Here is a 144,179-nt window from a genome sequence, read left to right as displayed (position 1 = left end):
TCTACTGCAGTGTGTTTTCTCCAATTTTCACTTCTCTCTGCTAGTTTGTCTGATAGCTGTAAGTTTTACACAGTAGGCTGTAGCCGCTTTCCATCGACCATCTCAGCTTTAGGTGTGCTTTATGACCCATATACTGTAGTACAAAACGAAGACAAACACACCCTCTCTCTGGCTTGAGACACACCACAGTACATGAATAAATTCATGCTAGGTCCTGTATGTACTTCCACAGATGTATGCACATTCAAATCCATGCAAGACTACAAGCACGGAGATACACTAATATCTCAGATACACACACAGACACACACCTATGCACACTGGTAATATGGCAGCGCTGCCTTGAACAAATCATTGTAATAACTTTCTCTTAGGGAAACAGAGCTGCATGACAGAATTATAGTGCTAAGTATTATGTTGATTCAGAATGAGCTTTACAGTGGAGATTTTAAAATATTTCATATTGCAGATGACATTTTAACTATGTTTTAAATTCATGTTGATGAGGTTGTTTAGAGCAAGACGGCGCATCACTCCCAAGTCGCTCATCATCCATCTGACTCACAGTCTGGGGCTTAAATGTTGCTACAGATGTATAAAGGCACTGTTGTTGTGATGTGTAAAGTGAAAAACTAATGTGAAGAAATGTTTGCAGTCAGCAGCCTCACCAACCCCACTCTCCTTCTTCTGACTATTGAATAGTTAACTGATATCTGTTTTAAATAAGGTTTGGAAGCTAGTGTCATATATGAGTGAGCTATTGTAGTTAAGACTGCAACATTCTGAGAGACTCAGGGAGACAAAACATAAACACAGTGTGGAGAAAACCACAAGCAGCTGGGTGCATCAAAGATACTATTTTTTAAAAGTTAGTTAACTTCTAGTCTGTCGGTTTGTATTTTTTTAAAAAGCAGTGAAATACAGTGGACATATTCGATTGGGCTTTTCCAAGTATGTTCTGTATATACTGTTAGGTCCATTAGCATTTAAACAAGTAATACGTTTTTGTAATTTTGCCTGTTTACAACACCACAGTTGATTTAAGTCAGATAAAAATTGCAGAGTTTGCTAACAAACTCTTTCACAGCCAGGTGAAGTCTGTTCCCTTGTTTTTTAAGTTAAGCAGATTAAAAATCTGTAGTTGATTCCAAATGTAAACTTGGGATGAATCCATTATAGAGAGAGAGAGAGAAAAGTTCAGGAGTAGCCAAGTAAACAATCTAGAAAATTCTTGTTTAAGAGAAATCCTTCACAACATCCAGCCAAGTCAAGAGATGTCTTGACGAGGTAGGCATTTCTTTGTCAAGGTCTACAATCAAGCGATGCCTTCATGAAGTACTTCATGGCATTTTGGCACAAAATGTCTGAAAGATCCTGCACAGTTCCAAGGAAAAAATGTTTGGACAGATAAAACCAAGATTAACTTTCAAAACTATGTCGGGAAGAGAAAAGTCTGGAGAATGAATTTTTTTTTTGATGATGTGACTGCTGATGGAAGCAGCAGGATGAATTGTGCAGTGTACTATACTCTCTGCTCATATTCAGTCAAATGCTGCTAAAGCGATCAGAGGATGCTTCACAGTGCAAATGGATAATGACCCAGTGCAAACTGCAAGAACAACCCAAGAGTTTTAATAATAAAAAAAATCAAAAACATTTTAAGTGACCAAGTCAGTTACCTGATCTCAATAGAGCATGTTTTTCGGTAACTGGAGGCAGACAGACCCACAAACAAGCAGCAACTGAAGGTGACTGTGGTAAAGGCCTGGCAGAGCATCTCAAGGGAGGAAACGCAGCATTTGGTGAGGTCCATGGGTTCTAGCCTTCAGGTTGTCATTGACTCCGAAGGATTTCCATGAACGTATTAAAAGCAATCCTTGTATTCAAATGTATCTTAGTTTGTCTAATAATTTTGAGCCTGTTTATAAAAAAGAGGACTGCTTATAAAAGCCGCTGTAATTCATCGATTTAAGGCTGAAAGTCTGCACTTTAGTCACATTTTAATTGTTTGATTTAAAATCTGCTATGGTCGTGTACAGGGGGAAAAAATTACAAACATTGTCTCATTGTCTAAATATTTCTGCACCCAAATGTACATCCCTAGTGTGAAATAAAAGCCATAGCACAGCTGCCTATACCAGCAAGCGGTTCTCTCTTACTTTCAGTCTGATGGTTCAGCTAAGATTTGTTTCTTTCTTGTTTTTTACTCTAGTTTTCCTTAGTTTTTTTTTTTAGTGTTTCTTTAAGCCCCTCTGGCCCCGGTTTAAATGTAAACATCAGCAGAAGCAAAACTTATTCAATTCACATCAGTGAAGCAAAGTGATTGTTGATTTAAGCTCCCCAAATAGAAAGCTCATTTCAAGAAAGATTTCCCATGCAGAGCAGAATTTGCATATTCCTAAAAAAACATTCTCTGCTTTTTTCACTCTCCGGGGCTCACACAAACACTGCCTTCATTTGAATGGTAACTCGAATTGTCTCACTAGCTAGCTAGCTGCTTTGGCACTTGAGATGCAAATGTATTGGGTAGGCGCACGCGTGTGTGTGTGTGTGTATGTCTGTGCGTGTGTGTGTGTGTGAGATGTATTTGTGCAAGCTGCAGATTGGCTGGCTCATCTCAACAGAGGTTCCATTACCTCTCAGTGGCTTTCATCTGCTCATAGGCGAAAAAAACTAGCATCTGAGGTGAATGAGACACAATCCAACATGCATAAACACGCACGCAGACAAATGCACACACAGACACACACATAGGCAAATGTACAACTTGGCTCTATACAAAAGTATAGAGCCAAGTGTGTATGTGTGTGTGTGTGTGTGTGTGTGTGTGTTCATGTGTGAGGCAGGAATACAAATAGCTTTTATCACAAAATAGAATAGCACTCGCAGCTTGTTGTGCTGGTGAGTGCAGCCTAAAAGCAGATATTTTCCTACTCCTGATCATGTTCATCAAACTTTGCTGCTCAATTAAATAGCATTTCTGTCTTAGACCACAGTCACCTTTGTATATTTAATCTGTATTAAGGGCATTTTGCCACCATTACAACCTTACGGGTTCACTCTGACAGATTCATTGTCTTTGTAAAAAAACAAGGCTACATTCAGTGTTCATGGACAAATAGCGTTAAATAGAAATAATGACCATCCTCTTATAAAGGAAAACAAATAAAAATTAGTTGATAATCTATCTTTAAAAGTCAAGTAAAAGAATAAAAAGTGGTGGAGAGATCTGAGTACCTGATCTTGGTTCTTCTGCAGAATGACTTCAAAATACCCAAGAAAAAGAACAAAGCACAGTAATTAACTAATGAGAGAAACTACGTTTGAGTTTAGCAGCACATGAAGCAGCCGACTTAATTGTCTTCATCAAAGTAGCAGCACACTGAAACTTTATGCATCATCAGATAATGAAGTAATGTCCTAAAAGTAACTGGGATATTTATTCCCTCAGTTAAGAATGATATTTCTTGTAGGAAATGAAGGAGTTTGTGTGCATGTGGCAGACAGATGACGTGTAGTAGGAAGGCAGATGCAGACTGTCACAGAGCAGGAAATTCAGACAGGACTGATTGTGTTTAGTCATGACTGACATACACAGGCAGGAACAAACACTTATGGAGGTCTGGAAGTTTTGCATATTGTTCTTAAACCAATTCTGTACAAGTTGGTTTTGCAAAAGGAAATGTGTGCCGGATATCTGAGAGGACCATCTGTAGATCTCTTATTAGTGCTAGTAGTTCCTGACTGCAGTGTATATGTCTGTATGTGCAAAACTCGTGCCTCAAAGGAGGCACAAAACTGGAACTTTGTGGAAACTTGATTGAAAGTAACAAAAAGTTGGCAAAGTTGTTGAAACAGAAAAGATGAAAACAGAAATGTTTACACCGCAAGTTTGAAATTATTTTTGGTTTTATGGTTTTTAAATGTTATCAAACTAGGACGTGTACTGAAATGATCTTCAAAAACAGAGGTAGATATTATATGAAGGGACCAAAAGACACGAGGTAAGCGAGTGAAGCTCGGTGATGGTGTGATGGAAAGAATGAGGGTGAAAATGAATAAAGTGGTGTGTGTGTTTGTGTGTGTGCAGAGGGCTCTCCTGTCAGTCCTTATATCCATCAAAGGCTGCATCCCATTCACAACAACATGACAGAAACGTAAAGCAATCTGCCAGAGCAAAAGCATTTAATTTTGAAATGGCTGCCCAATGAATCCCCATTCAGATGAACAGGGAATAACGCACACGCATATGCGCACAAATGATTTTGCATGCATATACTCAAATGTGCACGTATGCATGCACAGATGCCATTATGCCCCCCCATTTATTACCTCAACCCCCACAGCCTCGGGGGGAAAGAGGAAATGTCTTTTTTAAGGATTGAATACAGCGGGATGAGCTTCGCCACTTTAACCTTACATATGCAAAATCCGGAGCTGTGTATTCATGCAGAGAGACACAAAACAGGCACTACAATCAAAAATGTCATTTCCCTGCCACTGTGATGGCTGAGACTCTTATGCTGAGGACAGAATGCTCTCATACCTAGTGACGCAGAGTTTCCTCACCAGTATTAAAATGGAAAACTTCAGTTGAATCGTATTAATCTTTGTAAATTTTGATATTCTGAAATTTGTTTCAGTTCCTTGGACATATTACCTAAATATCTAGAGGGGTTCTGATCCCAAAGTTGAGAATCTACAAATGTCATAATGGTTTTAACTGAAGCCCCATTTTAAGATCAAAACTGCCTTAATACTTCATGGCAGAGATTAATAGATTGTTGGCGTGATACCTGCAGATTTGTCGGCTGCACATCCATGATTTGATGTCCTATTACACCGCATCCCAAAGGTGTTCTATTTCAGTACTGTAAACTCATTTTCATGTTCAAGAAAATCATTTTGAGACGATTTGTGGTTTTTGACATGATGTGTTATCCTGCCACCAGAAGAAGGGTACACTGGGCAGTAGATCAGCAGTTTGTCACTGAAATCACCTCTCTTCCCCATTCTGATACTCAGTTTGAACTTTAACAGTTTGAACTTTTTGGCTGAATACATATTTGCATTAATGACCAGTTGAACAGTGGCTGGTGACTGTATTATAATTATTCCCCTCTTCCGTGATCTAAAATTTCAAAAGAAAACCAGAAGCTACATTCATTACTTTCTAATTCAATCTCGTAACAGCCGTCTGTTTCTGTGCTGAATGACCATACCACAATTTTTTTGTTTTTTGTTTTTTATCAGGAAGGTGCTGTGCAGCATGGCCATGTACACACAGATATAGTCTGGTTAGGTTATTTTTTTATTTCTTTAAAGAAATTGTTTTGCAGTTTCCCATCACCTAATTCTATCACCTAATTACTCAAATGAAACACAAGTTTATGTTACGTTAGGCACATCATTACAATTTGGTTTCTGATCCTGAAATATGGAGAAAGCTCATTATCAAATGGAAATGGCATTTGTCTGCATTGAGGCACCACGGACGCTTAATGTGTAAATGTAAAAACGCGGCTCAACATAACTTCATCGAAGCACACAAACATGAAACACAATGCAACATAATTGAATTCGCGGTATGCTCTCCTGTTGTACTTTTGAAAATGGCACTATTGCCTGAAAACTGTTGTTACCGCTAGCCAGATGATGTGAGCTTTTAGCAGCATTGTGTGGCAGACAATGAGGCCACTATTGCTGCTAGCATCAGGTGTGTGTTCCTGATAGCCAATACTGAGATCAAAAGATATATTCCAGTGTATCTTAATTGAATTGAGAAGCGTCCGCAACAGGGCTGAATATCAACTTTAAGTGTGCATGTGTGTGTGTCTGTGCCATAATTTTTGTATTAGGTGATTGGTTGGTGGTTGGATGGATGGGTCTGAGTGCATATAAATGTGTGCATGTGTCTGCCTGTTAATTGAATTGCGTCTTCTCAATGTCTGAGAGGTGTGCATAACAGAGTGCGTTCGTACCATACACCTGTGACAGCGCGAAGAGGCTGATTGTGTGTACAGGTGCTGGGAGTGCGTTTGATGTGAAGTAGCTGAACCTCAGCAACACATGTTTTATCACACGCACATGAGGGAAGAAGGGGTGAAAAGAGGATCATTTTCATTTGGTTTTCTGAGACAAACAACAGTAAAACTAGTGGTAAAATGAAGGTTTTTAGAGAAATTATGAATTATTTCTAGAACTTTTTTTTTCTCAATTAAAGGTACTCAACATTTGATTATCTAGGTTTCTCTTTTCGTTGGTTAATGGTGTGATTTGAACAATTTGACTGCCAACATGCAATAACAATCACACATTGTGCAGCGTTTTATTGCTGAAGATATTGTCACCATCTATTTTCTAAGCACATCTAGGATTTTCACTCTGCTTTCTATCTTTTTTTAATCTCTCACTTGATTCACATATGAAGAAAACCAGCTTACACTTACTTTTTTTTTTTCTTGCTCTCCAGTTTCTTCAACTGAGCATTTTCAAAAGAAAGGTGCCTTGGTGTAATAGGGATTTTATTTAGCTTTCACTAAGTTGTGCTGCTAACTGTGCATGTCCCAAATCCAAGAGACTATCATACATATGGGCCAGGGAGGAATGATGGGCAAAGAAAAGAACATGAAATAAAAGGCTATTAAAACAGAAAGACGAGGGATAACAGAGTTGCGCCATTTCCCTCCACCATCTCTGCTTTCCATCTATCCCTCAAGCCATCTCTCTCTCTCTCAATTAGGAAATGAAAACTGCGATCGTCTTAAGAGGTGAGAGATTACTCTCTGACCCCGATGTGCATCATAGGGTAATTCACAACAAAATCCCCACTTTATGACTTTTACCATAATTAAGAAAATTCAATTCACTTACGACTTTTAAACCATCTTATCGATCTTCAGATTTGTGCAGTTTTCCACTTTTGAAGTAAAAAAAAAAGCTCGTATTAACTTCTACAACTAAGATAAAGTCCTAGAGTGTATTAATGTTAAAAGCTTTATAGATGTTTGAGAGTGCATTAATGGTATAATGTTGATCACGGGGGAATCAAAGTGATGCATTTCCATTCAGTTGTTCATCTCCTTTTCCCGACGAACAAATGAATGGAAACCATAAACGCAAAGGGTTCTGGGTCTCAAAAGTACAGGTTTTGGCATACTGTGTATATTAATTTTTACAGATTGCCATTTTCTGATTCTGTGAGATAAGCAGCATGTGTTACTAAAAACCTGATAGCTCTATATTGATTAATCCATTCACACAAGGACTATTTCCTTTTGTGTTTCTTCCTTCTTCTGTCGCACATCCTCCACAAGACAGACGGTTGATTATTTAGCCTGTCAGTCGCAGAAAACTTTTCTTTTCTTTCTTTTGAATTAATAAATGAAAATAAAATGCCTCTCGCTCTGTGTGTGTAGTACAACAGTGGGAGAGGTCTGGCGCTCCGTATGTTCCATTTGCCCCCCTATGGAGCATAGAGCCCCTCCATCACCCATCATCTCCTTTACACACACAATGCCTGTATGTTTCTGCTTCTATACTTGTGAGGACCGTAGATGGCATTATGTTTGGGCCATTCACAGCATCCTACCTTTTAAAAATGTTTCCACGGGGCACCATCCTAAGTTTTCTGTTCAGTGACATCTGGTTAGGTAAGTTAGTATAGTGGGTAAACTGTTATCTTTATTTATTTATTTTTGTAAACAGCACTGAGTTGTAGGTATGAAACATTTCTTTTTTCTGATTTTTTAAAAAGTGAAGACCAAAATGAGTTTTTCAAGAGTGATTTTTATACGAGGCAAACGGACTGGTTTCTAAAAGGTTCCCATTTCTTATAAACATTAAAAGTTAATGTTGTTATCTTGTTGTAATCTCAGCAACCTATTCAAAGCAGTCATATTTTAGTCATGAAAAAAATGCAGTGATTTTTCTATGATTAAAATTGTGCCTAAATCTACTGATAATGGTGTCAAATCAGAAACCACTAGTGACAAGAGGTACCGCTAACAACATTTTTAAATGAAGAGGATTCAGATCACAGAAAGGTTTTCATTAGAAGTTCAGGAGGAATATGACATTTTTCTGATTTTGAAGATTTTACTCAGCCTCTATGTGTTGTGTGAGAGGCTAGGATCCGAAAAGTATTTGTAGAAATCTATGAATTATACCAATGAAGAAGCCCAGCGAGGAGCACGGTAGAGACAAAGTAGCAAAAAGGAGAATTTGTGTGTCTGCACGCGCGTGTGTGCTTGTGTGGATGAGAGGTAGTCAGAAGTGGTTAGAGGAACAGTGGCCTCCTCATCGCCCAGAGGGTGAAAAAGCCAATGATAGCCTTTTCTGCTGCTGCTTAGGTGATAACACATAGTACCACCACCTAATGTCCTTTCTCTTTTCTCTCACACTTTCTCTACCATCTCACTTTACTATCAACGCCGGCTTGCTCACTTTCTCTCCTTGCCCTCTACGTATCTGTCTCGCTCTCCATTTATTTCCCCCAGGCCCTCTCTCTGTCTCTCCGCTGCTCTTGTCTGCAGGAATGAATCAGACATAAGAGGCCAAACAAGATTTTCAACCCATTGCTTTTGATTAAGTGACTTAACACAGAGGTCTGCGGCCCGGCAATATCACTAATGGTCCGAAGAAAGAGAGATAGTGTGTTTGGGGGAAACAGAAAAAGACAGAGAGGTAGGGCAGGGAGGGGAGAGAGAGACAGACGTAGGCTAAATCTCCCACAAGTAGTGCCATTATCCCTGGCTAAAGGAGAAAGTGATTATGAACTTAAAAGGAGCTTTGCGCTCATAGCTTTCTCCACAGCAAGTTTAGTTGGAAAATTACGATTAAGCCGGATTTAGATCCACACAAATGCCTTTTTACACACAGGAGGCAGAAGGAGAGAAGAGAACCCCCTGTACCGCAGAGTGCAGAAAGACAAACAAACAGCTTCTTTTTTATCATTTCAAAAAGGATTCATTTTCATAAATCACAATCAAGCGCTGAAATTTGCTTCACGCTGAGCAAAAATTACTTTATAAAAAAATAATAATATGAATTTTATTGTATTTTTATTCTTTATTTTCTCCTTTTGAAGTTCACAGGAGCACAGTGAGGATTCATAAGTTTCTAAACAGATTAACATTGCTAAATTCCTTGTTTGGGTTTTACAAGCAGATAGTTAATTCTACAAATGTTGCTTTTATGGAAATGCTAAACATATGTTTCTACTTATCTGATTTCCTGCACGATATCAAAACAATTTGGCATATGATCTGTGTGGTGACAGGATATACTGAAAGCATCATTTTAAAACGTGGAAAATACAATTTTATAATTATCTGTTTGCTGTTTTAGATGATTATTTCTGGAAATTAGATTTTTTTTATGCTGTGAAAGGCCTCAATAACCTGACCTAGGTTTGCGTATTTCACCTTTTTCTGTGTGCTTTTTGTTGGAAAGCTTCCATTTGTTTGCTTGTATCATCACAATCAGGTAAAATTAAAATAATGTACTTTCAGAATTACAAATGTTCAGGGGAAACAGCAGTAGGTCTTAAACATGCCATAGACATCACTCACATGATCCAGGGGCCAAAATTTTAGATGTGGGGATGTGATGAGCTTTAGAGGACACCAGTGAGACACAAAGTGACATATGAATACCATTACAGGAGTTTGGCTGCTGTGAATTGCAATGGTTAAATGAGGTAACATACTGAAAATGAATTTAGTTGCCTAAATTTCACGGTTATTGCTTTGTGCTCCAGTCACAGTTTCCAAGAAACTAAGTATCCTCCTGGTGAGGTGTGTCCATGTGTTTGTGTGAGGATATGTGTGTTCAGGTGCTTAGGTACTACCATTCACCTGCATGGATGTTTGTGTACGTGTGAGGATGTGTGTGTTGCTCTCTGCACATTAGCGGTAATTATAGTCAGTAATAACCCTAACGAGGAGAGAGGGACAGGCTGCGTTCAGAGCAGCAATTACAAGTTAATCAGCTACCATGTTGTTTGGAGTAATTAGGCAATGCTGTGAAGAGGATTTAGATCTCAGATATTTACTGCTGCAGTGTGAGAGAGGGTGTGGTACGTGTGTATGCGTTTAAACCGGTGTGTTTGTGTGTGTGAGAGTTACTGCAGTCAGCCATGAATTGTGTCTGTTAAACTGTCATCCGTTCAGTTCATGCTTGTAAAATTGGTTTTGCTGTTGTGCTTAAAGATAAATCATTGCCAAAGTCTGTAGTACATTTTACATTTTATTGTAGCCTTTATTTCTTTTACCTAATTAAAAAAATAAAAAAAGAATTTTGAAACCTGCTATAGCACAAGTGTTGGATAGATCCACTTAACCCAGGTATGAAATAATTACACGATGCAATGATGATGGGCTCTTTACATGATGGGAGTCTTTGAACTCAGGCTGTCTACAAGACTCTTTTTCTCTTTTTAGCTGATGTACAATTTTGGGCAACCATGGGTCTAAATAATGAACCAGGAAACTTTTTTTCTTAAACCTAAAGATGTAGTTCATAAACTGAACCAAATGGCAACTGAAAACAAAACGAAACAAAGTACAAAAAAAATTAAAAAACCCTAAAAGCATCTCTGGAAAAAGAACAGGGAACATGTCCTCCTGGTGCCTTTGAATGAGAGCGTGCATTTAGTACAATTAGTGGAATTTGTTGCATGTAGGGAGAGCAAGCATTGCTATCACTGAGCAAGTCAAGTCTCCTGAAGCCGCTGTGTGTGATGGCCTGTGCAAACCTGCTGTGATTCAAGATTCAAGAAGACTTTATTATCATTGTACTTCCGAGGAGAAGCAACACAATTAGATCGGCATCCCTTGGTTCTCCATTAAGAAAAAACAAACAGAAAAAAAAACATCCGTTTTAAATTAAGTTACAGATAGTAAAAATAGATTAAACACTGCTCATGAGAATTTGAAACAGTAGTAGTGCAAAATAATAAAAGTGAAAAATTGTCCCTCACAACCAGGTTTCGAAGGATGTTCAGGAGAATGATCCTTAAAATATTTTTTTAACCAATAATAATAATTTCATTTTCTTCCATACCATCAAATGTCATTACTTTGTATATCAAGGTAGTCTTCATCACCTAATCCAGATCTATCCTAATCTTATGTCCTATGAAATACATAAAATAAGTAAAAGTGTGATGGAAAAAAAAACTGTTTAACTACCATCGTAAGTGACAAGAGCTAAATGGTGTCAGTCCACATACAAAGACTGCAGCTGTATTGTTCTCTACTATGTCAACCTCGTTGTAGCCTCTGATTGCTTGGATGGGAGGAGGAAGCTCTGATTCAGCTCTCTGCCAAGTGCCGTTTATGCTGCGGTGCTAATAGTAAGGGTCCGACGCCGATACACATACACACGCTTTAATTGTACGTTGTGTTAATGAGATGCAGAGAGGCGAGGAGGAGGGGTGAGGGAGAAAGAGAGGAAAGGAGGATGGAGAAAGAGACAGGCAGAGAGAAAGACAGACAGGGATCAGCCAATGACCTGTGTGATGAAGAGAAACTGCGCTGACAGCTCATTGCCCAGTGCTGTCAACCCTGCTGTGTGTGTGCATGTGTGTGTACTTATAGTATGGAGATGAACATGTTCTAAAATGCTTGATTAGAGATACGATACACAATACACACTGAAATTATGCATCAAATTACCATATTGAGTGTGTTTGTGTATAAGCTTTCATTCATTTATTAATATTTAACAATCCTGCAATTTGGTGAAATGACATGTAATTACTAATAGGGCAGTGAAGACAGAATTGCTTGTCTTGATAATTATGGCTCTATTATTACAATGTGGAACTCTTATCTATTTACTTATTTGTTTGTTTGTTTGTTTTTCAAAGATTGGGTCAGAAGAGATAAGACGGGATCGAACATTTACAGCAACCCACAGTAATTTTCATGGAGCACACATATTGCAGATTTTATAATCCTTTGGACTGATTTGTTTTTAGAGAACACTAAAATTTTATACGTTTTAATATTCAAACTTCCAATTTGGAAGAAGCATTTTTATTCATCTCAGAGCAAAGCAGTTAAATGAATCTCCTGTGCAAAGTCACAAATGTTTATTATAGGTTTATTGTATTGGGGAAATTCAATGATTTATTGATAGATTTTGTTCTCATCTGGTAATTTGTTGCTTATTTTTTAAAATATAAAAATATGTGTCAAGCTGCTAATTTTATTTATTTATTTTTCAGTGTAATCCAATGAATATGTCACAGTTTTGCCATCAGAGATGTCAGTAAAGTGTGTCCATGTGTAAATGATAACAGAGGGTTGGACTGACCTCCTAATTACCACAGCTGTGATGGGAGGAGAGACACAAGGCCAGAGGTTAATAGCGAGCTTGTCGGACAAGAAGGTTGAGAACGCAGGGGGGATAAGCAGGACAGGGAGGAAGAGGACGGCACAGCAGACGAGAGCAGGAGGTTTAGAGGACTAAAATCAAAAGGAGCGAAAAGACAGGAGAAAAAAGAATAAAAATGGGGATATTATGTAGATGGCATGACGAGAGAGGACTGAGAAAAGTAGAAGGATGATCAAGAAAGATTATAAAGAAGAGAGAAACCAGTATTAAAACTACTGGGAGTTCTAAATTTCTGAATCACACACTTGCAGTGATTCCACTATACACAAAAATCCACACTCAAAAGGCCTTTTAAAACCTTTATTTGCAAATGGACTTGTGCTCCTCCTATTCTGTTGTTGAAAGCAGTTTTTCTAGGCCAGAGTTAACATTGTAGTTGACTGCTGGAGAAGTTAAGGCAAAAAAAAAAAAATCACAATTAATTTGGAGAAGTCTGCTCCAAAACAACAGCAGTTTTCCCTCTGTGTTCATCTGGTACAGTTTTTCTTTTGCCTGGAGCAGCGAGAGGCGATTAGGACGCCTGAAAAAGGGGGTTAAAAGATGGAAATATGGAACGGCTCTCTGAGACAGAGACACACCAAATGATACCCATAACCCAGTTTAACAGGAGCACATGAGAACTGAACGGAGAATGGCTAGAAACCTTACAAATAAATCCACAGTGTTTGCAGGTTGGGTCCTCAAAACCAAAAGAAGTTACTAAAGATTCAAAGCCTGCTTCACCGTGGTGTATAAAATAGTGTCCAATGTGGGATTCCTGGTTTGGAAAACTGTGGTAGTTAAGTACCTAGCTCAAGGGCTGCCACTATCTTGTCATCTATGAAATTTCCCAAAGCAGAAATCTAATCTATTTGTAGTTTTGGCTTTAAGGTCTTAAATTTATTTTGGTTTAAACATACTTTTAATAATACTTTTAATAATAAGGATTATATTATATATTTTCATGTTTATACTTGTTTTACAGTAGTCAAACTTTATATTCAATAGAAAAATCATATTAAGAACTTAATGACTCTGCTTTATCTGTTTTGAATTTTTCATTAAAGCTACAAAGCATGTTAAAATTACAATAAATGCCAGTAAGATAAACAGTAAAAGAGACACTCTTAGATATATTTATAATTGAAAACTAAAAATTGTATCTAGTACATTGAGCGAAATGGGGAAAAAATGGTCAAAACTAATTAAATCAGCATTTCAAGTAATTTAAAATGCTGTTTTGCTGGTCTATGTTCCTTAGGCAGGGTGTTCCAAAATACTTTATCTTTGAAAACTACAAAAATAATTATTATGTTTTGCCCTGGGACAACAACTCATAAAAAGATAGCAGAAAACATGTTGGAAACCCACCACTTGTTCCCGGTCTGGGCCTGCAGTCTGAGAGGGAAGTGAAGCGAGAGCGCTGCAAGTAGGATTGTAAACATTATAGAAACACTGATGGTGGTGTTCACGTTTGTAATTAATTACCTTGATTGATTCTGACTGCAGCTTGCTTTTGAGTGGCATTTCATCATGATGTTCTTTAGTTAATACCCTCACTCCCCACTAATAAGGCAACAATTAAAACAGTCATTTGCATCTAACATTATACCCTCTATTAGCTTGCAAAGGAAAAACGTAGCTGAAGGGGGCAGAGGTTGCTGGAAAAAAAACAAACCTGAAGTTAAATTTCTGTGTGAGTTATTTGTGGACATACACAAATGTAGCTGCCTACACCAAACAGTTTTGCCAACTTAATATAAGGAAACGGACTTCTACACTTTTCCCTCTGCGCTGCCCAGCTGATTTATGGGAAATGTGACTGCCAGTTCCATGACCCTGCGACGGTACTCGATGTCTGACCCCTGGTATCCCGACGCACACACTCTCGCTCACACACAAGCCGGCTCTCAGCCATCATTCGTTGGAATATGAGTTGCCAAGATGGGGGGTCCATGGGCTGTCCTTGGGGCTGATTGGCTGAGAGTTGTCAAACGATCACGGCAGTGGCGAGCAGGGGGCCTCTCTTCCCCCCAAAATCAATTTCAATCAACGTGGAGACGCAATATTATCAAATGTCAAGACTACAGCGGCCCTCGGCCCCACGCTGCAGCAAAAAAATTATTCCTGACAGCCACTTGGTGACTTAATTAAGTGCAAAAAAGGGGAAAAGAAGAGAAGAGGGGTGGAGGCGATAGTGAAAGTGACCGAAGGAAGGCAGTAAGGAGGGGTGAGGTGGGGGATTAAGACTCAAAATACCTCAATTGGTCAGTTGGTCTTTTTGTTTGGTTGACTGATTGTATTGACAAGGCCTCAGAATGATAGCCTCACAGGGGAGCAGTCAGAGAGAAAGAGGACTGGAGACAGCTGCATTCAGGGAGAAGGATGGAGGGAAAGGGAACAGGCTAAAAGAACGGGAGCGATATTAGAGAGAACCAGGAAGATAACACTGGGAAAAGTGTGGCCCGTTAATGGTTGCATGTAGGAAGAGAGCGAAAAGCAGAATGAGAATAGTGTGGAAAGATGCATAAAAGGGGGAGCTGGAGAAGACAGACATAGTTAAGGATGAAGGCAAGGAAGTATGAATGGATAGGAGGGATGCAGTGAGGGAGTGAGAAGAAGTGAGCAAAAAGCAAAGGAAGAGTGTGGAGACTAAATAGATGGATGGGCTGAGAGAGGGATACAGGAAGGAGAATGGAGTAAGTGGTAGTTTATTGACAAGGATCTCCCTTCAAACACACACAGGCACACACACACAGATACAGATACGCACCCTCCCATCCGCTTGCTAGCAATCTTGATATTGAAATGATTCCTTGGGAAATAAATCACATTTCGATTGGCTGGTAATTGCTGAGGATCGATCAACACGTTCAGCTTGGCTCTCCCTGGGATTTTCTTCCTTTGTCCACATTAACGCACACACACATTTCTGGGATGTCGATGGGGACCGTGAACCTCAAGGGATAACTGATAGCTGATTGAGCGAATCAGTAAACATGAGCTGCTGATTGTTCCTATGCAGATTAATATGAGGTGGCTGATGGAAGAAAAATGAGAGCTAGACTCAGTGATAAAAGGAAAGAAGGGATAAAAGATTGATGAAAAGAAGAATTTTAAAAAATGATCTAAAAAGGCACACAAGTTATGCACTAGATAAAGTCAGAACAACATGAAGCAAAAGAACAACCAAAGTACAATATTTATCGTATCATAACCTCTGTTTTATTTCCCATGTGAATGCTTCACCTTTAAAATGTTTTGAAAGTGCTTGGCATCCTGCAAACCCGGTTCTCTGACTCATGAATGAGTAATTCTGATCAATTCTTTAATCAGTCAGCGCTTAGAGGTCCATCTCCCTCATGTTAAAGTATGATTTATAAATGGCTAGAGGTCATTATGACGTTACGGGCGCTTTATCAGGCTAAATGAGAATGGCCTTTCTACTCATGTTCTCTCTATGACAGGGACAAGCAGGTTGTCAATACAGAAATGACCCTGCTTGAGGGCTGGAAAAGGCACACACACGTAAACACTTGTGCACAAATACAAACAGGGGCAAAGCATACCTGCATGAACACATTTAACATAAAATGAAGGAACAAGTTCACGCAAACTCATGAGAATAAGAAGAATGCTGTGCAAACATGCAAACAAGTATATTACAAATGCACACATGTTCCCATACACAACTACGCACTACGCACACACACACACACACACACACACACACACACACACACACACATTCTGTAGTATATATTCACAACCAGGGAATGGATCAGTCAATATGATCATCTTCTGATTTACAGGAGCAGCAAGCATTGTAAACAGAGACATGGATTTTTCTGTTTCCATAAAATACATGAGCAATTTATTCACCTTTCAGAGGCAAATCAATGTGATTCTATGACTGCAGAACACATTTCTCTCACCTGCAGTATAAAAATTGGACAGGATTGTTATTCAAACATACTTTAAAACTGGAGGAAAGCTGCTGCTGGATTGTGAAAGATATTGTCAGTGCGGCAGATTTATTTACAGCGCTGCGGAAGTAAATGTGAATCTGTAACGAAACGTTCAGTTAGACTTAATGAGACCAAAAATTCCATATTTACTATGTTTAAAACATAAGGCCGTCATTTTAGATATTACTTGTGTGGGTTTGCGTTTCCATTTAGGAAAAGTGTTCTCACATTTCAGAGGCGTTTTCATGTAATATAAGTGCATCGACTGCTTTAAGAACAATTTTTGTTGGAAGTTTTATTTAAAACTCTGCAATAGAGTCACTATCTATCACACCCAGTGGTGAGCACTGTCACCACACAGAAGGTCAAAGTGTTTCCTAAAAGTTTTTTACAAGTTGTGTTGCAATAACACTGAAGCTAAATCTAAAAAGGCTAAAAGGGAAAAGGGAGTTTTCACAAATACAGAAAACTAATCAGTGACAGGATAGGGTGGAGGATCTGGATTGCTGCACACCAGATTTCTTTATGAATCTCAGTTTGTGGAGATTCTTGGTTGTGTTTAAGGCCTTCAAAAGAACCAATAATACAGACAAAATGCCAACAATCAGAAGTGCCTTATGAGCATGCACCTGGCAACAGGAAAAAGCCTTTTAACTGGAAAAAAAACCTCTGGTAGAACTTAGGTTTGGGGAGGTGCAGCCATTGGCTGCGACCAGTTGAGTAACAGTGGTGTATAAACACATGGAGAGTGAAGAGGTGAATGAAGAAGAAACACTCATGGGAAGCCCACAGCAGAGGGTCCTGAAAAGCTGATGGCTCTGCCTCTCATTTCACTTTTAAATACCAGAGGAACCTCAAATAAACCCGCAGTCTGAGAGTGAAGTGCTCTATTGGGGGATACGGTACTATGGGGTCTTTAAGATAAGATGAAGCCTGATTATTCAAGCTCTTGTATGTGAGGAGAAGGATTTTAAATTCATTTCCAGTTACTTCTGAGACCCTGAAAAGGGGGGACTGTGACTAAAAATTCACAGCTGCCTTATTGTACCTTATTGTACCTTCATAGAGGTTTCATCATTCATTATTTTTTAACTGTCTTAGAGGGTCTTGTTGATTCAAATGTGTGACCATACAGTTTGTAATACTGATGTGGTATTATTAAAGTCACTGAAAAAAAATCACCAAAAAGATCAGTCAGGGAAAAAAAACAAAAACAAAAACAAAAAAAGAAGAAAAAAGCCATTTAGTATTTAAGGCTGTTGCTCTTTGTAAGACTAAGTTCAGAGGTTTGTATCTCACAAACCCACCCACACACACACACATCTACACACCTAAGGGTGCTTTGTGTAAATAAGCGTACCTGCACCCCTGTAGGGAGGTCAGAACACTCATCCATCTAGCTCTGCCTTGGGTCATCATACACACATGCACTTACACACTGTTCCCTCATTCACACACCCACAAACATCTTTTTCTCTTTTCCGTTTTATGTGTCACTCTTAGAAACGCACACACTTCCACTTCCACCCCGCAGCAATCATTTACTGGTTTGTGTTCAGAGTCTGTTTTGGATGTGTAACACAAGGGATGACATGAAAAGACACAGAATGACAGAACACTGTCCAGAGGTCACTGTGGATGTGCGTGTATGTGAGTGTGTGTGTATCACTCTAATGTAGTCCAGCTACAGAAGCAGCAAACACCTGCGGAGTGCTGCTCACTTCCTAACGTATTTGTCAAAAAGTACTACCTGTATTTTAAAAAGTTTTTTTAGACAAATGAGGCTGTTGTCTATTTATGTATTTATTTTTATTTGATGAGTGGCAACCTAAGAAGGGTTTTTTTTCATGTTCCACAGCACATTGATTTTTTTCAATGTTAGATTTTTTTGGGCATTTCAGGTTGAAACTATCTAACCTCTTAAACGCAGCTGAACTAAAATATCCTTTTTCTACCTGCTTTGCACCACATATGCCAGATTTTTTGAGAAATTTTTTGTATCATGCTATTTTTAAATGTCACTGTATAATACTCTCACAAACATCTTTCAGTTTTCTCTGGTTAGACATTTGCTACCTGGATTACGTTATTGTGGGAACTGGTCAAAAAAGATAACAAGAAATGCAGAGAACAGTGAGTCTAACCAGGCTTCTTATGGGCTTTAAAGTTATGTAAATATTAGCTTATTCATCTTTTGCAGTGACTTGTGATGTAAGATTCTGATGTATTTTCAATTTTTAGATGCTTATCCATCAACTAGTAGCATCAGAGTGCTATCTATATAGCTAGTATATAGATACATATAGCTAGTAAAATATTTTTGTTTACCTTTCACCTCAAGAAGTAATACATGGCGAAACCGTACTGAAATATAACTATGTTGGCTATATGGGCAAGGATTTTAGTGTTTGAAGTATTATCCTTGTTTAAATATAAGATGTATAAAATGATTTTTCTTTAATGAAACAAAATATGCTTTGTGGATTGACAGTATAACCACAGAGTTAGCTTTACAGACTTTTTTTGTTAACCTTTATTCATTAATGCAACTTTAAATTCTACTGCAATAAGGAAAATGCGTGACAACAATAAATACAATTATAAGATGGAGATTCTTCATAAATACATAATGTTTCATTTTTTAACTTTTCCTATTTTGTGAAGGAAATTAAAAAAAAAACATTGATGTGCACACATATGTAGTAAAGACATGCCTGACTTTAAAAAGTGCTGACAGAATAGACATAAAACATGCAGATGCATTTACATGTATATTCATGAATGCATGAATCCACACATAAAGATAAATCAGTGCATTTTAACCACAACATAAAATAAGTTTGCTGTGGTTATGGGGCATTAGCAGTTGTATTTACCATCACTTAACAGAAGTCACTTTGTGTGTCTGTGTGTGTGTGAAAGCTTTTAGTGAACCAGAAACTGAGCAATTCCTCTTCTCTGACTATCGGATAGACTTTATCCTGTCTCTGATTGTTGTTCTGTGGTTCTAGCAAACACACACACACACATCTCAATAGTGCAGGTCCCTGCTGATTTGCCCTCCCTACACAGAGAGCTCCACACCCCGCTCTCACACTCCTTTTATGTTCTTAAATATTGATAAGTAGCTTTGCAACATTAATATCTTAGATGGCTTACAAGAACACTTAAATAAAATCTCACTCACTCACCCTCCCTCTTCCTCCCCCTCCCTGCATCTCTTCCAGCCTGTCACTTGTTTTTCATTTGTGTAATGTGTTTGTGTGGGAAGCAGTGCAAGAGGGCTGTGGGGAAACAAGAGGATTAAAGGGAGTTTGTGTGTGTGTGTGTGTGTGTGTGTGTGTGTGTGTGTGTGTGTGTGTGTGTGTGTGTGTGTGTGTGTGTGTGTGTGTGTGCGTGCGCGTGTGTGCACGTTTCAATAATGAAAGTGGGTACTTTCTTTATGCATAATAACAATTATTTGCAAAAAAAATGTACAAAAATCAACAATGTGGTGCTATGTGTGGCACAAAAAAATAGTAGTGCACCATGGCTACGCATGACTTTAAAATTCTTATGCACTGACATTTGATTGACTTGTGAAACCAATCCCCTTTATAGAGACAAATTTTTGAAAATGCAGGATGATTTAAACACATTTTTCTGAGCTTAATGAACTAAAGACGTCCCAAAAGAGAAACTTGCACATGCACACACGCACAGAGACACACACAAATCTCTTTTTCATTCTTTCCTTAGATGAAGTCTGCTAATGGGTTTTCAGATCACCTCTCAGTTCAACAGTGATGACCTCTGGTCTGGTGTGTAGTTAATTCATTCAAGCATTTATCCACATCCCTCTGGAAGCACAACATATTTGACATTTGTTATCTAATTGTATAAATATCTACCTCTTTAAAAACGGGGGTTAACATACCTAGTTATATTTTATAGAAAATACAAACAACAATGACAAGTGAAAAGAAGAAGAAATAAGGGAGAAATGAAACCTATAACCTGCTGTGAGAAAACAGTGATATGATTTCATGTAACAAATGGAGGATATCTCATTTCATCGTTTCACAAAGAAAATGTGGCTTGTTAAAACTCCTGTAGTACAGGTGTTTGTGTGTGTGTTTTCCAGTTGTGTAACTTGACAAGATTTAACTCAGAAGAGGTCCTAAGAGGCTGATAGACAGTTTTAAAGGGATTAGAACAGGATTAGAGACCAACTGGGAGGGATTAGCCCCCTGACTCTAATAGCTGCTCACATAACAGTTATCACAGACACATCTGTGACTCGCATACACAAATGTGAGGACTGATCTCCACAAAAGATGTGCAAATCTAGAATTGGTTTCTGCAGGAGGAAAAATGGGGCATATGCAGGCGTTTGTGCATTTGCTCGCATTAGTAGTGAAAGTCCTGCCTATAGTCACCCATCCAGATTTGCTGAAAATTAGAAATGTCGGGGGAGTTAAATGCCATAATAGCTGTAACTATGCAATTCAGTTTTTATGAACTACAAAGCTCAACAAAGGAATGAATCATTCCAAACTTTGTTTTTCACAGTGGAAGATAACTTTACTTACCTTCAGTAGACTTTTCAGTTTCAAAGTCAAATCATGCTTTAATAGATCTGTCTACAAACACACACACAGGTGCACACACAGACAAAAAGGCACTCTTGACCACACATTTAGCTGAGCACAGCCTCTTCCTTCAACAAGACAAATATTTGGTCAAGAGCGTTCGCCACTTTTGTGTGTGCATACTGCGTATATGTGTGTCGCAGGGCAGTTTTTTTCGGGGGAAGCCAAATGGAGAAGAGTGATAGGCTGACGTACGGTGAGGTTCATCAAAGTCACAGTGAGCAAAGGCACTCATTTTTCATTGGCTGAGGGGTCCCACGCACCTGCAACCTACAGCAGCAAGCCCACCTGAGAGAGAGAGGAAAGAGGGGAGGAGAAAGATAGATGGCGACAGAGAAAGAGAGTAAGAAACAAACATGAGGCAGAGTCGCCATAGGAGAAAGCAAGAGCGTGAGGGAGGACGAGAGCAGGAGACACTGGTGGTTGGGACAGTTTGAACGACAGCGTTCTCCCTTTTACATTTCACACCCGGACGCTCCTTGCACTGCCACGGGGAGGAGGCAGGGAGGAGGTGTGGAGTAGGTGTGTATGGTGTGGGTTGGTTTGCTCAAGGGAGAAAGACGGGGAGATATATTCTGAAGATGTTATTATTACACGTTTACCTTGTTTTGGACTCACAAGGGGACAACAAAAAAGATGCAGAAAACATGCAGAGGCACACAGAACACATATAAACATGTCCACACACATACACCAACATATGCACACAAACAGACATGATGGGAATTCTTTTTTTTGAGGAGATAAACTAGCACAACCATAAATGAAAGCCCATCAACTCTACAGCTCGCAGTTGGCACGGCTGTGTTTTGAGCACTCAGTGAACTGGCTGTTCTCAAAGGCACAAGAAGGAAAAGTTTGTTTAAAACAAAGCCTAAGTTGGGCAAACATACTGGGTAACAATCAAGTTGTTACCCAAACCAAACTGTTAAAAAATCAGCCACTTTATAAGTTAACTGCTCATATATTTCAAACATGGTGACCAAATCACTCCAGTAAATATTGTTCCCAGGTCACATGTGTAAAGAGCTCTTGGACTGACTACATCAAGCGTTGCCCATGACATGAAAAGTTCTTCATAGTTTGCAAATAGCAAAACTCGCTGGTTCAATTTTATTTTAGGCAATTACCAACATCTCAGATATTGTATGCTAATGTACAGTTCTGCCTTAAAAATAATGTGGTGCTTCAATAAAATGACTAATTGGTTTGTTGCCCATTCAAGCTTAGTTGTAGTGATGATGGACTGTGCACAGATCTTAGTACTTATTTGATGAATTCAGTTTTGAATTCAGTGAATTCAGTGATGCACAAAATCTCCAAAAAGGTCCAGAGTGCATGTATTTAATAACCTGGCTGTTACTACATTTTATTGTATTTTTTTAAAGGGTGAAGGTGTAGGGTGTATACACTTGCTCTTTTTTGGGCACTCTTTTATGTTACCACACTAATCTTTAGGTAGAATTTTTCTGTGCTTTTCTATAGTAAATTAAAAACTGGGACATTTGTTCGGTTTGTGTGTGCGCTGCCTGGTTGTGCAGTGTCAACTGAATCACGTTGAGGTCATCATAAAAGTGTGATGTCCATCGTACCTGTCAACACATGTTTGATTGTATACACACCTCGCTGTTGCCCCTGGCCAGAGAAACCCTGCGTCTGTCTGCTATACTACACGCTATGCTGGACCCATCCCTCAGCTACTGTCACACAGAAACACACAGTCAGAGACATGCACGTGAACGTAAAGGCACATATAAATAGAGTCAAGGCAACAGAAACGCATGCTCTCTCTGTCCAGGAGACACACACATCACTTACACACTCCCTCCTGCTGCTTATGTTCAAGCATACACACTTTCACTCACTTTCACAACAGACGGCTTACATTGGAAATGAACCTAATCCATCACTTGGAACGCATACACACACAGCAGGCTTCGTCACCTTCACAGCTCACCTACTATCACTGTGACATGCCTGCTGGACACTGTAGCTGCTGTGATAAATTCATAAATAGACAAGTGTCTGCATATACACCCACACATGCATCTGAATTTGTGAAAGTGCTGTTAACAATACCGACTTTTTTGGTTGATGCTCACAGAAATACTGTGGCTTCCATTGCTTTTATTTTAAGCAACTTAAAGAAAATAATAAACTTGAATTTGTAGTGGGTACACATGCACACAGACACACACAAAACAACTCTTATTTAACTTATAGTCTCTTGAGAAAATGCTGCAGTTAATGTGTAAATATTGCATCAATGAGTAGACAGATAAATAGGCTTTTATGACTTATTAACCTCAGAGACTATTTTGGCAATAGTTTGCAATTTTAACAACAAACATCAAGCTCTTGCTTTTAAGGAAAATTATAGCAAAAATAAGTATCTTTGAACCTTATGTTACATGCAATTAATATATTAAAACTTTTGAGGAAGGGATTTGTTTGGGTTTAATTTAGCTTTATTTTAGTTGTAAAGGTTACTGGAAATTGTAAACTTCAAAGTAACTCTTAATTACAGTGTACAGATTTATTAGAGTACCTGTCATAAAAACAAGAAAACAATTTTTTTTTTAAAAATCCTGTTAAAACTTGTTTAAATTGAAAACTTACTGAATTCGCTGAATTCAGTAGACACATTTTTAGTAAACCTCTTTGAGAGGACAAAAATTAAACCACTCAAACTCATTTTTCTGTTCAGGAAGGAATGCCAGTAAAAACTGTCATTTACCAACAAAATCAAAAAATATGATGTGCTTCACTATAGTCGAAGTATAGTACAATATTTAACTTTTTATTTTCATTAAAGAGATTATTATTAATTTAGGCTACACACACGTACATATACATATATTTGTGTTTATATGTGTCAACAAGTATATATATATATCTATATATGTATATGTAGTGCTATTGTGTTGTGTTGTGCTGGCTCACAGACATGACTCACTAAGACAACTAAATGGAACAGAGCCATACGTAATGTTATTAGTTCACCTGTGCTCTTCCCTCTATGATAAATCAGAATATCTCCTTTTGAAATGGCCTTTTATTCATTCAGATGAAAACACTTTCACAACAAACACAACCAGAACACTGCCCATAGCTATGACTGATGCAAAACTCAAACTAAAATTATTTCCCAAAACAACAAGAACACAAAAGTCCTCCGAGAATCACTGGTGTGCATGTTTGACAAATGCTCGCTGGCAGCGCTGCAGTCTCATCCAGCAGCTTGCTGAAGGCTACAGCAGCGTCGTTTCATGGCTCTCTTGTTACTGGGCTGTAAATTCAGCGGATGGCTCCTGTCTCTGAGTATTGATCCGCTCCGTCACCTTGAACCTCGGTATTGACACATGGGGCGACGCTGAGCAGGGAAAAACGGCAATTTACCGACCCTCAATTATGACATTCATAGATGATGTCACAACAGGGGCATGGGGCTTTGAAACTCGCACACAGAGACACACGCACACACGAATACACAGTTCGTCAAGGGATTGAATCCATTTGTTTGAGCTTTGCGCACCAAAACACACACCAGCCTACCCTTTCTATCCTAAATAGCATTTAATGGCACCCTGTGTGCTTGTGTCTGATTTTATGTGTGTCTGCGCACATGTACACTATCTCTATTAGTGTGTGCATCACCTCTGACAGCCGTTCTAATGTCTGTTGTCCTTTCATTCCCCAGACAGATGGTTCACCGGACCATGTCATTAGCAGAATACAGTTGGCAATATGTCATATATTACATTAATAGTAAGACAGCGTGAGGCAAAACATTCTGTGCTCCCTGCTGACACCTCTACATGCGTCATCCAGACACATCAGGCACAAAACTACAAGTCATGTAATTACTACACAACAGTCAGGCACATTTTTAACGCCCTACATGAACCTTCAATTTTGTATTTGTTTGCAAATAATAATGACATTGTATTGAACTGTAGCCTAGAGCGCCGTTAGTCAGATTTGTGACTGGGAAAATCTCTTTAGGGAAAATTGAAGAAGAAATTATGTCAATTTCCACAACAGTAACCATGAACAGGAGCTGCCTTGAGCAGTGATCACCACAGTTGTTCCACTGTGAGCTGAGGGTGCCAGAGTCATTGGAAGCGTATCCCTGATGCTGTAAAACAATGGCCTGGACTTTACATGAGAAGACAATTTATGAGTAAAATTAAGACTTTTAGAAAACATAGTCGATTGTTATCATTACTTTAAATCTGTGATATATGAGTTATGAGTGCAAGAGCTGATTGGGACAGCGTCTCAGGAAAAGTTGGGCACCCAGCTTATATTTGCGATTATGTTGTGATAGTGGTGATATTAAAGAACAATATTATAATAGTATTGCTTGCAGTTTAGAGCTGACAAAGCGTTACCAATTAATGAGTTGGTTGACAAAAAAAGAACAAATGAAACCTCAACAAACAAGCTTTAGTATTTAGGCAAATGCAGAATTAGAAGTATAGCACTCACGTATGTGCTTTCAAATGAAAAAAAATAAGAGTGAATCGTTATTTGAGGCCATCCACTTATTATGATCTTTCAGTGACCCAACTTTGGGTCCTGACCCTCACATCAAGTACACCGCTATATTGCATTACAAATGGATTTCAAATTGAAGCCATATCAGATGTCACATATCTGATTCAGTAAGTAGTGGCCAGGGGCTGCCCAGCCATCGTTAATACTGTATTCACAATCCATTGATGAGATCATGAAAAACTGTGTATGTTTTTTGTCTGTGTGTGTGTGTATGTGTGTAGCTGCCCTCCTAAGACTCACTCCTTCATGTACTGACACTCATAAACACACACACACAAAGAAATAGAGACACGCTCCTCCCCAGGGCCTGAGTGCTCTCTGTGTTGACCGCTGAGGATGTGGGTCAGAATAAGAGGGCAAAAACAGAAAGGGGCTCTTAGCAGGACACACAGATGGGCCAGAGTCACAAAGACATGCTCACATAAACACACATTCATATATACTCCCTGAGGTCAAGGTTCACCTGCAGAAGCTCTGGTCACTGTCCATCCATCAGTTTTATTACAGAGACAAAAAATGATATGCAGGGTATGAACTGATTTTATTGTTTTGTTTCTCTCTCTCTCTCAGTGGTACAGCCCACACTAGCTCAGTTAGTGAAAGTGATCTATTGTATAAATAACTGTATGAAAAGTGTGGTCACTGTGACTGTTTGCATCTTGTTTGTTTGTTTTTTGAACCTTGAATGGCCAATGGACAGTGGAGTACTAAGCTGTGATCTGACACTAGCTAGCTTGGATCACAAGGTGAATTCGTAGTTATATGGGTGGATTACACAGGCACAAATACCTGCTAATGTGTGCTAACATTTATATTCACCAGACTCTTTCTTAGGCACAGTTTGCTAGTACAGGGTTGGGCCCCCTTTAGCCTTAAGAGCTATCTGAACTCTTTCATGGCATACATATGTAAAAGTTACTGTACATTCCTCCGAGATTTTGGTGAATATTAGCATGGTAGCATCAAACAGTTGCTGCAGAAATATCAGCAGCACATCCATGATGTGAACCTCCTATTCAGCCACATCCAAACGGTGCTCTATTGGATTGAGATCTGGTGACTGTGGAGCGCAGTTCATGACAGTGAGGTTACTGTCATGATCAAAAGAACAGTTTGAGATGATTTGAGCTTTGTGACATGCTGTGGTTTGCTGCTGTAAGCAGTCATCATAAGATGGGTACACTGTAGTCAGAACGGGACAATGGTCAGCGAGACAGCTCAGTGTGCCAAAAAAAAAAAAAACTCCACACAACAATTACACCACCAGTAGCAGCACCACCATTGGAACCACAGAATTTATTCATTATGTTTTCTTTTGCCAAATTCTGAACCTACCACTGTCACAGTAGAAATCAAAATTCGTCACACCAGACAGCATTTTTCATCTTCTATTGTCCAGGCGAGCCTGTAAAAATTCAAACTGATACACAGTTTATATGATACAACGTCTACAGGTCCTCTTGACCATGTTTTACTGAGTTGCTGGTATGTGATTGGTTGATTAGATAGTGGTGTTGATGAGAAGTTGAGTAGATGGGTCTAATGAAGTGGAAGGTGTGTGTACATACTATACTATACTGACTATACTAACAGAATACTAGGATTTCCCTGCATAGACATCTTGGCATTCTGTTAGTACAATTAACCACACAAAGGTCCAGTTTGAACACATAACACCAAAGCAGCTATATTTGTTTTTTTATTCAATAAATTATTTGTTCATTCATTTGTTCATGTTTTTTTTTAAGGCAGTAAACATGCTTTCTCCTTCTGTGAAGTTGAGTATTTGATCAAAGATCATCCATGAGGACTAACCCTTTTTGGAGGCAGCCTCAGATGGCCATTTGAGGAATTTTTGGGAATTCTGTGTTAGCTTCATTTTTCAGTCTCTGAAGTTGCTGCCTGTCAGTGTTTGGGTCATTACTCAAAAAAAGTAATGTATTGTACATCATTCTTATTCTGCGTTACTTAATTACTGGAATTTGTTACACTACTCTTCTCATTACTCTGTAAAATATTCTGAAACATAATTACCAGTTAACAGTATAAACCTTGGGCTTCAGTCCCACACACCAACGACCTAATGAGGACACATATGAACACAAAGTTGACAACACAAAGCAAAGATGAAACCCAGCCTAAAGAGATTTCAAAGCAATCACCACAGTGATTGAATAGTAAGAAGCAGAGGCTTCAAGATTGCTCATTTGTTACTTGTAAAAGTTCCAGTTCTGGCAGCTGGGCGGGTTCAGCATTCACTCAGCTTTATTATTGGACGTGTGTTGCACTTTACAGCATGTTCATGTCCTTTTGTGCAATAAAGCATTTCCCTTTCTTCTACACATGAGCTGTAATTAGCTGACTGTTGCACAATTACACAGGAAGAAAAAAGGACTGTTTGATTTGCTTTTTCTTTCCATCCACCCGGCATGCAGATAACTGAAGACCACTGAAGAAATATCAAATTAGTGATTACTGAATTTAGTACAGTAACATGTTACATTACTGTGCTGCTGAAAACTGTATTGTGATTACAGTAACGTACAGTCACGTTTGTCATTTTCTCCCCAAGGGCATTTATTGCATTTAAGAGAGAACTGAGCTTTGCTTCCCCTGCACATGGACCATATGTAAAATATTTCTGGAGCAACACATGCATTGTACATAGTCTTCAATAAAGAACGAGATAAAATGAGCGTATAGTCAAAATTGTAACTTTTCCCATGACTATCACTTTGCACTTCTGACAGAATTCATGCGCCACAGTTGAGAGTGAAGTCTCTGTGTGTTACTGTGTGTGCGTATGTATGTCTGTCTCCCCTATTTCTCAATGTTTTCCCATGGGAGAATGGCAGCCATTTTGTCCTGTCACTCCTCCATGCTTTTTTTTCCCTCTTTGCCTGTCCAATAATGACAGTTTAATTTGCCAGCCAATTACACCTGAGCGGTATTTAAATGAGCCAATAAGGACCTCTGACAGCATGACTTGTTGCTCTAGTTAGTACTCAGACGCAGAGGTCGATTTACTCTCCGACTCACAGAGTGATACTGTTTGCACTGTTTGGAGGCTTGCATTTATCAAATTGATACTGTTTTATTCTTAAAAATGAGATGAATTGCCTTTTTAAACTAAACGTTTTTTTGATTGTTTTGTTTTTACAGTTACGTCATGGTTTTGGTTTGCTGAAAATTAGAAGAAGAGAAGAAAATAGTGTATAGGAAAGAAGCAAAGCACGGTGAAACAAAAAGGATAAGGGGTGGGCAGAGGTTGATCCTAATCCTCTCTTGCCATGTGTGTAAATAATTTCTAAGCGTCTTATCCTGCTCATTTATATAATGGTGGTCTAAAGCCCTGGGTTTGCTTCTGGAGGCCTGAGATATATTCGAACAATCCTGCCTATGCCTCTGAGTGATGACCCATTTCTAGGGGTACATTTGCACAACATGTGTAATGGTATCTAAATGTGTACCTGTACAATGTGTATCTACCTGGCATACAAGTGACTTTGCAGTCACCACTCTATATGACTGTGTGTGTCTGCACTCCTAGATTAAACAGCTGTTTTAATCTACTTCCTGCCTTCCCTGGGTCCCCCGCCACCCCTGCTGACCATACAATAACTGTAACTGTGCTTTTTAATACCGAGTGATAGTAAGTAAAAATAACCTGAGTCAAATATCTTCAGATTAAATACATCTTTTACAGTCTGGCTTTATCCTGTTGTGGTGCTTTAAGCTGTCCACATATACACACCAACGTGGCCATGAATTCACACACACCGAGTGCATACCCCCCATAACCACTGTGGAAATACCATACTTAAAAATATTAAATGTAGTCAGAAGCCTTTATAAATTGCACTTTTAAATATGTGACCTGACCTGACAGTCCTTTTGGCACCCTGAAAAAATTACTCTGCTTGATGAGAATGTGACAGCATCAAATGATCAAACTAAAAACAGGGCGAACCTGTTACAGTAATGACTCTCTGTGGTTTTGGCCAAAAGCAAAGGACTACTATTTTGAGAGTTGCAGATTTAATTACCCACAAGATGAGGAGTTTGACTCTTACTTAATATACAGAACAGAGTCACCCCTCCCGTCTTTATGTTTTTCTAGGAAAATTTCAAATGGGTCCAGCAATTTATTGAAATTTGCCAACTTACATGGAAATACTGTATAAAAACCAAAAACAGAGTTTGTACAATCTGGAAAGTCAATTTGGTAATTTTGATCACGTTTATTCTTCAGTACAGCCTGAACTCTCTTAGGCAAGCTTCTTTTTTAATATCTCAAGTCGTCTAAAGTTGTCTTTGGGAATAGCTCTCCAGGCTTCTTACAGGACATTTAAAGCTCTAATTTGGATGTTATCTGCCTTTAATTCCCTTCTTAGTCAAGAGGATCCATGCTTTTTCAATATTATTGAGGTCTGGGCTCAATCCATGTGTGATAGAGGCCCACTGTGCGTTTGTGTGTTTTTTCTTTCTGTCCAGGTATACTTTTACTGCATTGGTGGTTTGTTTGAGATTCTTGTCATACAAAATGAAGCTGTTATTAATCAAATGCTTTCCAGGTGGTACTGCATGATGGATCATGACAGTACTTCTTTGCACTCATAATTCTGTCTATTATGTCAAGATCCTGACCACCGATGGCTGACATTCAGCCCCAAACTATTACAGAGCCTCCCAAGCAAACTCACTGTTGTACGTCTCTCTTGACATACCAAAACTTCCTTATTAAGTTCTCACTCTGTAAGAACTGTTTCCACTGATTTTAAATTCATTTGTTTAAGCCTGCCAATTCTTCTTTTGTTCACTTTGTCCAGTTTCCTCAGTATTTTTTAAGCATGCTGAGATTTGCCAAGTTTTTGATTAATAGTAGCTTTGGTATTATGTAATATTTGTCATTCTGTGATGGAACAAACTATGTACATTTGCAACTGATGCCTAAAGATACATCTGAAATCTTTTCTTTTCCAGGTTGTGTGTTAAGTGTAGACTTAGACTTCAACTATTGCTCAAGATCACTTCATAAAATTCTTAAGCTTAGTGTTTGTTGTTTTGAATCATCTAAACTAGAAGCAATCGTTGTAAATTACTCACAGTCTTTAAATAAAAAAAATGGAGATAAGACGTTAAGAAGCAAATACAAAATTATAGAAATGGGTAAACAGATGAAAGAGACGGTGGGGAAATCACATGGTTTGTGTTTTATCTGTTTGTTAATTATTTCTCTCGTTAATTTTCTTTTGTATTTAGATCCTTGGTTAATACTGTTCATTTGAGATTCCTGCCAATAAAGGATGGAACGGACTCAAGAAGTGTGATGAGTTGAGAGAAAACAATGAGAAAGAGAGAAAGATTAATTAGGTAGATGCAGAGGAGAAAAACAGGATACAGGGCGATTTTGGCAGTGGTCCAGTCATCATGCTGGGTAAATGATTTGAGTTGCTTATCAAATTGAGGGTTAAAGACTGGTAGCCATAGAGGAAAGCAGCACGCACAGATTGCTGTTCGGTAATGACATTTAGACAATTCAGATTCAGAAACCTTTACACAAAAAAATGAACACAGACACACAGAGCCACACACATACCTGGATCAAAGCATGCTGAGCTTTCCCAAGAGCAAGTACAACCCTGCTGTGAAACTGACAGCATCCTTCATTAACTCCATCACACACTTTGTACATGCCCATCCTTCTTTATGTCATAGACGCATTTATAGGAAGGGGAAAGGGTGAGGAGAAGAAAGAAGGAGAATTAGTAGACAGGCCAAGATAAAAATGTTAGAGGAGAAGAAATTCATTTGAGAGAAAAGAGGACTGTATAAGGGTGAGAGGGAAGGGAAGAAGGCAATAATGGTAACAAGAAAAATTGGATTAGAGGAAAAAACTGAAATGAATACACCAGATACAAGGGGTGAAGCAAAGAAGTATGGAAAAGTAAGAACAGAAAGTGAGAAAGCAGGAAGCTGCGACAGAGAAAAGCCAAAATGAGAAAAATACATAAGGAAATGAAAATAAAGTAGTTGAAAGGAAAGGGTGAAAAGAAGGGAAAAGGTATAATGGAAAGAAAGAAAGGAGGAAAGGAGATGATGGAAAGGTGTAAGACAAAGTGATGAGCTAAGACCAAATAAAAGAAAGGAGGAAAAAAGAAAAATGGAAAAAATTACGAAAATAGGGGAAGATAATCAATAGGACAGAGGATAACGTAAAAACAAAAAAGGGAAAGAAAGCAGAGATGGAAGAAGACTGGCCAATATGAAAGAGTACATCAAACGTCTCTTCATTGTTTGTGCTCCATCTGTGTTGCCGTGAACAAAACGAGCATCAGCAGCTCAGTTAGTTAGTTAGTTAGTTAGCAAGGGACTCGGTGAGTACTTAGGCCCCAATTATCCACTAAATCTGCCTCTCTCTCTAAATGAGATTATTGCCACATACAGAAGCTGTGGCTCCCATTGGGTTCCATTAACTTTGATTACTCCTCATTATTTACTTACAGCTCTGCCGCTGTTATTGCTTTCGCTCTCACACACATACTGAAAGATGAGGCGAGGGGGGGCGGCGATGTAAACAGGGAACCACACAGACAGAATTATATGAAAACACATGTAAAGACTGAGGGAGCTGCACTTAATGAAAGCACAAAGAGAAAGTAATGAAGAGTTAAATGACATGGTGTGAAGAGACATAGTGAGAGAAAAGTAAAGTTCAGAGGAAAGGCAATGTGCACAAAGACAAAAAGGCTGCATTGAAGGAAAAAAGAAGGTGAGAAAAGAGTCAAAAGACATGCGTGCCAATGAAAATAAGGTGAGAGAATGAAAACAAAAGGATGAAAGAATAGAATAAATGACGCAGAGTTACACAAATGGACAAAGAGAGCCTTCAACACTGTAATAAGCATTTAATTTCATTGCATACACACTGCTAATGCAGTTTTTGGGAGAATAGCATCAAACACAGGAAGAGGCAGTTAAAACATAATAGAGACAATGAAGAGGATGTTATTATGCAGGGAAATGCAAAAGATGGAAAAAGAGGACAAGAGAACAAACAAAAAAGGAGGAAAACAAAGTTCCTTCATGTTAAAACTGACTGAAAACTAAAAATAATCTGAAAAAGAGCATTCTGCTTAAAAACTGAAAAGTCATTCCTCAGTTAGGCCCTAGTCAAACAGGCCTAGACGCTGCTGGCAACCAGTGGTCGCTAGGAAGAGATTAGTATTCCTCGTCTGGTTGCAAGTGGTTGCTGGCAGTCACTGGGAAAGTGATTGCTAAACCAGCAGTGGGGAATCTGATAGATTAGCACTGCCATCCTGTTTCCCGATAATAATAATTCCCAACTATGACGTTTGTAATAGAGATGGACCGATCCGATATTACATATCGGTATCGGTCCGATACTGACGTAAATTACTGGATCGGATATCGGTGAGAAATTAAAAATGTAATCCGATACATTAAATATAAAAAAAAAACACCTCACAAAACTTGCAACTCGGTGTATCTCGGCTCATAACCGTAGCACGTTGGAGCAGTGTGCTCACGATAGAGCGGCTGTGTGTATTTGTAGCCTCGCTACCAAACCAGCATTTCATCTCTGAGGAAGTTATCCCAGAGAGAAGTAAAGCAAGTGTGTAAGTTCATCTCTGAATGTTTGTAAAGCGTTCCCATGTTAAGCTTAACAACCGATATATGGAGCGACTGCCTCTCTCTCCCTCCCCTTCCTGCTGCTACTTCAATTGTGAAACTGCTTAATGATCAGCTGATCGGCTTTTCTGTGGCGAGTCCGTCTCTCTTCTTTGTTTTTGGCCCACTTCTCACCAGAAAGAGGAAACCAGCGGCGGAACAACAGCAGCACGTTTAAACTTGATAAGCTGTTGTTAGAATTTATTTAATATTACTTTCTACACCAGGATCCTTTTCTACGTAGCTGACGGCTGGTAACTGTGCAGGGCGGATCTAGCAAAGTTTAGCCAGGGGGCCGATAGGGCATTAACAGGGAAAAGGGGCACAAAGACATACTTTTCTTTCTTATTCTCATTTAAAATGTCTCGCTTTTAATAAATAATTATCTGAATCTTACACCCAAAGTTTTAATCTGATGTAAAATGTATAGAAGTCCATTACTGTATATAGTAACTGTTAAGTCTAATATACCCTAGTAAGCTATAGTACTTTTTCCTTTGGGAAGGTACCATCTGTGCAGTCTGCAATTCTGTTGAAGAAAGATGTTGAATCTATTTAATTATTCTTGAAAATATTTTAATTCTGTGCATTTTTTTCACCCTGCATCAAATTAAAGTTGATTACATCGATTAAGCATCATGACGTGGAGGGTGGGGGGTGGTTCCCTATTTTTTTTTGCTGGGAGTTTGCAACCCTATTAGTTAGGTTGCTTAATATTTCTGCTAAGTACTCTTTAAAATACCAGAATAGGGAGGATGGAGTAGGTTTAAGTTTATTAGATTGATCAGTGTTGCTGAACTATAAAATATTTTGGGTGCAGTGTATTTTTTACATACAGGTATAACAGAATAGCTTTAGTGTTATTGTTTATTTAAACTTGAGTATGAACTTATACAAAATGCAGCAAGATATTAAAAAAACAGTTTTATTGATTAAAAAACACACTATATCGGATTCATATCGGTATCGGCAGATATCCAAATTTATGATATCGGTATCGGACATAAAAAAGTGGTATCGTGCCATCTCTAGTTTGTAACTTAGGCACATAAAATCCCCCATCACTTAACCATAGACAAGACACCAGAGAAAGAACTGCATTATTTGTACAGAAGAGCTCCGTGAGCCGCTCTATATGTGAGTGAAGTTTTTGCCAGATTACAATTTCTAAAGTCCAAAATGAGCTCCTAAGAAAAATCTTTTTTCTTAATTTTTCTTTTCCTCAGTGCTCATGTGGGTTTTTGAAAGAATAATGGCATCTGGAACAGATGCTGCTCATTTGGACTGGAAGGCAGTGAAGAACACTGTGTTTTGTCATTATGTTTAGAGAGGTTGTTGGTAATAAAATGAGAAGGAGAAGTGCATCGCATGCATGTTCATTTTAGATCAGATTAGATTTGATCAGATTACAATTTAAATGAACTACATTTGATCCCTGTGGGAAAGCAGAATTGGTTGGTAAATGGAGTGGAAGAGAAGAGACAATATGTGCACATTTTATTGTATTATTTGTATAATAATAACAATGCGTCTTGCTGTAATTTGATGATCTCCTGAGTAAAAGGTCTGACTTTTATTTTATTTATATATTTTTTTTTTACATTTATTCAAGGTGGAGACGGCAGAGAGAATGCAAAAACAAAAGAAAACTGAGAGCGATGCAGAGAGGAATTTAGTCAAATCCTAAGCTGCCCCCCCCCCCCCCCTTTTTTGACAATAAAAGTAACACTCATGTTTTAAAGAGGAGCCCTCTCTGCATAACAACCCCCTGCCTCAAACATTTACTGTAGAGGAAAAAGAAGTTTGCTTGGTGGCTGGAGAGCTATTCACTTGTTTTGAGGCCTTGCCCAGCGCTTACGGCACACTCTAATGTCGTGCACCAAGCTGCTATACAGGCCAAATAACCAGAGCACGAGTGTATGTAAATGTACTTTGGCGTTGTCAATGTGTGAAGTCTACTGCCACATCAGCATCTTGGGATCACAGCTGTTTTGCCTCTGAACTTTCTGATGGTGAAAAGAGAGAAAACTAGATAAAAAGCCAGGAAGGGGCGGGGGAGAAAAAAAGCAAAGAGAGAACTCAGCTCTAAGGCCTAATTTCACCGACATTGTCCCTCGCCTAATTGCAAAATCCCTCTGTCTCTCTTTCCCTCCCTGTCGTGCGGCTCTGTGGCGCTCCAAGGTAAAAAAGAAGTCGGGTTCTAATTTCATTTTGGTTTGTCTTAGGACAACTCTTAGATGTTTAATTCTATCCCAATTTCATGTAATCAGGCGAAAGGCTTCCCCAGAGGGAGGGCATCGCAGGCCAGGGCAAGGCATGTGCTATTTGCAAATGTAATTGGTTCACCTTTATTCTGCTCTCTGTGACGTTCAGGCTGACTTTTCGCTCACTCATTTGTCCCCCATTATCTTCACATCCTCCTTTCTCTTTCCATCGTTTCCAGTAGTCTCGTATTCTCCATTTCTTCCCATCTCCTTCTTTTCCTACCCCCCGTTCCTCCCCTCTAGGCAAACACCAGTGTGGTTGTTATTGTGATTTCATATTTTCTTCTCATCCCTGCCTCTGCAGCCTCTGGACATTGACTACAAAATCCATTATCATTTGTATATTTTAATTATGCAAATGAGGATAGCTCAGCTGGCCTGTTGGAGGCTGCAGGGGAGAAAGCAGGAACTCCATTGCGGGTGATTACAATTCATCCGCTCGTCTCGCTTTAATTGTAACAAGCTAATTACCTTGTTTCCATTTAGTTTGAACAATGCCGAAAAGAAAAGGGAACATTGATAGCTTTGGCTAACTTACGTGGTAAAGCTAGCTGACAGGCGTGGAAAGGCTAGAGGGAGGAAGGGGAAAGAGGAAGCAAAGGAAGACAAAAAGATAGGAAGGGAGACACTGAAACTATTCTTAGCATGTTCTGAAATGTCAAAAAAAGCAAAATTTTTCTGCATTTCTTTGGCAAGCACCATTAATATTTCTACTAATACGCACAGGTTTGTGCCCCAATTTTGTACTGTAGAGTGAAATTGTACTAAATTGTTACTAATTAGCAATGTAAAAATACAATCAATGGAGTTTCACAACCAAGCGTGTAAGCATTAGCTACTACCTTTGGACTCCAACCTTTTTTCCAACATCTGGCTTAAACAAAAAAGTCTTTGCAGCCAAAATCCTAAAATGACAGTATCAAAATGCCAGTCCTCAAACCAATAGGTGACATCATATTGGATCCCTCTATCACTGACATAATGGTGTCTCTGGCCACATGTTAAAGTGATAAGAGGCTTTTTCCATCTTAAACAAATAGCCAAATGATGAAAAAAGTGATAGCTGATTACTTTTAAATAGTATGTTATTAAAGAGTCTTAATTTTTCTAACCGATTAAAATGTACAAAGGTAAAAATGATAGTAGATGGTAGTAGATATGTGTTCAGATATTCTCTTGTTCTTTTTTTATGTTTAGACATACTTCTTTAAATTGTAAAATGTACACCATCTCACAAAGAAAGCTTGTCTCCTGAAAAAAAGCGGGTTTTTTTTGTTGTTGTTGTGTTTTTTTGTTTTGTTTTTTAAGTTCCCTCATTACAGATATCAAAGACTATCATCCTGGACTTCCATAGATTTAAAATCCCTTTGATGCCAAGCTTGCCAGAGGTGCTCAGTTTCGTATTCACTCTGTTCAGAGGTTTGTCACTGAAATGAGTCCAGGGCTTCTGGGGATCAAGACCAGGCCTCAACTGAACAAGATCTCATTATCTCTCCCTCACACAGACCCATGCGTACACATACAAAGGCACAGACTGTACAAAGACATAGACACACACGCGTTTATGTATTCACACATGCACACACCTTGTCATGCCACACTGAGCAGCATGTCACAGTGAGGGACCATGTATGTATGTCACCGTGAACAAGATACTGAAGTCTATCACATATTTAACTGAGATTATATATTCTGCTAAAGGAGCTCAAAGGCCCAATTTGTTCTTACACTGTGTCTCTTACACATGCAAATACACACACACACTTGCACTACAGGTGAAAATGTAGATTGGTATACTTGCAACCACAAGTAAATGAACCTGAACATACTTATCTAGAGAGACTTATTTCCTCTAATTACTAATGGACACTCCCATGCACACACAACCTGCATGACTCTTCGATTGGTAGAGATGTAGAGAAACACCTGTACCCGCACATCCATATCTATACACTCAGTATTCACCTCTTCTGCTGTCTCTACCAGGCAGACTGGCATACTCCTCACTGACTCCCACATTCTCCATGCCCACCTACTTTGCAGTGCCATCAGGGAGAGATTTGAAAGGTATTTGAAACTGTCTTCCTTAATCATTTCCCGGATCCCGCAGGACACTGCGTGACGTGATGGAGGAAGGACTAGGAGAAGAGGAGGAAGAACGAGAGGAGAGAAAGTGATGCCAGACATCAGTCAAGCCTTCTCTAAGGGTTCAAGAGGAACGCCCACTGACACAGTTGAGTGATTGAGTGAGTGAGTGAGTCTATTATTGACCAGAAAAATGTAATGTTTTGCACATTTCTAAAGGGAAAGAATTATGAATTTAAAATATTTATGACATATATTCCTTTTGCAATGAGAAATAAGCCAGGCCATAAACCCCCTTCAGCCATCACCTCCATCTCCTCCAATTCCGTAACACAACTAATTATATTTCAAATAGATAACACATCCTGTTGTGGGAAGCTGAATTTACTCCATGACCATTAAAAATTTAATAATTCATGCTTTTTGTTCACCTTGGTATACCTCCTCCTGATTTATTGTTCTTCAGGCACATTTCAGCCAAACACTCAAACAGGCCCTCATTGATCCAAAGTAATTATAACACACGCCAAGTGACCTCCCCATGTAATTTCAAGATTATAAGCTTGAGGAAAAAGTTTTCAAAATGAAGCCCTCCCTTTGTGGTACATCGTGGTGAGAGTGGAGGAGAATTTGCATCCAGGTGACCATTCGTCCATTTTCTTAACCACTTCTCCAATTTGTGGGTGCAGGAGAGCTGGAGCCTATCACAGCTGCCATACACATACACAGGTTGCCAGTCTACCACTGGGCTAACACATGGAAAAAGAAATATGTGAAGATATTTAGAATCACCAGTTAATCTAACGTGCATGTCTTTAGACTGTGGGTGGGCAGCACACAGACACATCAGATACATTTGAATTTGAATTGTCATTATACAACAAGAACAAGGAAATTGTACGCAGTCCCATTCAGTGAAAAGAAAACAATGTAAATTTCACATTAAACATGTTTCCTAAATAAGGGGAAAAAAGGAAAGAGGTTGAAGCTGGTCAGTAGATTCAACCTAGAGGCTAGGTCGATGGGTTGCTAGACTGAATACTGGTTTCCCCTATTATCATCAACTATTTAAACAGTGAAAATCAAATACTACAATCCAAACCTGAACACCATTTATGAACAGAAACTACCAATTTACAAATAAAATCAAATGTGAAATGCCAAAACAGGAAAATATGGCTTCTGTCATTTAAAAAAAAAAAGAGGGGGATAAAGGAGAGATTATTTACATCTTGGAAGATCAGGGAATATGTTTGACTATAAAACCCTGCATGGTCTATACACACCTCTGATGCTCTTATGATCCTCAATCACTTCAACATACAGTTGTCATGCTGAAAGTTAGAGCAGATGTAAATACCAAAAGTCTGTGCAGAGATGGAAATAGAGAGCTTGTATTATCCAAACAGAAAGCCATCACAGCTCAACCAGTAAAGCAGTTAAATGACTTGATGCCTATTTGACCTGAATAAAAGTTTTAACTGTAAAACACCATATGTCTAAATCTGCTATCATCTTTAAAAAAAAACAAAAAAACACATGCACTGAAATTTTGTGTCAGTGCTGTTACAGTGTTTGGAGAGTTGTTTGAAAACTACGAGTTATTAATCACACATTATTCACTACACTGGCTGCTTGTAAACCAAAATAATACCTTACCCATTTTCTCCACTAATAGAATTGGATTAAGTCATGAGTTCAAACATGACTTCTCTGTTCTCTGTTTTTAGCCGTGCACTATGCGTGGGTGTTTATAAATTGAGGGCAAAGCACTGTGGGCAGCAAATACACTTATTAATGAGGCAGTATATTACTCTCAGATATATTAATCAACTGAGAAATAATCAGGAATGAAATCTTTGTCATTTAATTAATAAGGTTTTGATTAGTTGCAGTTAATGTCACAATGCTGCATCAACATATTAACTAGATTTAAGGTGTGATATTATTGGATGCTGGGCTACATTTGCACACTCTGCATAGTGTGCATGATGTGCAACACATATGAAAGTAAAGCTCAGAAAAATATTTGGCCTCTGGCTGAGGATGAACTACAGACTGTACAAGCGTGTCATGTATAAAAAAGACAGGTGCGACAAGAAGGATTTGTCAGTCGATTAAGGTTGAAAGATGCAGAAAAAAAAGTAGTTGTCATGCAGCAGTTTAGACATCCCTTGGGAAATTATATTTTCTGACAATTTTATAATGGTTCAGGCTTTAAAGGGTTAAATCTAAAGCAATGTCATAGATAAAATTGGGATCTTGCGGTGATCAGTGGCTGAGTAGAAAAATAGGTTCCACTAAATATCCCTAATCCAAAGGATAATCTATAAATCCAACGTGAAACTTTTTGAATGCTCCTCATTTTAGAACTAAGCAAGAAATAAAGACGTGAAGATTGTTTCATTTTCAAAGTTCTGATCTGTGTAAGACTGACATCTGTTTGGAATTTACACTTTTCACTTAGAAAAATCAACATGGATGTAACAGGCAAAATTGACTGTTACATCCAGGTTACCTATTTTATTTTTATAGGCTCATACCAGCATCTCTTCAACTAGAACACCACAATTGTATAGTTATCAACTCAGAACGCTGCTACAGTGAAATACTTACCGTATCAGCATCCCTATAATGCTTTTAAAGGCTAAACTGAGTGTATGTACTTTCAGTTTCAAGTGACTTTCAAAGGTTTATTGCAGTTTATCTGTGTCTCACTAAGACTGACCATAAGTCTTGTACTTAGCATTCAGCACACATCAGCTTAATATCATTATTATTATTCAGGTTAGATTTATTTATTTATTCAGTTTTATTCAACTTAATAAACAAGGTCAGCGCACAAGGTTCAGCTGGAGACTCTCTGGTGAATCTGGTGAACTGAACTGTTGATGCTTCTCAGGATCATACCTAAATATTTTTTTTGTTAATGGACATGGTTTAAAACAACTTGTTGAGCAGCTTAAATACTTAGGCTTTCTCACACACAAATAAATTGCATAAGAACAACACAAAAATGCAACGACAAATATTTAAGGTCTCATGGTTCCATTTGCAGCCTTAAATCTCTTAGCAAAGAGAAGAGCGGCATAGAGTGCATTTAAAGATCTGCTTTTTCTTAAATATCTTATTTGTGGCCTCTGTTTTTCAAATACAGCTTAGAGGTTGAGCTTAAAGAGAGAGCAAAGCAGGAATGTAGAAAGAGTGAGAGGAATATTTTAATCTGTAACATTCACATAGAGATCAGATACTGAAAGAGGATCAATTTAAAGCCGTGTCTCACATGTCCCTCCTGCACTCTTGGTTGAGTATGAAACAAAAGAGTCACCTGAACTGTCACTTTGCCTTCTTTTTTAAAGTTTTTATTTATTTACTCTATAATGAACAATGCTGCTGCATTATGCAAGTTCTTACATGTGTGTGTCACGTTTTTTTCCTGGTGCACTGAGCACTAAAAATGTGCCTTTAATGCACCGCATTAACCATCTCATGATTAAAGTTCTGGGCCAATCAGATCAGCAGAAGGCCTGGGATTACAGCAGCAACATCTGGGGGCCATGCTAATGGACTGCATATGTTTTCAATTTTAAGAGTTTGAAGTCAACATGTTGCTCTTGATTTCATGTAAAAGAAGGGGAACGGGTGAGTGAGGATGGTGGGTGTGGGTGGAGCTGAACGATAACTCTCCCTCGCTTTCTTTCTTTTAAAATAAGTCAATCACAACTGAGTGCAGCTGTCATCATTAACCAAAGTACCGTTGATGACAAGAGACCCACCCAAAGTGTGTGAGTGTCCCTGAGCACTAACAGAAACTCAAATAGCCCCATCTGTCAATTTTACACTCTATGATTTTTACTTAGTGCACACAGCTTCTGTAAGTGTAATATGCTGCTGGGATTTTATAAAAAGCAAATACACATGCTGAAGAATATTTACGCTCTCAACTATGTTTTTTAATCCACATTTTAGAGCGGAAGCAGAGTATTTTAAGAGTCAAACGCAGGTCAGCAGGGCCATTTCAAGGCAACTGGTATTAAACTTTTTGATTTGGGGTGAATAGAAAAGTCCAGTTCGAACTAACAATCCACTCTGGTGTGTTTATGAAGACATGAGCTTAAAATTTTAAACAAAGATGGTCTGGCAACTGATAATTTTTTTCTTTTTAGAAAGGGATGAAAAATAATGTTTAATTACAGCTGTGTGTGCAAAGCTGTGTATAAAATGCCAGTTTAGGGGGTATTTCCTTCTCACTTTTGCTCATGCAAATAAATCTTCTGAAGCTGGTGCTGCATAAATGTTCTTAAGTCTTTCTCTGGCTTATTGGTGCACTGAAGGAAGCTGTGCCACAATAATTAGAATGTAAGTTTTATAATAAAGTTAAACAACGAGGTCAAGAGTCAAAAACAGAAACGGTTCTCCTTGAAAGTAATAGTTACACATTTTAAAGAACGCCAGCTGCAACAATGAATTATGTGGGACTAAAATGCTCCAAAATGTGCAATTTTTTTTCTAAAGGCAATACAACTGGAATACAACGGAGCCAAAATAAATAAATACAAATTTTTAATGATTTTTTTAAGCTGGTAAACAGGAAATGTCAAACACGCCTATCCATCCATGTATATATAAAGTCAGCTTTAACCAAATTTCATAAACTAAATATAAAGGTGAAAAAAATAAAGAAATAAATATTATGCTTCAAAATGGTGAATTATCTGTGATATGAGTGAGTGGTTTCACGGTCAGACATGGCCCTCCATGTCATATCCAGTTTTCTGAAACGAAAACAGCAACAGTGTGAATGCTCAACCTTAGACTTCAGAAATCAGTGGGTGATGACACGGTAGCTACTTCTATACTGTGTATGTTGTACAATTGTTAGGCCATGATTTAATGACCTCTTGATGAGAATCTGTTTAGCTTTTTAGCAAAACTAAAGCTCAGTGTCCCAAACACCAAATAGTTCAAGGAAACAATCACACTCAGGTCATAAAAAGTTGATTCTGTTCATCTGGATGTAACGTTTCATCGTTTCACCCCAACCTTATAAACAATACATTTGCATAACGATGAAACTAGCACAATAGGCAAACTGATCAGTGGCCACTGATCAGTTGTAAATGGCCATTGATCAATGATGTTCAATGATGATCAATGATGAAGGGAGTTTTTCCTTCCCACTGTCGCCAAACTGTTTGCTCATAAGGGGTCATATGATTGTTGGGTTTTTCTCTGTATGTATTATTGTAGGGTCTACCTTACAATACAAAGCACCTTGAGGCGACTGTTGTTGTGATTTGGTGCTATATAAATAAAATTGAATTGAACTGAAGTGATGTCCAGATGAACAGAATCAACTTTTAGGGATTTCCTCACCTGGATGATTGAGCAACACCAAGATAAATCACTCTCAGGCTGAGTAAGATTTTAGGGTGCATATTAAGAACTGAATAAGGACTTTTTTCATGCATAATATTAATAACCTACTGCAATGAATGGGGTAATTTCAGGTGCTCTTTTGATTAAGCTTTTCTGTGTTTTCAGTATCTTCTTCTAGATTATCTGTATTGAGAACAATTTACCCCTCATCCCTATCTTACCTGTGTGTCTATATTACTCAAATACTGGCACTATATCTAGTGACAGAGTTGCAGATCATTATGTGAATGTGACAAGTCTTCACTAATCATCTATATGCCACACATATTTAGGTCCAAGTTTATAGCAGCGTGGAATGCTTTAAAAAGTACTTCAGGCCAGGTGCCAGATTAGCTCACAGGGTGACGAAGCAGCCAAATGCCCGAAGGCTGAAATGCAGCAGCCTGAGTTTGAGTCAAACCCGAGGCCCTTTCCTCTTTCCCCACTCTCTCACTCCCGTCAGTTTCTACTATCTAATAAAGGTGAAGGCCCAATAATAATTACAAATTCTGAATCAGTCAGTAACTGGCATGTTAATGTAATTTACTGCTAACTTCTAATTTTGCACAACCTTGCAAATCCTCTATCATCATTGTCTGGACACTTCTCTTTATTGTAACGCCTAGTAGAACAACCACATTGATCATTTTATTAGTGCTGATCGAATCTGGATAGTTTTAAACTGTCAGCTGTGCCTCTGCGCTTTTAGCTTTGGGGAATTGAAAGGGAACTTTGGATGTGGAAATGGCTATGACATCAGACTTAACACTCAGATAACAACATGTTCTCATCCCAGTATGACTAATACTCTTGTTTTATCAGAAGCCACTGCTGCCATCACAGAGATATGCACCAGGCATCCTTTGGTGCTGGCGCCATGGTACACTGATGGCAACTAGACTGGATGCAGAATTTTAAAATGTATTCATAGCAGTTGCATGAATCAAATGTTTGTCTACTAAAAGGCTTTGCTGCTTGGATGCCTTCAGGGGTCTCCAATTTTAATTGCTAATTTTCTTTATTTATTTTCAAGTTTAAACTACCAAGTTACAATTAGGATCAAAAACCTCATATACTGCATACAGCACTATACACTGATCATCTCTCCCAGACCTAATCAAAACTTTTGTAAGTCTTGTAATTATGTGACGATAATGAACTACATATGAATGACCCTTAGTAGGTGACAAGTGTAGCTGTTTTTATTATCTTCTTTCTGTATAACATCTATCGGTAGGCACTGAAATATCCTAAAGATTATATCAGTGTTTGGGGCGAAATAATCCATCAAAAATAGAGGTGGAAAAACATCTTGTTGGATCTCATGTTTGGCACCGTGTTTTTGGGGGATACTTAAGTCAATGAGCATATCCTGTGATGTGTGTGTGTGTGTGTGTGTGTGTGTGTGTGTGTGTGTGTGTGTGTGTGTGTGTGTGTGTGTGTGTGTGTGTGTGTGTGTGTGTATATAAATGTACACATGTGGCTTGAGCTTGTTTGGATGTCATCATCGAAAACAACAAAGGCTTATGTTTCTGTCATCATTAACGCCCTTAACTCTGTCAGATCACTGCCATGCGTCCCTAATGTCTCTCAGTTAATCCCTCAGTTCACACAATGTTGTACAAGGGTATTAGTGCATCAGTGGTACGAGATCAGGCACAATAATAATAACAATAATAGCAAGAAAAACTGTTTTTGATGCTGAGCTTTAATATGGGGGGGATCAGGACATCACAAACAATACAGATGTAAAATTGATCCATATGTGGCACTCTTGATCTCATTTAGGGGGGAGAGAAGAAGTTGTTGGTCTGTCATTAAAGAAAAATGTGTTTTGATCGAGCGATGAAATGTGAATTTGTCATTTTTAGTGTAGTTATATATTAGCTATATAATTAGTTGTGCTGAAATCGTCACATTGTTTTACTTTAAATAAATTTTCCTTGAAACTAAATTTTGGGACAAGTTAATTAGAAAGTTACCAAAAAGTTATTAAAATATTTGAGCCTGAATAATTTACTTTGTAATAAAGAAAGCTTTTTCGGGAAATAACAGGCTGTACATGTTATTTCTTATCTTTAAAACCCGCTGTGTGAGTTTTAATCTCCGGCTGCATGTGTACGTACAGTACGTGTGTCACATTGCCCGCCTATCAGTGTCCTGCATGTGCGATTCAACTCAAGCCAACCTCTTTCACACACACACATATACACACACACACATATACAGAGGGAAAGAGAGGGAGAAAGGCAGCTAATATTCATTGTTATTTAAACACCAGAGCAGATAAGCAGCTGAACAATAATTATTTTCTGGAACAATAATTATTACCATTTAATTCTGTTGTTTACCATTTTGCCCAGTGGCCCATCTTTAAAAGCCAGCCTCTATCTATAATGACAAGCCCTTGAGCAGAACTACATTTAACACAAATATCAAATAATTAAAAATCAAATAATTGAAAAGTAAAAGTGTGGCTTTTTTTAAAACATTAATTGTCAAAGAATTTGCAGGCTGGTTCTTGTCAGTAGACTGCTTTTGTTCTTGTTTGTTTTTCCATAATTTGCAGTGCAGTGAGTGCGATGAGCATTGCTGGAATCGGTTTGTGTGAACTCAAATTTGTGTTTTTGTCATCTGTTTTGTCAAAAAGTGTATTGTTTTTAAAAAAATCTATAGAAGTTGGATTGTTATTTTTGTAGATGTTTAAGTAACAGGGCTTCTAGTTATTAAAATAACTTGTATCTGCTCCAAAGTTAGTTGACTGGTTTATATTTTATCTAAGACTTATGGCACTTGACTGATTTATATTTTTTAATTTATTGAGACTTGCTGCATTATGACCAAAAACAAAAGGCTCTTTCTAGCGCATGACTTGACAAAAAAAGCAGCAAAACTACATAAATAAAACTATTATAAATAATAATGTTTGTGATCATGGCTGATTTTGATTTCACTGCCTCAGTTTCAGTCCCTACATTGTGCATTCTGTCTCATTGTCACACTGCTTACTGTGGAGTAGCAAACAAAGCTGAAGCCGTCATTAAAGTATATTTCAAATCCAAAAGAGATGCAGGTAAAACAGCTTGTCGAAAGGAATAAACATTTGTATTTGTGAAGGATTGCTGTATTTGTGCTTTGAGGCCTATCCTGTTTACTTTCTCTCTCTTTTTTCAATAAAAGCAAGAGCAAAATCTGTTGTTTCCACTTTAATCTGTGATGTGAAGTTGTGTTTGTGAGTGCCTATGGATATGATCACCCCTGTACTGTATGTTTGAAAGGATTACAAGCCGGATCACGGGATTACACAATTAAAGCTTGCCTGGGGTGAGGGAGCCACACGAATGTGATATTATGACAAGAAGAACTGAGGTAAACTCACACAAACACATGGCCTTAGACTTATGCATTTGTTTCAAGTCATGCAAACACATACCATTCCCCAAAAACATACAGTGTGGACACAATAAGTGTCATAAAGACACTGTTAAATGTACCATATGTAAGTGCCATGTAAAGGAAAAAAAATCTTTTTTCTTTATGTTTACTATTTGCATGTGTCCCTGACATTCCTGTCCTAACAACATCTTTATCTGGTGCACTTTGAACTTTGCCAGTCTATTGCATGGGACCTTAGTAAGTACAGCGCAGAGTTTTTGATATTTAAAAGTCGTTTCTTTGTGACGTGTTTTCACAAGCTTGGCTGCTGCCATACTTTGTGTGTAGAGTTTGTCTTTGTTTAAACTCAGGCATGTATCTTTATGTGATGAGCGAGGAGTGAGACCAGGCTTGAATGGCACTGTTGAAGCACATATTTGATTTCATTTGACATGTAGTGAGGCAGCTCAGCAAAGGGCAGTATATTCAAGTATATGCAATATTAAGCTAAATGAATTTTGTATTGAATAGCGTTCAAAACAATTATGCAAAGCATGTGAAAAGAAAGTGGTTCATAAGCTGGGCCAGAGTAAGCTCAGCTTATCCAGCAAAAAAATGTCAAGGTCTGGCTGTGTGGCAAGCAGAGGTTTGACCCAAATGCAGGACTCCAGAGGCAAAACATGAACTTAAACAGCTTTATTGCTAAGAACTACAAACTCAAAGCACAAAACAATAAACTTCTTCGCAGAACATGAAGCACACAGCACAGGGGGGAAACATGGCGGAAGGACATGAAGACTGACTACACAGCATAACGAGAGGATGGGCAACAGGTGAAAACACAGCAGGAACAAATCCGACTAACGGAACAGGGGAAGCAAAACAACATAACACACGAGATAGGGTAGCTTCAAAATAAAACAGGAAGTGACACCCACTGTCAGACCCAGACAAAGACATGCGAGCTTAACAATAGGAGAGGGACACAAAGATGGCGAGAGAGAGCGACAGAGGGACAGAGACACTAAGGAGTGTGCTAAAGACAGAACACAGAGACAAAGACTATAATGAACATGAAATGACAACGAGACTGACAAACACAGGAAACACTGTGGACAACACACAAGGAAAACACTGAGGGAGCTAAACCAGCACCAATAGGGATAAATAAGAAAAACTAATAAATATAAGAAATACTAAACTAGGAAATATGAATCTAGAAACACCATAATGACTAGTCAAGAAATCCATAAACACAAAGCAATTGATCAATGACCCAGGACCATGACAGAAATTGCTTTTAAAATTATTTTTTTCAAAATTAATTTTCCTTGTGTTTTTCCTTGAGGTATTTTTTTCTCATAAGGAACTGTTTCAAGGAGGATCAAATGTTTAGATTTCTTTCAAAATGACTCTTAATGTATGAAAAAGTCCAACTACACCACAATGGGATGATTTGATCTTTGACTTACAGAGATGATTAAATATTTGTGGGCAAATGCATGCTGATCGAGGTCAATGATGGCTGTTTCCCTTTATTTTTTCTTTATTTCACTTACTGTGTTTGATTTCCTTTCTTTCTTTTCTCGTCTTTTATTTATCCCCTCCATCCTCGTATCCCTCTCTATGTTGTCTGGTGATTAAGAGGTAGTTTAACCTCCAGTCCTCATTAATTATAGACGAATAGAAAAAGCCTGGGTTGTTCCACTTCCTGTCTGTAGCACTAATAGAGCCCTTAACATTCACATTAACATAGCTCTTGTTTACTCAGGGAGATGGACAGACAAGTCAGAAACATGGCCGAGTGGAAAGATGAGACACATAAATGCACCATGTCAATAGCGTAATGCATGCAAACTGCATGAACAAGCCTATGTGGGCACCTGAGTATTACACCCACATGTGTGCGATAACGCATTTAAAAATGCTCCTTACAGCACCCTCCACTTCTCTTCACTTCTGGGATATTGGATGTGACCATGGGCAGACTCCTAATTGTTATCTGTAAGTTGCAGCATATGAGCTAAAAGGAATGTGTAAACACACCCGCCCACACGCACACAAGACAAAGATAATCATGATGTTAATCATGCCTTTTATTTTTAAATGCACTCATATCATTTTGGAATTAAGCTCTTGTACAAGGTTAAATGAGCAATCTCAATCTAAAAAAAAGATCTCCCTCTCTCTGTCTCTTTCTTTCTCAAACACACACACACACCTCTTTCTCTCATGCACGCACAGCAAGAAAATACTGTTTGCAGGCCTTATGGGACGACATTTGTGGTAATTCATTCAGAATCCATTTTAACACATTGTGCAGACCTAAGTGCCAATCTTCCTTTTTGGTGAGTTTCCATGATTTTATGTCCCATATAAAACGATGCAGTTTGCTCCACAATGGCCTATTTAAGTTACATTACCGCCGAATATTCCCCAGTAAAGAAAATTAAGCCGTGATACTGAGAGATCATCTTGGTTAGTTATCTTCTCCCCGCCGAGATGTGTCGCTTTGACACCCCACAGAGAGAGCTGAATGATTCTCTTGGACGAGAGATAATAGTCTTATAGTGCGTTACTTGCCTAAGACCTCTCTTTCTCTTTCCCTCCCTCTCTCTCTCTGCTTCTTTTCCACCTTTTAACAAACCTAATCCAAAAGGCTTTTATAATTTAAGTTGCATAATGCTGTTATAATAATTATCTAACACATCTATGGGTTACACAAGACAAACAATATCGCAACTTTACATAGTAACCTCTAAGAATCATAAAACAAATTTGTCAGTGTGAAAGAAAAACATGATAATGAAGCTGGGTGAAGTCACTGTTACTTCCTTTTGTCTTTTCTTTTTGTTTTTCCACTTTTAACTTGCACTGCTAAACATCATGAGAAAAATCCCCCAAATGTTCCAGTGTAAAAACATTTCACTCAGGAAGGGTGTTTCTAAATCCTGTTTCTGGATTATATTCGTAAACACACACAAACAATCTAAATGTACCATTAGTTCTACTGACTTGCTACTGCTTCAAAAGCAGCCTGCATCGCATCAATCTGAGCTATATTCAGAAGATAAAACATTTAAAGAACAATACCGGTGGTTTTACATGTTTTAGGTTGTTAACCACAAAACGTATTATGAGCACTGCATTACTACAGACAGCTTTCTATAGCATAAGTTTTTAATAGATTTCCCAGCTTAGATTGGTATCCACGCTTCCCATGAGTGCTAAAGACTTTTATCAAAACAGTCCCACTTCTCCAGTCCATTATGATGCGATGATAATGCAGCTTTGACCACAAAAATAAAACCAGCTAAACGGCCAATAAAATACATTTCCCATGTCAACAAGCTCTTAAAGTCATCCTTTTGGTGGAAAGTGCACGTACCATTGTGCTCTAGCTTGTGCACAAATGTGTCCAACAAACCGAGAAAACGATAACATCAAGCCTGCAAAGATGGACACACACACACACACACACCAACACACACTCACACACACACACACACAGCCAAGCCCCTTCTGACCTTGCAGGCTCTCTGCTTGGCTTTAAAGCGCACTGTAGCGCCCAGCAGTCTGCCTGCACTGCAGAGCTAATTGGCTTCAGCTCAGTGTTCACTGTTAACGTCTCATTACTCATTCCACTTAAAATAACTTACACGAGTTTGCTTGTGTTCAGGGGTCATTAAAAGTCAAGCAAGCCTTTAATTATGAATCTGAGTCATTCAGTAAATAAAACTGTATCTTCCTACAGCTCCAAATTGTACAGTATCCTTTTTTAAGTCCTTCCTAACACACCTGGTCACACAGTGAATGCTCTGAAGGACCAAACATCGCGAAACTTGAGATGACCATGGAAAAACTGATAAGGCTGATAAGTTAATAAAATATTAAATGAAGGAACTCCAGGTGGGACTTCCACAAACGTACTTCAAAACTTAGGTCACACTCGTAGATGAGTAAAAGCTCACAAAGAGCAACGTAACAAATTAACACAGGAAGTGGTCAACTTATTCTCATAAAACAACCTCTTTTTAAATAAACATACATTCATATGGGGACTCAAATCAGCAAGAATTATATTGTGAAAGATTATAGAGAGTATATTTGAACACACTCTGCTGTCTCAGAGGAAGTCTGTACTTCCTTAATTAATTAAATTAACAGTGCAAGGGTAGTTTTGTTACAAGTTGAACTTGAACACAATGAGGGCCTCTGCACATATCTGAAGCAGTAAAACACAGCATTGGTTACTTACACCTCCATTTGCCTGAAATGAATCTGGACCTGGAAGGACGATGTAATTATGCAGATTCATGTCAGGATTCATATTTCTAGGACTTAGCTACAGTATAGGCACACTAAATTAAATAGTGTTTTGGGACTTTCTTTACTTAAACATTTGCACTAAATTTTACACCTTTTTGAGACTAAGTTTTATTGCTATGTCAGAGCAATGTTCACACACACACAAATCTCTGCAGAGCAGGCGCGCACACAAAATATGATCAGATGAATGAGTATAAGGTTAGACTGGGAAAGAAGGTGGTGAATGTCTAAAAAGTGAAAACAAACCAGCGAGAACGTATGCGCTTATTTACACACGATTTAAAAGAGCAATGTGCCTTTTTGCTTGATTAAAAATTATTTTCTGTGAACAATGAGTCACGTGAATTTGGCACAATTATAATTTCTCAATAATTCACTGGCTAATGTTCCAGATCTTCGATGAAATATGGGAACCTTTAGTTGTTGGTCTGTTCTGCTAATTGGTACAAGCGCCTCGGGCAAGCTCACATCTAACAAACTGAGGACAGCATCACTCACAGGGCTGAGTCTTGATACGGGAGCAGTGTAAAAATAGAACCATGACAAATAAAATCTAAATTAGAACAGATGGCACCTGGAGTTGATGATTTACACCCATATATGAGAGCACTTGAAACATTAAGATTCCCACAGAAAAGAGGGAAAAAAATCGTGTAATACGTAAAAAGAAAAACTGTTTTTGGCCCACGGCTTTAAATAGGCGTTAAGATTCAGTGTAATAATGTAACCTAATAGGCTGTGACAGGGCAGCACTAATGCTGGAAATAGACCAGCACTGTTTCGGTATTCTTTCATTCTAGTCATTTATTTAAACTGCAAAAAAAAAAAAAAAAAAAAAAGTAAAATGAAAAAGAAAAAGAAAATAGAGAAAAAAAGCCAATATAATATTAAATTTAATGACTTTTTCGTATTCATTTAACATGTGTGTTAATTGTAATGCACTGTAAATCTTCGCTGCAGAACTGAGGACTCACTAGAAGGATTCAGTAGAAGACGCGAGGCATTAAGTGAGGATTTAAACTGGGGAGTGCAGGACGAGTGTGCGCCATATTGTAGCCTACATCTGCCTCTAAATCCGCAATAAATTAATATAAGCTCTGGTGAGTTGTTACAGAACCAACGTGAATATATTTTGTAGTCAAATATCAGTTTTGTTTTATATGCTGTCTCGTTTAAAAACATAAATAAATACAATATTCGAACAGCTTGAAGTAGGATGGATCTGAATGGCAGTTTTAAAGTTTATAAAACACATTTTGTTCTTGTTCTGTAAGTTGCATGTGTGTAACTGTTTCAAGAGAATGAGGGTTACTAATAAAATAATGAAAATCAAATCGATGCTGTGGGGTAATTCAGTCTTGATCCAGTGCTTTTTGAAAAAAGGAGGTGATGCATTTCAGTATGGTAATCGCTCACCCGGGGCATGTTTCACTTATTGACAGATTTGATGTTAAATGTCTCAAGATCACTTAGTGTTGTAGCTCTTAATTTATTATGTTTTTGGACGTGCAGCACTCGCTCTCCCTTTTTTTTCATCCAGCTTTGACCCTCCGAGGTCACACAAGCTTTTTTTTCCTTTAAACGCATGATTAATTTCTCAGTAGGGCGACCGACTAATGCATTACGAAAAAAAGTGAAATGTATTCCAACGGGACTAATAGCTCTATTGTATTCCAATACGTCTTTTCCTGCTTCACATGGTTTAGTCATGCTCGGATTTTGATAACATGTCAGAGACATCTCTGTCCGGGAGAAAGAAAGTTAACCCAACAAACGAGTAGACATTCATTTACTTCATTGCTGTTTATTATTTTACGGGGAATTGACACATCAACGCATTATTAGTGAGACCAATTCAAAACAAACACATCCACACATAAAAGTTATTTCTTATTCTACATTATTTCACATTCTGCAACAAATTGCCACATATTTATTTTAAATATCTGGTAACCACGTGGTAAACATAGATAATATAATCATGTCTAAATTTTTATTATTTTAAATAGGCCACTTCTGGATAGAGCATTACGTAAGTGTTTGCCAAAACGCATTTCTGAAGAAGGATTGGGTATCAGCTCTTGGAGGTAGGCCTACTTTACCTGGTTTTTACACTTTTTTATTCCTCTCGCCCTCTATTGTGACGTCACCAAGCACCGTAACTGCGGCCCGTGCGTGACTCCGCTCTTTGCCCCCCTTTCCTACCAGCCCCAACCCACCTCTTGTCCCATTGCAGAGTGTTCCCGTGGCGTCCGTCCGCGAGACAAAAGCACGCGCAGTGACATCCTAAATTGGTTTGAAAAGGAGCAGATGGGGCTCTCGCTCTCCTCTGTGTCGCACACACACACACACACACACGCACAGATTTAAAGCAGAGCCTAAAAGCGATTCTGTCATGTTTATCAAGATGCTATTGAGAAAAGATTGGGCGAGAATAAATTACAGGCAATCTCAATATCCGGCAGCCTTTTAACCAGACTGACAGTTGCTCAGACAGATGAATGCGTAATTTGGATTTCGCAAGGAAGAAGTTGGATTAAAAGCGGGCTTTCCAAAACTTTCAGTTGATGACTTTTATGAAGAATCTGATGGTGTGCAGGGAAATTAATGGGTGGCATGAAAGTAAAAATCTAGGGACTGGATGTCTCTCGACTATGCTAAGATATGTCGAACGTTACAACATTTATGTGTAATTTAGAAAAAATGAAATATTAGTCCGCACTGCAGCTTTTTAAGGGAAGCGTTTTATTTATCCAAGCAATACGGAGCAAATAAAGATCCCTGCGTGTTTTGCCCCCGTGGTAATTATTTATTTCACCTTCCGACAGCTAAGATAATAATAAAAGTGGGGATAAAATGCATAATTTATTCCAATCTTCGTGTCTTTTTAAAAACATTCTGCTAAAAAGTTCCTTAGAGGTTGAGGATTTTACTGTAAAGCGATACCTCAGTTATAATTTGCAGTTCAGAGACAAACACACCTGTGTTGATGTTTAACATGCATACAGTTTGCTTTCTGAGACTGGTCTCTTTCTTATTTCCTACATAAAGTTTCCATCCTGCCCCACGACGAGCCACAGAAGAATCTGTCCTGAGAGCAACTTTGTTATCAACGTGTCTTAATTAACAAGGACGATCAGTATTTGGAACTAGGACTTCCCCATGAGTGCACTCGCATGAAGAGTTAAACGAGATCGTTTTGCGGATAACTTCAGATAAATGTGAGGCCGCTAGTATCTGGGTTATGGACTTCATATTGAGGTCTTCGCTTCACATCTGTAATTTGCCTGCATATTTTTAGTGGCAGGAGTAATTCAGCAGTTGCAAAAACACCTGCTTCGGAGCTTGGAGTAAGGGTTTGGTAACAAATGATCTGAACATCCCCCCCCCCCCCCGGGAACACTTATCCGATCCCTCTGCTGAAAATTTTTAAGGGCCCTTATCAGGTGAATTGCACCTTTTATAGCATCGTGTGTTAGCTGGGAGCATCGCTGAGCCTCGGTTACAACATATGATATAGATTGCAGTATGCTTCCTGCTGCCGTTTAAAAGTCCTGGAAACGACCTGCACATGTTTAGACAGTCATATTTCCAAAAGCCTGCTCAGCGTTGAATGTGGGTATCAGCTGCCCTGACAGATATTATTCTGATCCTCAGACTGTCTGCCTGCCTGTCTGTCTGCTGTCTCAGCTTTTATTTTTCCTTTCTTCGGCCCCCACGGCCAAGCTAGTGTTTTACTCCACACCATGTCTGTGTTTAAAAGCCACATTTCCAATTCAAGTCTCTTCGGCTGACCGTGTGTGCTGCCAGCAGTCTCTTTTAACAACAGTTTGGTGGTAATTAATTTGCAACTCGCGGTGTGCGTCCCGCGGACCAACAGCAGACAACCATCTGATGGCAACAGCTTGTAGCGTAGTTATGGTTGGTTCTGGATCTGTGTGGAAATAGCCACTTAAGCTGAAATTAATATTCATTAGGCCGATGATATGGTTAGTAAAATAGCTAAAATTGCGCCCCTCCTAAATCCTGGGTTTGTCTTTTTTAGTGTAGGTGGCTGCTTAAAGTTTGAAGGCGCGCGCTCTGGACGCATTCCAGTGTCGTGCGTATGTTACCCTGGACCTCTGTGGCGTTAATTTGAGTTTTCCAGCGTTTCGCTGACAGTTAGGGAGACGTCATTTTAGCTGTTCACTTGGACAGAGCGGCGCAGTGAGGGAAGGCGGGAGGTGGGAGGTCTGTGTGCGCGCGTGAAGGTGTGCGGGTGTCTGTCCTGGATGGTGGGCTGAGCTCGCGCCACACGCCAATCAAACTCGAGGCAGGTGTGCTGCCGGGTGTGAGAGAGAGAGAGCGCGCGCAAGAGAGAGAGAGAGAGGGAGAGAGAGAGGAGGGGGGATTAGGACTGCGCGAGGTGTCTCAGAAAAGGGAATAAAGCCGACGCGAGCGCCGCAGTTTACTCACATCTCATGAGCAGGCTCTCTCCACAGTTAAAAAGTAAATAAATAAAAAATAGCCGGTGCCGCTTCCACGTGTTTCCCGGATACAATTCAGGTTTCTCGTTTGTTTGTTTTTTTACGTGATAAAATGAGTCTTTTAAAGCTGCGCAGGATAAATCGATTTCTCTCGTGACAGGGATATTTTTGACGCGTTTTGGGATTTTCCCCAAAGTCGAAGGTAAGGACTGCTCATCATTCCCGAGCTTACTCTGGTTAAAGTGTTGTAAAAGTGACCGTTATCGATTTGTGTTACATGAACAGTGGGGACAGAGAACAAGCTTGTAAAAATGATTCAAAAATGTATAACTCACAGTCCTCTAGATTTCTTTGGAATATATTGTTATTATTAATGTTGTTGTTGTTATTATTGTTATTATTTTGTTGTTGTTGTTATTGTTGTTGTTTTTAATTTTGTTCTACTGTTCTACCGAAGTTAAACGTGAAACCCACTTGTGAAAACTTTAATGGAAGCATTTGTGTTTTCGGCGAAAAAAGAGGAAAAAACAGCATAAGCGAGAAAAAAATAGAAATATGTAAAGAAAAATTTTAATATTGTAAAATTTAAAGACGGACTAAATTCTTGAGTTAAAGTTCTGATATACGGAGTCCTGCGTTTCGTCTTTATGCTGTACCTATGAGTAGTTAAATCAAATAGAAGAAGAAAAAGAAACGCAGTTGTTTTACATTGTTGGACCCAGTGTCCATTTTCTCTAATACGCAATGTAATTATTTAATTTCTTAGAATGTATAAATGTATTGTAATTTCTTAGCAACGATCTCTTTAATTTAAAATTTCGTGAAATGTTCGTAAAATATTATACTGGTTTTTAAAATATATCACAACTGTGTGTGAATGCAGAACCAATATAAAATAGATGCGCTGTGAGTGAATTATGGAAATTTCTGACATGCAAATTTGCTGTTTCTAAAAAAAGTAAAAACAATACATTTATAATACATTTAAAAAATAATAACTTTTATTCTCAAGAAGCTCATATAAATCTCTTATTTTACACTATTCGTTATATTCAGTAATTATCATTATCATACTTAAAATATATGCAAAAATATAAGGTATATTAAAATGAACACAATAAACAAACACAATAAAAAGTATATGAAGTAACGCACGAATGGGACATCTGAAGTGCCACAGTTCTATTAAAGGCAATAAGATTGGCATCATAGTTAAAGCAACACCTTACGAATGGTACAGAAATAATAATAATAATAACTATATGCAACCTTACTAAAATACTGTATGTGCTATTGGTGGTATTTACATTATTTTATTTTAAATTATTTTTAAATGATTCTTTTTTTAAAGTACACTTCACAGAAGTGCTTATGAAAGAGTGTTTTTTCATCCTCCTCTTTTTTTAGTTTATTGCCTATGAAAGCTCCCGCAGGCTAACACACATTAGAGTTATGAATCATTTTTCCCATTTGATAATTCAAAAATTCACAGGAGCCACATGAAGATATACCTCCTAAGCATTAAAAAAAATATGTTTGCTGTCATCAAAACAAGTAACAGCAATAATATTCCATCTGCACAATTCAGCTTCGTTTTCTGTGCCCCTTATGAAATTGCAAGAATAGTTAAAATTAAAATACATTAAAATATTGAAATAAGCATTTAGTTATGATGTCAAAATATTTCTAAATTAATTGTTCACTTTCTTTAAAAAAAAAACAGACTTTAAAAGGGTAATCAGATACATTTAATTCAAAATATTACATTTCACTGGATTTTTTATTTATTCTCTTTGCTCTCCCTTATCCACTTCTCTGTTATTTATTATTTTGAGGAATATTTATTTGGTTGAAGTGTATATTAGGTAATCAGAAACTCATTTCATATTGCTGATAATACAGGTAGAAAAGAAGTGCTCACAAACTGTTTTAAAAGGTTATTTATGAATTAACAAATGTTGAACTTTCTTTCTTTCTTTCTTTCTTTCTTTCTTTCTTTCTTTCTTTCTTTCTTTCTTTCCAGGTTTTTTTTACTTTTCATCTGAGCATGGACAAGACTCATCTTTCAAGCCCTACTGATATCATAATGACAAGCTCAACAGGCCCCTACCAACAGGAACCCCTGACTCCACCCAGGCCCACCCATCTCCACTCTTCATCCTCTTCCTTATCGTCACCCTCTCCTTCTTCTTCCTCCTCACCACTCAAACCCAACCAGGTTGGCCAGGTCTTCCTTTATGGCGTTCCCATTGTATCACTGGTCATAGATAACACAGAGAGACTTTGCTTGGCGCAGATTTCCAACACACTCCTCAAGAATTACAGTTATAATGAGATTCACAATCGTCGGGTGGCACTGGGCATCACCTGCGTTCAGTGCACGCCGGTTCAGCTGGAGATACTCCGAAGGGCCGGCGCCATGCCCATCTCGTCACGACGCTGTGGCATGATCACCAAGCGTGAAGCTGAGCGTCTGTGCAAGTCCTTTCTCGGAGAGAACACGCCACCGAAACTGCCTGACAACTTTGCCTTCGATGTAACGCATGAGTGCGCCTGGGGTTGCCGTGGTAACTTCATTCCTGCACGCTACAATAGTTCAAGGGCCAAATGCATCAAGTGTTCCTTCTGCAACATGTACTTCTCCCCAAATAAGTTTATTTTCCATTCCCACCGCTCAACACCAGAAGCCAAGTACACCCAGCCTGATGCTGCCAACTTTAATTCCTGGCGACGACACCTCAAACTCACCGACAAACATCCACCAGAGGAGTTAATTTATGCGTGGGAAGATGTCAAAGCTATGTTCAATGGAGGCAGCCGAAAGAGAGCCTTGCCCTCATCTGCCCAGTGTTCTGCTATGGGTCCCATGAAGAGTCTGTCGGGTTCAGTGGTGCCTCATGTGATGGGACCTGAGCTGGGTGCTCAGAAAAGAACCCGCTTTGAAGATGAGGACGATCTGGATGGAGGGAGTCTGTCTCCTCGTAAGACACCACGTAGTTACCCTGTCATTCCTGTCCCAAGCAAAGGTTTTGGCATGCTGCAGAAGTTCCCTCCTACATCACTCTTCCCCTCCCCTTATCCCTTTCCAGCATTTGGCCTCTGCCAGCAGAAAAAAGAGGACAGTGATGTGCCAGCTGGACAGAAAGGGGCAGGGTTGTCTGGTCTTTTATGGCCCGGTCGAAAAGACTCTTTTTATCCTCCTTTCTGCATGTTTTGGCCACCAAGAGCAGCAGGAGGAATCCCTGTCCCCACTTACATCCATCCTCAGCCCAGCACCCTCTCCTCCCTGACAGACAACCCCTCACTCAGGCAGGCCTTTCTGGATCTCTCAGACCCCAGTGAATCTGGAGCTGTGAGTGGAAATGGAAATGGGATCAGTGCAACTATGACTCCCAGTGGCGGGTCCACCACACCCAAATCTGGGCTGTTTGACACAGAGTGTACAACAGTTACCACCGACCCTCGCCCTGTCACCTCAGAGGGCTGGCTCAAACTACTGGAGAACCCAACTCTCCAATCAAGGAAGCCAAGCTATGGCTCTGCGTTCCGACCTGTCATCAAAGATGCAGAAAGCATTGCCAAGCTCCACAGCAATGGCGGAGGAGTCACTGGAGCAACGGATGAGGACTTTGTAGTCACCAGATCAGACCAACACCCGCGGCTATCACCAACGAGCAGTTGCAGCTATGGAAGTGAAAGCGGAGGCGATGGGGAACCGGAGGGAGCAGAAAGCGAGGAGGAGGGGGAAGTGGATGTGGAGTCATCAAAGCAAGATGATGAAGAGGAGGGAAGCTTTACAAACAGACCACCACAGACTCAAACCAACCTGTACCTCTCTGCGCTGAGTGACAATGCTGGAGAGGATAGGGGGAAAGATAGAGGGAGTGGCGCAATGTATCCCGGTACTTCCCCTCGATCATCCTCAGATCCGATCCAGCAGGAGTCTCCCAGCCTGCCCACCTCCCCTCCTGCCAGCTTACCTCTCTCAAGCTCCACCCCACCTCACCGGGAGGACACAGCTTACAAAAACGTAAATATCCCCACAGGCCACTTTAGCTAATTATTATTTAAATGGTGCCACAGTCAGGCAGTGGTGTGATCTGCATAAGCAGATTGATAGGCTGGTTTCTCCCCGTAGACATGAAGACAGTCACCTCACTCTGATACTAGCTAATAGGCCCAGGTGTGGCTTGTTTAATGGCCACATTGTGTTTGTTCTCCCTCTGTCACCCCAGCTTGTTAGGGCAACTCTAATCTTTAACCTGTCGACTCCCATGTTAACCAGGAAGTAGAGGTTCAATTATGACGATGGTTTTCTTTGGGGGGGTTAAACTATCAATCTAGCAACATACTGCAGATTTATCCCAGTATTCCTTTTGAGGAATTAAAGCATAGTCTCCAGTATATTGCAGATTAAATTATTATTAGTATTAGTATTATCAGTAATCAGAATCAGCCTGCCCTGCCTCAGTGCATGTTCCAATTTTTTAAATTTATTGTCTTATGCAACATGTAAATTAAATATTTATCAACTATATTTGATTTCCAGGTTCACAAAAACAGAGACGAAGGACTTCCTGCATATGCAACCAAAGACAATTCCAGCATTTCCGGTAAGCGCAAACATTTTAATCTTTTGGAACAGTTTTTCATTTTAAAGTCTCCATAACACAGAACGCAGCATTGCCGAAATCTAATTAAATGCATTAGTTTTGAAACTGAAAAATAGTTGTTGACACAAAAGTTAAAAAGCACATTAAACATCATCCTTTTTTTTCTCCATCAAATTTGCAACAGCAAATAATCTCTCATATATAATCTCCAGAAATCACTATATTGGTTGCATGGTTTGTTGGACGCTACATCTTCCACCCTGCAGTTGTTTTACGATGTCTCAGTTTCATCAAATGTTTTTTACACTGTTTCATCAAATAGCATTACACAATCTATTTCAGCAAACTGTTACTATTTGCTTCATCAGATGTCCGAGTCTGTTGTATTATAGCATCTTTGTTTCATTTATTGTCTGAGTGAGTGGTTTTATAGTGTCCCTGTGTTCCTGTGAGGCTCATATTCCTGTGACGTTTCATTTGCTCCTCTCATCTCCCACTCTGACCCCTTTCCCGAAGAAAATGTCTTCCCCGTGTTTTCTCGCAGTGCGTTGACAAACACACATGCGTACGCTCGACCATAGCTCTCAAATGCATACACACAAAGGAGACACACACATCATGCGTACACTTAGTTATCTCCATGTGTCCGGATAACCAGCTCAGCCAATGGCCCTTACTGAATCTCTCTTCCTGTCTGTCTTCCTGTCTTTCGCTCTCATTTTTTCTCAGATGAAACAAAAGAACAGAATAGTTTCTTTGTACCAGAGACTGAGACGTCGGCCCCGGACTACTGGAGGGAGAACTCAGGTATAAAAACTCACGTTTTTGTATTTATTCTTTTTTTATAAGTGGTTGCAAAACAGCTGCATTCAGATAGAACACAGAAAATAAACTAAAGGCAAAAGTTGAAACTGGCAAGTCAGACACCGAAAGTATAATTACTGGGATGGAATGGGTACCGTCTGCTTATATTTGGTTTTTGATGACACTGATTATTATTTATATTAGGAAATAAACCTACTTGTGATTAAAATGCTGATTAAAAACTGACACTTTATGACTTTATTTGCAAAATGACACTGATTTCTTACACAAATGACATTCAGAACAGTTCAGCCAGTGAGGGAAAGCCTTTGACTCTTAAGCTTTATCCATCTCCATCTCCATGTCCTCTCAGATGGCAAGTTAAGGGATTCATATAAATACACACAGAGATGAAACAGCAGTGCAAAGCTGCCTCTTTTGCCGCTCTGCCACGGCTCCTCTCTTTAGTGGCGTTGTCGCTAGGGCTGTTACTCTTAGGGGGGCCGTTATAGTTCAACAAGAAAACATCAGCTCAGAGATAAGCAGCCGCGCTGGCAATCTCCATCCCAGACCCATATCGCCCCCGACATAATTGCCTTTTTTCCCCTTTCTCAGCGCAAAAAAACCTTTCCCGTTTGAAAAAGATCACAGCTTATTACCTTTTTATATCTGTCAGGAAGACATTAAAAGTGCTTTATGACATCTGTGCCAACATTTATATCTACCCCCCCATTCCCTCAACCCCCACACGCACACACATCGTAATGATCCCTGTGCATAATGTATAATGTATTTCGAAAAATTACACGAAACAAATTAAATGAGACCACCTTTCCCCTGATTGCCAAACGTCTCCCTGGGCGGTGGGAAGCTCTACGTGATTAGAAGGCCTGATTCCTCCGAGTCCCTCCACCCCCCTCCACTGTCTTTAAACTCTCCCTCTGTTTCTAGGGAGAAAAAATAATCTAATTTTCCATTTATGTAATGCAAACCGCCTTGGCTTTGACTATTCACGGTTAATTGACTGTCAAACGAGGTTGTTATCCTCGGGCACTGTCTGCAAATTTGCTTGTCAAATGAGACAGAGAGAGGAGAGGAAAGGAGAGAGGAGAGGAGAGGAGGAGAGAGAGGAGAGCTCTCTCTGTTCTAAATGAGAGAGAGAGAGAGAGAGAGAGAGAAGCATAGGGAGGCTTAAGGAGCCAGGACATGAAATGACTGGAGGAGAATACACATATCGAGGGTGCTCACTTGCTTCATTAAGGCATTCAATGCCTCATTGTCACAATTCAGACATTAGCTCAAACACACACATGCATGCTTACCATGACAGACACTGGAAATCTGAAGGAAAAACACAGCATGTAATGGAGATATTTGTTCTGAGGCAGACTTTCAAAGCAACAAGTAGATTTATCCTCCAGGAGTTTAAAAAAAAGACAAAACATATATTTTATAAAACATTCACACTTTTAACTGTGAGGATGTTTTTTTTTAAACCATATTTATGGCTTTGAAATCCTGCTTTAGTTTGCACGAACCACTTGTATTGGTCAAAAAACCTTAACGTTTGTAGTAAAATCAAAAACTTTCCACATCTCCGCCCTTCTTCAGCTTTAACAGCCACCAGATGATTAACTCCAATCTCTCTGACTAGATTGGACGAAGCATGATATTACAATAAGAGGCCAGAGCAGTAAAGCTCGTCATAGTCTCCTGTCATTATGAGTAGTTTCCATGAACTTGTACTGACACCTAGAGGCCAGAACATGAATTGCAATGCTTCACTTACAGCTGATGGGAGAAAATTCACAACTTAAGACGTGATGCACACAAGGGAGGAGGAAACTAAATTAGTCCATGACAAAATAAAAACCAAGTAGTTCTGTCCAAATAATGGAGACTGCAAGCTGTTTTTGCAATACTTCACTTTACACTTACACTTCACTTTGGCTTTCTGCACACAAAGTCAGCTGACTTATTCTTTTAGTTTCTGAAGGGTTATCACTCTCTTTTTGATCAGTCTTTTGATCAGCAAATTTTATTGTATTTTTCTATTTTTTCTTTGTTATTCATACTGATTTATTAGGTGTTTATGGACATTGTTTCTCCTAATTTTTCCTCACACTTTTGCCATCCAGTCTGTTGCTTTTCTTTTCGGGTCTCACCGTGCACATTCTGTTCTCACCCTTATCCTGATCTAACAAACAGACCTAACCTCCTTTGGGCGATCAAATGATGCCTGATGCTTTCACTTAACTTTACTTACATTTGTAGCTTTTCCGGTTGCTTTTGAATAACTGATTTCAAGATCATTTATAGTTTATGAGCATGGCCTTAAATTCATTATTTTTTTATTTGTTTGTTTTGTACTCGTTTCCTGTTCATGGATCAAATCCCAGTTTAATTAACAATTCATTTCAAAGTTTGAAATTAAGTCTTTTCATGTTTTCAGGCGATCAAAGCCAGGGTGCTGCTTCTCCTGTGCAGCTGAAAAAGGATGTTGAGAGCATGGAGAAAGGTAAGGACTGTTTGAGTTCATCTCAGCTGCACTGACCATAGAAAATTGGTAATCTATACTGGATGGACATTAGTGGACATTTGTGAGATTGTGAGAGAATATTTTAATGCAACCACTCTCATATCTTCCTTCTGCTTTCTTCTGTCCTTCTGTAGAGGAGCTCCAGAAGGTTCTGCTGGAACAGATCGACTTCAGGAGGAGACTGGAGCAAGAGTTTCACGCTTTGAAGGGCACCTCACCATTTCCTGTCTTCCGTAAGTCAGTTTTTTCCCCCTTACCCTGATTTCCTTTTAGTTTCCATACTCTGAAGGGCAACGTCTCCTTTTCTGTCTTTCTTGCAGTCTCTTATATCTTTACCTTTATCCCCATTTTTACCTTTCAGTTTTTTATTTTCCCCATTTTTTTTGCTCAACCCTTTTCTGTCTTTATCACTCCACTTAATAATTTTCCAAAATGACAACACACACTCCAGCTAATTAAGGTTTGTTTTTATTGTACCCTAATTTCAGACAATTTTCAAGATCAGATGAAACGAGAGCTCGCCTACAGAGAGGAGATGGTCCAACAATTACAGATGGTAAGACTACTAATGGTAGTACTTAACACTGATGGAAATGTGCTTTTAAATGACAAATTAAACACCCTTTTTTAGATACACAAATAAAAGAAAATCTTTGTGATTGCCTTAAAAATGTCTGCAAGGATTTCGAGAAAAAATATAATTAAGACTAATTATGCAGTACTTACTAAACTACAGTGACATGACATGAACAGAAACAAAAAAAAAATCAAAAACCAATGAGGAAATGTGCCAGTCAATTCTCTGACTACTGCTAGAGATTATATGCATACTTGGGAAATCCTAGGCATGGGTTAAAACAAACACAAAAATTAAATGATGAATAAATGAAGCCATCACTAGGACTCGACCGGACACGTACGTTTGCTTATTTGTCCATCAAAAGACAGAGCCAATCATCTAGTTTGTCTTTCACGGGTGAGAAGTTCCTTTGCAGCCATCTGAGTGTTTCCGTCGACATCAATCACTGGAGCAGCTGGCAGACAGGCTGACAGACGCTGTTTGTCTTTGCTTTCTGACACATGCCACCACTGTACACGCTTGTGTGCACACAGTGGCAAGGCGTGCGCCAAAACGCACACAAGAACACGCTGCATTCATGTAATCACAAAGGCAGGCGATTATGAATATGGGTTCAAGCTAATTTATAAGCCTGTATGTGCACACCAAATGCACATACTCACGTAAACAATTGACAAATGTGTCTAGAACCAGCAGATGGATCTGTCTGAGAGTAATGACACATTAATTTCACACAGACATGCAAATGAACTCCAAAAAATGTTTAATTTGTGTTGTCGTGTGATAGAATTTTACTTTCACCAGCTTGGCTAGAGTTTTGGATTTCCATATTTCTACCAATGATAAAATCATAATAGTAAAGTTTACTTTAGAGAACCTTTTTCATTGTTAATTGTATTTCTTGAAGATGAATCTAACATTTTATGTCTTGTTTTTGCCTTTCAGATTCCCTACGCAAACATCATCAGAAAAGAAAAGATCAGCTCCCATCTCAACAAGTAGCAAAGAGGTGAATATTTTTCAGTATATTTAAAATGAAGCTTGAAGAAATGTAAAAATAAGTAGTTATCACATTTAAAAAATAAAGAGAAAAAGCCATTTACCAATTTGACACAATGGATGTAGAGTTCAGCAAAGTTTCTAATGAGTAAGCTTTAAATTTATTTTATTATAGCTTTTGACAAACTAATCGCATTAAGCCTCATATTTACATCATAATAGAGATAATGGCAAGACAGTGAAATATACTTACTTTTCATTTGATTGATAGTAAACTATCTTATAGCATTAACACACTTGGCTTTACTGGCTAAATTTTATTATAATTATCTGGGGTGACTCTAAACAATCAGTTAAATCAGTGTGGAAAAACTCTTACCCTGAATGTAAAACTAATGTAATTTCCCTTTTTTTAGGATGAGCACACAGAAAACTGACAGAGACCATCACCGACAGAGAGGATGTGAAATTATATCATACATTATATTACTTTTCGTGGGACAGCAATTATTCTGCTGCTTCTTCGATATCGCCTCTGTTAGTTGCTCTCTACACACTGCCTGCTAACTCATGTGAGGCTGTGGGACATCACACTGGTAAAAGATTTCTAAAGTTTTTCCTCTTCTTCCCTGGTTCAAGTTCCCTGTCTGACTGAGCAAAACTTAATTGACTGAAACCTGTGACACTGCGAGTGTGTTGGCAGTCACATTCAAAGCATTAACCAACCGGGACCAAAGCAACCTCAGCCTTTGAGGACCGCCAGGAAGGCAGTTGTAGATGTCAGAAAACTCATTTCCAGGCATAAAAAAAAGTAAATAAAGACTGGATGTTTTTATCTGCCCGTGGACTCAACTGTACATTGGCCAAACTCTGGATGAAAAAGGACTAAGATAGGTTGCATTTGTATCACCAAGTGATGGCCCTGAAGAGAAACAAGCACGACAACATTTATTTATTATCAACATTTGATCCCAAAGGGACTTCATCATGTTCAACTCTAATCCTTTCCTGTAAACACGAGCCACCACCACCAGTTTGTCAATGGCTGGACACACACAACCTTGGTTTAGTATGTCAGATGAATTAAAATAAATAAATAAAGCACTTGGTGAATCTACAATGGTACCATTACAACATGGTACCACAAAAAAAAAACTCCAAAAGACTCTGTATATGTTCATACATTTTCCAGTTTACACACCATCTGATGTTTTTACCTTCTCCTTAATTAATGTCAGATCTGATAATGCATTTATTATTTTATTTATAAAGTCAAAGTTACCTGAAATGATATCCTGTGTCACATTAACTGCAGACTGTGTACCATATGGAACTGAGCAGCTGTAAGACACAGTGAAGGTATGGTTCGTTCTCCCGCCAGACGTTTTCCTGTTGTAACGTCTTATGATTATCACCAAATAAATATTGCTGCCATCAGCTGCAGAATCTGCCTCTGGGTTTTAGAAATGAAAACTCTGTACACGTGCTTTCTCTCCAGAAAGAGCATCCAGAGCAAAGGCCTGAAGTTTGTCAGTGTTGTATATTTATATGTAAATTATTTCACCTTATTGTATAAAATGTCATACATATGAATACTGAACTTCATAGTCATTCTACCTATCTCTGTGTGTGCGTGTGTGTTTTTGCTTTTTTTTGTTTATTTATTTGAGTATCAACTCCTGAGACCCCAATTGTGAAAATACTATTTATTATAATGTGAAATGAAAAAGAAAGAGACACAGGGGTGGTGGCGATGATGGTGATGTTGGAGCAAAATCAAAAAGAGCAAAAATGACAACCCACCCATCTTGTTTATAAAATAAATGGACAAAGTTGTCATTTACTGAGAAAATGTTATCATTAGAAGCTGTTATTGCAGATGTATTTCAGAATGTTCTTGTAGTTTCTCTACTATTTATGTGTAAATTAAAAGTCTATATGAAAAACTGAATGTGGAGAATTAGTTCATGTTTGTGTGGATGGAGTCCCGCAGAGCATATTTACATGCCTGAAGTTCTTTCTGAAACTAAAAGCAGGCTGTTAAGAAGATCCCGGTTAAATGCAAACTTATGTTTTGTGGGAGGTGTGGTTCAGAAGATGAAGTGGGCTGTTGACTAGTCAGAAGTAAGTGTTTTTCTATATGTCAGACTATCCTTCAGCAAGATACCGAATGCTCAGTGCATCCATGAGAGTGTGAGTGTGGGACTGTTAAGTTAAAAGTGCTTAGCCATAGAAAAAGGTGCTTGTGTAAATGTATGTGTGTGACTGAGTGAATGAAGTTTGCAACAAGCAAGCACTTAAGGATCTGCATGCGTGCTTGTGTTGCCTCTTAAAGATGCTGTAGAGAAAAAAAATTAAAAAAGGTAAGAGTGAAGTCAAACTGATTTATAAGACCAATTCAAAACAACAGCCGAACAGCTAAAATAACATGAAACAACAGGGCAGGTAAATCACATGAAAATAGGATGAAAAACACCAATGAAGCAGTATAAGAAAAGAGTAATTGAGTGATTTGGTCACTTAATAGTAATTGCATGTGTGTGTGTTTTAAAAATATAATTTGGTGTTCAAAAAGAGAAGAAAAAAAAACAAAGTTTATATAAAAAAGAATTTAAAAGGTACCTTTTTATCTTGCTGTTATTCTTTTCAGGATTTTAGTATTGAATTGCAATACTATGCAGTAATATGGCAGCTGATTCCCACATAATCGAAAATAAAGGAATGAATGGAACTAAAAGTCCCCTTTTTTTATTTACGAGACAAAAAAAATCTAGCGACCCTTCAGCGTTTGCATTTACACCCGTGGGCGGGTACCTCTGTTGCACGACGTCGGCATGCCTGTTTACGGCAGCAGCATCTCTGGGAGTGGCGGTAGAAGAAGGAGGAGGAGAAGAAGAAGTTGCCAGCATGGCGTTTACTCTTTACTCTCTCATCCAGACCGCTATTCTGTGTACCAATGCAATCGCTGTGTTGCATGAGGAGAGATTTCTCAGCAAGAGTAAGTGTTTAAGTGTATTTTATGTCACGTACATCATATAGTGAAATAACTGGTTAAAAGCAGCTAGCTACGCGTATACACTTAGCTGGCTGCCTCTTGGTTAATGAAGAGGCTCCTGTTTGGGATTTATAGGGACGAAATTAAGGCTTAAGCATTACAGAAAAAAAATGCAATGTTTTGAATAACATTAAAGCTGCTGATCTTTTTTTTTTTAACTGGAAAATAAACACGTATACATGCATCTGCTATCTCGTTTACTGGTGTTTCTCATCTTTCTTCCCATCTTTGTAATCTGTCTCCTGTACTTTCTCTTCTCCTTTATTTCTCCGTGTGTCTGCAGTTGGTTGGGGTGTTGACCAGGGAGTTGGAGGTTTTGGAGATGATCCAGGAATCAAAGCCCAGATTCTCAATCTCATCCGCTCAGTCCGGACTGTCATGAGAGGTCGGTAAGCTGCATTGTTCATAAATCCTTAGCAGATCTTAAAAATAGGTAAATGTACTCTCAGATTAACTGTAACTGTGAAGCTACAACAGAGTAGAGGTAGTGAAGGCTTGAGGTTAAAAACCTGGGGCAGGCATTCAAAGAAGCGGACAGTGCACAAGAGAGGTGAAGAAGAGAGGGGAGACGGGGTGGAGTCGGTGGAGATGAGTGTTAAGAGGGATTTGTGGCAGGAAGAGTGAAGGGGAATGTTTAAAAGACAGTAGTGAGACCTGCTGTTATATATAGTTTAGAGATAGAGGTGACACAGTGACCAGAATAGCCAGGATTTATGAGTTTCATGTAGTGAAAGAGGACATTCAGAGGGTTGGTGTGTCAGAGGAGGACCTCACGGAGAGGGTGCATGACTTACTTTGGACAGACAAGACCAAAGTGGAGATTTGGGCTTGTTTTGCACCCACCGGACCTGATCACGGCCAAAATTGGGTCAATCAGGATGACAATGATCCCAATCCCAGCAGCAAATCTACAACAGAATGGCTGAAAAAGGAAAAGAATTCAAATGCTTCAGTGGCCCAGTCAAAGTCCAAAACTCAACTCCAATGAAATGCTGTGGCAGGACCTTAAGAGAACTGTGTGTACATGAATGACCACAAATATTAATGAACCGAAGCAACCCTGAAAAGAAGAGTGGGCCGATCCACAATGATGTTAGAGACTGATGAAAGGTGATTTTACAAGTTGCTCAATCGTGGGATGCAATTAGTTTTTCACACACTGCTTCTGCATTTTGGCTTAGCTTTCATTAAATAAATAATGACTTACTGTAATATATCATATGTAATTATTCATTTGCAGTTGCATTTGCCTATTTTTAAGATCTGCTAAGGATTTTTTGTTTAATACACAAAATCTTAAAAATGAAAGAGGGCGGACTTTAAGTTTGTCATGACTGTAAACAAACATTTTTTCTGATGTTAACAAAATCAAATAACTTTTTCCTAAATAACTCAGTATTAAATGAGCTAAATTGCTGGTTTGCTCTTCAATTTTTAATTCACTCTGCAACATTTGAGTCAAGAATTAGCAGTTGTAATATTTCTGCGGTTGCTGATGGAATCAGTTTGATTGCTTTGTGTTTTGTACTCTTTTGTTTTTACAGTGCCTTTGATAATAGTGAATTCTGCCTGCATCGTCCTGTTGCTGCTGTTTGGTTGATCTTCGCCTGCCAAACTTAGGTGGACGAACACAAACATGCCAATGAAAAGCCACTCGCACAAAAACCTGAACTCTTTGCCATTTAGAGACTTCTGCCACTGTCAGTTATTGGGAGGGTGGAAATGTTTCTCACATGACCGGCGCTGAAATAGAAGATCAACTGCAGATTTTTAAATGCAAAGAGAAGAACTGAAAAGTAGCTGGTGCAGACTTCCTGTTGCGTTTCATCACAACTAAAAGGACAAAATTGATGTAATTTTGTTGAAGTCATGACCACATAGGATGATGGTTTCATCTTGATCCCCAATATCATATCATTTGCAAATGTTTTTTTTAAATCAGTATTTAAATATCCTGTATGTTGGTACAGACAGATTGGTTGACACTTCTTACTGTAAAATGGGCCTGCAAAGTTTTTTGTTTTTGTTTTTTTCAAACATTTATGGGGCAACTCACAGCAGGTTCAAAAAGGAACACAGTTCACAAATCTCTTAAATATGTGCTGAGTTGATTTGTAATTGGTCCACCTCTGAGGACTGAAAAGGCTAAATGGTATAAATGTAAATTTTAAGCAATGCTGCCAAGCACAGCTCCGACCAATGTATTTTGAACTGTTTACACTTCAGTGCCACAAAAATTGAGATACTGTCTTGAAATAAATGTATCACTCAGTGTTGTGGAATTCCTTATATTATGTTGCTTTCTGTGTGTGACAGCAGACAAACGGAAACAAATGACATTTCGATAAAACTTCCAGCTGTTTTGTTGATGAATGAAATATTAGATGTGTAGCAAGTAATGAAGATAAATGTTGCCTCTCCACTGTGTCAGGATGGTGCCGATTTACATTGGTGACCAATGTGAAACTGAATTTAAAAATACGGTAGTTTATGGTTACCTGGTGGCTTTACACATTCACATACAGTATTGTGCAGAAGTCTTGAGACACTTCCTGTTTTGTTTTTTTGTTGTTGTTGTTTGTTTTTATGTTTCTAAAGTGGTCTTGAACCACAGTTCTTTGGGAATTCTGAAGGCCTTTAAGTAGCCTGGAACCTATTGGCTGCTTTTGCACTCATTTCAGTGCATTCCTTACACTTTATTTTTTTATTTTCAGAAGAATGGTTTTGTTTGTTAAGCCCATCATACGAAATGCACCTAACTCAAGCTCTAAACCAGTGTTATATCTACGTATAACAACTTAGCAAAGGACCAATTTTAAACTGTATCTTTAAGCAATTTGTTACTAGCAGCCTGTCAAAAAACACACAATTTGTTCCCATTTTTAGTTGAATATAAGAAAAATGCCAGAGATTCGAGTGTTATAAAACAAGGTGATTCCCAAAGAGCAATTAGCCAAGAACTTGGCAAAGAATATTCTGGCACAGCATGCAATGTGTCCTTAAAAGTACCGAGGAAACTGGGCAAGGTGGAGGACCTAAGACGGATAAACAGTATCTGAAAGTCGTGTCCTTAAGGAACAGGAAAAACGTCATCAGAAATTGTCTCAGTGGAAGGGTGGCTGTCAAGAAGCAGTGGTTAAGCAAGGAAAACAGTGAGAAAGGACTGAGATATGCCAAATTGCACAAGAACTGAACCAAAAAAACAGCAGCAATGGGTCTCATGGAGTGATAGTCCTCAGTATGTAAGGAGGAGGTCAGGAAAGAGATGAAATGGTGAGTGTTTACAGTCATCTGTAGAACACATGAGGGCTTCATTTCAGTCTCTGGTTTTGGGGATCTCATCAAAATGGAATTATGAATGCAGAAATTCTTACTTTGTGAGTTTCCTTCACACAACTAAATAAACTTAACTCTATTTATTATTTTCTGTGCTCACAGTGGAGATTTTTTAGTTAGTTGTTTATTTAGTTGTGTGAAGGGAACTCGCAAAGTAAGAATTTCATTGCAGCGTAACCACTTGTGTTTTGCAGTATATATGACAATAAACTATGAATCTTGAAAAGTACCATTGGATTTTCACTCTCCTTGCAATACCATCTGGAAAGCTGAATAGCAACAGGTGTATTTTTCAGTTTTTTCAGTGATTCCATGCAGTGCAGTAAAAAGCATACCTAGAATTAAGATAAGTAAATAAATCACTCAGTGATGGATTGCCCTTCCCAGAGCCCAAGCATCTGTATTATTGAAGCAGCCAACATCCAAAGAAGAGCTTTGAATCTCCTTCATGATGCCTGGAGAACTATTCCTGAAGACTACAGAGAAATTAAAAGAAAAGAAACAGTATTACATACACATAATAAGGAATTTAAAATTTTGAGTATTTGTATATGTCTTAGCTGGATACATTTAATAAATAGCAACTTTGTGTTTGGATTTACTGGGGAACAAGGGTCAGATGCATCACTCTTTATTACAAGTATTTTTAACAAACTTCCCTTTTTTTTAATTTTAACTTGACCAAAAGTGTGCACTTATACCTGGATAAAGGACATCACTGTGTAAATATTGACATACACTATTTCTCTCATCTTCCTTTTTCTCTGTCTGTCCAGCTCCACATCATTAATAATCTCCATATGCAGTGAATTATCACCATTCCCTATCCAGCTAAGCTCCACTTTTATTAACATTAGATGGAGGAGGGCGTGAGGGCAAAAGGGGATCTGCTGGAATTACAAGCATATGTTTATCAGAGAGATTTTTGCTGTAAAGCCACTTTGATATGTGATTCGTTTAGCTTGGAGGTCAGAAAAAAAAAATGTAAGCAAACACGCAATTATATCTGAATATGTGTCTGCAATTCACAGGTCAGGATGTGTGGTGTTTTGATCTGTGGGGGCTTAATAATAAATCACAAAAATATGTTTTGAGAGAATTGTGGTGGGTCATTGTGCTTACTTTAAAGTTTAATTCGAAAAGTATTCACAATTTGAATATAATTTACTGGAGCTATAATAGAAAAATACCCATACTGTGAAAGAATACAACATATACAACAGAGATTAAAGAAAAACAAAACACAACACAGATCAAATTGCTGATTGGAGTTTTTAAAATACATATTAGATGAAAAAAGTGCAGGGAAGAGAGAAGCCTACAGTTGTTACAGGTGAAATTATAATTTAATAACAACAGATCAATAGCAAGAGCCAGTGGAAGTGTGAAAAGAAAGAACTACTTAAAAAAAACAATTAAAATCAGAAACACATCAACACGTTAAAGTTGTGTTTTTGTAGGAAGGGCCTTAAGACATTGTACAGATTTAATAAATTTACATTGTGAGATTAGCTTATGTTTTCATGTTTTCCACATCTATCATGTGCTCTTCAAAATATTTATGCAAAAAATAAAACCTGAAAGCTAAAAAAACAACAGTTGTTATTCACTATGTGGAGGTAACATGCAAAGAGGATTTGATCAGCGGCCTCTGGCATCCTGTAGAGAGAAGGTCTTTATCGCTGCGTTAATACCTCCCACCATATTAAATCTATCCGAATGCACTGAGCGACCTACTAATGCGATACATCTGTTACTTGTTAGTGTGATGGGACACATATGTTTTTTATTATTTTAATGAGTGATTAAGTGGTTAAGGAAAAACCTCTTAACTGATTACAAATAGAAATTGAAAAAAAAAGATATAATAACACGTCAAAAAGAGATTGATATTGACAAGAGAGAGGGATATTAAACATATGGTACTAAGATATTTTTTTTCTCCACAAAAATGTAGAACACAAGTTTTTTTCTGTGGAGAAAATATAATCCAGTACTTCATTTGAGCTGCAGGGGTCAGCAGTGACCACATAACAAACCCGTTTTAAATCTACGAAGAAGAAAACGTCAACAGGAAGTAAGAGGGTTGCTGCTGCTGATGCTGTTGAAGGTTAGCTGTACAGGCTGTTTACGCTCTCAATAGGTCAGTTTTTAGCGCTTTTGTACCTTTTATATAAATGGAAACTTTTATTATTAATTCTCTCATTTAGGAATTAATAATAAAGGTGTTTTTAAGTATTGTGACATGTATTTAATTCCGAAAACATTCGAACCATTTTCTGTCTCATCACAAAATATTAAAGCTTACTTATTGTTATTATGTACATTACAACTCTCCTGATACAGCATGTAAACCCGGTTTTTGAAAGAGTGGTTCAAAAATATTATTTAAAATACTAAATAGCTTTCGAAAAAAACCTTCCCCCTTGTGTTTTTGTCTATCTCCCAATTTTTTGACAACTAAAGTGGCCAAAAGAAGAAAACCTGCTCCTTACTGTTCACGGTTTTTAATTTCTCAAAGCAGAAAGTTTTAGGGCCAAACCTTCAAAGCTTCAAAGTTTTGTCATGAGATGTTTTAATGCGACTTTTATTCAAAGATGTATTAACAGTTTTATGTATGCTTTTATTCGATTAAATGATCACACGGATAGTACACATTAAAGTGGTCAAACAGACAACACATCAGTTTATACACGTTTTCTCAAAAACCAGCCATTACAATGTTTAGTACAATTATACACGCATCGTAAGTGCTGAAAGCTTTAAATATGGAACGAAAAATGTGTACGAGATACGAATATGTGTTAGATTTTATTCTTTTCCTGCCTGTTTCCCACTTCACTGTACGCACACTACAAGTGTGCCAGATATTAAATAAACATACAAAGTGGAGTAATGTTGTACAATACATCAGGCCTGAATGTAAGAGACTTGTCAAGCCTGTTAAGTTACATCTTTAGGTTATGCTTTAGTACCTTTACCACACACATAAACCAGGTTTATTATTTTTATCCTAGCACTTTCTTGACAGTTCAGTATTTTTTCTGTTGTCTGTAGAGATGACTGCAGATGTTAGATACGTAGTCTTACACGCTCTGCGTTTGTGTGTGTGTGGTTTTAGGTGGGTATTAAGAGCATTAATTGTACCCGTGCACTGATAACTACACGACGGAAATCCAAGTATGTCTAAATAATAGGGACTCATAGCCTGAAATCAAATACCTACAGATCCGTAAATCTGTATTCTCGGCAGAAACCCATAACAGAAACTGGTGAGTAATCCTCTCAGTTTGTCCAGTAATCTGACAGATTCTGCCACCACCACTGTGAATTATGATTATAAACATATAATCTCCAAAATAATAAATTATTATCAAAGAATAAGCTTTTTTTTTTAAAAACCAACTAAAGCTCCATTTACAGTGGACGATGGTCATATGTAGCGGTTTAGAAATCGTAATCAGATACTGCGTTCCAAACAGGTCTTATCTAATGTGTTATCTAAAATGTTAAGAACATCCTGTATTTGTGCTCTTTCAGATTTGTTCACAACAAGTGAAAACATTGTAAAGAGGATTTTGATCATTAGTTTAAGCAACAACAAAAAGGAAATGTCCCAAATTCCGACTTTGTAAATACTGCGCTTTTTTTCTTTAAATCTGAATAAATGTAGATAAATTTAGATTACAGAATATCATTCACCTTATATTGCAATATTTAGTGTTTCCTTATGAAAATAACAGATTAATTTATTAAGAAAATGACTGCTTGTGACATCATTGCCTTTCTTTCCTGTGCAGGCCTCCAGGATGGCAGGCAGACGAGCGCTGAAGGCTGTGCTCATTGACCTGAGTGGAACTCTGCATATAGAAGACACAGCAGTGCCCGGGGCGCAGGATGCCCTTAACAGGTAGATGGCAGGAGGGAATAAATCAGACATAAAATGGCGCATTGAGAGTCAGGATGTTACTTTATGAATGAAAAGAAGGACTGAAAATTATTTTTTTATATTACTTGAACACTACTCAAAAGCCTTTTTCTGTCTTGTGCTTGCTGCATATCTTTATCTTAGATCAGTTCTTTTCCTATGATAGAGTGCTGTGAATTGTAAACATAGTTTGAATTGCTAGATGTTTGCTTTTATGTTTTTGTGCATTATCAGGTTACGGCAGGCGTCTGTAGCTGTCAAGTTTGTGACCAACACAACCAAGGAGAGTAAGAGGATCTTATTTGAAAGGCTGAAACGCCTCAATTTTAACCTCCAGGTGAAATAGCCACACCCTTTCTTATAGCAGATACTTTTACTGCAATACCAAAAGAAATCAAAATGACCTTTAGAAGGGAAGCCGCTGTGATCTTGTTTTGCAATGTCTGTGTTTTCCCAAAAGTAAAGTGATGAAAAAAATGTTAGTGCAGAAGTCAAAATTAGGCAAAGAAAAGCAAAACTGGTGATTTACTTAATAAATCAACAAACTGAAAGGACTGTAATGCCATTTTGACCTCTAGAGTGCTGCCTAATGTGATCTTGAAAAATGACCTTTACTGTACAGGAAAATGAGATCTTCACTTCTCTGAGTGCAGCAAGGAGTTTGTTAGAGCAGAAACAACACAGACCCCTGCTGCTGGTGGAAGACAGCGCCCTGGAAGATTTCACTGGTACGAAGTTGAGAGTGTGTGGTGGTGTGTGAGTGACAGAGAGGTAGACCTGAATTTATGTTGTTTTGCTTATCATTTGTTTCAGTAACCAAATAGGATAAACTATTTATGTTTAAGACATTATAGCTTTATAAAAAATTCTAATTTTCTACAAGCATTTTGTTAAAGATGAAGCATAAAGAATTCATAAATCTATATCTCTTTAGCAGTTACTATAAAATTATATAGATGAATAATAATTTTTTATAAAACCTCCAGTTTTATTAATTTTTTCTTCCTTTTGCAGGGATTGAGACGTCAGAGCCGAATGCTGTCGTCATTGGACTTGCTCCTGATCACTTCAACTACTCCACACTCAACAAGGCTTTCAGGTATTAAACTTGGTCATAAGTTTAGCAGCTGACATATATATCAGACAAAATCTTCAGTGTGTCTGATATTTTTACTCAAAAATATCAGATACTTTGTATTATTTATGTATTTTTTTGATATACAGTAGTAGCAAAGCAGTTATGTCTTATTTCTTGAAAAATGAGACCATATAATAAACTTGGTGTTTGTATTTTTGCTTTCTAAAATGTAATTGTTTTTAATGTGTATTTCTTTCAAGAATGATTCTAGATGGAGCTCCTCTCATCGCCATCCATAAGGCTCGCTACTACAAACGTAAGGATGGTTTGGCCCTCGGACCCGGGCCTTTCGTGACGGGACTGGAGTATGCCACCGACTGTAAAGCTACTGTAGTTGGAAAGCCTGAAAAGACATTTTTTACACAGGTGTGGAATTTATTCTGAAATTTTTTTTCCTCATGTAATAAGACGATTGTTGATTTTATAACAGATACGTCAAAACACAGCCTTACTTGACATTATAGCATCTATACAATCTTTTTGTGTGTAGTATTTGAATTTTTTTTTAATGCTTTTTGGTACTAACAACCAATGAAGCCTCTTCTCATTTCTTCAAATAGGCTCTGTCTGATTTAGGATGTAGCCCCAGTGAAGCTGTCATGATAGGCGATGTAAGTATATTATCATTTTTGACAGAAAGTGAGCTTTTGGCATTCTCTTGTATACAGTATAACCATTTTTTGTAATGTTATTGTTGCTGTTGACAGTTTTAGTACCTCTTACAAGATATAATAATTTTAAAAAATCTTTTTTTTTTCTTCCTAGTGGTAACATTAAAATAAAATTGTGGTCTTTACACTGAGTGGCCCTGTGATATCTATTTCTTCACCAGCCTGTGACTGATTAACACCCTCACAATTTACTAAAAGTAGGTCTGTGTTTTTTATTTTTTTGTTTGTTTGTTTTCTCCAACAGGACGCCAGAGATGATGTAGGCGGGGCTCAAAATGCAGGAATGTTGGGTATTCTTGTCAGAACCGGTGAGCTGAGAAACAGTCAGCTTCTCATTTCATCTTCAGCTGATCCCTTCAGCTTTCTCTTCCACTGTGGTGTCTTTATTAGAAGATACATTTCTAGCTATTTCATCTGTCATAATTTTTTTTCTTGTTGCTAACCATCTTGTCTCCTGTTATGTTTTAGGTAAATACAGAGAAGGCGATGAGAATAAAATAAGCCCAGCTCCCCACCTGACATGTGACAGTTTCCCAGATGCTGTTGAACACATCCTGCAGAATCTGCTTTGAGCGTCAAGTAAAAATAAACTTCCAGTTTCATTTGCACAAGTAAACACTGCTAGTGTTTCAACAGTGGAGAGACTTAAGATACAAAATGATTTTCTTCAGAACATCCTGATAAATCGAAAACAGTCATGCTATAGTGGTTTGACTCAAAGTACCAGTCACCATAACAAAAGTTTTGTTGTATTAGGTTGTACATTTTTTTTCAGATAATAAAAAAAAGAAAACAAATTCAACCAGCATTTTTTTTTTTTTTTAATTGTGCTGTACTAGTGTCAGACAGATTGGTACTCTCTCTCCCAGTCTGTGTATCTGTCCATCAGGTTTCGTGCTGAGTGTTTGGTGTGTTCAGTCACATTCAGGAAATCAGCCGTTGTTACAGTTTCCAGTTGGATGGCAGGCATGTCTGTGTCATCTGTAAAAGAGAATCAAAGTAAGACAGAGAAGATGGCTGTTGTAGAGGTAAGTCTTGACTTTCAGAATCAGAGAAACTTTATTAATCCCAGAGGGAAATTGAGTTGTCATAGCAGCAAATATACAACAAACAACAAGCACTCATATAATATGTAGAAACAGAGATACTGGTAGATAAATATTAAGATAAATATAGAGATATAAGTATAAATATAAAAGGACAAGTATGTTTGCAAATATGCGTCGTGGTGTACAAAAGTGACAGGGTGCACTGAGGTGTGATTAATTCTGTTCCACATGTGTGGACCTGACCCATGTGGATGAATGAAAGAGTCTGATTGCAGCGGGAAGGAACGACCTCCTGTAACTTTCCCTCAGACAGCGAGGTTGAAGGAACCTGTTGCTGAAACTGCTCTTCAGATTGTCCAGTGTGTTATGGAGGGGATGGGAGTCATTGTCCATGATTGCCAGCAGTCTTGCCAGCATTCTGACACTGATCACCTCCTCCAGGGTGGCAAGCGTCATGCCAGCAACAGACTCGGCCTTCCTGATGAGTTTTTTTCAGTCTGTTTGCATCCTTTGCTTTGATGCCTGCACCCCAGCATGCTACAGCAAAAAAGATGGTGCTCGTAACAAAAGACTGATAAAACTTATAGAGCAGCCTGCTGCATACATTAAAGGATCTGAGCCTTCGTAGAAAGTAAAGCCAGCGCAGACCCTTTTTGTAGGAAGCATCCTTGCTGGCAGACCACTATAGCTTGTGATCCAGTTGAACTCCCAGATACTTATAGGATGTGACTATTTCGACATCAGTCCCACCAATGCAGACAGGGGAGGGTTGGGATCTGTTTCTACCACCAGCTCATTCATTTATTGCTACATTCAGCTGCAGGTTGTGTGTGTGTGTTGTCCTACCATCCTGATGTGACTCCAGAGCATCAAAGATTTTTCCAACTGGTCTCATGGCAGCTTCCTTACATACCATCTTATATCTGAGCCAGAGTAGCCCTCCATCTCCTGGAAATAAAACACAGAAGCACGTGAATGAACACATTTCCTTCTAGATAACATATATAATTTCATGAAATCAAATAGTAATTGAAAATTGTGAAGCATAATGATTAAACATCTTTGCCAATGCGTCGTACTCCAGTACAGTGCATAGCTCAGCGCCTCCTGTGCAGCTGAGAGGAGGCAGCCAGTGAGAAGTCATGGCTTGGCGAGCTGGTGAAGAGGTAAGACTCATCCATCTGAACCCGTAACTCGGTTTTTATCCTGCGACTCCCCTTGTGCTCACCTCTGAAAGCAGTAAACAGAGTTTTTGTGGACAGCAGCAGCGGCGCAACAAGATTTTACTGCACTTTGTGGTTGAGCTCACCTCATGCTGCTCTCTGGCCCATCAATTGACTCGAGCTCATCCAGGAAGATGGTGGATGGAGCGTGGTACCTGGCCAGCTCAAATAGAACCTGCAGACACATGTATTAAATCATTTACACTACATACATGGTCAACATATTTGTACAAAAGTCATGTTACTGAATAAAATGAGTCATTTCTTAGCAGTTTTTATGTGCTCAAAACAAATATGACAGTCAAAATGCAAAATTGGCTCTAGTTTTGTTGTAATCTGCAATATTTATTGTTTACATCACGAAATGTATGCCAATAGTAATAGCCTATGGTTAATACCTGTAAAAAACCAAGTCATAGACTACTTCTTAGATTTCTTAGCCTGTCTCTTGTACAGCTGTTCAGGAGCATCTCTGGGGAGTGTCCAGCAGTAGTGAGCCAGCATGGTAGTGGACCATTTTCCCTGGTATCTTTGTTCCATTTTTGCGATATATTGATGAAAAACTTCACCATGTCCCTCACTAACCATACCACAGTTGTCAGGAAAGAAATCCAGATGGGAATGAAGAAAGTGACTCTTTAAAGACATATTGCAGCCAAGTTTCTGATACTGCATCAATCATTTGTGTGGTCGTTTGACTCTCTTCACACCATGGAGACTGCAAACGGGACTGATGGTGTTTTGCCATTTAACCACTGTAAAAGCTGTGCTGTACATGTAGCATAGCATATATGCGGGGCCCAAGGCTTGTCTTGATCGCCAATCTTGCATCCGAAGTAAAGACGATATGCCTTCTTCACTTGAGAAGTGATACTTTCTTCTGGTTGGCAAATGTCATTTCCCCACAAATATAGCAAAAATTGTCCACAGTAGTAACACACTTTTGAGGCATTAGTGTTCTGTATTGTAACTAAATGGATAAAATAAAGACAATTTTATGTAACAGTAGCTTAAACTGTATCCCATGAAGTCTGAAATATTTCTCAAATTTTCCAGCTAGGCTTTGTATAGTACACTGCTGATGTCAGCTTACTTCAGCAGCTGCCTGGCAGTAGTACTGCATTGCATCAGGAAATAATGGAATAAACTCTGGATGATGTGTACATGATGGTATTATCCAATGTGATGCAATATTACATCATTCTATGCTTATTTAGGATGTTGTTACAGTCTTACTGGATACATGTACACAGTGAAACAGAGAAAAAAAAACTATATAAAATATCTTCCAAACGAGAGCAAATAAAATATTTTCATGCTCATATTTGTGTTCAGCACACCAAGACACTACAGATTAGGACCTTTTTAGGTCAGTAACAATTTCAGTGTTGATCAGTGTAATCAGACCTAAAAAACGAAACACAAAACACAAAGTATAGTATACAAACACGTTTTTGTAAAACTCTTCCTATAGCTGAATGACAACCTACCCTGACCAGTTTCTCAGAGTCTCCCCTCCACTTGCTGACAATGCTGGAAGCTGAGATGTTGAAGAAGGTTGTCTTACACTCTGTAGCTACAGCCTTGGCCAGCAACGTCTTACCTGTACCTGCGTGTGTGAGGCAGTGTAAAGTAAGTTTTCATAGTGAGCCCCTGACATTTTTTAATATCCTGCACTTGAGTCCTTACCCGGGGGACCATAGAGCAGTAAACCCTTCCATGGAGACAGGATGCCTGTAAAGAGTTGGGGATACTGAGGAGGAGAGACTGAGTCAAAGAATGAGGGGGAAACATGAATAAAACAGTATAGATACAACTTGGGTAAATCACATCCTAGCTCAGTATGAGAACACATCGCATTTCCATTTTCAGCACACCAATAGCAAACTGAGCTCTGTGCAAAGAAACCTGATAAGCCTGATTTGTAGCTGATCAGTGCTGCAAATACCACACACAACAAATTAGTTTAAATTTTAGGTGGCAAACACAGGCTGGCTCAAATGACCAAACTGACCTATAGCTCAGAGAATGAATAATAATGGGAGCAAAAGTTTAGGATTGTGGGAAGGCAGAGAGACGATGTTCAATAAAACAGGCCAGCAGAATATATACAAGGAGATGGACACATCAGTCCTCATCTTCGTCTGTAAATGTCAAGAGGATGCAGACAACCTGATTTGTTGTCATCATATCCATGAGAAAGGTCTGGGCGATGATGACAAAAGTGTGTGCATCTATTTCTGTGTGTGTGCGGGTTTTTATCTATTTGCAGAAGCACAAATTGTGTGATTGTGGCTGTGTATAATAAATTCTACATGGCATGAAACATGTGTCTGCCTATCCATCTCTGTATCTGTGTTACCATAATATCCCAGGTATAGATTTAATGTCACTCTAATAGACTGGCCTGACCCCACTGCCCTCCTTCTCTTTAAGCCCTTTAAAAGAGATGTATTCAGAATCGAAGATGGGCGACCGGAGCTGAAATACCAGCATGCTCGGGTAGCGGCCGCACCTTAATGGGATAAACGACGGCCTCTTTGACTAATCGCTTGGCATCCTCCAGACCGATGATGTCCTCCCATCGCAAATTGGGGCTGTGCAAATAGATGTCCTTTGGAAAAACATACACACACAACAGAGAGTGAGTGATGCACGTGGAAGACATAAGCCAGAAATTGGCCCCCACACACGTCCCGGTTGCGTAAATAGGTGTCTTTTAGAATGAAACATCGGGTAAGTCTAATGGATAGAGCCTGGGCCTTCATTAATACAAAAGATCAATTCACTCAAAACAAAGCCCTCTGGTACTCTGTAGTGGACACATTCAGCAAGAGTCATATGGAGGATTTTCATGTTTTTACATTATATTCCAAGGAACAAATTAAGATAAAATCAGCTTCTCCCCAGGCTTGTTTATTAAGGTGTGTGTTTGTGTGTACATCAACCAGTTGAGGGTGTCTCTAGGCAACCAGTGGATGCCGCCACTTAAATGTGGCTATGAGTGCATGCAGAACTTAGCTTAATGATTAGCTCAACGGCTAACTACCACACTTGTGAAAGCAACAGTATAGAAATCCCATTACATGTGTAAAATAAAACAACTGAATAGAGGCTGTCAGGTGTTGCTTGCAACACTCGCAATGTGATGAAGCACAGAAACAGGAGTGACTCACTTAAAGAAAATAGTACATTTCAGAGTACTCTGCTTCCTCAGTCTCAAAGTAAAGTTTAGAGGAAAGGCAATGTGCACAAAGACAAAAAGACTGCACTGAAGGAAAAAAGAAGGTGAGAAAAGAGTCGAAAGACATGCGTGCCAATGAAAATAAGGTGAGAGAATAAAAACAAAAGGAGGAAAGAATAGAATAAATGACACAGAGTTACCCGAAGGAACGAGAGCCTTCTACACTGCAATAAGCATTTAATTTCATTGCATACACACTGCTAATGCAGTTTTTTGGGAGAATAGAATCAAACAAAGGAAGATGCAGTTAAAACATAATAGGGAGACAATGAAGAGGACGTTATTATGAATTATTATGAATAAACTGAAAATAATCTGAAAAAGAGCATTCTGCTTAAAAACTGAAAAGTCATTTAGTCAGGCCCTAGTCAAACAGGCCTAGACAGTGCTTGCAATCACTGGTTGCTAGGAGGAAATTATTATTCTCTGTCTGGTTGCTGGCAGTCACTGTGAATCTGATTGCTAAACCAGCAGCGCGGAATCTGATAGACTAGCATTCCCATCCTGTTTCCCGATACTAATAATTCCCTACTGCAACTTCATCTGTCATAATTTTTTTTCTTGTTGCTAACCATCTTGTCTCCTGTTATGTTTTAGGTAAATACAGAGAAGGCGATGAGAATAAAATAAGCCCAGCTCCCCACCTGACATGTGACAGTTTCCCAGATGCTGTTGAACACATCCTGCAGAATCTGCTTTGAGCGTCAAGTAAAAATAACCTTCCGGTTTCATTTGCACAAGTAAACACTGCTAGTGTTTCAACAGTGGAGAGACTTAAGATTTGAAATTATTTTCCTCAGAACATCCTGATAAATCGAAAACAGTCATGCCATAGTGGTTTGACTCAAAGTACCAGTCACCAAAGTTTTATTGTATTAGGTTGTATACTTTTTGTTTTCAAATAATAAAAAAGAAAACAAATGATCAATGAACAAATCTTTTCTGCATGTCAAAAACAGTTTTTCAAAGCTCCACAGTTATTAAAATGTACACTGTTCCAACCTGCAGTAGCTTGTCACAAATATCCAAAGTATAGGAAACATTTTAGACTAATATATAGTCATTGTGTAAATTATTAGTATAATGCAGGATGTAAATTTGTAACAGTAAAAACAAGTTATCATCACATTTAGTGGCGTTAGTATGAAGGTCTTTACATTCATGTTATGTGTACTAGTGTCAGACAGATTGGTACTCTCTCTCCCAGGCTGTGTATCTGTCCATCAGGTTTCGCGCTGAGGGTTTGGTGTGTTCAATCACATTCAGGAAATCAGCTGTTGTTACAGTTTCCAGTTGGATGGCAGGCATGTCTGTGTCATCTGTAAAAGAGAATCACAGTAAGACAGAGAAGATGGCTGGTGTAGGGGTCAATCTTGTGTGTGTGTGTGTGTGTGTGTGTGTGTTGTCCTACCATCCTGATGTGACTCCAGAGCATCAAAGATCTTTCGAACTGGTCTCATGGCAGCTTCCTTACATGCCAATCTTATATCTGAGCCGGAGTAGCCCTCCATCTCCTGGAAATAAAACACACAAATGTACAGATGCACATGAGTGAACACATTTCCTTCCAGATAACATATATGATTTATGAAATTATATTAATTATAGAAAAATTGTTAAGCATAATGATTAAACACTTGACAAACTCCATACACACTTTTGCCAGTGCTTCATAGTCTAGCACAGTGCGTAGCTCCACCCCTCCTGTGCAGCTGAGAGGAGGCAGCCAATGAGAAATCATGGCTTGGCGAGCTGGTGAAGAGGGAAGACTCACTAGAATCCGCTTCTCTAACCTCCTCAGCATTGCATGGTCCAGTTCCCTGAGAGAAGATTTATTAGAAACAAACAAAGGCAGATTTAACTGTCATAACTTTATAGCTGTCTTAGTAGTCATCATTTTTTATTTATACAGCTGTGACTTTGACATCATAACATCATATTCTTGTGTTTGTCAAGAAAATGAAGGGCCTCTTTTCAAATGCATTCAATGCAAGAAAAATGAATGAATGTTAAAATCAGGCTGAGATGATGCTGGCAATAAATGTATGAGGAGGGTTGAAACAGCAAAAATAGTGAGTTGTATTATTCTGTCTTCCTATTCATTTGTAAATGCAACAGAAGGCCAGTAAGTCCAAATGTGCATGTGATTAATCTACCAAGGTAGGTTGGAGGCAGCAAGTACAAAAACCAGGTCATCTGATCTGGCTAGTCCATCCATCTGAACCAGTAACTCGGTCTTCATCCTGCGACTCCCCTCGTGCTCGCCCCTGAAAGCAGTAAACAGAGGTTTTGTGGACAGCAGCAGTGGCACATCTACATTTTACTGCACTTTGTGGTTGAGCTCACCCCATGCTGCTTCCTCTCTGGCCCATCACTGACTCAAGCTCATCCAGGAAGATGGTGGATGGAGCGTGGTACCTGGCCAGCTCAAATAGAACCTGCAGACACATGTATTAAATCATTTACACTAATTAGACACCCCCCCCCCAAGGTATAGTTTTCAAAAATGTTTTTGTAAAACTCTTCCTATTGCTGAATGACAACCTACCCTGACCAGTTTCTCAGAGTCTCCCCTCCACTTGCTGACAATGCTGGAAGCTGAGATGTTGAAGAAGGTTGTCTTACACTCTGTAGCTACGGCCTTGGCCAGCAATGTCTTACCTGTACCTACGTGTGTAAGGGAATGTGAAGGGTAAGTTTTCATAGTGAGCCCCTGGCATTTTTTAATATCCTGCACTTGAGTCCTTACCCGGGGGACCATAGAGCAGTAAACCCTTCCATGGAGACAGGATGCCTGTAAAGAGTTGGGGATACTGAGGAGGAGAGACTGAGTCAAAGAATGAGGGGGAAACATGAACAAAACAGTATAGATACAACTTGGGTAAATCACATCCTAGCTCAGTATGAGAACACACCGCATTTCCATTTTCAGCACACCAATAGCAAATTGAGCTCTGTGCAAAGAAACTTGATAAGTCTGATGATGCAGTTTTTATCTATTCGCAGAAGCACAAATTGTGTGATTGTGGCCGTGATTGTGGCTGTGTATAATAAATTCTACATGGCATGCCACATGTGTCTTTCTATCCATTTCTGTATCTGTGTTGCCATAATATCCCAGGTATAGATTTAATATTAGTCTAATAGACTGGCCTGACCCCACTGCCCAACTTCTCTTTAAGCCCTTTAAAAGAGATGTATTCAGAATCGAAGATGGGCGACCGGAGCTGAAATACCAGCATGCTCGGGTAGCGGCCGCACCTTAATGGGATAAACGACGGCCTCTTTGACTAATCGCTTGGCATCCTCCAGACCGATGATGTCCTCCCATCGCACATTGGGGCTGTGCAAATAGATGTCCTTTGGAAAAACATACACACACACACACACACAACAGAGAGTGAGTGATGCATGTGGAAGACATAAGCCAGAAATTGGCCCCCCACACACGTCCCGGTTGCGTAAATAGTCTTTTAGAATGAAACATCAGATATGGGAAGTGGATAGAGCCTGGGCCTTCATTAATACAAAAGATCAATTCATTCAAAACAAAGCCCTCTGGTACTCTGTAGTGGACACATTCAGCAAGAGTCATATGGAGGATTTTCATATTTTTATATTATATTCCAAGGAACAAATTAAGATAAAATCAGCTTCTCCCCAGGCTTGTTTATTAAGGTGTGTGTGTGTGTGTTTACCCTGCTGACGATCGTAGCTAGTTCCCTCATCTCACCACTCATTCCAGAAAAGCCACTCAGGGGCTTCAGTAGGCGTTCCTGCAACATAGACTTTTTATTATTATCAGTAGACATTTTGTACTTTTTGTAGCCTTCAAATTGTTTTTATTTTAACAATTTTGGACAATTCAGACTGTTACCAAAATATATTTTTACACGTTTCACAGTTGTTTGAAGCTTGTCTGAATATTATGACCTTTTTTATAACTCAGTTTAGCTCAAAGGCTCCAGCATAAATACCATATGGTCTGAATCAATCCCAGCTCCTCTGACAGCATCCTGGATTACACCTTTGGCATCAGTTATCTGCCCCCAAGATACATAAGAGAACATAATAGGAACAAAAGTGAAAGTAGTATTTTTGTTTTCAAAAGGGTGAGGACTTCTTTTTTATGTTTGTGCATTTGGCACAGCCAAATCAACCCCAAATCATAAAGGTGCTTGTTTATGTTGTAATGAATTAAACATAAACAATTTTGTTAGCATCCTGCTGCAGCATCATCGTAAAATGAAAACCATCTCATAAAAGTCGCGCTAGAAAAAATTGTGATTAACTTCAATTGGGACGATGAGGTTTGCTTCTGTTCTCAGAGTATTCACTTCTCCAGTACCTTCCTGTTTGTGGCACACTCTCCAGCTGGTCTATTTTTGATGGAGGATACGCTGAGACCAAAGTCCGATGACTGTGGAGCAAGATAGGTGCCATTCTCCTAGGAAATTAACACAAATGTCAGAATAATTGCTAGCTAGAGTACAGAGTTGTTTTGATTTGACTTCATTTTTCCACATTTTCTCGTACACTAGTGGCTGGCTTCTTTGCTCCAGTTCCTGTGTTTGTGTTCTGGGATGGGTTGATTTCTGGGAGGGGTTTCACAGCTGAACAGGGACTCCTGGGGACAAATAAAAAACAAAACACATGTATTTTTTGTTTTTTTTAACTGTCATGCATGGACTAGCAGCATGGCAGGCTCACTATTATTGTTATATATTTAGGTGGGAATCACCAGACACACCCATGATACAATATTATCACAATACTTCACTCATAATTATTATTGTGATTTTTAACATTTTGTGACATGCTGAGTTTTGCAATAACATATTTGCAATTTATCACCCATTTCAACTACAAATTATCTCCTCAAAGTTCATCTTGTCAATATCTGTTTTATGCAATAAGTTTTTTGTTTTTGCTGCCCTAAATGTCGCCATAAGACAGTCTGTGTTGCTTTATCGATACAATATCGCCACAGAAAATACTGAGATTCGATGTTGTATCGATTTTTCCCCACCTCTACTGTGAGTATGTATGGACAGCATACTTGGTCCATGACTGACTCACCTCTTAGTTGCACTACGTGTTGGATATTTTCTTTCACCTGGACAGAAAAAAAATATCAGAAAAAAACATGCTAAGACTATAAGTTAGTTTTTAATAATTTTACAGAACATGAGATATAATTTTCATTGCTTCTCAGTGTTTCAGCAGAGTTCTTGTACCTGCTTCTGCTATTCTTCTGATAAGTTTGGGATACTTCTGGAATTTGACGTAGTGGTAGCTCTCATACTCCATCAACACCATCTCCAGATCGATGTTATCGCTAACCTCGAACCTCCTCACACCTCCATTTGTCTCTTGGTCCAAGGCCACTGCTGCAGCTACATAGCTGGTGGACAGACACATTGCAAGGAACAGATTTTTGATGTGCTTGTCTTGATGAATTGCACTTCACTTTTTCTATACAGACATACAAATATGACCTTTTGGTTGGTTTGTTACCATTTATCCAATAATAAACCAGCAATGCCATTTTGCATTATGCCATTCTGTTTTGAAGTAACAAAGAGTGAATTTATGTTTTCTACCTGCTCTGATCAAAGAAACTCACCCACCTGTTTTAAAAGTCTGTATCTAAACCTGATGCTAAAAACCTACTTAAAAGAAAAGTTCATCTTTTTGATCACCACTTGATGCATCCAGACACACACAATTTTATACTGACCCTTGCCCCAGCAGGTGGTGATAGATGAGGATGAGGAGACTTTTCTTCCTCATCTCGGTCCTCTGCTCATCCTGTTGGACAGCAACAAAAACAGCAGCAACAAGGGGACAAAAGGGGAATTCAAATGGAGCTGTTATATGAGAAATAACTACCAAATAATATTGTTCAATTTGTCACAGGTGTCATGAAGAACAGATAGATCTAATAAAGACCAATACACTCCCCCCAAAAGTAAAACATTTTAGAAGAATATTCAGATTTTTTTAACAGAAGGATATGAAGTGTCACAACTTACGGATAAACAAAATTTTAAAGTGAATCACTGAAATGCAAAGAAATTAGCCACTCTATATATAGGTTATAGCAAGATATAACATTTTACAGTATTATTTTAGGCCATGGTGCTATGCATAATAGCAAAAGCTTTACACAAGCGAGCCACAGCACTCAACAAATACTGGTTGGAACTCCATTCATTCATCCTTTTACTTCGCCTTATCCAATTAAGGGTCACCATTAGGCTGGAGTCTGTACCAGCTGTCATAGAGTGAGAGGCATGGTACACCGTGGACATGCTGCCAACCTAACACAGGGCTAACGCATTCCTATCTTATGATCAAGTTTAGAGTCACTGATTAACCTAATGCCCATGTGTTTGAATTGTGGGAGGAAGCCAGAGTAGCTGAAGAGAACCCACACAGACACGAGGAGAACATCCAAACTCCACACAGAGACACTCCAGCTGGCCTGTGGATAGACCTCTTTGGAAGGCAAAACTCTTTACCACTGTGCTACCCACGGGCTTGAACTGTATGCCTAATTTCAGTAAAGATGGAAGTCTCAAGAGCTTGAAAAAAAAGAAGGCAACTGTACTTCTTTAAGCTTGTGAAAATTCCCACTATTGGTTAAATACCTTGCACCCTCCACCTGTGTTTTTAGAACTTAAGAAACCTCTTGGGTGAAAGATGAAACATCATCAAACTTAAAGAAGTCCAGCTGCTTTCTTTTTACAAGTTCTTAAAGACTGCCATGACCCGGATGACTAAGAACCTGCACAGACAATAAAGATGGAAATGACACTCCCTAAAGTATTTATTTATGTCTGTGGTCTAACTAAATGTAGCCACTAATTATCAGCTAACGAGTTAGCCTGTGCTCGTTAATGCTTCAGTTCTCTTCTCTTCCCTGGTTCAAACATGTGGAGGAGGAATATTTTATATAGGGCTGGAAATACAGGGAAAACACAGTTGCCAGCAGAGGGGGCCAGCCCACCACAAACAACAACCAGTTGACGCTGTCTCTAGGCAACCAGTGGACGCAGCCGCTTTATTGTGGCACGAGTGCATGTAGAACTTGGCATAACGATTAGCTCGACGGCTAACGACAATGCTCGTGAAAGCGACAATATAGAAATCCCGTTACATGTGTTACAAATCGACCAACACCTGGATACATATGCCTTTAGCTTAACACTGCTTGCAGTACCAGACAGTTCAGTGCCCATCTGTTCACTGTCACTGCTAGTTAGATAGCCACAAGTTCATATCTGAAAACAGTTGTGCGTCAAATTTGCGTAAAACAACAAGAAACAAAAGCCCGTGTTCACTCACCGCCTCTCGGGCCTGGTGGGCGATTTTCATTGACTGATAATTGAGCTCCATTACTGTTGTAAAAAATTCGTAAGGTCGATATTATTCGTTAAGTGATGCTGAAGTTGGTCCACCGTGTAGTTCTGTCGGGTCTTACGTTCCCCTCGGGGCCAGTGTTGCCAACTCCTCAGTAAGGAAAATCGCTATTGGTTGTCCTAAAAGTCGCTAGAAGTCGCTAAATGACGTCATCACCTAATTTGCATAATTTGTCATGCTAATATAATTGTAACCTATGTTGTTGGAGAGAGAAATAACATCGTGGAAGAGACATAAAGTGAGTAAAAAACGTCCTAAATGCATTTAGAGTTTATTTAGAACTACAAATTAAATTTCTTTTAGCAATTATTGTTTTTTTTAATGTCACAATTCCAACCCTGCTCCTTCACCCGGGCTTGGACCGGCAAAAGTGACCCGAAATAGGCACTCTGGCGGAGTTACTTTGTGTGTGTGTGTTTATAAGTAGTTTTAAACCTTGTGATCCACAAAACAGCATAAGAGTAAAAGAGTAAAAGAAGAACTGACTGTGTTACAGCACCCGCTGCTTGTTGAGAGTAAAAGCGATACGCGCTTTCACGTCTTTTTTTAGCGACTTTTTAAAGAAAAAAAGTCGCTAGGGGGTCTGAAAACTCGCTAAATATAGCGACAAAGTCGCTAAGTTGGCAACACTGCTCGGGGCTACCGTACTTAGCAGTATGCCTCTTCTGTGAAGCAGCAACGGTGGTAAAGAAAAGCATCATCTATGCTTGCTTTTAGATTTAGAAAAATTTCAATGACAAAATATTTGATTGACTTAAAGTTTTGCAAAAATGAGACGTTAAAAGCTCTTTAATATGGAGGACCACAAGAGCCTCCATAATATTGTACTTTTGTACTCAATCACAAATATTTTCCAAGTTTGACATGTAGCCTGCTACCTTTTACTCTGATGTTATTATCATTTGAAAGCCTCGTGTAGAGCTCACATTTTATTTCTTTTCAGGTTGAAACTGATCAATTGATGTATGTGATCCTGATTATCTCCACTAGAGAGCAGAAGAGATCTATATAACATACAAATCACAGCGGCACTATCAAAGGACACCCTTTTAAGCTACTTTAATTTATCAGAATGTGTGTGAGTGTTTTGTAAATGTGAATATGGGTGATGAATAGATCTGTTTTCGCTGTCTGGTTTTTGAGGGCATGTTTGTGTCCATCCTTAGTAACTATTGTGCTGTAACTCTTTGTGTGCATGTGTGTCTCCAGGGGCAGACATACACACAGAGACATCTATTTGCACAACTCCAGCAACCAGTGGGAGGACATAAACACCCTGGAATAAGCCAAACAATTAGTCAAAGAGAGCGTTGTCTATCCCATTAGGTGCAGCTCCTGCTCAATCACGCTGGTATTTCAGCACTGGTTGCCCAGCTTCGATTCTGAATATATCTCCCCCAAAGAGCTTAAAGAGCAAAACGGTAATGAGGTCAAGCCAGTCTGTTAGGCTGACATTAAACCTATATTTAAGATAACATGGTAACACACACACAATGGACTAGCAGGAATAAGGGAATATATGCATTTGTTGAAAACTTTAATAGGTACACCTGTTCAGTTGATTGGTAGTGCAATTATCTAATCAGACAATGACATGTCAGCAGCTCATGGCATCTAGGCATGTCGATGCCATCAAGATGACATGTCAAGGTCATGTGCAGATGGTAGTCAGAATTTGCAATAAACAACATGAAAGGGTGCCGGTGGTGTAAAGTTGTGTGGGATATTTTCTTGGCACAATTTGGACACTTCAGTACCAACTAAGTGTTGTTGATGCCCATGTCCATTCTTTTGTGAGTACAGTGTACCCATCTTCTAATGGCTGCTTCCAACAGGATAGCACACCGTGTCACAAAGCAGCTCCGATAAAAAAAAATTCTTGAACATAACAATCAGTTCGCTTTACTAAAATGGTTTCTACAGTCACAGGTCTCAATCCAGTAGAGCACCTTTTGGGATATGCTGCGATGGGAGGTTTGTGTCACAGATGTGCACGTAATAAATTTGAAGCAACTGTGTGATGCTCTAATGCCAATATGGACCAAAATCACTGAGGAATACTTCTGAAGGCAAAAGGGGGTCCAACCCAGTACTAGCAAGAAGTACCTAATTGTCTAATGAGTGTATAATATATACAGTATACATAAATAGGTGAACAAGCAACAGCAAGGATATTCTACAGCTTTAAGCAAATGTACAACACAAATGTCTATCACACTTCCACCTCTGTGTATATGAAACACAACCAGGTTGCCTGGGACATTTACAGACAGAGATGAGGACTGATATGTTTGTCTTCTAATCTGATGACCAGATTTATTAAATACCATTTGACCATGCAGTATTTATAATAAAGGATTTGGAGTGTATGATGTCAAGCTTGGGATTTCACTCATCTTCTGTTTAGCATTGGAGCATCATGGCAAAGGCACCTTTTATGGATTCAATACCATTGTAATAGTGTGCAATGAAATATTAAATGTCATTTCACAATTCTATTATGAATAAAGCAGCCAAGATCAAATATTGACAGCTACTGTTTATATGCCAGTCGTCCTCTCGTTGCCTTGATTAAATACACAGTATAGACAGAAATAAGCAAAACGCATTTGTATTAAGTTCAAAGACATTTATTTCTTTTGGCACCGTCAGTTTCATTCTTAACCCCGAGTAAATTGCACATCTGGTACAGTATTACAATTCATCTGAGAATGCACTGCTACTGATGCTGCTTCTAATTAACATCAGTTAGTGTAGTAACAGCACATTTTCACTAGACTAGAAACCCTACATAGCTCTTAGTAAGTTCAGCCATTAATCTGAAAATAAGGCTGTTTTACATGAAAAGATACAAACTGAGAACACGATCAGCAGCAGTGTAAAACACCACAATTACATTTATCCACAGTGCTACAATAGGATGTAGATATGTAGCCCTCCCAGTGGGCCAGTGCAAAATTCAAGACCAGGAACGGAGGTTGCAGACACTGAAGCCAAGTAGCTTGGTCAGAGTCCAGTATTATTCAAGTTAATTTATAGGCTATGTGAGCTTAGAACGTTTTTGACAAAAAAAAAAAAAAAAAGTAATCAAGTTTACATAATTAAACCATTCTGTAAAATTAGAAAATGACAGAATTACAGATAAACCTAGCAGAGGTCTGTAGTATGATACAACCGTGTTTTCCCATTTTCTTACCTTACATGACTTGCACAAACATTTTAAAGAGTTTCTCCAAATAACATCATTGGGTGTCCTACCACAGTATATACAGTATGTGATGTAAATGTTTTGCTTTATAGTTTGAAAGGATTTAAATTTTCCACCTTAATCTCCACAGTTCTGAGAAAGAAATGTCAAACCCACACACATCTAGTCAAAAAATTTGGTGGTTGCCACAATGCTGCAGCTCTGAAGATGAGCTCATGCAGAGACAGGTTAACAGAAAAATAAAACCACCAAGGTTCACACAGCTGACAAGACGAGAGCTTTCATTAGCATATCCTCCCAGGTTTTTAACAGCTTCAAAAGACACACGGTACACAAAAGGTGAGCTTTGAATCGGTAAATGGTGGCCAATGCCAAGAGAAGCTTTAAAAGGAAAGAACAGAATTTCTCTTTTTTGCATCTTCTCACCGAGAGTAGCTTAGGGAGCCCGAATCCTAATGCAGCTACATTTACAATGGACCTTACCTGCAGAGAATCTGCACAAAGTGGAAATTGGCATCTAATGAGAAAATAGTGACTTTAGCTGTGCATTATATACATTACTGTAGGTTTTACAATCCAGATTAAGCATTGCATATTTGTTTTGAAAGATTTTCCTTGGCCTGCAAAAAAACACTTTGAATATCAGTATTCATTTGTAAAAATCATTGGTTATGAAGAAGTGAATACAACCAAACCTGGTTGCATATATTGCCTTATTTTTATCAGAAGAATGATAGATTTGGCAAAATAAGCTTTAAGGCTTTTATCTTTAAATTGGATCCTAATAATATGGATTTTTATTTTTTCCTTTTATTAGTCATTCTGACTCTGGAGGCAGTCTGAGCTCTCAGTGGAATGTTTAATGACCTGATGCTTAGTTTCACTGTTAAAATCGAGGTAAAGTAAGGAAGGCTGCCATTCAGAATGAAATGTTTGTTTGGGTGATTTGGCTCAGTTTGAAATCTCATGCGAAATGTTAAGACTACAAGGTGAAATGGAGTAAGACATTTTCTTTTGCATAGGCTTTATGAGGGTCAAGAGCGTCAATGAAGATAATCAACTATACCAATGTAAATTTGGATTGTCTACAATTTCATATAAAAATATTAAATGTCAGCACTCTGAATTATCAGCAAGACTCTCCTCTACCAGATTTTAATGGTTGGGAAGAAAATATCACAGCACAGGTTTTGATGGTAATGTCCATGTGCAATCATCTAGGACTCTATTCTGCCTTAGAAAACTCCAGCTTCTGTAAGTAGTGTACCAGCCTCAAGTAGCAAACCCTTCATGTAGGCATTAAAAGTGTAGTACATTGTGAGGAAGTCCTGGGTGCTGAAAAAGGTGTCTGCTAAAGCAAAGCCCAGCGTGGAAGGGATGAAACCTCTGCCGTATTCCACCATCCAAGTCCCGGCACTCCACTGGACTGACGTAGCCTCTCCTACAGCATGCACAATGGTGTCACCTGTGGGTAAAGAATATGAAAGAACAGGAAAAAAATAATTACTATTACTACTACTACTACTACTACTGCCACCCAATAATACTACAGGAGTTTAGCTAATAACATACTGTGCTGTGAAAACTTATTTACCAACATCCTGATTTTTTTTTTCTCTTTTGCATATTTGTTACACTTACATGTTTCAGGTAACCAATTTTTAACATTAGACAAAGATAATTCAAGTAAATAAAAATGTTGTTTAAATTATTTTATTTAAAATGGGAAGCTATCCAGAGCTACCTGGCCCGATATGACAAAAATAAATGCCCCCTCTTGTTAAATCATAAGAGGGTAATTAACCAGTTTAATTTCAGTAGTCACACGCAGGCCTGATTTCTGCCAGACCTGATGAATCAAGAAATCACTTAAACAGAATCTGTTTCACAAAGTGAAGTCCTCTAAAAGATCTCAAAAAGCAACATATCATGCCACAATCTAAAGAAATTCAAGAACAGATGAGAAACAAAGTCATTGACATCTATTAGTGTGGAAAGGGTACAATGCCTTTTCTAAGACTTTGGAACTCCAAAGTACGAGCCATTATCCATGAATGGAGAAAATTTGAAATCTGAATCTTCCCAAGAGTGGGCAGGTTACCAAAATTACCTAAGATGACTCGTGCCTCAATGACTATTCCGGGAGGTCACAAAAGAACCCAGAACAACATTTGGCAAAAACATCTTGATCCTCAAGCTTTTTGGGAAAATATTTTAGTGAAGTTTTGAAGAAGTTTAACATTTTGGAGGGTTTACGTCCCATTACATCTGTTTAAAAAAAAATAAATAAATAACATACCATTTCATAAAAAGAACATCATCCTAACAGTCAAACATGGTGGTGGTACTGTGATGGTCTGGGGCTGCTTTAGGAACTGAACAACTTGCCATAATTAAACTCATCATCCCTGCTCTCTATCAACAAATCTTGAAAGAAAATGTCCAGCCGACTTGTGCAAAAACAAAACAAAAAACAAACATTAAAAAAACTATTATAGTTACTGAGATACATTAAAGTTTCCATTGTGTATAAATGCAAAATTGAATATTGTAATGAGTTAATGCATTACCAGGATAGTATATTTCACTCTTGGTTGTCCCCTCTTTCCACTGTCTGAAGGTTCCAGAAATAATGGTATCAGAAATCTCAGCCCAATAACGACCTGAGAAAAACAGCAAGATGCAAAGAGTCAAAATGATACAATTCAGAGTATTTATAGTTTTCTAAACATACAATTCTAATAGTCTTCTGTAAATCATCTCACAAATCAAATATTATTGTTGGGACCAAGAATGGGACAGTTTATCAGCATCTCCTAGATTGCAAGGATCAAGTTGTAGCCCATTGTGCACTATTGTAAGGACATGGACTGGAATGGGGGTGCTTCAGACTGACTTTACTTTAGATCATAAGAGGGGCAATTCATTCCTTGATATCTGACACCATACTGTAAATAACTCCAGCAGATTTCAACTTTGAGATCAGAGTATCCTGCTCTAGAGTAACTTGTTCCCCAAACAAACACTTTCCAAAACCATTATGTCTGCAGATGTTTACTTCAACTTACACAAAAAAATATTTTTTGGAGCTGATCTATCTATGAATCTATCTATGTAGCTCTCTTTAACTGCTCTCCTTCCTCACCTGAGTGTCCTCCAGTGTCCACCGCAGTGCCAAACAGTATCAAGTACTCTGTGAGAGAGGCATGGAGGACACACATGGAGCCCATCCAGCCTCCAGCATTCACAAACACCCACTGCAAGTCCTCATCAGGGAGGATGTGTCCAGGATACCTAGTTCAAATACACTTTGTTAGCCATTTATTTAACGCTAAAAAAACTATATTCTGATATCTAAAAAATAATCTGAATACCAAGTGAGAGTTTTCAGTACAAATTTACCAGTTTTGAGTTTTAGTAGGAAAATCGGAGGAAAGTACCTCAAGGTCAAAGAAATCATTATGGACAACTTTCACTCTGGCTTTATTTTAGACTACACCAATTTTTGACATAGTATTAAAAAAATGAAAGTGAATAAGACATCCATACCATACCAAGGAAGAATGAAGTGAAATGAGCACATACTGAAGAGATAAGGTGCATCATGCTGCAGCTAGTAAGTAGCTTAAACAACCTAATAGTGGTGGAAATTGTACAGAAGCAACCACAAGCTGCCTGATACATGCAAGCCTGCACGTAACGGTGTCGTTACCTTTTTCTCAGCTCCACCACCACTTTGGAGAAAGCCTGCTCATGGTCCTGTCCTGAGAACAGACACATTTAAAATGCACAGGGCATGCAGATATGGCAGTTCAGGCAACCAAAATTAGCTTCGCTTTAAATATAAACAAAATGAAGTGTAGGAGCAACTTTTTTTCACATGCAAACCCAAACTCACCTGCATACTGTTTGGCCAATTTGGCGACGTCTTCTTTGTTGAACACATACTGCTTGCTGGCCAACCAATGCCGCAACAACAGCACGGTCAGGACGGTGACTGCGGCGAACACCAGCAGTCTTGAAATGATTTTGAGCAGGGACATGGCTGAAACAAAACGCACAGACACACACAGACAGGTTTGGCTACATGCATACAGGGAGGCAGGCTGGCGTGGTGCTCCGCTCACAGCCTCTTCCTGGTCAGGTGAGGGAGGGATCTTTACGCATAGCCAATCATGGGCCGACTCAGCAGCGTAGGCAGCGCGCGACTCCAGGGTTGCCAGCACTATGCAAAACCGTCTTTTTCTAGTTTACATTAAAATATCATATTTAAAAAAAACAGTTGACCAAAGCTAAACATTTCAGGCTGCTGTATTGGGTGGCAACAGTCTAATGACCAATTATCCTTAGTTTGACTTTTTCAGTCTTATTTACTTACTTATTTGTTTAGATTTTTAGAAGTGTGCCATTGCATACCGGCATGTGCACAACAGCAACCTTTCGCTTGTCAACAAAACAGGAAGTAGGCCTAGGTTTATTGAGGACCGTGTTGATTTAGCATCATATGCTAAAGTCCAGAGAAAGCTCATGGTTCAAAAAAAGAACACCGGGGAGGAGACAGCTGTGAAACATCAGTGAGTGACCGACATGAGCGGGAAGCAAGACGTCAGTTTTGACCCAAAAGGTACGCATTTTTTGTGAATTTACAAACGTTAAAAAGCTAATTTCAATCACTCACTATATCCAATGACAGGCACTGGATAATGAGTAGGACTTCTTAAATTTGTCAGTTTGCCTTATTGTTTAAGCGTCAAAATGACTTGTGTAATTTCCCGAGTTCTTCATCACTGTTTACCAAAAAGGTACTGCACTGGAAACAGTTAAAGCTCAAATGCATTCAGTCATGCTTCGGGGCTTGTTTACTACTCGAATTCACTGGTAGGTTATAGGAGTTTACACAAAGTCTTTAGTTATGTTGTACCCTGCACTTTTTCCCTGTCGGCCTGACAGACATGCTGACTCTGCCCGCTGTCTTGTGACTGTAGTTCCTGTAGTTCAAGTTGTAGCTACAAAACCTGCTCCTGAATGCTTTTTGAGGTGTTTCTTATAAGTAATAGTAAATGTTTAAATCGGGGGTGTCAAACTCATTTTACATCGTGGGTAAGATACACCCCATATTGATCTGTCACTGTAAATAAGTTTGATACACAAATGAAACCTTGAGATATTTTAATATAAGAAAAAAGTGCAGTTTCAAAAGGAAATCACAGTTTTTCTACATGGCAAATAACTTTTTCTGTAGTGAATTAAAGAAATTGTAAGAAATAAATGTGTAAAATTACAGAAAAAGTATAAAACACAAAGTTTTTTGTTCTGTTTTTTTTTTTTTTTACGTAAAATGTCCTTGTTTTGTAGCCATTGTAAAAAACACCCAGACATTTCTATTGAACAAAAAGGAACTTCCTGTTGTTTAATTTTCTATCTGTTACCTAATTCCTTTGGTATAGCATGGCCCACAGGGGAGGTTTTTTATTATTAAAGCTGTGAAACGTATGAAAATAAAGTTAAAAGTCCAAGATTTATGCCTTCCTTCACGCTTTCCAAAGCTGTCCAGTGGGGCCAGATTGGAGTCTTTGCCAGGCCAATTTTTGCCCCCGGGCCTTATGTTTGATGCCTTTGGTTTCAATAATGTGTGTGTGTGTGTTATTACATTGTCTTGTTACATTTTATCACTTGTCTTGTGTAACTTTAGAGCACCAGCACTTGCGTTACAACCCTCTTAGGGACAGCTGGGTTCTTGTGTCCGCCCACCGCATGAAGAGACCTTGGGCAGGTCAAGTTGAAAGACCACCTGAGGAGCACATACCAAGATATGACCCAAATAACCCACTCTGTCCTGGGAACAAAAGGGCAAATGGAGAGGTGAGAAGAGGCATTGAACAGCATTCTTTGGTTCTGATCACAACAAGTAGTAAATCCACAAACAAGGCATCCATTGGAAAACATATTGATAATGTCATGGATAGTTCATCTATTCTTATCTCCATTTATTATTGATGTTGTGGACATTAACAATCATACATAATGCTAAATTGCACTGTAACATTGCCAGCAGTTCCAAATAAGAGGTTTCTTCACTCCTCATTCTGCTTGGGTTTTGAAAGCAAAATGTTTTCTGTCTGCTGTTTTCTAATATCTCTCCAACTGTCTGTTTTTCTCCAGGGGAATCCAGATTATGACAGTACCTTTGTGTTTGAGAATGACTTCCCCGCTCTTCAGCCTGACGCTCCAGACCCTGGTGAGTTCTAGTGCAGCCTAAATACTGTAAGGAAAAGGAGAAGTAGCTGCAGTACCTTTTTAATAAAATATTTAAGCAAGTAACTGCAATTCTTTCTTTCTTGCAAACTCGACTTTCGTGTAGCTCTTTAGCTATTTGGTTATAATACTTAAATATGATAAAGTATATATTGTTGTTTTGTTCTTCAGGTTCAGAACAAGATCCATTATTTCAGTCTAAAGCTGCAAGGGGTGTCTGGTAAGAACAAATCTTAATATCTCAATCTATATGTGATGAAATGCAGTGCTCATAATGAAATGTATAATACATAGTATAAATTAATATGCAGTTGGTGCGTTATAATTTAATCTAGGACACGATGCATCTTAATCAGTGTTCCTTTTCAAAATTATGATGCATTCAAATGTATGACTAATTAAATCTAAGCTGATGACTGCAATCAGAGCAGTCACACTGAGGCAACTCTTAATTCGTTGTTGTCATCATCTTCATCATAATCAGCTATTAGATGACGCTAATTTTGTTCATCAACGCACTGCATGCTTCCTGTTTTCAGGACATCTTGAACTTGAGCAAAACAAAATCACCAAGCCACCGTACATACATTAGAAAGTGATGTTATTTTGTGCAACCAGCAGATGGAGATGTTTTATCAGTACTCTATTTTGTAGCTCCTTGGTACATGAGTGATATTTTCCTAAATCCATCCACACTCATAAATAACATGTCCTTCTGTAGCTAAAAATGTCTATTCCTGGGTGTATCTGTTTTGTTCTACAAAGGTGAGCTTAAGAAAGTTTTATAACAGGAGTCAGCTCAATAAACACTGGCTGCTGGATTTATACATCTCCCGAGAAGCTTAAAAAAAGACCTAAATCCTTTGTTAGCGCACACTTCTATAATACAATACACAGCATTTTCTATTTCAAAAACTCACAGATTACATTTTTCCCTCTTTGGGTACTTGGCCACACATGATTCTTGCTATGCTATGAATCAAAGATATATAATTGTCAAATTGGTTTAAGGAGCGCTTTCAGGGTAAAATATTAAAAAACTAACCTAAAACTCCAACAGGTTGTGGCATATAGGCCTTTATAAGAGACAAAATGAGTGGTTGAACATTTTTTAAGTGGTGTTTTACTAGTAGCAAACTTCAAGGTGAAAGTGGAAAATTCCACAAGTAAAACTCAACCAATAAGAGTGGACAGATGTAAGAGCCCAGAAATCAACAAAATCACCAAAAATTCACCAAAGTCAATTCAAATCAGACAAAAAAGACCACACAGATAACATAAATGCATCTTCAAAGGCAAATTAAGTCTATAGGAACAAAGTAAAATTTTTCTTAAAAAATACATTTTACTACTTTGTTATTAACTTTATTTGTCTTCGAAGGTTAAATCTAACCATGCCACGAGAATAAAGGGATTTAAATTTTATATGAATAGAGAGTGCTTTGGCGTTTTTTGATATTTTTGCATAAATAATTTTCAGTATGAAGGTAACATTCCCGAACAATCCTGTGCTTTGGGAATTCTTGCTTGATTCTGTCTGACAGCAGAGTTGCATAACTACTGAATAATAGATTTAATCAAAAAATATTGTGCTGGTTGAAAACTGAAGACTGTTTTTTTTTTTTTTTTTTTTCTTTCTAAATCCCATGTGCTGGCAGATGTAGAGGCCATCAGGTGTTGCTTGCCACACTCGCAATGTGATGAAGCACAGAAACAGCAGTGACTGACTTAAAAAATATAGTACATTTTAGGGTACTTTACTTCCTCCGTCTCACTTTAGGTGAGAGTGTGTGATTCTTCTTGCAGTGTGAGGTTGTATTCATATTTGTTCACACATCCAGCATGATGCTGCTTTCCTTTTAGTGTATCTGTGATCAGTATATGCTTTTGTGGCCATATTAACAGAATAATAAACTTGAAAAATAAACTAGATCTTTGTACCCTGCAGCAAAGTTCAGTGCCAATTAGAGGGGAGTGCAGAATTGGAAATGTAATTTAGGGGATCTGGGTCATGGAAGACAATAGAAAGTCGTAGTGCAACAAAAGAAATGAGAACGTTTTTAACACTTTATCATAGCACCCCTCTCAGCACTGTGGTGACAAGAAATTGGTCTCACTTTATTTTACAGATCTGACAGTGTCTTGTTTACCTAGAAAGGAAAACTAAGTATAGCTGCTCAGGATTTTTTCTAAGAAGGACTTTGCAATTTGCTAAAAATTATAGCAATGTCAGTTGACACCTTACAATAATTATAGTTATTTAATGGTGTAATTTATTGTCAGTACAGGTGTCTTTTTGTCTTAAATTTAACTTCAAGCAAAAGGAAGATTCAAAGAGATAATTAGGTGTTTTGGTTTTGTTGCTGTGTCAGATTTAAGGTAACTTAAGCTTATATTTCTTGAAAAAATGTCTCTGGAAATCAACAATTTCCATCTAATTACTCATTTACTTTCAAGCTAGCTTGTGTATACAGTAATATGACAAAAAAAAAAACACCTCAATTTTGTTTATGCACAGCTCTGTTAAAGTCATGCTACAGCATTTCATTTGGGTTTGTACTTTGACTGGACCATTACAACCACCTTGAGTCTTGTCTTTCATTTGCTAATGTGACCCCTTTTCGCCCAAGCTTCAGATGTCCGACACATGCCCTCAGATTGGACTCTAGATTGCTCTGATATACAGAGGAGTTCAAGGTTAGCTCAGTGACTGCCATGTACCCAGGTCCTGTGGCTGCAAAGCAAACTGTGCTTGACAGTTGTTGTGTTGATTGTTGGTTTTTACACTTCTGTATATTCCTGTATGCTATACTGCTATATTTTTTTAAAGAGAAGAGGCTTTCTCATAGCAACCCTTCCTAACAAGCCAGACTTGTTCAGTCTTTTTGTAATTCTGCTGTAATGAACATTTAACATGTAGAGTAGTCTGATAAGTACTAGAGATGGCACGATACCACTTTTTTTATGTCTGATACCGATATCATAAATTTGGATATCTGCCGATACTGATATAAATCCGATATAGCATATTTTAAAATCAATAAAATGTTTTTTTAAAAATATTTTGCTGCATTTTGTATAAGTTCATACTCAAGTTTAAAAAACAAAACAAAACTAAAGCTATTCTGTTATACCTGTATGCAAAAAATACACTGCACCCAAAATATTTCATAGATCAGCAATACTGATCAATCTAATAAACTTAAGCCTACACCATCCTCCCTATTCTGGTATTTTAAAGAGTACTTAGTGGAAATATTAAGCAACCTAACTAATAGGGTTGCAAACTCCGAGCAAACAAAAAAAAACAAAAAAACCCAAACAAACCATCCCCCACCCTCTGCCTCATAATGCTTAATTGACGTAATCAACCTTAATTTAATGCACGTGTAACAAAAAAAAAAAAAACCTCACAGAAATCAATTATTTTTCCACAATAATTAAATAGATTCAACATCTTTCTTCAATAGAATTGCAGACTGCACAGATGGTATCTTCCCAAAGGAAAAAGTACTATAGCTTAGTAGGTTATAAATTTGAGTTAATAGTTCCTATATACAATAATGGATTTCTATACATTTTACATCAGATGAAAACTTTGATTGTAAGATTCAGATAATTATTTATTAAAAGCTAGACATGACAATAAGAAAGAAAAGTATTTCTTTGTGCTCCCCCTTTCCCTGTTCATGCCCTATCGACCCCCCTGGCAAAACCTTGCTAGACCCGCCCCTGCACAGTTACCAGCCGTCAGCTACGTAGAAAAGGATCCTGATGTAGAAAGTAATATTAAATAAATTCTAACAACAGCTTATCAAGCTTAAACGTGCTGCTGTTGTTTATCCGCTGGTTTCCTCTTTCTGGCGCAAAGTGGGCGATAAACAAACAAGAGACGGGAGTCGCGACAGAAAAGCCGATCAGCTGATCATTGATCAGTTTCAGAATGATAGGCATTCGCTGGGAATGCTTTACAAACATTCAGAGATGAACTTACACACTTGCTTTACTTCTCTGGGATAACTTTCTCGGAGATTAAATGCCGGTTTGGAAGCACGTAGCGAGGCTCCAGATGCTCAACCAGACCGCCGACAGGTCTCGCACGCCACAGCCACTTTATCACGAGACGCATACTCCTCCGACGTGCTAAGGTTATGAGCTGGGTTACGCTATGTCGCAAGTTTTGTGAAGTCCTGTGTTGATATTGAATGGATCTGATTACATTTTTTATTTCTCTCCGATATCCGATCCAGTAATTTAGGTCAGTATCGGACCGATACTGATATGTAACATCGGATCGGTCCATCTCTAATAAGTACCCCTTGGGTTTTTTTTTTTGCAATTTGTCTCAACATTGCACGGTCTGACCTTCGGGTGAACTTGCTGGAACATCCACTCCTGGGAACATTATTGCATTGTGTTAAACAACACCTGAATGCTTCAGGCCAGCAATCTGCCCAAACATCTGCTTTTATAGAGGTGATTACATTTGCTGAAGATCAATTAATCAAGTGCATTTTATTAGCAGCACCTGGCTGTTACTCACCCCCTTAATTCCTATAGAAGCAATACGGATGTACTTAATTTTTCACAGGACCTCATGCATTAAAAAGTATTTTTGGCATTTTAAAACAGAGCCCAAAGTAAAGTGTTTTAAAAGAGAAAGCTCACAGCTGCTTGATGTTGTCTTAGCTGCGCTACATGGTTTGGTGAGCTGATCAAACTGGTGCACAGTAAAAACTGCTGTTGTAAAAAAAAAAAAAAATGTATATAAATAAAATTTATGCTCTTCTCATAGCAAGTGCTGACACCTTCAGTGATCCTCTGACTTTTTGCTTTCTATCAGCATCATTGTGTCAGATGTTTAATTTGTGCTGTTTGTTTACAAAAGTTGGTTAAAATGCCTAAACAACCTGCCACCCGTGACCCTGAAAAGGATAAGCGGAAGAGGATGGATGGATGGTTTTGTATGGCGATCTAAAAGCAACCGCATACCATACCACATTAATGTAAAATTAAACTAGTCTTAACCCCAACTACTATTTTCCTAAACTTAACTATACACTTTAAAGATGTTTTGACCTCAAACTTGAATCATTCAGTTTTAGGGTTAACTGCCCTCATATATCTGTGTAAACACTTTGGTCAAAATATGACTCATGTTGGAAACACCCAGCTCCCATCTCCTCTATTTGCCTTCTCATGAACAATGTATAAACCAGTATTCAGTTTTGCTCAGAGCATAAACACCAAAGTAGTGTTCAATTATTGATCACACACTAGCTGCTTGGGCCCAAGAAGAGCCTGCCTGTTGATAGAAATTTCATTATTCTCACTCTGACAGTCAAGTTGATTTTCCTTGCTACTATAGATAAGCCTGAAAGCAAACACATGGAGATATGTCTTCTTGAAGTCGTGAAGACGTAGGGATTTGAGTTACCACTACTACATGCACGGACCCATGCACACACACACACACACAAACACACACACACAAAACTAACATCTGTGCAAAGTTGATAAAGCATTGTTAACCAAGCTCATTCTTTTTATTTTTTGCTTTTTTTTTCTTAGCTGAATTACCCTTTATTATCGTTAGGAGTCTGACACATTAAATGTAACATATGATGTTATAGTTGTGACAACTACTTTGATTCCTTAAAAAAGGTGTTTTGTTTGGTTGCACAAAGAAAGACTCGCTAAAAATAAGGCAAATAGTTGATAAACAGCTGTCGCAGAATTCATATTTCTATTTGTTTAATTGCCCCCCCCCCTTTTTAAAAAACAAACAAACTATAGTTTAAATCTAAACTTTAGACGTTATTGCCAGGTGAGGTAGTTTAACTTTAAAAATTCCTTCACTTTTATAGTGGACATGAAGAATACACAATTCATTAATGGCACCTTGACATATCCATCCTCTTTTTTCCTGCAGACATGTTTTAGGGTTATTACTCTGCGTTCAGTTATTTGGCTCTATTTTTCATAGACCAGTCCCATTCTGTTTCCCCCTGATTTTGTTTCCACTGACTATTTGACTTCACTTTTTTATAATATTACCTCTTAAAAACAAGATTGAACTCAACGAATAGTTGTAATCCATATCTGTTTGTGACATTCATCTAAATCTGAAAGGAGCAAAATGTCAGCTTTGCTTTTATGTGCAGTAATTTTTCAACTGAACCCCAGAGCACTGTCAATGTGAGAGTCAACAGAAAATCAAAAGCAAAGGCTGTGTAGCTGTATTTGACAGGCAGTTTATGGGAAGTGCATAGCAATGACTTTTACCTTCCCCCAGATTATCACTTTGCTTTAATTAACCAGGGAATTCAAAAACAGAGCAAGGGTCTGTTTTATATTAAAACAAAGACAACAGTATCAGTCAATTCTTGTTATTCACAAAAAGAGCAACAGCAACAATGTAATGTGTCATATTAAATGAACCTGTAACAACGAAAGGAACACATCACCCCAAATCCCTGCAAAACTAGTGACATTTCCACCGTCTTATCTGCATTTAATGCTATTGTAAGTGCGTAGACTGTTGCCTGTATAGAAGATGGATTAAGCCACTATGACATTACCCTCTGGTGTGCAGGCTCAATTTCTGAAGACTCAAATTTGGCATTATTATAGGCATCATAATAGGTTTTCTTGTTTTTTTTCTTTTTGGTAGTGCAGTGTTAAGTTATTAATGTTAATTAATTATGAGAAGCTGATCCTGGTTAATTAATTCAGCAAGTGTTAGATTCTGTTTCAGTTTTTTAACACCAATAAACACCTTTCCTTCCTCTTTTTCTCTTTTTTTTTTTTCATTTTTAAATGCCTTCCTCAGTAAGGTCATGTGTTTCCATCCCTGGTCGGACGTCACGCTCCCTCTCATGAAAAAAGAAGAGGTTGTCAAGGTGATAGACAAGTGGGCGGAGCTTGTTGAGGAACTAGGCACTATTTACCCATGGGTTCAGGTATGCAATATTCTCACTTTCTCTGACACGCACACACACACAAACACACTCAGTCACATTATTGATTTTATTTTTCCCAGGGCTGGATACATCTAAAATTGTAACTGCTAACCTTTTTACCCTGTCACAGATCATTCAGTTTTCTGCCGTCTCTAGTTTTTCACGTTAATATGTCTTTTATTGGATCACATAAAACTTTAATGACGCCTCCGGTCAAATTCACAAATTCAAACAGCTGTTTCAAAGAAAGCAGGACATGGGTAAGATGTCTAACTTCAAATGTGCCACATGCCAAATATTAAATAATATTTTTGGAAGCTTTTTTTGTTCGTTTGTAGGATGTACACTTATTTGGACGCAGTTAAAAAAATACACCTTTTGTTTCAGTTCAGCATGTTGTCATAATTCCTTAGATATGGAAATTCATATAACACCTAATACTCAGATACTCATACTTGGTGTCAACCAGTCCAGCCCAGAAAATGCATGCTGTTTAGATAAGAACAGCTATCTAAATACTGTGTTAACTTCTGCTGCTTTGTTGTTGTTGCTGCTGTTGTTTTTAGATCTTCGAGAATAAGGGTGCTATGATGGGTTGTTCGAATCCACATCCTCACTGCCAGGTAAGCGATGCACACATTACCTGATTTGGCACATGCACTGCAGTCATGGTGATGCTTATTAGAATGCAAATGACATAATGAGTTGAATCGACCATTAAACTGTCTTTAACCTGCGAGCTTCCTAGCAGAAAGTCTGTGTGATGTCTGATTGTGGCCATGTGAGAATAGTCTGTCCTTCCTTTTGCATGCTCTGCGTTGGCAGCGACCTCACATTTCAGTAGTAATCTCCTCTTGTGTGCGACATGTGAGAAAGGGCAAATTAAAACAATGCTTGGATCTAATTTCCCACAAGCTTATCATCTTCATTGATAAATGAAATGTCCTCACAGTGAGAATAAGTGCAAGAATATATACATACACTCATTCCAACTACTTTCATGTTGCAGCATCAACACCTTAAATTCTCTTATCACACATTTGCAATACAAATCTGTCTCGTTGGTCCAATTTGCACATCTGAGCGACCAGTTTATGACAATGAAGATGAGAAGTGATTTAAAAAAAAAACAACAGCAAAGCTTTCATATAAAAGTTTTTGAGCCAGACAAGCCTCAGCACAGAAGCTGTTAATTGACTTTTCATCCAGAAATCATCAACAATTTTCTACTTGTGTGTCTGTCATTTCTTCCTTTATTACTTTTTCTAAAGACAAATCACACCTTACAGCTTTGCTATTTTCTTGTGCTCATGTTTTCCTGCCTTTTAATAAGGCAGAACTAAAACTTGAAATAGGGAGGCATTTCCTGTCAAACTGTCACCTCACTGTGTGATGTTGAACAAACAACAGGGACAAAATCATAGAGATGTTTAGCTCTGATAAAGACCGCTGGGCTGATTTTCTTATGTTTTTTTTAATGCATAGTTAAAATAATGTGTTGAAAAGAAAGCTGACGTCACCCTCTTAACTCTTAAGCTGTATTAAAAGGATTTCTATTGGCTTAGTTGATTAGTTTCTTCCCTTTTGGCAATCAATGAAAAATAATAAATAAAATCAATATAGAAACAAAACCATAATAGAATCTGAATCAGCTTCTGTTTTCTGAAATATAGAAATGACCAACAGATGGCAGTACGCAACCTCAAAATAACAGGGTTGTAATATAAATAATCCAAGTTTGTTGGAGATACGCATACTTTCTATACACAAAATTTCTATAATACACTTGCATTACTGTAAATAGATAAAAAAGGACACATATGTATTTTGTTTTTCATGTCTGTTATAAAGATCAAGAATCAAACCTGGATCCAGTCTTTGGTGGGGCTTTTTGAAAATGTTTATTATTTATTTATTTAGAATTTTCCTGCAGACTAGATTTCCCTTGCTTTAGACATCAAAGTCCAAGAAAAGAGTGGTTTAAATGTGTGTGCGTCTATGTGTACAGCCAGGCAACCCTCCAGGCCAACACGTACGAAGGATAGATCTAAGACTTTGAAGAATAATCAACAGAAAATGTTAATCATGTTCTGGAGGCAGCATTGCTTCTGATAACTTTGGTCTCAAAGGAAAAGAGCTTTATGTATTTTTATGTAAGTGGAGGAAGGAAAACATATGCCTCTGGAATAGTAATATTATTTTTTTATGTAAGCAGTCCAAAGAATATAGAAAATTAATTTTGCAAAGTGCTACGAATAGACTTGGAAGAAATCGACCGTGAGGACCAGATATTCATTGAGTTAATATTTATTTCCAGAGTATATATTTTATTTCAAATTTTATACTTGGAAGCTGAAGTAAAAGCCATGATGACGTTGTTATTTCCAGTAAAAGATAATACCTTTTTTTCAGAAGTTTTATCTTGCCAGAGTAATTACATTCTTTGTTTTTCTTGTCTGTGTTCTCTTTAATTTTCTCTCTTTGAGAATTAGCAGTCTCCTGTTGGCCATTAATTAATGTACACAAAACACAGGTGTACAAATAGACCCACAACTGCAGATGTTGGCAGGCATATATGTATCTACACGTACCGGGAAGTATGAAGATAAACAGCATTTGCACGTTTAATAAAAACACAACAAAGTCTGTTTCTTTCTGCCTTCCCAGGGTCATGCTTGAAAAAGCATGGTGCAGCCTTTAGCCAAAAGCCATTAATATGAACATAAATCTAGTTTCTACAACAGTGATTGTGGAAAGGGTCTTATCGCAGCTTGAGGCAACATGCCAGGAAACATTAATAACTTCCAGCTGCTTAAAAGTATTACTTTATTGCATTTGTTTTATTACATGCTAAGTATTATTCATAAATCCAAACCCATGTTAATATGACAACTATTGGGCAAGGCCAGCAGAACTCATACACTGACTGAAAGGGAAGAAGAAAATCTTGATTATCGTCCATCTATTTCCTTCCACATGTCCAATTCAGAGTTGTGAGGGACATGGAGCCTATCCCAGGATCCTATCCTGGATAGATCGCCAGTCTGTTGCAGGTTTAACACAGAGCGACAGACAAGCGTTTGTGCTCACATTCACCCCTACAGTTAATTTAAATCACCAATTAACCTAACATGCATGTCTTTGAACTGTGGGAGGAAGCTGGAATACTCAGAGAGAAGCCACGTAGGCACAGTGAGAACATGAAAGCTCCAGCCTGCACTCAGTAGGAACCATTTTGCATTTCCACCTATAATTTCTGTATTAAAAGCAGGAAAGGTTGACAGGTTCAAATCTGTCACTGTGTTATCCCTGCACTACATTATGGGTAAAAAAAAAAAAAAAAAAAGTCTGAAATCAGAAAGCAATCTCCGACACAGTGTAAAGCGGTGGTGTTTAAAGCATCAGAGGATGCCTCCGGTTATTACTCTGTTCATCATATAGTGGAATGATTTAACTGGAAAATCTACTCCTGATGCCTGACACAAATATGCGATTTTCAATTTCAGAACATTATGGAAGACCTAAAAGATTCCAATAAAATTGACAAATATTAAAAAAGACATCCCACTAGAAAGCGAGATCACCGTAGTAGAAAGAAATACCTTAAGAGAACAGACACACAGACACATGCACACAAAGCAGCCACATACTCAATACCTAATCAATATTCTGGTGAAGTTTTCAGTCTTCAGAGGATGAATATACAATGCATTGCCTACTCTGCATCCACACTAATGAGCACAAGTATATGCAGGGAGGCAGTGTTGTTCTTAACAAACCCTAAATTAAATACAGTGCCTCCTATTCAAAACCTCAGTAACAGTTGTCTTAGGCAGTCATTTAACGTGCACTGTCAAGTTGAGTTATTTGGCATTGCTTTTACAGCCATTAAAATCCTATATTTTGCATGGGTAATGCAAATGTCTGGTCTGATGCTCACTATTATCCATATAAAGCTTCCCAGAATGCAGCTGAACTATATTGTGAAACCAAAAAATACTTTTGTTTCATAAATCTGCATGAATATGTTGCAGCATCATTTTCTCCAGGGATGCTCACTTTCTCAATCAGAGATAATACCATTGTTTCATTTAGAGTAAACATAGCCTGGTGGGGAATGCCAGTTGGTGGTTGATGAGAGCAAAGTTTGAACAATTTGTTTGTCTCTGTTAACGATCAAGACAGTTGTTTTATTTTTTATTTTTCTTGCCAGGTGCAATTATCACAAGAATTTAATTTTGTGTGTGTATGGACAAAGCAAAAGACTGCAAGTACACCCTTACTGCTTCCATAGGAATTAACAGGGTTATCAGTAACCAAGCACAGATAATCAAATACTCTTGATTAATTGATCATCAGCAAGTGTGATCATGTCTATAAAATTAAATTATATTCAGTATTATTTATGTAGCACCAAATCACAATAACAGTCAGCTCATTGTGCTTTGTATTGCAAGGTAAACACCCCACAAAAATAGAGAGAACCCCCAACAATCAAATGATCCTCTATGAGCAAGCACTTGGAAACATTGGGAAGGAAAAACTCCCTTTGAATAGGAAGAAACCTCTGGGAGAACCAGTATTGGGTTTGGCTGGTCTGGAACATTAACACAGTGCCACAGTTTTCCCAGGAATGGATGTCGGATGTCAGATGTCAGACCATGCAGTGCCCAGTGAAACTGCCCCCAATTTTTTATTTTTTATTTTTTAAATTAAAAGCTACATCTCAAACTCATCTACAGGCTTCAGTTAGCATGTTAAATATTAAAATTCCCAAGGGCACAAATAGAAAAGTACCAAATAAGCATGGCTTGTTTGGAAGACAAACAAGCCATGCTCGTTCTTAAAAGAACATGACAGCACATCTTAGATTTGCAAAGTTGCATTTGTAGAAACCACAAAACTTTAGATTTTTCAGTCATTGAGTCGACCACGAACTCTTCTGTATTCCAAAATATTCAAGAGTCAAATGTGAGGCCAGTTGTCTGAGAGCTAAGGCTTGCCCAAAACTGGGTAATGTAACAGGGTAGTGATCCCAAGCACAGTAGAGTAGCAAAAAAAAAAAAAAAATGCAGCTGTCGCAATGACAGAGATTTGTCATTTTTGCTAACTTTAAATTATTTTCCTGGAGTATTTTCATTATGCGTTACCTTATAATTCACTTTCTTATTTACTTCCTTACTCACTAGAGAGTTTATTCACGCAAGTCTTAAACCTTAGAGCTCCAATTCTTGATTGGTAGTTGTCGACAAATTAAGCTAAAGCCCAACAAATGTCAATAGATTATAATTAGCTTATTTGCAAAATCTGGCACAGAAGCATTTGGCACCATATCTGGAACACAGCCTTGGTCAATTTGATTAGTTGCGTGTGATGAGCTTAGACAGTAGCAGAACAGCAGATTTCTAATGTGTAACAACTGTTTTAACTTCAGTAGATAATTTTGAGCCCATGTACAATAGGATCTTATGACTTGCAAGTAATTCTTTTCCAACAGAAACTTTCTAGACCCACCTGAGTGCCTCAGATGAAGACCCAGGTGTCGGCCAGATTTCATTAAGAATAGACAAGAACTTTATTGGAGGCAGAGGGAAGGGTGTCACAATAGTCCAAATCTATTTTTGTGAACCAAACCGGGCAGGTTCTGACTGGGGAGCACATCGAGAAAATACATTCTCAGGGCCAGTCAGTGCTTTTCACATTGATAAAGTACCTGTCTTAATTAAGTTTTAGTGTCTGGGAGCTGATTTTTACTTTGTATTGAAATAAATGAAAGCCTGTGGCTGCAGGGGAAAACCCATTTATCAATATGAGAAGTCTGAAAGAAAAGAAAGTGTTTCGAAAGCCTGAATTCTGCATCTGTAAAACATTTATTGATTGAGTGATATTGATAAATCACCCTATTAAATAGCAAATCTAATGTGGTCATTTGGAATCAGGGCAGTGGGAAAAAAGTGGGTAGATCCACTTAATAACTCTTTGATTATCTAAACAGACTGTAGTGTAACCGCATGCACACACACACACAAACATATATATTAAGTTATTCTAGATTCTATGTTTTTCCATCTGTCATCATCACCATCATCATCATCATCATCATCGTCATCATAATCAGCTTTCTACTTTCATATAGGTGTGGGCCAGCAACTTTCTTCCTAATGAGCCGGCCCTGTCAGACCGCTGTCAGAGAGCATACTATCAGAAACACGGAGAGCCAATGCTGCTGCAATATGCCAAAAGGGAGGCTGAGAAAAAGGTACGGCTCACATATAAACACATTGTTTTGGTAACCTTTAAAACATGTGAACATTTTTGAAATAGTAATTTGTAATCTGTAATTTAATACATTTTAATTCACAAAATAAACAAACAAAATATATCATTAATAATGTTTCTGAATGATTAGTTACGCCATAATTTGTTTATTCAATAATTACATTGGGTAATTTAAAATAATTATATTATTAATTGTATATGGAATTATAACAGTAAGACTTTCTTTTGCCGTGTGTCTAAAACTGTTGGACACAGAGATGGATGAAGGTGTACTGTGGTATCTGTGCCATGGCAGGACCCCATTTTAATACAGTATGCACCCTTTAAGCAAAATTTTCCATTGTCCAGTTTTAAGGTTGTGGATGAGTAGATTTTAAGGAGGGTTTGTTAAATCCTACACTGTAGTTTTGGTGCTTAAACCTAACTCATTCCATTGTGTAATTTTGTAATTATCTTTTAAGAGAAGTTTAATTACCTGTCAAGTTGCTATTTAATAACAGTGGCTATTATAAAGTGTTCCCAAAGCTTGTATTTTACTCTTCCTGTGAGGTCTAAAATTTCTAAAGTCATGAATTATGGAAAGTGTATCCAGTGTATTATCTAGAAATTGATGTCTTGTCTAATGTGTGCTCCACAGGGAGATGTACAAGAGATCCAGTCTCCCAGGTCAAATATGCAGCTCAAACCATAATACATGATTCTGAAGGCCTGTTTAATCAAATAATTTGCTTAATATATTACGTCAGTGATTTTTTTGATATAATGATGATGGAAATTCCTCGAAATGCAGGATGCCTGCAAACCTCTGCCAGGTGTTTTTCTCACCATGACTGCCCTCTTTATCCGTCTACTTTACTACACTTTTCTACCATGCTGCTCTTTTCCTCTCTCTTACTTATACCTCACCATTCTCTTTTGATTTCCCATCCACATCCTCTCCCTGTCTCTTGGTCAGTGAAGCGTGTGATTGGACAGCAGAGATGCTCATTAGCATAATGCTGCAGCATCAATCTTCAACCTGCCAGAAGATCAGGAAAACTCAGTGTGGGTGTATTTGAGTGATCTTTCAGTCATGTGTACAGCATCAGCAGCAGTAACCACTGAAGACAGCACTGAGTACATTTAGCATGTTGGCAAATGTCTTATTAGTGAGCATACACTTAGTAGAAACCCAGAACGAACTTGGAGTGAATTTTTACCTCACTATCTGAAACCATGGAGAACTGGCTTACTTATGCCACTTTAATATACTTAATCTCAGGTTATATTCACAGCTTAAAACCCTTTTTTTGAAACCTGCTTCACTTTTGTTTATCCACCTATAAGCTACCGAAGTACCGTATTTTTTGGACCGTAAGGAACACCGGATTATAAGGCGCATTAAACGAAACAAAATCAGATCAAATTTACTCAACTCATTCTTCTTGCTTCCTCCACTTCCGTACCATTGATTCATTAATGTTGAACTCTCTCGCAGCTGCTCCATTCCCGTGTTGTTGCAGTATATTAATGACTTACCTTGTATTGTGGATGGATTATTTCAGTTCTTCTCCTGACTGAAGTTTGGTCCGTTTACAGCATCGGGAACCCTCACGTTAACTTTTATCTAGTGGAAACAAGTTAGCATTCATCCTCCAGCTTCACTGTGTTTATGTTATGCTAACATAGCTGTGTCGCTAGTGATCACGTAGCACAACATTATATACCAGCTAGCCCAACTTCAGTAACCCTACAAACGTCACTGCTGTTTACTTTCCTATCTACATTTATGTTGGAAGTGATAGCAGAGCTGTACGTTTTAATTTTTTCAGAAATCTCTCAGTCAGAACATGGTATATAATGTTTAGGTAGAAACTAATGAGCTTATTTCCTGCTAACTTCTAACTCCGTTAAATTTAATAAATTCTGTTTTCATGGATGCCTGGATGTTAAACTTAATTGTTACACCTGGTAAAGCAGCAACGCTGATGATTTTATTAAAGATGAAAGAATTTAGACAGTTTTTAACTCTCAGTGATGCTCCAGTGTTCGTTTGACTTTGGGACCTGAAGGGGACGGAGTTTTGGACCCAGATTACTCCACGAGGCTCTTGACTACGGTAGCCGTAATGCTCTGACAATCCATCAAGCGGTGCGGCTTCGTAGCTTACCAAAGTCGTACTAAAACATTTCTTGACAGATTTTTGAGCACCGTGTACCACATAAAATCGGTTCAAAGTCAGTAAGCACAACCAGAATTCATACATAAGGCGCACTGTGAATTTTTGAGAAAATTAAGGGATTTTAAGTGCGCCTTCAAGTGCGGAAAATACAGTATGCTACCAGTTGATCTTGTTGTAATGAGACTGCCTATCTGTGCCTTCAGTTTTAGACTTCCAGACCTGCAGACAAAAAAGTCAGAAATCTGACTTTTTTCATAATTCTAAGAAAGAAGTCAGAAAGTCAGGACTTTCTAAATAAATGTCTTTCTTTTATTAATTCCTGCCTGCATCCTGTGTAAGGATCTTGGGCCCTCTTCTTCACACTTCACACACTATGTATAACCTACACACCGTGACAGTTAATTGGCTTGACTTCACTTTTTTCTATATATTAAAGAAGGGAAGTGCACAACAATAAATATACAACATTATTAAATAGTGATGATCGTGGTAGTTAGTTTTTGTTTTTGTTTTTGTTTTTTGTTTTTTTTAGTAGCCAGAGTAGCTCTTCCTTTTCATCAGCAGTGTTTGGGCAAAGTCAGACTGACGAGCACCACCTGCATACTTAGTGCAAAGGCCTTGAAAGACTGATACCAATCATCTTATATAAGTCATTGCAAGAAAGGAAATCATTTTGTATCCATAATGTTGAACTTTTTTATTTTACTTTTTAGTTAGGATGATTCATCAGTTAACATTTATGAACACACACATAGACACGTGCACATGCACGCATAGACTCAAATAAGCCTTTTAAATATAAAAAGATCCGTAACTTCTTTTCTGTTAGTTGCTAAAGTTTCACTTTTGGTGTGTAAACTGTTCATTTTCCTGCTCATTTACCGTAAATTGTGGTCATTATTATTTTGATTAGATATTAAAAATGCAGCTGAAAATCACATACAAGTAGACAGTGATAGTTTTCTACTTGTATCCTACTCTTGAATTGAAGGTAGGTTTTTTTTTTTTTTTAATGCCAAAAAAGTATTTCAAGTTTAAGAATGGGTGAAGAGCATGTCAGATTAACTGAAAGGAGTAAAGTAAGATGAAGGCAGAGGAGCAAGTAGAAGGAACGAGAGACAGGAAGAACAAAAGAAGCCTGCAGGAGTCGAGTGGAGAGAGAGGGAGAGAGGAGTGAAGGCACAAACAGAGATGCAAAGTCACAAAGAGAGAAAGACGTGCAGGTGAGAGGAAAAAAGCGAAAATCAGACAGCCTGTGATTCATTCAGGGAATGAGTTGACCTGTTCTACTGGGAGTGTGTGTCTGTGTGTGAGGAAGATAGAGAGGATAGCATTAAGGCTTTGAGAAGAGCAGAGTAGACACTTGAATCTCCTAGACAGGTACTCATGGGGACTGACCTTTATAAAATCAGTGTGAAAGTAGAAGTGTGTGTGCAAAAAAGCCTTGTCGTCTTCTAACGTCTCTCTCCTTCTCTCCCTCTCGCCGGCTCCTTGCTCCTGTCTCTCTGACCTCGTGGTCAGGACCTTAAATTGGCACACTGCTGTGTTTAGAGGAGTCTGAATTGGTCTTAGGCTCCCAGGTGACACTCTTGACTTTGAAACAAAAACTTTCTAAGCTAATTGAATAAAACTCTTTGGGATTTGCTGTCCGTGAAGTGTCTGTTTTAGGACACCCTTCGCTTCCTCTCTGTCATTTAATAGCACCTCCTCTTCAATCTTTCCTCACCATTCTGGCTCTCAGTTTTCCATCTTCATTGTGTTTCTCTGTAATTCTGTTGAAAGCACTGAAGACAAAAGAACTTAAAAAAAGTGAGTAGGCTTGAGAAGAAAAAAACTCTGTTAATAGAACAAAAATAGAAGAAACTGTGTAGATATATGTAGCATAAGTGTTTTTAGGTTAAAAGATTTTTAATGGCCAACAGCATAAAATGTGACTCATGCTGATTTGATTAAGTAATCTGCATTATAAAATATTATACAATTTTCTTTACAGTGTTGCTCTACATCATCCCTTTTAAAAGATAAAAATAAATAAAGCGTATGTGGTGAAACAGAAGCCATGGTCTCCGTGGTATTACTCTAGGCACTAAGTAGAGCAAATTCACTTGATTAGGAGAACTGAACATTTTGTGATTCTGTTAGATTACTTTGTGTTTCCCCCCCACAGTTATTTAACAGCACATTATTCCCTGTAGATCCATTAATTATGCACTAATGCCTTTCTGGGCAAGCTTGTTCAAACCTGTGGGAGAATTATAGCTCCGACTCTTATCTGGCTAGAAGTGTGATTACTGATAATTAGGTTTATAGTAGTATTGCACAACAACTCTAGTTCTGGGGTTAGAAACACAGTGATGGGAAATGACAGAATGAGTCACAATACATTATTTTCTGCTGGTGTGGGGGATGTCTTGAATACCTGGAGGAAATCCAGGGTCCAAAACTCGGGAATCACCACACAGAAGGTGCAACAAGGGTGAACAATATGTTGGTCGAAACATGTTCAGTATTTAAACCTTTGAACTATTTTTAATTGTTTTCTGTTAGTCTAACTCCCTTTGCTCAGGTTGGATTGTAGGTATGTTGCTAGACTCTGATAAAAGTTATGATTTCTGATGTGCAAATGGTTGCAAATAAAAGGAGTGAGGGAAATCAAAAATCAGGCAAACGAGGTGTACACTGAATAAATTAAGCACCTTTCAAAAACAGAATTTGCAAAGTACTTTCAGAGGCAAGTACAAGTAGAAGACTAAATTTGAAAAAAAAGCCAGAGGTTATGGCCAGAAATAAAACTGTAAAATTAAACAGAGGTTAAGACACAGAAAACACTCCATACAAAATACACAAGAGAGTCAAAAAAGACACACAAATAACTACAAAATAAAGAACAAGAAAGAGAGCACAAACATCACATAAAAGCAAATTTATGAAAATGTGTTTTTTGGAATTAATTCGAGACAAGTCACAGATTTTCCAAGACTTATATACTCAGGTGGGTTATTCAAAAGGATATTCCAAGCCTTGACTTTGGAAACACCAGGAGGGCAGCACTTGAGGATCTAAAGCTGTAAGATGGCTGATATCGGGGTAACACATCTGCTATGTAGCCTGGAGCCAGATCAAAACATGCTTTAAAAGTGATAAGTAAAATTTAAAAACAATCTCAAAATTACAAGAAGCCAGTATAGAGAAGCTATGTGTATTTATTTCCTTTGACAATGGATTGTGTTGAGTTGTTGATCTGCGTATTATTTTATTCCTGTCTCTTATAAACCTTATGATTATACACAGCACACTATAAAATCATTTTAGTACCATTTCGAGAGATGTGATTCACTGAGTGCTCCATTCAGCATTATCAATTTAACACAAACTTTACTTTTGCAGTTAGGCTCTGGTAAATCCCTTCTTCTATCAGTGATCCTTGGATTGTTTCTGCTCGTTGACTTGAATTCAGTTCTTATTCGAGACTTTCCAAATGTACTGCTACTATGTCTTTATATGCAAGCAAAATCACACATCATACAAGCCTGTGTGCAGTGTGTCAATTAGGTGCTATGGATGATGGAAACCAAGACGTGCAGTTCTGCAGCTCATGATTTTGGCTTTCTGCCACAGTTCTTTTCAGTCTCAATACACTCACAGATCATATTTCAGGTTTCCAGCAGGCAGATTTTTCCATCAAACGAGCTCTTATAAATTCACTCTTCACCTGGTAGTACTAAGCAACAGACAGGCATCTTAGCTTCATATCTTTGGTTAAAGAACCCTATGAGGTGTTAATTTATCAGGTCTGTGCTTTGATCAAACTAAGCAGTGAGTTCTGTTAGGAAATACATACAAACAAACAGAACCTGGAAGTAAAATGCAAAGAGAAAAAAAGATTGCATGTATTCTGTTGGGATTACTATGGAGCCAAGTTGTATCAGATTCATGCTAGTGATTTAACACACGCACACACTTATCTATTTTTGATGGATTGTAATAGCAAGGTCAGGGCTTGTTTGTGCCCATTCATCAGCTTGTTAATTCTTGGCTTCAGACACATTTTGCATATAAACAATTTATGATAATTAGGCTACTTGCTGCGAACAGCCAAACCTGACTGACCCATTATATTACCATTTTGAACCCACTTTGTTAAAGCATTCTCTTTCCTTTTTTTAACTTTATGGCTCCTTTTTCTAGTGTAATAAGCTAAAGGGATCAAATTATTACATTCAACATGTGTAGGGTAATTTTAGTTTCGCAAACATGAGTGTGAATGTTTCTGTGTAGCATCGGGTATATCTTTATGTATCATGAGAATTTTTTTTTCTCTTTTTTTTCTGTTTGCATAAAATGACTACTATTAGTCATTAGATATTATTAGCTTGTATTAGTCTGTATTAGTTATTATTGTAATACAGTGGAATAGCCAGAGAGAAAAGCCATATACAGGTACAGTGGGGTAAAAAAGTATTTAGTCAGCCACCAATTGTGCAAGTGCCCCCACCTAAAATGATGGCAGAGGCCAGTAATTTGCACCAGAGGTACACGTCAACTGTGAGAGACAGAATGTGAAAAAAAAATCCATGAATACACATGGTAGGATTTGTAAAGAATTTATTCGTAAATCAGGGTGGCAAATAAGTATTTGGTCAATAACAAAAATACAACTCAATACTTTGTAACATAACCTTTGTTGGCAATAACAGAGGCCAAACGTTTACTATAGGTCTTTACCAGGTTTGCACACACAGTAGCTGGTATTTTGGCCCATTCCTCCATGCAGATCTTCTCCAGAGCAGTGATGTTTTGGGGCTGTCGCTGAGCAACACGGACTTTCAACTCCCGCCACAGATTTTCTATGGGGTTGAGGTCTGGAGACTGGCTAGGCCACTCCAGGACTTTCAAATGCTTCTTACGGAGCCACTCCTTTGTTGCCCAGGCGGTGTGTTTTGGATCATTGTCATGTTGGAAGACCCAGCCACGTTTCATCTTCAAAGTTCTCACTGATGGAAGGAGGTTTTGGCTCAAAATCTCACGATACATGGCCCCATTCATTCTGTCCTTAACACGGATCAGTCGTCCTGTCCCCTTGGCAGAAAAACAGCCCCATAGCATGATGTTTCCACCCCATGCTTCACAGTAGGTATGGTGTTCTTGGGATGCAACTCAGTATTCTTCGTCCTCCAAACACGACGAGTTGAGTTTATACCAAAAGTTCTACTTTGGTTTCATCTGACCACATGACATTCTCCCAATCCTCTGCTGTATCATCCATGTGCTCTCTGGCAAACTTCAGACGGGCCTGGACATGCACTGGCTTCAGCAGCGGAACACGTCTGGCACTGCGGGATCTGATTCCCTGCCGTTTTAGTGTGTTACTGATGGTGACCCTTGTTACTTTGGTCCCAGCTCTCTGCAGGTCATTCACCAGGTCCCCCCGTGTGGTTCTGGGATCTTTGCTCACCGTTCTCATGATCATTTTGACCCCACGGGATGAGATCTTGCGTGGAGCCCCAGATCGTGGGAGATTATCAGTGGTCTTGTAAGTCTTCCATTTCCTGATGATTGCTCCCACAGTTGATTTTTTTCACACCAAGCTGCTTGCCTATTGTAGATTCACTCTTCCCAGCCTGGTGCAGGTCTACAATACTTTTCCTGGTGTCCTTCGAGAGCTCTTTGGTCTTGGCCATGGCGGAGAGTTTGAGTCTGACTGTTTGAGGCTGTGGACAGGTGTCTTTTATACAGATGATGAGTTCGCACAGGTGCCATTCATACAGGTAACGAGTGGGGGACAGAAAAGCGTCTTACAGAAGACGTTACAGGTCTGTGGGAGCCAGGGATTGTCCATGTTTGAGGTGACCAAATACTTATTTGCCACCCTGATTTACAAATAAATTCTTTACAAATCCTACCATGTGTATTCATGGATTTTTTTTTTTTCACATACTGTCTCTCACAGTTGACGTGTACCTCTGGTGCAAATTACTGGCCTCTGTCATCATTTTAGGTGGGGGCACTTGCACAATCGGTGGCTGACTAAATACTTTTTTGCCCCACTGTATACAGTATCTGTATGACACATACCATAAAAGGTATAATTACAGTATACAATAATGTGGAAAGTTCCTAAGCAACCTGTCATTTCTTTTTCTTTTTCTTTTTTTTTTGATAGGAAAATGGGAAATGGGTACGGTACAAAACGTGAAACAAATTGAGATGCACAATATAAGGCAAAAACTAAGTTTGTACAATTTAATGGGCTTGAGAAATCAACATTTAGTATGATCCCCTTTTATTATTCAATATAGCATGAACTATCTTCATAGCTTCTTGAAGGACTAGTGCCTGAAATGCAGCCCCAAACCATGACAGAGCCTCTATTGTATTTTACAGTCAGCTGCAGACTTTTACTGTTTACATTTCTCAAATTTCAAATTTGGATTCATCACTCCATAAGACCTGTTGCCACTGATCTTTCTTGTCAGTTCTTGTGTAATTTGGCAAACCTCAATTTTTGTCTCCTTGTTTTTCTTGCTTACGAATAGCTTCTTGACAACCACTCTTCCACTGAGACCATTTCTGATGAGGTATCAGTAGATGGGTCAGATGCACCTCTCAGGTCCTGTGTCAGGTCTTTGCTGCACTTTTTCCTATTTCTTAAGGAAATGACTTTCAGATACTGTTTATCTGCTGTAGGTCAGTTTTGTCAATGCCTGTCAAAGTGTTATCTTTGGCTTTTTCATAAATTCAAGGAAAGCACGTGACCAAAAATACCTAAAGATACAATTAAATGTTGCTTCTTTGCTTTGTTGTCTGTTAGGTGTACATGGGACACTGTTGAGTCATCCCTTGAGTCAGGTGTCTTTTTTATGCTTGAATGATTCATAGGTTAGTGTTAGGTGTCTCAATAAATAAACACGCATTCCTATGAAAATGGTCGGGTACAAGGACTGGAGTGAAAATGAATGTAAATCAGCCAATGTACAAAGAAAAGCTTTGAAAGTTATTCAGAAAGGCTGAAGAAACTATTGCTAAGGCAACTTTAAAAAAATATTAAAAAGTCTGGCTTATTGGAACTGAGATTTAAATAAAACCTTGGAGGCTAAAGACTTTTGCACAGCAGAAGTAATTTGGATTTGTAAAAATGGTAATGTGATGACCTGATAAAGTATCTGGGAGGCCACTTTAGCTTTATATCAGCAATTTAGACTTCATATTATTCATATGTAATACATAATTCTGCTTCTTTGCAGACTCTAAAACATGTTAATGTGTATCCTCTTAGGAACGTGTTGTGGTGGAGAGTTCTGATTGGCTGGCAGTGGTTCCATATTGGGCAACTTGGCCCTATCAGACATTGTTGTTACCAAGACGACATGTCCTCCGAATCAGTGACTTGACAACAGAGGAAAGAGAGGGTGAGTGTGTGTTTTAAGACTGTCTGTGTGTAAGGATTCTTACAGAGTCAGTGACTGAGAGAGTGATACGGCAATTTAGAGTTCTCTGAGGTGAAACTGTGATTGAGCAAAGAACCTGCAGCTTTAATTTCTGATATGTATCATCTTCAAAGTAGAAAAAGTATATAATTTTATACCCTTTTACACACTTTAAGTTCATAAATTGTTGTCTAAGCTGTTTAAGTACTATGTAACTACAGAATATTACAGAGTGTTGCCTTTTAATACCTTTGACAAATCCTGCAATATGTGAAATTATTGTAACTGATTACTTAATTTTTTGTTATTGTTGGGCAATTTTTTTTGTAAAATAATGATTAACTTTATCTTTCGGTTTTTGTGTTAACACTATTCCAAATAATTCATCAATGTTAAAGTATGGTTTAATGGTTTACATGTATTTAAGATTAAAGACATTATAGACATTATGTACTTGATTAAAAATGCAAATACATCACCTTTTCTCCAACATATAGGCCAATGACAGAATGTTTTTGAACTGTGTTACAAATATTTTAGCTCTCAAAGATAGAGATAGATAAAGATAAAATTAAAGAAGAGATCATATTTTAGATATTAGAAGTGAAACTAATGATTAATTGTGACAGATTACTTTGAATCATTTTTTTTTTATTTATCTGTCGTGTGTGTGTGTGTGTGTGTGTGTGTGTGTGTGTGTGTGTGTGTGTGTGTGTGTGTGTGTGTGTGTGTGTGTGTGTGTGTGTGAGTTTCCCTCCAAAATACTGATTTTTATTTTTTCATTTTTCAGTTCAAAGCTGTTTTGCTTGCACATTTGTTTCTCATTTCACATTTAAAGTTTTTTTTTCCACTCTTACATCCTTGCTTCAGCTTCCCTTCCTCATGTAGTTAATTTTTAACTATGCGCACAGGTATATAAGTATATGTAAATGTATTCATGCTCCCTATTTTCCACACTATTTGCATTTAGTCATTATATCTATGTCTGTGTTACTGTTTGTCAGGTCTGGCTGCCATTATGAAGCGACTACTGACCAAGTATGACAATCTGTTCGAAGTGTCTTTTCCTTACTCCATGGGGTGGCATGGTAAGACACAAAGTGGGATGGTCGGGGGGGAATTAAAAAGAAACAGTTCTGGCATAAATATTTTTATGATATTTTAAGAGAGTGAAAGAAATGTGAGAGACAGATGGCAGAAAACTTTCAAGATAATTTTAGTTTAAATAAATAGATGGATGAATCACATGTAGACTACTACAAAATTGATACTCTTTGCATATCAGCTTAGTTATTTAGAATCAGGTCCATATAATATATAATATAATATATCCATATAATAATATTTGGAAAATGACACAGATTGTATATCTTTGCCTCTGTGAACTGTCACAGTGGATTTTAAATCAGTCAGTCAAGGTGTGATTGAAGTGCAGACTCTCAGCTTTAAATCAAGGGGTTTACTAAATGTATTGCCTTAACTGTTCAGCAATTACAGCCATTTTTTTATACAGTGCCCCATTTTCAAAATTAACTGAAAAAACTAACATAATTTTAAATATTAGGAAGTTTTCACTACTTTGCAGTCATTTACTGCCTGACATCTAGAACCCATGGGCATCACCAGATGATGTATTTTCTCCTTTGAGATGCTTTGCTAGGCCTTCACTGCAATCACTTTGCTTGTGCTTTGTCCATCTTTTGTTGGTTTTGTCTTTAGCAACCGAAGTGCATGCTCTATTGGTTGAGATCAGGTGAGTGACTTGGCCAATCAATTTTGCAGGATTTGACTGGATCTGAGTGATCAGCTAATGCAGTTATTATAGAATAATCTATAAAAATGTGTGTTTTCAAGTGTTTTCATAGTCAGTATTTAAATGATTTCTCATACCAAACCAAATTGGCACCAATGAGAAGTCATATGGAAGGAGAGTGATTAAAATTCTCTCACACCTTATGTTTTTGACAGCCCCACAGATTTTTAATACCCCAAATCCACCCCACTTCCACTTCATATGCATTATATTTTCTGCAACACAAGATGCCACTTCTCGCCTTTTTCCTTACATCCTTCTCTCTCATATTGTTTTTCTTTGAGCTTTCAATTGCTTTCCACCACCTCTTGTTATATTTAATCATTTGTGCCACCCTTTCTCCATGAAGTCAACGTTCACCCTGTGACATGCTTTTAATAATGGCAGATCGGCATAATTAACATGCAGAGGACTTCTCATCCCCAATCTTCCACCTATCTCCTTGTTTGATCGGTCTTTTCTCTCCAACATAATTTTGCTAAGGCACTTCATCATACACCAACACAAAATGAACATATGAATATTGATCAGCTCGTCCAATGTCACTGGAAAGATACATATTCGTTAAGGTGCAACACACGTTTTCTGATGTTTAGATAGCTCTTGCTGCAATTTCATCATCTCTGCTGTAATAAATTAGTTGATAAAGTCTCAGCTTTGGCATCAGCCACTTACTGTGTTACCACTTTAGTGTGCACTCAGACACATTGAAATATTTACATTTTTAAAACTTCTACAAAGAAGACAACCTTGTTGTCTCTTACGTAAAACAGGAGATCTTACAGATAAAGAGGACTCACACATGGTGTAATTTATACTCTTCCAGTCTGGCATATGTTAAATGCCAGACTGGCATTTAACATATTTCTTTTTTTAATAAATCCATACTGACTGAATGTTATCATATATAACATTTAGTTTTGTAGCTTGCCATCACCAGTGTGTGAATGTGTGTGTGAATGGGTGGATGACTGGTTGTGTAAAGCGCTTTGGGGTCCTTAGGGACTAGTAAAGTGCTATACAAATACAGAGCATTTACCATTTTAGTTTTGATTTGAGATTCTACTTAAACACATTTGATTGATTTCTAATTGTCTTTTTTGGCCAGTTAGGGTGGGAATAAGATGTAATCACCTCAGAATCATAGTTTCCTGGCAATCAGTGTTTTCCATATTTACTCTCTTTTAGCTCTGTTTTGGTTCCCTTTGGGGAAATATCAGCATGCTTTGCAGTTAACTTTGTCTGCTTACCATTTTATGCGGGGATGAAAGTGTTGAGACACACCTCTTAATCATGCTTTATTCAGTTTCTTGCCACGGGTGTATAAAGTCATGCACTCAGTCTGTCTTTACAAACAATTATGAAAGAATGGTTTGTTCTTAAGAGCTCACTGAGCACGGTGCTGCAATAGGATGCCACCACTGCAGCAAGTCGTTCTGTGTAATTCCATTCCTTATATATATTCATTGATCTGACCAAATTCTACAAAAATAAGGCTGGGCGACCTCCAAAAATAAATGTTATTTTCAACCATTTAGTGCCTAAAATTGCACTGGTTTAAATTGACTATTGAATATTTTTTTTCTACTTTGAATACAAAAAATCAGACTGAACTGAAATATTTTATTTTAACGATTTTTTAACCATTGGTTGCACACAGAGATATTTCACAAATGACTATACTGTTACCGCATTTTGTTTGACATCCTTGTTGTGAAATCCAAACGACATCGAGTCTCATTCCCTTGCTTGTTTAAAACTCCCACTGTCGCCATATTTTTCCCTATAGTAGTATATAAACACACATGCTAGGTAAAAAGTGTTCCGGTTGGGAAGGGGAATTAATGATGCATTCGCAGTGTGTGGGAGAAACCCCCCCACAGTGAATTACATGCAGACTGGCTTAATATTGCTAAGGCAATTTATACTCAGTGGTTACAATATAGCCTTTTGAACCATCGTACGTGGAAAAACCTGCGATACATAGAGTATATTTGATATATCGCCCACCCCTACACCAAAATGGACCACCTCCATACCTCCCCTGCCACCTGCTCCTAGATCAAAGATTTCCTCAAAAACCAGCCTCAATCAGTCCGACTCAACCCCCACCCCTCGCCCCCACTGTCACTCAGCACCAGATACCCTGTACACATATGACTGCACACCTACCCACCTAACCAACCTCATCGTCAAGTATGCCAAAGACATCACTGTGGTTGGGCTCATCTCTGATGGAGACAGCATACAGGGTAGAAGTACAGAACTTCATAACCCAAAGCTGAACATCCTTAAAACAAAAGAACTCGTAATGGACAGACAGGTCCACTCTCCTCTCATTATAATTGGAGAAAGGGAGAAATCTGTCTCCACCTTCAGGTTTCAGGTCACCCACCAGTGGCTGCACTTCCTCTGTGTCCTGAGGAAGAATAACCTGGACCAGATGCTGCTGTCCTTCTACTGCTCCTCAGTAGAGATCGTGCTCTCCTACTGCCTGGGTGTTTTTACTCTGGAGCCACAACCGAGAGCAGGAAGGCTGTGCAGAGGGTAATTAACACTGCCACCACAAAAAGTCATTGGCTGCCTTCCGCTGCCCCTGGAGACCATTGCTGGATTCTCCTGTCTCATGAAAGCCAGGGCCATCACAAGTGACCCCTTGCACCCCGCCCACCACCTGTTTGACCCGCTGCTCTCTGGTTGGTGCCTCAGGTCAATCAGGTCCCACACCTCCAGACTCACAAATAGGTTCCTCCTGTGGGCCATTCGGACTGTCAACAAACACTATCTTCCCACACCCTACCCCTTGCCCACCAGCATTGCCGCATAGAGCTATGGTCTAAGTAACCTTAACCACTCAGGCCACTCACACGCAGACTCTTTTCAGACCAAGTCTTTTCTTTGCACTGCCTTCAAGCAATTTGTAACTATTTTGTTCTCCAATGTGTGCCTTTCTCTTATTTTTGTATATATCCCTCTTGATTGTATATATTTCTCCTGTTTGCTATTTATTCCTACTGTCTACTATTTATACTTTATTCTGGCACAGTTGGTGTGAAGCACCTACAATTTTGTTGTACATGTAGAATAACAATAAAGGACTACTCTATTCTATTCTACTCTATTCTATGCTGTGCTGTGCTATGCTATGCTAATATTGTGAAGTGGACATGTTTAGGAACTGCAATAATTTAGTCAAAAACTGGCAGACCATGTACAGATACAGAGCAGGGCCGCTGAGTGCTGATAGCATTGTGCATAAAGCCACCAATGTTATGGTGATACAACAATTGCAGAGTTGCAAACCTCCTATGGCATTAACATTAGAACAATGGCTAGAGCTTCATGACATGGGTTTCCATGGCCAAGCAGCTGCATGAAAGCATTACATTATAGAGTGGTTTAATGCACTCCATCCACCATTGGACCCTTGAGCAATGGAAGTATGTTCTTTGGATTAATTGTGCATCTAGGGCTGCAGTTTTAATCTTAATCATGATTTTGGCTTCTTAAAATTAAATGAGGATCATCAAGTGATGTTTAAATTGCCTACTCCACCAACAGAACACAAAGCAAAAGCAAATAAAGTGTCCCCTAAATATTCACTGCCTGAATATTTCCCTGAGTATACCAGTCACAGTTTTTTTTCCTGTGCCATGCAGCTTGAAGTTTCCTGCACCAGTCTAGAAAAGTAACAATACATTAAAAAGAAAAAGATGTACAACAAAGTTCAAATGTCTGCCACAGCAGAAGTTGAAGAACTTTCCCTTGAAGTGGATAAACATCCATTATTTATAAGTACTTTGGACTGAGCAAAAGTGATGTTAACCAAGAACAAATCATATGCAAAGAGTTCACTGCAAAGTTACACAACTGCCTGGAAACACAAATTACAAAACTACAGTGTAACTAATGCTTGAAGGCCAAGAAAAGCAATGCAGCTGCTGCTAATATAAATTGTCCAACATTAACAGTCCATCCAAATCAAAAAGATCCACTGAAGATGTGAAGATAGTGTTCTGTTTACAGATGCAATGAACAAATTCTGTCAGTAAAATCAATGAATAATCATGACAAATAATCATGATCTCAATGTTGATCAAAAATAATCACGACAATCCTTTTGACTATGACTAAGCAACCCTTGCGTCAGCTATAATGTTTGGCAGAGGAGGGATGCTATTTTGTTTGGGGTTTTTTTGTTTTGTTTTGTTTTAGTTCTGGGTTGGGCTGTGCTCCTAAGTTCCAGTGAAGGTGAATCTCAAAACTTTAGTTTACAATTTTAGACAATTCTGTGCTTCCAAATTTGGATGAAACATGGTTGGATGTCTTTGGTGAGAAAGAACTTTGCTGGCTTGCATAGAGCCTTGACCTTAACCCCACAGAACACCTTTGGGATAAGTTGGAACAGAGATTGTTGTTGGACGGTAGGATCTCACTTGCAGTGTCTGACCTCATGAGTTGTTTTCCTGGATGAATGGGCAAAGATTCCCATAAACATACTCCAAAATATTGTGTAATTCATTCCCAAAAGAGTGGAAGCAGTCAAATCAATAGACTTAGAATGAGATATCATAAAAGCCCCTTTAGGTGTAGGTGGCCCATTACTTATTTATTTATTTTTTCGTCCATGTAATGTCTGTAGAGCATTTTTGCTAAAAAAAAAGAAAAAAAAAAAGAAAAAAGCTGTAAAGTCAGAAAAGGTATTTGATCCTCTAGGAGGAAAGCTGAATTTGTTGTTGAGTAACAAGTCATTGCAAATTGAATACATGGCAGTGGTTTGGCATGCAACGTTTTGCCTTTGTGATGAAATAAATTTACATATTTATAAAATGGTGCAGGTGGCTCTTCTAAATGTTTTGCTGCTCTTTTATATTTTCAGTTTAACTAACGTTTATTTGCTGTCATGTATTTCAACGCTGCGCCCATTTTTCTTGTACCTCCCCGTAATTTATAACTCATAAGGGAAATGAAAGAGCAGCAAAGGAGTACATAGCAAGTGAAAAGGAAAATAAACTTGTGGGAACTGTAGAAAAATATCACTTTTGCAATTTATATTGGATATCAAATATCAATCCAAAATAAGTTTTCCGAGGTGAAGAAGCAACTTGTACACAAAAACAAGATTTCAGACTTTATCCAGAAAGTTCTCTGCTTTTTACTGAGCTGCTTCGTGAACTGGCTGATAGTAACCTGTCCTTTAGAAAGTAAAGGAAATACATTACATACTGTGAGTCAAGCCACAGAAATGTCCTTGCATCGTGTTCAAGCTGGGACAGAGGTTAGCAGAGTGCAGTGATGCGATAAGGTGATGAATGACAGAAAGGACTGTAGTGCTATCATGGCTGAGTGGACAGAGTGATCCTTGTATAAGCTAAAGGTTGCCGGTTCAATCCTTGCAGCACCTGTGCCCTGTGAGTTGTTTTACTGAAAGGAAATCTCACTGCTCACTGACTGTATGTGAGAAGGCAAAATCAATATTTTATTAATGATGACCAAAACTACTGTATTCCCATCAGTCTCATCTGGTCTTTGCATTTAGTAAGTAACCAAGTAACACATTAAATTAATACTGAGACACAGTACCTGTCAGACATCAGATTTTTCATTTCAATACATGAAATTATAAAGTTAGCATTGTCCTTGTGAGTATATCAGTATGCTAAATTTAGCATTTAGCTTAAAGGTCAACTGTCTACTGCTATTTGGTCTGTTGTAATTCCCCATTTTTTAATTTTTGTTGTGACTTATGTCTTCTTCCATTAGCATCCTCAGACCAGGGAAGGGTTTGATAGCAATCTGACTGGAAAGTAGTCTGTTATGTTCCAGAGAGCCAGTTTTTGGTCCATAAATATCTCTTGACAGATCAGTTTCAGAAAATGAAATCCTGTATTTTTAAGACCTACCACCTGAGTTGTCATGCTATCATTTTTTTCTAAAGGAGGTCACTAGGAACAAGGCAGCCCACATGAAAGATAGTTTTAAAAGGCGAGATGAAACACTCCCACCCAAACTGCAGTGTGGTGAAAAGGACAGAGGGCACCAGAGGACACAGTCATCGAATCACTTTCTTCTTTTTATTTTATTTGATATCAAATCTTTGAAGCACTCTAAAGTTGCCCATGGTGAAAGATCCCACAGATCTTGTGTTAAGTTTTGACTTTAATCTTCTAGTCTGTTTCATTTCTTAGAGTCTAAAAGACTCAGGTCAAGTTAAAGCAATGTGTTGAAGGTTGTAAGCAGGGACTCAGTAGCTGCACCTTTATTTTTTAGCAAACAGAATGACTTTGATACATTGGAGAATTGTCTCAGTTTAACAATTAAGACACCGTATTTCAAAATTAGGCCTTTAAATGTTAGAATATTAAGCTAATACATATTTTGTTCAGTTTTGTAGTGTGCACTTACCCAAAAACCTATAGGCAGGTTTTTATTGACACATTCTGTACTTGCAGATGAGGCCTGGGGATTAAATGCCTGCCTGTTTCCTGCTACGTTTTGTATATCTTGAAAGATTTCAGAGAGTTATGAATGCTTTGTCAACATGGTGTGTTGTACTTTTTTCCACATCATTCACATCAACATACTTTTAACTATTGTTCCATGCATATGTTTAAACATATTTAAAATAGACAGCTCATTTCAGATCAATGACATTTCAATGGAATTTAAACCTGGACTTTTTTCCCCTTTACCCTCAATTTCTTATGTTTGTGCAGTTCTTTGGTGTATTATTTTAAGCATTATATAATTTAAAACGTATAGTTAAATCACTGACCCCAAGCCTTCTAGTCCTATAGGCAACAACTTTACTTTAAACTTTGTTTAAACACACTGACCTCTCACTCTATGTATACAACACATAGCTTTCATATCAGTTTCTACCTGTTTCTTTATTGTAGTTCATTTGGCAGAAGCCAGCTCTTATTATTTAGTGCTGGGCTTATTAGTGTCAGAGTGGTGACACAGAAAGATGGAGGACTGGGTGGATTCTGTTTGAGTCACCTGGGAAATAATACATTATATTAAACTACCTTTCTGTTCCTTCAGGAGGCTTGCAGAGAGATGTGCAGCACATCACAGACAATATTAACAGGCTGAGTAAAGGACTAGAACACAGATTGAGGCAGACACTTAGGGAGTGGAGTAAAACTGGGACCACAGTATGCAGGGTAACAGTGATGTATGGTAGTCGTAAAACATCTGTCAGATATATAGTGTTATTGCTTGTCTTTGAAAATTACACTGCTAACTGTTCTGATTTGTGGCCCCATATCCAGGAATATCTGTAACTTTGTTAACTGTGAAATAATGCACCCAGTAATGTACTGAAACGCATGCCAGCAGAGCAAACACACCCAAAGACGATTTAAAGCTAGGTAATTGTCTTCTAATAGGAACATCTGTCTCTATTCATTCTTTATCTGACTGCTTCAGGCTTTTCTTTGTTCCTCCTTTTTTTTCTCCCCCATCCATTAGTTTTTTTTATGTCGCCCTCCTGTCATCTGTATCTGTGTCTGATCAGACCCCATTGTCAGGAAACTCACTCAAAAGGAGAAGCTTTCCTTGCGAGTACAATGTCCCAAGGGATATTTCATACTTCTTTTGCAAAGATATGTGCCACTGCATTTTTTTTCTTCCCTGATCACTTAATTACCTTGCAGTAAGATACAAAAAGTTATTTAAATGCTTCACTCATAAATCAGTGAGTATGTATTGTTGGTCTTGGCACTTAGGGGATTTAGAGACTCGATGTAATAACGCAAATGTTTTCGCAATTTTCTGCAAGTTTTATGAATTTACATATGCAGATGGTAGCAAATTAAAGGCAAAAGGCAGAATTAAATGGCAGACAAACATGATGAATGCAAATGATCGAATGACCATGAAAGTTATGGTAATTATAAGCTATTGCTTTTGTGAGTCACCAGATCTGAACCCAGCTGAACAGCAACAGGAGGCACATTTGCACACTTTTTTTCTTTTAAATCAGAAAGCATGTCCTCATAAAAGCCCAAGTTGGAGGGAGGCTTTTGTTTCTGTTACACTACATCATGGGTTATTCTTTAATTTACCATGTTAGTTAACTGATTGTTAACTAACATGGTAAATTAAAGATCTACAGCTCAAAGTGCTTAATGAGCAGAGCGCCTTGTTGACACAGCGTGGATGGCACAGAGATAAATGAGCTTGTTGTGAGCTGGCAGTGCATATTTTTACCCTTTAGTGTTCTTGATTGTGCTCTCGTCAATGTGTGAGTGTGCTTGTGTATTTATTTGTTTCGTAGTTTCACAGGCACACTGAGGAAATAAATAATAAGATACTTTGCTAGGTACACATGATCCACTGCTGGTCTGAGTAGAGTTTCAGAAACTCATGATCTCCTGGGATTTTTCCACACAACCATCTCTAGAGGTTACAGAGAATGGTATGAAAAAGAGAAAGTATCTAAACAAAAACGCCAAATGAAATGACCAAACTGGCTGCTCATCCTGTCGGCTAAGAACAGTACACTAATGCTACATTTTGCACAGGCTCATTAAATTAGATGGTGGAAAATTGGAAAAACGGTCACTGGTCAAATGAGTCTCGATTTTTGCTGCAGCATTTGTATATTAGGGTCAGAATTTGGTATAAACAACATGAAAGCATAGATCCACCCATCTTGTATCAATTGTTCAGGCTGTTGGTGTTGATGGACTGCTTTCAATAACACATTATGTCACAAAGCTCATCGTTACTGGTTTCTTGAAAATAACAATGAGTTCAGTGTACTCATATGGCCTCCACAGTCACCAAATCTGAAACCAATGCAGTACTTTTGGTATGTGCTGGACTCAGACATTCACATCACGGACCAAAATATCTGAGGATCTTGTGGAATCAGTGCCACAGAGGCAGTCCTGAAGGGAAGGGGTCCAACCCCTACTAGCAAGTTGTACATAACAAAGACGCTAGTGAGTGTATTTTAACATGCAGTGTCATACTGTCTAGAGATGGCACGATACCACTTTTTTATGTCCGATACCGATATCATAAATTTGGATATCTGCCGATACCGATATGAATCCGATATAGTGTGTTTTTTAATCAATAAAACTGTTTTTTTAATATCTTGCTGCATTTTGTATAAGTTCATAATCAAGTTTAAATAAACAACAACAATAAAGCTATTGTGTTATACCTGTATGTAAAAAATACACTGCACCCAAAATATTTCATAGTTCAGCAACACTGATCAATCTAATAAACCTTACCTAACTTAAAACCTAACTTAAACCTACTCCATCCTCCCTATTCTGGTATTTTAAAGAGTACTTAGCAGAAATATTAAGCAACCTAACTAATAGGGTTGCAAACTCCCAGCAAAAAAAAAAAAAAAAAAAAATAGGAACCACCCCCACCCTCCACCTCATGATGCTTAATCGATGTAATCAACTTTAATTTGATGCAGGGTGAAAAAAAAATGCACAGAAACAAATTATTTTTCAAGAATAATTAAATAGATTCAACATCTTTCTTCAACAGAATTGCAGAATTCACAGATGGTACCTTCCCAAAGGAAAAAGTACTATAGCTTACTAGGGTATATTAGACTTAATAGTTACTATATACAGTAATGGACTTCTATACATTTTACATCAGATTAAAACTTTGGGTGTAAAATTCAGATAATTATTTATTAAAAGCTAGATATTTTAAATGAGAATAAGAAAGAAAAGTATGTCTTTGTGCCCCCTTTTCCCTGTTCATGCCCTATCGGCCCCCCTGGCTAAACTTTGCTAGATCCGCCCCTGCACAGTTACCAGCCGTCAGCTACGTAGAAAAGGATCCTGGTGTAGAAAGTAATATTAAATACATTCTAACAACAGCTTATCAAGCTTAAACGTGCTGCTGTTGTTCAGCCGCTGGTTTCCTCTTTCTGGCGCGAAGTGGGCCAAAAACAAAGAAGAGAGACGGACTTGCGGCAGAAAAGCCGATCAGCTGATCATTAAGCAGTTTCACGATTGAAGTAGCGGCAGGAAGGGGAGGGAGAGAGAGAGGCAGTCGCTCTATATATCGGTTGTTAAGCTTAACATGGGAACGCTTTACAAACATTCAGAGATGAACTTGCACACTTGCTTTACTTCTCTCTGGGATAACTTCCTCGGAGATGAAATGCTGGTTTGGTAGTGAGGCTACAAATACACACTGCTCCAACGTGCTACGGTTATGAGCCGAGTTACGCCGTGTTGCAAGTTTCGTGAGATGCTTTTTTGATATTTAATGGATCGGATTATATTTTTTATTTTTCGCCGATATCCGATCCAGTAATTTAGGTCAGTATCGGACCGATACCGATACGTAATATCGGATCGGTCCATCTCTAATACTGTCCTTCGAAAATTACAGTTCCTAGACTTGAAACATGGTGTCTTAACATCAAAATATAAAGGAGCAGGCATTCATGACTCTTTCACCAAGCTCTTGATGTGATATGTCAGATATATTTTTCATGGCTGCTTAGCATAGGCATCCTTTTTGTCCTTTGATTTGCCTTCTTGATTTTCCATGTCACTGCTAGACCAGACTGGCTCTCACAGAAACGAGCATAAACAGTTTCACCACAACAGACTAACAGTTTAACATTATCGTGCTTTCATTCTTATTCTTCAGACTGATCCTACACAAGGTTCTTCAGGATCTGTGGACCTATCAATATGAAAGCATCAGTATGCATATATAGAAAGTCTCAGGTCTCTAGGGTTGTGGAAAAAGTTGAACATTAGCAACCTTAATCTTTCTGAATAATCTGTAGTCTCAATCTGTAGCAGGGGTGTGGTCTCTGTCTCTGCTGCTGTGGAGGGGTGGTGCAGCGGGCTTGAGGGTCAGTGCTGCTGTGGTTGGCAGGGCAGCTGCTGCTACTCAGTAATCAGTTTCTCCCTATTTCAGTGACGCAGGGGCTCGAGAGAGTAGCTGAGTCTGGAGTGGAGAAGCAGCTAAAAAAGCTGACCTCCCAACATAAGAAAAAAGAAAAGACGTATTGTGCAAATAAAACATGACAAAACTGTCACCTGAGATGGGGTCCATTCATTTCACACAATCCAACTCAAGATTCTCTTCTGTCTTCTTTTTTTCCAGGAGCGCCTACTGGCCCATATTTAAAAGAAGATAACTCCCACTGGCAGCTTCATGCTCACTACTACCCACCTCTGCTGCGTTCAGCAACAGTTAAGAAGTTTATGGTGGGTTATGAGATGCTCGCCCAGGAGCAAAGAGATCTCACCCCTGAACAGGTAATACATTTATGCACATGCATTTATACCGAGCAGAGAACATGAACTTTCTGCAGTGTACAAAACGTAATGTGTTTTCTGATTTGTTCTCATCTCCATTGAGCCTATCCAGACTACAGTCAAATGTCATAGTAACTATTTTTTACTCCTATAGTGAGTAACTACTGTAAGTAGAAGCTCAGCATCATAAACTGGATAATATTCAATCATAAGTCAAAGTTGTCATTTTTATTATGGGACCAACACCTTAATTTTTGATTTCCAAATATGTTTACAAATATTAATGTTGGGGATAAAAAGCTAATGTCTTTAAATCAAAAAAAAGAAAAAAACATAAGTACAGGATTTAACTGATTCATGCTTCTGCTTTGAAAATGCATAAAACTCCATAAAATTGCATAAAAACTATGTCAAACTGCATAATAACTTTGTGTTTGTTGCCTTAGGCTGCCGAGAAGCTAAGAAACCTGCCAGAAGAGCACTATAAAACCAGATAGATCCATGAAAACCAGAGCAAGAAAGGCATTGAATTGTAACAAACTGTGTGAAGGTTGGAAGACATGTATTTAAAAGATTTGTTATTTTAAAAAAACAAAACAAACGGTCGCATTTGCAAGAGACAAAAACCTCGTCTCAGAGTTACATGGTTAAGTACCATTTCCGACACAGGGCCGAAAGCTTTTTCTACATGCACCGATCAAAGGAATATGTGAATATTTTCTATATTCAGTACACATGTACAAAATTTGGTACTGGATTTCTGACTGTAATAAAGGACTTTAAATAAAATGTGTGTGAAACCTCTCCTTTATACTTCAAAGAAGATAAAGAGCAAACAGTATTCTCCCCTTCCTCACATCCCTTCTGTTAAATACTTTGTGTGGTTATATTGGAAAGTGTTCAGCCACAAAGGCGTTCCCTCAACAAAAACACAGTGTTTTGTTAGTCAAATGAAAGTCTTCACTAGAATATTGAAAAACTGGGCTAGGTCTAAGACTGTGCTACTCTTATTTTCATTATTATTGTTTTTTTCTGTTTTTTAATCATAATGTCTTAACGTTCAACACTGAGAAGTTATCCTTCTTCTGATACTAAATCTATGGTCAGTGGTGATGTGGGACAAATTAGAGCTATTAGAGGACTCGTGAAATAAAATGTTCTACCTGCTACAGTACGAAACACAACAGTAAGTACTGTACTTGTGACATGTTAAATGAGGTGTGCTCTCACTATGAAAACAGTAGATGGTACTGTTGTTTAAAAAGTAAGGGGGATGATTTGGTTTAGGCTGAGAATTGACAAGGCTTTAGTTAACACCACTACCTTCCCAGTCTCCTTTTCAGGTTTTGATGTAGCCAAAACCTTTACAGTAGTAAACATTGCCTTTCTCCTTAGAGAATTTATCAACAGTGAGTATGACTTTGCTAAAGTCCTTCTTTGATCCCTTTTTATTATTAATGATTGATTAAAAATGGGGGCTTCAGGTCTTTTTCAGTTGTGACGAAGAAAAAATGGCACAGTGTGTAGCTACAGAACATTAGAGCAGAGTATTCGTATTCATACCATATTGCTGCACACGATAATTCCCATTGTAGACATTTGTTATTCATCTTCTTAAAAAATTACTGCAGTGTCACAACGGGACTTGCTCATCTTTACTTCCTAAACACGTTTCTTTTTATTGGGATAATCAGCGCTGCCTTAAAACAGAGCCAAATAGCTGATAATTAACAGAAAACCACACAAATTGCCACATGCTGTGTTCTGGGGAAAGTGTTGTTTCATGATCATGCCGCGTTCCCCCTTCATTATGCAGTTAGCAAGCGGAGTTTGTCTGTGCCTGCAAATCCACAAGGGGATGAACCCAACAGTGTCAGAAAGCATCGCCGGTAGTCATAGAAGTTAAAATAATTGTTTTTTCCTAGTAAACTCTTTTTAGGTGTTATCTGGTGCTTAGAACTGATTAGATATTAGACTAGAGCGGTGGAAAATCTGTATATTTTAATTAAGATTTTTAGCATCATAGATAAAACTATTCTTTATCTATTTAAAGTCACTTTAACAAATGTATCAGTTTCACTAAAACTCAGCATGCAATCATGTTGTATTCCTTGACAGCCTCTATGAAAATCCAACAGTATGAAACTGTAACAGCATGATAAGCAAAATATGGTTTGACAGAATGAATCTTTCAAAGCAAGACAAAAAGGGGTCATACTTGCTTAACAAGTTGCACAAACATTTAAAAGAAATTAAAAAAGAAACAGATGAAACCTGCAGAAGCACAGCAAACCGCAACACACGGTGGATCGCTGTTTTTTCCTTTGTTTTTTAAGCTCCTCGAACTCATTTACTTTAATTGGAATGCACCATGTACATGGGTGAGCACACGTTGTACTAAACCCATAGGGGAACATTAGCCAAGAGTTCTCAGAGCCTGCTGAAATCCAAATTTGGCTACAGAAACACAAACATACACTTTAAGGCATCAACACAGGAGTAAATAAACTTGCTTCAAAACAGTTTTCCTTCCTTCCCCCACTTGTCAGCAGTCAGCAAGTGACTTCCTGTCACTTGCTGCTAAGAGAAACTGATGATGTGCAACCGTTTTCATCATGGCTGAATTAAGCAAAAGCAAATATCATCACACATTACCAGAGTGGTACCTTTAAGGACATCATAACCTGTTAATGTTATGTTAATGAGTTACTTATCTCCTTTTCCACACACTGTGCAGCATTTTTGTTTGAAGGCTGGCAGCCGGAATATGCTGTTACATTTAAGAGGAAACATCAAACATGAATCCAGCAATGTCAGTGTCAATTAGATAAAATAAAATCATCTTTCCATCAGCTTTTCTTTCCATCAATAGAGCAGCTACTTCCCCCTCTGTCAAGCATAGAAGTGGATTTCAGGCATGCACAAAAACATTGGCAATATCTGCACACGCAATGTCAAATAAGCAATATCAGCTACAGACACACATCACTTTCATTATTTGTACTGCTTCCACTCAACCTCAGCTTCAGTTTTTCTATAAATATTAATGTCGATTCCAGGTTTTCTTACATTTTATGGTTGAGCAGTAGAGATGTAGGTGCAGTTTATAAACAGAGAGGTTCTTTGGAGTCATGGTTACTGGTGAGCTTGTGTGTGAGTGTATAACCCTTTTTATGTACTGTGACAGACCTCATTCATTCAGGTCAATATTTATCCAGTCCTCCAGGCTCACCATGGATCCCCTTCTCATCTCTTTCATCACTCCTTTGAGACTCTGTGTGTGTGTGTGTGTGTGTGTGTGTGTGTGTGTGTGTGTTTGTTGACAATATATATTTTCTATCTCCACACACAAAGAGGAGTCTGTGTTTGTGTCTTACCCTTGTGAATCTCCTTACTGGCAAAGGAAAGAAGATAGGTTGGCTTCTGTGCCAAATTGTTGTTGCTTGTCTTTTGCAGGCGTTCTGGTAGAGAATTGTTCTCCCAGTGCTAGCTATTGATGCCAGATGAAATCTGGTTAATTTGCATGGCCCTGTTGTATCAACATTTTTGTGTGTTTTTAAAAAATTAAGCAGTAGGCAAAATAATTATTGATTAAAAGACTGGATGCGATATCAGGAACATGTGCATGACTTCCCAGTAGAATACAGTGAAACAGCATTCATAGTTTACACAGAACTGTGTTGATTTGAGTCAATTGGGTGCATGTCTTTACCAGATTTTTAGGAAAATTACAAAAATGTCAAGCTGTTAGCACTAAAGGGGTCACCAAATCAACAAAATTCATCTCATGGAAATAAAAAATGTGTGTGCAACTGGTCACAGGTTGATAGTCCAACAAAAAGAGCTCGTGAACAGATCCAGCTATCATATTTGGCATTCTAATGTGATCGGGCTTTCAATTTAGGATGCAAATTCAGGTTGGCAAAAGAGTTTATTTCAAAAGATTTTATTGAAGAATTTGGAACCCACTCCCCACTCGTCTGCTGGCTGACCAAAGAGAGTGAAATAAATCCAGGCATCGCTAACAGCTCAGCAGACTCCAATTAGAGGGCAGCGTGAGCAGGTCTCTCACCTGCTAATCTGTCACCTCACTGGGTGCTGTAGATCCTGAGATGAAACAGAAGAAGGGGATGCAGGGGGATAGAAAGGTAAGGAGGGCACACACACACACACAAAACATAAGAAGGATGAGGAGGAGGTTGTGGCAACAGTTTCTGAGGACACCGCAGAGTTACTTAATTAGATTTTGAAAAAAAAAAAATGAAATAAATAAAACTAAAAATTCACTTCCCACAGGCTGCAGCCTTAAAAAAAAAATCACAATTTCAATTTATTGTTACATAAGGTTGTTTATCTTTATTGGCTATTGAATTTGATTTTATTATATTGCAGGATGTTCCTGCAATTTGTTCCATTTTATAGTCTGAGTCCCCTTTTTTTTTCTTTTACGGGGCTCTGACATGTCACCCTCCCACTCATCTGTGCCTGACCACATCAGCTCTGTTTCCTTTGCACTTAGCTCAGCACAGCTCTGACATATTATTGCCTTATAAATGTGCTTTCATTATAACAAACAGTTTCCTGCATGACCAGCAAACACTGGGATTCATTTGGAGTCATGTTTCTGCAAGCAGTTTCTAAGTTGCTGTGGGATGCTTGTTGCTAACATGGTCTCAGCTGGGTTGTGGAGATCAAGGAGTACAATGTAAAGGTTATTAAACCAAAATGATAGCGCTACAGTATGTATCACCACTGGGGGGAGGGGGTGGGGGGGTCTGCACTGTTTTTTGATTTACTGGTAGTTGTATGTGTTGAACTTAAGTTATGTGGAAATTATTTGCTGATGCCTTTGCACAGCTTTTTATTCTTGCAGCTTCTGGCAGCAGCAGCAGCAGCTTGTGGTGTTTCTGACTGACCATGCAAATTAATTTTGAGAATAAACACCAGTGACAGTTGTTAGTTATCCTTTTTTAAAGCCCTCGCAGTGCCAGAGGAGACAAATGATAGAATGTGGTAGTCTTTTGTCCCCATAAACTACAAGAAAAAAAGATAAATCTCTCGAAGACAAAATGGACTTTGGTTTTAGCAGTTTTGACAAAGCTGGGAAAGTGGTCAAACTTGGGCACCGTGGATAAATATGGATCCTCTTTTTCATGCCTTTCATCACTTTGTTGAGTCTTTTGTTGTGCATATTTCTGTATTATAGACGTATTAAAAGGTCGCCCTTACTGCACTACCGAGAAGCTTTTGTTTCAGATAAAGGAAAGTCAAGACATAAGGGATATGTCTGTTAACTGAAAAGGAATTTCTTATAATTACACTTTTCATTGTGTTTTCACCTTTATTTATTTATTTATTGTTCCTTGGAGCTTAATTTTAAATCAGGTCAACAACAAAGCTGAGAACTTTCACAGCTGGTTCCTAAACCCATGCAGTTCTTCTTTTTTATTGCCTAAGATTTGCAGTGTTAAAAAAAATGCTATCTGAATAACTAAAATATGATGAAAAGAAACATGGGAAAGATCACAACAGAAAGACTGTTGTGTGTCCGTCTCATTTAAGTTTCTTAATAATAATTCTGAATTAATAATTCTAGCTAATTCTGCTCTGTCAAAGTTTATCAGACATACAGTGACTTATCTTTGCATTAGAGGTCTTAAAAAATGCATAAATGAATAAATAAATAAACGATTAACTAAATGAAATAAATAAATAAATGAATCAGACCAGCAACAGAATTCGGACAGAGCTGAAAACTTTCACAGTTGGGTCCTGGAGCCATGCAGAGCTGCCATAATGAAAATGAACAAAGAGTGATGGCTTCTACAGCATGCAGGGAGTTTCTAGTGTGACAATGAAAACACTGCTTTGAAAAGATGCAGCAGAATCAGTGTACATACATAAATACAATAAATATTTAAATACTGTTTGTGGTTTTCTTTCTTCTTTCCCTAACCCTGGTTGTAACAAGCGGTTATTTAAGTTGCTGTAGCCTTCCTATCAGCAATCTGTCCATTCTCCTCTGACCTCAACAAGGTGTTATTTTCCCCAGAAAACTGACACTGACTGTGTAGGAAAATCCCAAATGATCAGCAGTGTCTGAAGTACTCAGACAAACTCCCTTAACAACCATGCCACATTCAAAGGGACTTTCCACTGCACAAAGTGACGTCATTTATAAGTAATTTTGGGCAGTCCAAATTGTATAGACATTGTATAGATATATAGAATTGGTCGTGGACCAGCGGACCCAACGATCTGATCTGCACGTCTATCCAATATCCAGTGTTTAGTGGGTTACATCACCTTTCTTGTTTGGTTTAAACTTTAGCTTTCCCCTGTCTATATGCCTAAATATGGCAATTTGGCTGATTATATATATGAATTAAGAAGCAGTTGAACAGTTGCACCTAATAAAGTAACCAGTGAGTGCACTTGCACTTTATATTTTAGCTTTATTAGACAGTGGAGAGAAGAAAACAGGGAAGAAGAAGACACACTAAGAGGCCTTGGAGAAGATTCCAATTCCAGGCTCTGCATTAGCTTTTTTGGCATTTGGTGAGCTACCTGCACACAGTTACTTTGCATTTTATGCTACAAACTGATGATGATTCAGCCTTTGGTTGCATTCACAATAGTAAACTACTGGAAAACACCATTAATCGCTTTTTAGGCTGAATCTAAAGGTGTTACATAACTTTTCAATTTTTATTTTACTTATTATTTATTGATTTTTTTTTTTAAATATAAGTCCACAACATGGGGCAACATTAGCACTGTTGCCTCATAGGAAGAAAGTCCAGAGTCCAGTCCTGGGCACTTCTGTCTGGAGTTTGCATGTTCGTGTCACGTCTGCATGGGTTCTCTCTGGGTGCTCCGGCTTCCTTCCACAGTCCAAAGACATGAATGGTGTGAATTTGAGTGTGAATGGCTGACTGTCTCTGTTAGCTTTGTAATAGACGGGTGGCCTGTTCAATTCAATTAAGTTTAATTTATATAGCGCCAAATCACAACAACAGTTGCTTCAAGGATCTACGAGTACTCTGCCTCTCACCCACTGGCAGCTGGGATTGACTCTAGTACCCCCTTGGACCCTGAATTTGATAAGTGGAACAAAATGGATGGATGGACGTCAACAATATACCTTACCCTTATTATTAAAAGTTATTATGGGTGGTGTTATAAAAATCACAAGTCTCATTTGTTCTCTTTCCAGTTAATTTTGCTTTTTTGCTTCCCTAACTTTAGACTTTCCACTTTCTTTCTTTCATTTTCCTTGATCATCACCTTCATCCTTTTATCCTCCTTTTCCTTACACTTGCCTTTGTCCTTTCCTCCCACACACATAGATAATTCATCTGTATGAGAGCTGACTAAGCAGCTGTTTGTGTTATTGTGTTGTTGTTGGGTTTTTTATTTTAACATTGACAAGAGAAACAGATACGATCAATAGCCCCACTTGGCTCTGGAGGAGTTTCATAGCTGCCATGAGAATTAACAAGCAGATGGATTTCAGAAACTGAATATTAGCTGCTGCAGCTCAGCACAGACCCAGTCTCCCTTAACTCCACTTCATGAAGCCATAGAGATGGGCGTTGGATTATAAAATTCATTTGTGTGTGCAAGATTAACTGGATAAATCCACTACTCCTGACCCAGTATGAACCTTCCAGATCCCTCAGGTCATCTGGATCCTGTTTTTTGTCAGTTCCCAGAATCAGAACCAGACATGGAGAAGCTGCATTCAGCTTTTATGCTCCATATAGACAGTTCACTTTCCTACAAATCTCACATCAATAATCTCACCCGTTCTGCCTACTTCCATCTATGCAATATTAACAGATTACTTCCTTCTCTTTCCACCCAGTCTACGTCCATTCTTGTCCACAGTCTTGTTACACCTCGTATTGACTATTGCAACTCTCTTCTGCATGGTCTCCCCCAAAAATCCCTCCATAAGCTTCAACTGGTTCAGAACTCTGCTGCTCGCATTATCACCAGAACCCCCTCCTACCAGGACATCACCCCTGTTCTTCAGGAACTTCACTGGCTCCCTGTGAAATTCCGGATAATATTCAAACTTCTTCTGCTCACCTTCAAGGCCATTCATAACCTCGCTCCTCCTTACCTTTCTGACCTGTTAACCACTACCTGTTCTGCCCGTTCACTTCAATCTTGCTCTTCTATCCAGCTTGCTGTACCTTCCTTCCGCCCCACCACCATGGGAAGCAGAGCTTTCAGCTGCTCTGCTCCCAGGCTGTGGAACTGCCTACCCCCAGAAATAAGAAACATTGGTTCTCTCCCCCAGTTTAAATCCCAACTCAAAACTCATCTGTTCAAATCTGCATATTCACTGTGAATCCACTGTTTGTTAATTTTATCTTGTGCTTTTGTTTTATTGTTCTTATTTTGCCATTGTTTTACTATGTGTCTTCCTATTATAAAGTGTCCTTGGGTGACTTGAAAGGCGCTCATAAATAAAATTTATTATTATTATTATTATTATTATTATTATAATATATCTGGAACAACCTCCCAGAAAGCCTCAGATCAGTTGAAACACTCAGTTTATTTAAATCCAGGTTGAAGACTCACCTGTTCTCAGCTGCATTTGAATAAAGCACCAAATCTGCACAGTTTTACTTTTAAGCTTAAATTTCAAACCTTACATATTAACTACTGATTTTATCTACTGTTCCTTTCTTTCTTTTTTTTCCTATTTTAAATCATGCTTTTTATTTGTTTTTGTGTTTTAATGTCTCTGTAAAGCACTTTGAATCACCTTGCTGTGGAACTGTGCTATATAAATAAACTTGCCTTGCCTTACTATATTCCTAAATCTTTACACTCATTTTAGTTCTTATTCTACTCACATATTTAATGTACATAGACCTTCTGACCGTCTCTAGGGACCCCAAAACATGAAGCAGAAATAACAATGTGGCATTATTAAGAACAAATTGATTGACAAAGTGATAAATAAAACTGGAACGATAGAAAAAAACCCCTCAAACACCTGTGAGATATG

At 38.3% G+C, this 144,179-nt stretch overlaps 6 protein-coding genes and 1 pseudogene across 8 annotated transcripts; 4 read left to right on the top strand and 3 right to left on the bottom strand.

Annotated features, from left to right (window-relative positions):
• The first annotated feature begins 55,285 nt into the window (after nt 1-55,285).
• On the top strand, nt 55,286-66,387 carry skor2 (SKI family transcriptional corepressor 2). The gene is made up of 10 exons (XM_031745747.2): nt 55,286-55,371; nt 57,193-57,313; nt 57,374-59,199; nt 59,719-59,782; nt 60,512-60,589; nt 63,039-63,104; nt 63,260-63,358; nt 63,614-63,681; nt 64,651-64,714; nt 65,121-66,387. Exons 2-9 carry the CDS (start codon nt 57,217-57,219, stop codon nt 64,705-64,707), a joined length of 2,355 nt encoding a protein of 784 aa, XP_031601607.1. The 5' UTR covers nt 55,286-55,371; nt 57,193-57,216; the 3' UTR covers nt 64,708-64,714; nt 65,121-66,387.
• A 1,168-nt stretch (nt 66,388-67,555) lies between these two features.
• ier3ip1 (immediate early response 3 interacting protein 1) lies at nt 67,556-70,048 on the top strand. 2 transcript variants are annotated; one of them, XM_031745781.2, is made up of 3 exons: nt 67,556-67,702; nt 68,043-68,144; nt 69,304-70,048. In XM_031745781.2, the coding sequence occupies exons 1-3, from the start codon at nt 67,612-67,614 to the stop codon at nt 69,357-69,359; spliced, it is 249 nt and encodes an 82-aa protein (XP_031601641.1). In that variant the 5' UTR covers nt 67,556-67,611; the 3' UTR covers nt 69,360-70,048. The 2 variants fall into 2 exon arrangements, with proteins under 2 accessions (XP_031601641.1, XP_039470421.1); XM_039614487.1 differs by having other exon boundaries at nt 68,043-68,148.
• A 3,082-nt stretch (nt 70,049-73,130) lies between these two features.
• Nucleotides 73,131-77,634, top strand: hdhd2 (haloacid dehalogenase-like hydrolase domain containing 2). Its single transcript, XM_031745766.2, has 9 exons — nt 73,131-73,238; nt 74,896-75,005; nt 75,258-75,360; nt 75,646-75,751; nt 76,038-76,122; nt 76,362-76,527; nt 76,722-76,772; nt 77,077-77,140; nt 77,301-77,634. The coding sequence occupies exons 2-9, from the start codon at nt 74,905-74,907 to the stop codon at nt 77,402-77,404; spliced, it is 780 nt and encodes a 259-aa protein (XP_031601626.1). The 5' UTR covers nt 73,131-73,238; nt 74,896-74,904; the 3' UTR covers nt 77,405-77,634.
• A 67-nt stretch (nt 77,635-77,701) lies between these two features.
• LOC116324956 lies at nt 77,702-83,580 on the bottom strand (annotated as a pseudogene).
• Nucleotides 82,509-89,853, bottom strand: LOC116324974 (katanin p60 ATPase-containing subunit A-like 2). The gene is made up of 16 exons (XM_031745773.2): nt 89,699-89,853; nt 88,089-88,159; nt 87,586-87,752; nt 87,428-87,464; nt 86,885-86,975; nt 86,697-86,795; nt 86,326-86,391; nt 86,047-86,124; nt 85,610-85,708; nt 85,098-85,161; nt 84,897-85,015; nt 84,695-84,786; nt 84,505-84,615; nt 84,006-84,168; nt 83,760-83,862; nt 82,509-83,667 (listed from the first exon to the last, which is right to left on the bottom strand). The coding sequence occupies exons 1-16, from the start codon at nt 89,747-89,749 to the stop codon at nt 83,528-83,530; spliced, it is 1,551 nt and encodes a 516-aa protein (XP_031601633.2). The 5' UTR covers nt 89,750-89,853; the 3' UTR covers nt 82,509-83,527.
• A 2,534-nt stretch (nt 89,854-92,387) lies between these two features.
• Nucleotides 92,388-97,131, bottom strand: sigmar1 (sigma non-opioid intracellular receptor 1). The gene is made up of 5 exons (XM_031745757.2): nt 96,880-97,131; nt 96,694-96,745; nt 96,127-96,275; nt 95,552-95,644; nt 92,388-94,446 (listed from the first exon to the last, which is right to left on the bottom strand). Exons 1-5 carry the CDS (start codon nt 97,022-97,024, stop codon nt 94,217-94,219), a joined length of 669 nt encoding a protein of 222 aa, XP_031601617.1. The 5' UTR covers nt 97,025-97,131; the 3' UTR covers nt 92,388-94,216.
• A 116-nt stretch (nt 97,132-97,247) lies between these two features.
• On the top strand, nt 97,248-135,940 carry galt (galactose-1-phosphate uridylyltransferase). 2 transcript variants are annotated; one of them, XM_031745763.2, is made up of 11 exons: nt 97,250-97,605; nt 98,674-98,843; nt 99,144-99,219; nt 99,408-99,456; nt 106,069-106,198; nt 106,765-106,821; nt 112,335-112,457; nt 121,915-122,047; nt 123,070-123,153; nt 134,997-135,151; nt 135,598-135,940. In XM_031745763.2, the coding sequence occupies exons 1-11, from the start codon at nt 97,569-97,571 to the stop codon at nt 135,646-135,648; spliced, it is 1,065 nt and encodes a 354-aa protein (XP_031601623.1). In that variant the 5' UTR covers nt 97,250-97,568; the 3' UTR covers nt 135,649-135,940. The 2 variants fall into 2 exon arrangements, with proteins under 2 accessions (XP_039470360.1, XP_031601623.1); XM_039614426.1 differs by lacking the exon at nt 112,335-112,457 and having other exon boundaries at nt 97,248-97,605.
• The last annotated feature ends 8,239 nt before the right edge of the window (nt 135,941-144,179 follow it).

This window comes from Oreochromis aureus, linkage group 7, assembly GCF_013358895.1.
Source record: "Oreochromis aureus strain Israel breed Guangdong linkage group 7, ZZ_aureus, whole genome shotgun sequence".
NCBI lineage: Eukaryota > Metazoa > Chordata > Actinopteri > Cichliformes > Cichlidae > Oreochromis > Oreochromis aureus.
This window is presented reverse-complemented; position numbering and strand designations above follow the sequence as displayed.

Coding starts and splice junctions, on each gene's coding strand:
- skor2 (XM_031745747.2), top strand. CDS start 57,217: ATGGACAAGACTCATCTTTCAAGCCCTACTGATATCATAATGACAAGC. Junction 59,200..59,718: donor AGGACACAGCTTACAAAAAC/GTAAATATCCCC, acceptor TTTGATTTCCAG/GTTCACAAAAACAGAGACGA. Junction 63,682..64,650: donor TGGTCCAACAATTACAGATG/GTAAGACTACTA, acceptor TTTGCCTTTCAG/ATTCCCTACGCAAACATCAT.
- ier3ip1 (XM_039614487.1), top strand. CDS start 67,612: ATGGCGTTTACTCTTTACTCTCTCATCCAGACCGCTATTCTGTGTACC. Junction 67,703..68,042: donor GGAGAGATTTCTCAGCAAGA/GTAAGTGTTTAA, acceptor GTGTGTCTGCAG/TTGGTTGGGGTGTTGACCAG. Junction 68,149..69,303: donor CGGACTGTCATGAGAGGTCG/GTAAGCTGCATT, acceptor TTGTTTTTACAG/TGCCTTTGATAATAGTGAAT.
- hdhd2 (XM_031745766.2), top strand. CDS start 74,905: ATGGCAGGCAGACGAGCGCTGAAGGCTGTGCTCATTGACCTGAGTGGA. Junction 75,752..76,037: donor CGCCCTGGAAGATTTCACTG/GTACGAAGTTGA, acceptor TTCCTTTTGCAG/GGATTGAGACGTCAGAGCCG. Junction 76,123..76,361: donor ACACTCAACAAGGCTTTCAG/GTATTAAACTTG, acceptor ATTTCTTTCAAG/AATGATTCTAGATGGAGCTC.
- LOC116324974 (XM_031745773.2), bottom strand. CDS start 89,749: ATGGAGCTCAATTATCAGTCAATGAAAATCGCCCACCAGGCCCGAGAG. Junction 86,976..87,427: donor ACACGTAGTGCAACTAAGAG/GTGAGTCAGTCA, acceptor ATTTGTCCCCAG/GAGTCCCTGTTCAGCTGTGA. Junction 84,616..84,694: donor CAGAGAGGAAGCAGCATGGG/GTGAGCTCAACC, acceptor TACTGCTTTCAG/GGGCGAGCACGAGGGGAGTC.
- sigmar1 (XM_031745757.2), bottom strand. CDS start 97,024: ATGTCCCTGCTCAAAATCATTTCAAGACTGCTGGTGTTCGCCGCAGTC. Junction 96,276..96,693: donor GTGGTGGAGCTGAGAAAAAG/GTAACGACACCG, acceptor TATTTGAACTAG/GTATCCTGGACACATCCTCC. Junction 95,645..96,126: donor GGACACTGGAGGACACTCAG/GTGAGGAAGGAG, acceptor TGTTTTTCTCAG/GTCGTTATTGGGCTGAGATT.
- galt (XM_031745763.2), top strand. CDS start 97,569: ATGAGCGGGAAGCAAGACGTCAGTTTTGACCCAAAAG. Junction 106,199..106,764: donor CTATTTACCCATGGGTTCAG/GTATGCAATATT, acceptor TGTTGTTTTTAG/ATCTTCGAGAATAAGGGTGC. Junction 135,152..135,597: donor GAGATCTCACCCCTGAACAG/GTAATACATTTA, acceptor TTGTTGCCTTAG/GCTGCCGAGAAGCTAAGAAA.